Source organism: Dama dama, chromosome 11 (assembly GCF_033118175.1).
Source record: "Dama dama isolate Ldn47 chromosome 11, ASM3311817v1, whole genome shotgun sequence".
NCBI classification, from domain to species: Eukaryota; Metazoa; Chordata; class Mammalia; order Artiodactyla; family Cervidae; genus Dama; species Dama dama.
The window spans coordinates 93,543,892-93,654,830 of record NC_083691.1 but is presented as its reverse complement, the minus strand read 5'-3'; the positions used below and the strand labels follow the sequence as shown (position 1 = coordinate 93,654,830).

Here is a 110,939-nt window from a genome sequence, read left to right as displayed (position 1 = left end):
TTCCTCTCCATGTGGAGAATGAGGGGTTCACCTGAACTCTCCTGATTGAGTCTCACCTTCCATCAACCTCTCCGCCGGAGATGCCATCATCACTGTTCCCTCCCAGCTCCCCTACTATTACTTGAATTTTCCTTCTGTGATTTCAGTATGCTACCTTGAAGTGAGGGGCAGGTGGTGGAGGGGCATTTTTCACGATGGTGATTAATAAAGGAAGCAGAATATTGCAGGTTGTTTATATGAGGAACGCAGTTGCAGGTTGCAGAAGCCCCAGATTTGGACTCCACACTGAAAATGAGGGTCTTGGGAGGCTCTCGGGGTACATGACCCCTGAGGGAGGGGCTGGGCAGGCGTCCTGCAGGGCAGGAAAGGGGCTGTGTCCCCGGTCTCCGGGGCGATCAGCTGCCAATCCAGTGTCTTGCTTTCCTGCTCCTTGGGGTTCTTCCCACAGACTAGAGAGCCAGGGTCACTTGGGACCGAGGGCCATCCCCACGGAAGCCGTGGTGGAGTGGGGGCAGACCTGGCAGACAGCCCTGTGCCTGGAGGTGGGACCTGTGCGCCAGGGTCCGGCCTGGGTCCCTCGCTTCAGGGCTGTGCAGAGTGGTCTGGGGCCCCTCACCCCTGCCCCCAGGCTCAGCCCTGCCTGCAGCCCCCCAACCAGCGCCCGCGGGGTGGCCGACCCCCGACACTGCCTCCGGTGTCTGACCCTCCACCCAGCCGCACTGCCCTGCCCTGCCCGGTGTGCACAAGCGACCCGGCTGCTGGCCCCCCATCCGCCCACCCTCAGCCCAAGCTTAGCGTGTGGGGCTGGTCTGTGCGCCTGTCTCCTCCAGCAGACGTGGGCCGTGGTCTCTGCTGCCTGCCCAGCCCCTGGCTCGCAGGGGGCTCGGGAGTGAGCAGGCCAGCTCGGGGAGGGCCGTCGCTGCTGACCCGTCGCGGGGTGTTTCAGACGACTCAGGAGCTGGGCCCGTCTGCATGTCTGCCCTGGATCGTCCATCTGCCCGCAGCGTCTTCACTGGGGCCCCTTGGGGTCCCGCAGGACAGGGGTTACAGAAAACGCTGGATGGAGTTCCTGTCCTCCAAGCCGTGAGTTTGCGTCTCTAATTAGAGACACACAACAAACAGAGAAAACAATTAGATGGCAATTAGGCCCTGCTGGGAAATGTCGACTGAGATAATGACTCGGAGCCAAAGATGGGCCGCCCTCGCCTGGCAGGTGGCCCCGGAGCCTCTGCAGAGCCTGGGGTGACAGCTGCTCGGGAGACCACTGCCCTCTGTCCCCACGGCCTTTGCCCTCCAGCCTGAAAAATGGGGCAGAATCCTGGCATTCCAGGGCTCCCTGGGCCCCACGGAACCGGAGTGACACGGGGCAGTCTGCAGCATCTAGCCCTAGTGAATCACTGTGCCCGGCCATTTGACTGGAAACGTCAAACCTTCGCAGAGCAGGAGGTGGGCCCTGCCCAAAGGGCAGCGGTCAGAGACCACCCTAGTCGTTCCTGGCAGTCGCCCCCTGCACACCACCCGCCTGCCTGAGGAGAGAAGTGACAGGAAGTCGGTGCCCACTGTGTTGCTGTCTGCCGCTGTGCCCTGGGCGTTCCCATGTCCCCGAGGTGGGCTGGCCTCGCTGGGCTGGCTGGCTTCCTGGTGATGTACCTCTTCCAGGCCCTCCTGGATCTGGCTTCACTTCGCTCTGACCTGGCTGCCCACAGGCGGCGGCAAGGGCATCGGTGAACTGTGGCCTGGCACACGGTGTGGGGGGGCTCTCCCTGGAGGCCTCTCTGCACACAGATGCTGAGCAAGCTGGAGGCCCGCACGCACGTCGGTACCAGGGGCTCTCTCTCAAGATGATGCAAATTCAAACCGTGAAACTTCCAGTCCAGGTGGGAACCATGGGTCCACGTGGGAACCAGGCTATGGGATGGAAGCACAGGCCCCTCGCCCTGTAGAGACGTCAGGTAGGAGACTACCATTGAGGGGAGGAAGGAGCATTGTCAGGTGGGTGGGAGCTTGGGGCTCGTTCTGTCCAGCGGTCACCAACCAGAGACTCCCCACACGGGCACCAGGAGGTCAGGGGCCGGCCTCGGGGTCCCACTGAGGTGCCACCTCTGACACCTGTCCCCCACCCTTTCACAGGGACACCGAGGCACCCTGAGGGGATGGCTTCCCTCATTGCTGGGTGCCAGGGTTCTGAGTTTTTATTCCGACACGCCAGCTGATCAAATCCTGACCAGCTCTCATTCCTGAATCGTCTGGAGATGTTGATTCGTTGAAAGTGAAGAAGCCAACAGGTGACTAATTCTATCAAAGGATATTCATTTGATGGCTTCCCTCATTGCTGGGTGCCAGGGTTCTGAGTTTTTATTCCAACATGCCAGCTGATCAAATCCTGACCAGCTCTCATTCCTGAATCGTCTGGAGATGTTGATTCGTTGAAAATGAAGAAGCCAACAGGTGACTAATTCTCTTCTATCAAAGGATATTCATTTATTATGTGCCTGTATTTGATTTATAGAATCTACTTGTGTCTAGATATCTTTAGGCAGTGAAATTATGGGTACTTTTTCACTTTCTCCTTTTATGTGTTTGAACTTTGTAAAGCTCATTCATAACTTTTATCACATAAAATAGTGATTTTTCACCGTGAAGCGTCCAGATTTCTAGCGGGCAGTACCCTTGCTTAACCACAAGGTGGAGTAGTTTACAACAGAATAAGCAACTCCATGCGGCGAGGTAAAGGGGTGGATTGCCCCGGCTCCTCCCCAGGTTCATCTGGGTGATCCATGGATGTTCTAAGGCTCTTGGAAACAACAGGCGTATTAATTATATTTTCAGATCCATCCGTTGCAGATGAAACTAAATTCTGAATATTTTCGTATTTGAATTTATAATTTATAATCTATAATTTGAATTTATAATTATCTCACTTATAAAATTGATTCCTTTTTACTATATTAGTTTTAGGTGTTTAACATAATGATTTGATATTTGCACACTGGCATGCCTCGTTATATTATGATGCTTCCCAGATACTGCATTTTTTTTTTTATAAATGGAAGGTTTGTGGCAAACTTGTGTTGAGCAAGGCAGTCAGTGCCATTTCCCCAAAGCATTTCCTCTTTGTGTTTCTGTGTCCCGTTTTGGTAATTATCTCGATGCTTCCAACATTTTCATTATTATTAAATTTGCTAGGGTGACATGTAATCAGTGACCTTTGATGTTATTGTGCTGCCACGGGCCACCCCCGCAAAAGACAGGAACTTCTTCGATTAATGTGTGTGTGTTGTGACTGCTCCACTGACCAGCCGTTACTGATCTCTCTCCTTCTCCTTGGGCCTCCACCTTTTCAGAGACACAACAATATTGAAATTAGGCCAATTGATAGCTCTTCAGTGGCCTCTAGTGTTCAAGTGAAAGGAAGATCCACGTCTCTATCACTTGAAATAAAAATTTAGAAATGGGGCTTTCCTGGGGGTCCAGTGGTTGAGAATTCTCCTGCAATGCAGGAGACATGGGTTCAGTCCCTGACCCGGGAAGATCCCACCTGCCTCGGAGCAGCTAACCCCATGCGCCTCGACAGCTGACCCAAGCTCTGGAGCCCGTGCTTTGCGGCGAGAGAAGCCACTGCAGTGAGAGGCCCACATACCGAATCGAAGAAGATCCCCGCTTGCCGCAACTAGAGAAAGCCTGCACGCAGCAACAAAGACCCAGTGCAGCCAAAAATAAATAAATACATCTTTTAAAAAAATGCCAAAAATGATTAAGCTTAATGAAGAAAGCACATCGAAAGTCACGGCAGGCTGACAGCTAACATTCTTGTGCCAAACAGCCTGCTAGTGGATGCAAAGGAAAGGTCCTTGGAGAAAATGAAAAGTGCCCCAGTGAACACGCACAGATGATAAGACGTGTGTCGGAGCAACTCAGCCCGAGAGTCACAGCCATCAAGCCTGTGCTTCAGAGCCTGGGAGCTGAAGCCCACACACCCTGGAGCCTGTGCTCTGCAATGGGAAGCCTGAGCATCACAACTAGAGAGTAACCCCCACTCGCCGCAACTAGAGAAAACTCTCACAGCAATGAAGACCCAAAAATAAAATGAATAAATAAATTTTTTTAAAGTTTCTTTCAAAATAATACTGCTTACTGACAGTGATCCAAGAGTATCTCTGATGGAGACAGTGAGGTTAAAGTTGTTTTCATGCCAGCCAGCACAGCATCCATCCTGCAGTCCATGAAATTACTCAAAGAGTAATTTCAACTTTTAAGTCTCATTATTTATGAAAAACATTTTTTAAGGCTATAGCCACCATTGATAGTGACTCCTCCAATGGGTCTGAGAGAAAAAAAAAAAAATCAGACTCACTGAGGGCTCAGGTGATGGTTAGCGTTTTTTAGCAATAAAATGTTTTTAATTAAGGTTTGTACTTTTCTTAGACATGATGCTACACTTAATAGACTATAGTATAGCATAAATGTGACTTTTATCCACTGGGAAACCAAACATTTCACGTGACTCACTTTATTGTGATATTTGCTATACCTGTGGAGGTCTGGAAGCAAACCCACAGCACCTCCGAGGTCTGCCTGTATATTGCAAAAGGATCACCATAAGAGGTTGAGTTCCCATCTGTTGCCACACATAGTGACAAATAAGTGATTTTTCTTGTGATGAGGATAAACTGGGTCCTTTTCCGAGAGGTGGATTGTTGGAGACGACCAAGATCTGCCGTCACAGACCTTGGCCACAGCATCCTGCAGAGAAGGAAGATTCGTGCAGAGGGAAGGCTGGATGCCCCAGCTGCTTCCTTCAGCCACCACCCCCAGGACAGCATGGCTCCCCTGAGATGTTGAGTTGCTATTTTAAAACATACATTTATATCAGCATTTTGAATATTAATAAACTATCTAAATGCTAATTTACAAAAAAAAAAAAAAAAAGGGAGAAAAGCAGAGAGAATTTAATTCAAAATAGTAGAAGACAAGTGTTAAGAGTCTGAGACACACCACCAACCCATTTAGGATGGTGATTCATCCTGAGTCTCAGGTGGGAGTGGTGGGGGTGGATGAGACCCCACCCAGAGACATGCCCGAGGGGCTCGGAAGCTTCAGGGCCCTACTTGGCCGGGATGGCCATCTCTCCACTTGCCCACCCTCCGCCCACAGTCCATCCTGGCAGGACACGTGGACTGAGAGTGGCATGAGTTTAATGAGCATGTTTCCTGCCAGAAGCATCCAGGCGCCTGTGGGGTGACCTGGGCCACAGTGGGGAAGGAGACAGCCCTGGCTGGAAACACTCGGCCTCCCCCGTCCAAGGCAGATGGGAGCGGATTCTCTATCACAGAATCGCCATCTCCTTAGACCGCCGTACTGTCAGAGGACCGAGGGGAAGTATTGAGCCATGCTCTCTTTCCAACAGGCTGAGAACTAATAAGATATAAAGCTGCTTTTCTGTTGTTCTAACCAGCGCTGGCAGCACTCAGATTCAAAGTGAAATTACCGAATGGAGAAAGAGAAAAACCCATCCGGGCTTCCCAGGTGGCTCGGTGGTAAAGAACCCATCTACCAATGCAAGAGACTCAGGAGATGCAGGTTTGATCCCTGGGTCAGGAAGATCCCCTGGAGGGGAAATGGCAACCCACTCCAGTGTTCTTGCCTTGGAAATCCCAAGGACAGAGAAGCCTGATGGGCTATAATCCATAGAGTTGCAAGGAGTCGGACACCACTTAGTGATTGAACAAGAGTAATAAATCTTACCATGATCCCAACTGACAGCTCATAGCATTTTCAGGAGTTCTATTTTGTATATTTTCACATGAAAGCTTATTTTCCGTAGTTGTAATTGCAGCGTATATACGATTTTAAAACAGATTTTCATTTACTATCATAACCACTCTGAACTTCATAATTATCATTTTAATGACCTCATAATAGTCCCTGTACTGAGCATATGCTCCCTCATGGACTTAGCTAGTTTCCATACTGTTGGTCATGTGGGCTTGTTAAAAATGATACTGTAAATAATGCGTCGCCAGCATTCTTGCGTGTCTGCTTTTTCTTTCATTTACCCTTAGGGTCGGGCTTCCCTGGTGGCTCAGATGGTAAAGAATCAGCTGCAATGCAGGAGACCTGGGTTCGATCCCTGGGTTGGGAAGATGCCCTGAAGGAGCGCATGGCAACCCACTCCAGTATTCTTGCCTGGAGGATCCCCATGGACAAAGGACCCTGGTGGGCCACAGTCTATGGGGTCGCAAAGAGTCAGACATGACTGAGTGACTAAGCACACACTTAAGGTCAGTGCCTGAACTACCTTCATCAGGTCACTGGTGTGAATTGTGACTTTATCCCCAGAGCACCCTGCCATTTCTGGGGTGCATGTGCCAGCCCCATGGCCAAGGTCAACACTGACCATTTCCTTTTTGGAAGACTCTACGGGCTCTACGTGGTGGACGAGGACACCCAGCTGTTCCTCCAGCTCCATTCTGCTCTCAGGAGTTCCTCTGCTGAGAGCGAGTCTCGTCTGCTCAGCCTGGCCTCCGGTCTCTCGGACCCAGGAGGTCTGCATGGCTCCTTTCCTTGGTGGGAATGTGCCTGTTGCTTCCCAGGGTCCCCCCAGAGCCCCTGCCCACTTCCTCTCCTCTGGTGCCCGTCCACATCCTTCCACAGCCCACATACACCCTGCTCTGCCAGGCCCTGGCCCAGGATGCTTCCACCGCATGGGGGCACTGGCCTTTTCCAGTATCACCAGGGTGTTAACTGCAGAGGCCCTTTCACTTGCTCTCTTTGAGGCCTGGATCTCATCCTTCCAGACGCTTTCTCTCACCCTGGAGTCTGTCTTCCTGCCCTTCTGCCGCTTCTCTGTAAGTGTCGGCCGTCGTCTCTTTGTTGACCCGGTTCCTAACAGTCAGTGTCCCGCAGGTAGGATGGATGGCTCGTGGGGCAGTGCAGTGGGGCCTCACCCTCTCTCCAGGCTGTCTTGTCGGTTCTAAAATTTACACAAAGTGGTCACAACCCAAGTGCCCATCGACAGATGACGGAGAAACAAAATGCTGTCTGCATGCGATGGAGTCCTAAGTGTGGAGTCCCGGAGGTTTTAGCTCATCCTGGTGCTCACATGTCTCTGAGCTTGAAATTAACTAAGACGAATGTAAGATTTCAAGCAATGTTTTGATATTATGCAAATAAGGCTGCAAAGTTTGTTGAAAAACATTAGCATAAGTAACAGGTAAAGCTTATGGGTTTTTCTAATGAGAAGGGCAAGAAATAAAGCTGAGTGTTAATTCCTGCTAATTCATCCATATGATGAGAGGCATCAGGATGCTATCAAGAAGGAAGCGTGCGGCTCCTGTTGAGTCCAGCAGCGCCTCTATACTTAAATCGGAGGGATGTCCCCCTCCTCTCATGTCTCAAAAGTTTGTTCAGGGGTTAGAAAGTCCTGGAACATGAATACATTAAATGGAAAACATCCCCTTTCATCACACAAGAACTTTCCCTGATTATCCGCTGGTTTGCATCAACTACAAAGCAGGAAAGAAGTTTGTAAAAGGCATTTTTAAGCTGCTGACTTTATTCTGTTGTGTGTGGGGGAGGCTATTTTTGCAAGCACTGGTGAATATGGCTAATTTTTAATTGTTCCCCTAACTTAAAATATCTTTCCTCCAGTCTGAGATCAAATAGAACTGTTGTGAGCCTCTGGGTACGTAATTTTGTGTGAACCTAAGTCTTCATTGAAGAAGGAAATGGTAGCCCACTCCAGTATTCTTGCCTGGAAAATCCCATGGACAGAGGAGCCTGGTAGGCTACATACAGTCTATGGAGTCGCATAGAGTTGGACATGACTGAGTGACTTCACTTTCACTTTCAAATCTTCATTTCTCTGGACAGAGACCCAAGCGTGCGGGTCACATGGTCACTGCCTGTTTGGTTTTATGAGAAACTGCTGAACTGTTAGAGGCTTCCCTGGTGGCAGAGTGGTAAAGAATCCACCTGCCACTGCAGAAGATGCAGGTTCGATCCTGGGTTGGGAAGATCCCCTGGAGAAGGGAATGGCAACCCACTACAGTATTCTTGCCTGGAGAATCCCATGGACAGAGGAGCCTGGTGGGCTACAGTCCATGGGGTTAAAGAGTCAGACACGACTGAACTATTGGCTGGGGGGCTGAACCATTTTACGTTCCCTCTAGCCAGGTGTGAGAGGTCCAGTGTCTCTGCATTTGGTGTTGTCACTGGTTTTTATTTTAGCCGTTCTGTATTATTTCAGTGTGGATTTAATTTGTGTTTCCATAATGTCAAAAGGAAGTGAAGGTGCAGGGAGCAAGTGAAGATGGAGGAAGTGTAGGTGAGGAAGGAAGTGAAGAGGGGAAAGAGATGAAGATGTTAGGAAAGGAGGTGACATGGAGGAGAGAAGCCCTGGGGAAGCCAGGGAAGTGAGGACAGAGGAGGCTGTAACCGCAGACAGGAGAAAGCTCCCTTCTGTTAGACAGGAGGGAACCAGAGCGCAGATGCAGATCACAGGTGCATTTGATGGTGAAAGTTGTATGGACCAGTGGCTCTCTCCAGGATGGAAAATGGGGGGGAGGCCTTTGGGGGGGGGTGTGTGTTTCTCAGTGATTGAGGTGTGATGCTGGTGTTTATTGCACCGGGGCCAGGAGGCCAGGTGACCTGCAGTGCTAAGACAGGGACTCGCCTTTTCAGAAAATTACCCACTGAAAACAATGCTTGCCGACATAGCCACTGCTCACAGCTGTGCGCACGACTGTACTCAACCTGATTTCTAAATACTGTATTGTACTAGAAAGGAATCAGGGCTTGTTGGAGAAGTCGCTGCTGTGTCCAAGACAGGGAATGTATGTGGTGACCTTGGGTGGCCTTGTGCCAGCATCTATACAGTTCAGTTCAGTTCAGTCGCTCAGTCATGTCCAACTCTGCAACCCCACGGACTGTACTATACAGGCTTCCCTGTCCATCACCAACTCCCAAAGCTTGCTCAAACTCATGTCCATGAGTTGGTGATGCCATCCAACTATCTCATCATCTGTCATCCCCTTCTTCTCCTGCCTTCAATCTTTCCCAGCATCAGGGTCTTTTCCAATGAGTCAATTCTTTGCATCAGGTGCCAAAGTATTGGAGTTTCAGCTTCAGCATCAGTCCTTCCAATGAATATTCAGGACTGATTTCCTTTAGGATTGACTGGTTTGATCTCCTTGCAATCCAAGGGACTCTCAAGAGTCTTCTCCAACACTACAGTTCAAAAGCATCAATTCTTCAGCATTCAGCCTTCTTTTTGGTCCAACTCTCACATCCGTACATGACTATTGGAAAAACCATAGCTTTGACTAGATAGACCTTTGTTTGCAAAGTAGTGTCTCTGCTTTTTAATATGCTGTCTAGGTCACTCATAGCTTTTTCTCCAAGGAGCAAGCATCTTTTAATTTCATGGCTGTACTCACCTACTGCAATGATTTTGGAGCCCCCCAAAATAAAGTCCGTCACTGTTTCCTCATCTATTTGCCGTGAAGTGATGGAACCGGATGCCATGATCTTCATTTTCTGAATGTTGAGTTTTAAGCCAACTTTTTCACTCTCCTCTTTCATTTTCATCAAGAAACTCTTTAGTTCTTTTTTGCTTTTTGCTATAAGGGTGGTGTCATCTGTATATCTGAGGTTATTGATATTTCTCCTGGCAATCTTGATTCCAGCTTGTGCTTCATCCAGCCCAGTGTTTCTCATGATGTGCTCTGCATGTAAGTTAAATAAGCAGGGTGACAATATACAGCCTTAATGTACTCCTTTCCCAATTTGGAACCAGTCTGTTGTTCCATGTCCAGTTCTAACTGTTGCTTCTTGACCACTAACCATATGGCCGAGAGGTCCCAGCCTGGGTTATTACCCAAGAGAAATTAAAACTGCGTCCACACAGAGACTTGTATGTGGGCAGATTCGTAGTTGCTTTACTCTCAGTAGGACTTCCCTTGTGGCTCAGATGATAAAGAATCTGCCTGCAATATAGGAGACATGAGTTCAATCCCTGGGTTGGGAAGATCCCCTGGAGAAGGAAGTGGCAACCCACTCCAGTATTCTTGCTTGTGAAATCCCACAGACAGAGGAGCCTGGAGAGCTACAGTCCATGGGGTCGCAGAGAGTCAGACATGACTGAGTGACTGACACTGTACTCTCACTGGTCCCACCCTGGAAACAACCCAAACATCCATCAACAGATGAACAGACGTACAGTTGTGGTCTAGCCTGCAGGGCAGTGCTACCCAGAAATACCAAGGGATCAACCACGGACACACCCAGCAACACAGGTAAGCCTCAACACATTACACTGAGTGAAAAATTAACAGATAGGAGACTCCCCTGGTGGCCCAATAGGTGGGAATCCGCCTGCCAGTGCAGGGGACACAGGTTCAATCCCTGGTCTAGGGAGATTCCACATGCCTCAGAGCAGCTAATCCCATGGGCCACAGCTACTAAAACCTGCGTGCCCTTGAGGCCATGCTCTGCAACCAGAGAAGCCCACCCACACACCGAACAAAAAGAAGCTGCCTCTCGCCGCAACTCGAGAGAAGCCTTCGCAGCGAGGAAGACCCAGCCCAGCCAACAGTAAACAAGTCAATTATAGGAAAAGAAGGAAAGCACGTGGAGGACTGCAGGTGAAGTCTGGGGCTGTGGGTGGGGAGCCAGCCCAGCGGGGCCTTGGGTGCTGATGGAGTTCTCTCTCTTGGTCTCCACAGTGATGGCACCCAGTGTCCCCGGGAGAATGATCCGTTCAGCTGCACACATCTGCCTGTACAGATGTTGTGTCTCACAATAAGAAGCGACCTTCCATGTTCAGAGAAGCAGCAGAAATCCAGGTGGCCCACGTAGAAATGCTATTTCAACCCACTGATTCCATTTCGCTAATCAAAGTACCTGTTGTCTTTGACAAGGGGAGATGCCTGTGCAATTTAAAATAGAACTAGTTCTTACATAAATGTTATTGAGAAAGTCATTTTTGAAAATACAGATAGGGCTTCTTAGATAAGCCAAGATGAGAGATACCAAGTTGTCAGAAGAGAAACAGTTTTCTAACAATTTGTTGTTGTTTTTTAGTCCCTTCAGTAGTATCCAGCTCCTTGCGGCCCCATGGACTGTAGCCCACCAGGCTCCTCTGTCCATGGGATCCTCCAGGCAAGAATACTGGAGTGGGTGGCCATTTCTTTCTCCAGAGGATCTTCCCAACCCAGGGATCAAACCATCTCCTGCATTGGCAGGCAGATTCTTTACTGCTTAGCAACTTGGGAAGCCCTTTTAATAATTTATCTCTCCCCAATTTAGAACGCTTCCAAGATGCCTAGAGCTAGAAAAGGTCTATAATCATGCATGCATGCTCAGTTGCTCAGTCGTGTCTGAATCTTTGTGACCCCATGGATTGTAGGCACCAGACTGTCCATGGGATTTTCCAGGCAAGAATACTGGAGTGGGTTGCCCTGCCCTCCTCCAGGGGATCTTCCTGACCCAGGGATTGAACCGAGGTCTCCCACATTGCAGGTGGATTCTTTACTTCTGAGCCACTTGGGGTATCCAGAAAATGTCTACTCTTCTAAAAATGAAATAAGGACACAAACTGCAGAATCTCCTTTATTTGAATTAACATCCAGCTAACTTAGGGTTTTAGGTGGGAAGTGGCTTTCTCAGGCTTCCTCTGAACATATTAATTAAGTTATCAAGGAAAATTTGGTTTTCATAAGAACCTTGAGGGGAGCTGATTGGAGGCTACTGTTTCCCAAGGTTCAGGTCTGGGGCTGTTTTGGCCTCATCCTCCCTTCGAGATGTTCTGTGAAGCCTTATCATTACACTAATGACAAAAGGCTGGATGATCAAAATTAAAAGTAACAGGCAGATTCCATCTCTCCCAACTCCATCTTGGGTGAAAAGCTCTTCATTTTCAGAGGCTTGGTGTTTTTTTCTTTCTTTTTTTTCCCCCCCTTCATTTTAACACATTCATTCTGCTTTGCCCAGAAAATTATTTCGGTCTCAGACAACTCTTATTTATTCATTCCCACGGATGAAAGCAGAAGCCTGGATAATGCAAAATGATACAAATGCAGAAACTCTTTATATTTGACTTTCAAATGCGGGCTTGTACTTACATTTGATTATGTGTGTGTTTAATATTCTGGGGATTCGATTCAGACAAAATAACCGAGTCGCAGGATGAGCATCTAACCGGCAAAGTGCGAGCTACTTCCCTGGGTCCCAACCACGTTCCTGAGCACATCGACAGCCTGGGGGACTTGGAGGGGCAGGACTCCAGACACACAGACCGTCCCAGCCCACCCTCTTCTGGCTTCCTGGGCATCCTGGATGCTCTGAGCCCCCAAACCTGCTGTTGACTGGAGAGCAGATACCACACGTGCTCTGAGCTCCGAGGCGGGAGCTTCGCCACTGAGCTGATTGCTTTACACACGTCCAGAGAGCACACATCTGTCTCTCCTTCCTGTCCAAACTGAGGTTCGGTTGTTTGCACCAGTCCCCCACACTCAGGAGAGCAGATTCTACCCCGTGGAGGGGGGGACAGGCATCACGGGGCCTTCCTGGAGTAGTCTGTCCTCCATATTACTGGGTTTATAACCAGCCTGTCCAGCAGAGTAAAACCAACACCTGTGCAAACAGGCTGTGCAGAGTGGCTCTGGGTCAGCCTCCATCTCGCCCCCCACCCTTGCCATCCACACTGAGACCCTAGTCCTGATGGTGCCCCTGGCTGGCACCAAGGTCCTTCCCAGCTTTCCTCTCCCCCTCACACCTCCTGTTCTAGAAACTGCAAACGTTTATGTGTGGCAAAGGTTTGTGCTGAGATTTTATCACCAGGAAAGAACTGGAGGATGCTGGCAGGAAGCTGACATCATCGGCTATATATCAGAGAGGGGTCGGGTCTTACAAATGGAAATTACTAGAGAAGAAAAGAGGAAAGACAAGGAAAAAGAAGGGAGAAAGAGACACACACAGGGAGGAAGAAAGCTTGAAGGCTGGGCCCCGAAATCTCTGGGAGGCACCTGGGCTGGGAGGGAGGGCTCGAAGTCCGGGACTGCTGATCTGGGCACCTCTCGTGACTTCTCCATGTGGCTCAGACTTCTCCCAGCCGGATGGCCATGTTCTGAATGGGCTTATCCCAAGAGGGAGCGCTGGAGGATGAGTGCTCCAAATGACCCAGACGGAGGCCACATGCCTCTGACGATCTTGTCCCAGAAGACCCCACTGGACCCTTCCTCCGTTCTCTGTTGGCTGAAGCCACCCCAAGCCCATCCAGATTCAGTGGGTGGGGGCGCAGAGCACACCTCACCCCGTATGATCATCTCAACTTCCTTAGTTTCCAGCTAAGGTGTGAAGGCTCCCTTGTCAGGACAGCCGATTTCCTCTGATGCAGGTACGTGAGGGTTCAGGTTCCTGTGACGCACGGAGCACTTGGTAGTTAAAAATCTGCGGTTCATTGTGATGATCTGTGGTCTCTATAACAGTCAATGGGCTGGAACCACAATGTATTTACTGCCTTCATTTAGTTGCTAACATTAGGCTTATTTTCAAGTATTTTCTCTCCGTTTGGATGGAATGCCTTTTATCTGAGCTTATCTTCAGTGTCAATAAGTTTCCCATTTCTCGACAGGTGGATGCCCTGATAACATACAGCTCTTCTTCTATTAATCTTCTGTGAATTGATCATTAGGGTTGTGAAATCCATTCATCGCCAAGAGTTGTCCTTTCACAACTGCATGGTTGTCCATTTAGCTAAACCAAACCCTATTTCTTTACCAGGACTAAGGCTCTTTGTCATTTTAATCGTTCGTCCTTAAAGCTGGCACAGAGTGTCAGACTGTCCCCCAAAGAACAAGTCGATGCCTCAACGCTCTCTGTAACCTTGGGTGGCTGTTGCTCAGTCACTGAGTCATGTCTTGCACGCTGGACCGCAGCACGCCAGGCTTCCCTGTCCTTCACTATGTCCCGGAGTGTGCTCAAATTCATGTCCGTGGGGTTGGTATTGCTATCTAACCATCTCATCCTCTGTCGCCCTCTTCTCCTGCCCTCAATCTTTCCCAGCATCAGGGTTTCTTCCAATAAGTTAGCTCATTGGAAGGGCTACCTTGGGAGCCCATAGGCCTGAATATCCCTCAGATATTCTCCACTGAAGTCTTCCCATTGGGCTGCTCTCCCCTGAGTAGAATTGGATGTTGAGTGTCACTTGTCCATCTCACTCTACAAAAGCTTTAATCTTGGTTTTATTCACCTTCGCCACCCGTCATTGATACAAGCAAAGTACAGCAAATGGTTTTAAAAACCAGTACAATCCGGACTGGGAGACAGGAAAAGAAAACAGGAAGTCGTGAGTGGGGGAAGGGAGGGGGAGAAAGGAGAGAGGAGAGGAGGCTTCCCACTCAGGGTGGCAGATACAGAGCAACCAGAAGGAGAAGAGGCAGGATCAAGGGGTCATAAGCAGGGAGACTGGGACAGCCCAGCCCACGGCACGTTCCTTACCCCCCACCCCCTCTCCCCGGGCCCTGTCCGGCCCCCAGAAAGGGCTTGGGGAAGTGCACAGGTGTGAGTTGCCCAGGCCAAAGGCTGGGAGGCCCTGGCTTGGGCCGAAACTTCTTGGGAGGGCGGCCTGTGGTCTGTGTGCGTGCTGCAGGAGGCACCCCTTGCTCCAATCCTGGTGGATGACGGACAGGTGTCTGGGTGATGCTGATACTGTTCACTGGTCTTCCCTGCTGGCTCACCGGTAAAGAATCTGCCTGCCAATGCAGGAGACGCAGGTTTGATCCCTGGGTGGGGAAGATCCCCTGGAGAAGGAAATGGCAACCCACTCCAGTATTCTTGCCTGAGATAAGATGCCATCCAACTATCTCATCCTTCAGGTCTTTGTTATTTATCTATTTAATAAGTGTGAACCTCCTGGAATTTAAATAAAAATTCTTTGTGTGCCTTTTTTCTGGAAGGATGGTCTTCGATCAAAATTCCCAAGGGGTTCAGGCCCAGAAAGGAGTGTCTGGGCCTGGGAGGGGGTCACTGTTCTCTGATTCCTGCTCCACAAACTATTGCAGGCGGGTAACTGCCAGCTCACCACCTGTCCACCACCAGCTTTAGTGAAAGTCAGGGCCCACCAAGGCTGAGCCACACAGGTAAAGTGCTAAAACAGACCAGGCAAATGACATCAGTCAGCTGTCAATAAATCGTAGTCAGATGATATTAAGAAATTATTCTTAATTTTGTAGCAAAGGATAATGATATTATGACCATGGTTTTTTTTTAAAGTCTTTAGTTAGCCTGGGGGAATGGGGGAGTGGGGAGCAGATTAAAGAAGAAAGAAAATGTTGACAATCTTTCAGGCTGGAGCTGAGCACTCCTGGATTCATGATACAATTTTTTCTACTTTTGATTTTTTAAATGCTGTAATAAAAAAGTTTTAAAAATAAAAATAAATCCAAGCTACTGTTCATAACAAGATGCAAATCACTCAGCCAGGGAGAAGTGTAACGTCTCCCAGAGAGGGCAAGCGCAGTGGCCACCCTGCACCTTGCCCGTCTGTCTGTCCGACAGGTGCCACGCCTTGGGAAGGAAAACAGGTAAAAGAGGTGGGTCCCTCTATTAAAGAGCTGGCTGCCCTCCTTCTCCCCCGCAGCGAGCCCCGCCTGGCCTCGGTTTTGCTCTCCCTGAAATGGGCTGACGTCCCTCTTGGAAGAGGCGCGGGCTGTGAAGGGGGTGGGTTGGGAGCGCCTGCAGGGTTGCCCAGGTGAAGCCGAGGCCGGCACTTTCCAAAGCTGGCTAGGGACGCGGGGGTGGATGGAGAGGCTCGAGATTGGGAAGGAGGAACACACACACACACACACACACACACGCATCTCCCTCCATCCTCTTCCTCTCACTCCGCCCCCCGAGGGGCGGTACCCCGGTCCCTGGGGGAGGTTTAGGCCGAGGACCCGGGAGCGCGGCGGGCCGGGGAGAAGGGCTTGGGTCTCGCAGCCCCAGCCCGGAGGCCGGTGGTGCGGCGGCCCCTCCCCTGCGATCCCTTCCCTCCTCCCCGTCTCCTCCGCCCCATCCTCCTCCGTGTCCCCGGCGGCCGAGGCTCGGGGAGCAGCCGGAGGCGCAGCGGCCGCGCAGCCTTTGTCTCGGGGCAGCCGGGCGGAGGGCCCAGCGCAGGCGTAAGTGACCGGTGGCCGGGCGGGGGTGGGGGCGGGCTTGGCGGGGAGCGGGCCCGGGTCGGGGGCGCTCCCTGCGGGGGATGCGGGCCAGCCTGGCTGTCCCGGACTCGGGCCGTGCGCGCCCGGCCAGGCGGCGCCGGGGCGCGGTGGGCACGGAGGGGCCACCGCCGGGAGGGCGCCGAGAGGTTCGCGGGAGTGCGCGGAGGAGGCGCAGGGGTCGTGGGGGAGGTGCCGAGCCGCCGCGCTCGGGGACACTGCGCTTTCGCTGGGCGCTGCAGCCTTGCGCCTGCGGACGTGCGCCTTGGGTGCGAGTCCCGTCGGCCGTGTTTCTCCGGGCAGAGGCCACGCGGGGACGCAGGAGACAGAGGACAGGCGGTGATGAAGCCACGGGAGAGGACCGGGCCGGCGTCACCATCACCACCATCACCATCGCTGACCGGCGCCCATCCCGGCTTCCCCCACCTCCTCTCCCCGGTGTAAAGACAACTTTATCAGATGATTTCCTTTTCACGGGTAATGCTTTGAAAAAGCGTCACAGCTCCTCAAATCAGAGATCAGAGGGGCGTGCAGTCGTCTGTCCGGGGCCGGTTAACTAAGGTAGCAATCAGGCTTCCATGCTCTCGGCTTTTCTAATTCTGGTGCTGGAGAGGTCTGATTAAAAACTCCCCCTCGCTTGGTAATGATGGTGATGATGTTGATGATGATGATCAAGTATAAAGTGATATCCTCACTAAATTAGATAATCAAGAGTTTAATTTTTTCTCTCTCTCTTTTAACTTTTGGGTGTGAAAATACCAGTAGTAAGTGGAGACATGAGGAAAATGAAGCCTTCCTAAAATAATAACCAGGAATAGAGGCGAAAGAGGTCCTTTGTAGAAAAGTCACTCAAGTGGGCTGAAGCCAGTGAGTCCTATCATATGTGGAAAGTGCTTTTGGCGGTTGGTGGCCATTGATCTCATTACTCTGGATGTATGAGGTTTCTCATGCTGCCCCAAGAATGTTTCCCTTGCTGTTTCAAACTGGCCTTCCCTTGGTCCAAGGGACCACAGATCCGACCGGAGCACGCACGCAGCTCTGGAGCCATCAGCCCGAGGTGAGCCCCACAAAACCGGCTCCTTACGAAAAGTGACTTTCAGAAAATAGGCAGCTAAGTCCCCTCTGTTTTTGCCCACTGGTTAGAAATGAGCCTTGGACGTCTGGACATAAACTAGACAATCCTACATATCTTGATATGCTTGGAAATTTTCTTGCCCAAAAGTCAGGGTAGCAGGACTCCTTTTTTAAAGATGATTTTTATTTATTATCTATTTGTGGCTGCACTGGGTCTTCATTGCTGCACGGGCTTTTCTCTAGTTGTGGCCAGTGGCGGCTGTTCTCTGGTTACGTGCTTGAGCTTCTCATTGTGGTGGCATGTCTTGTTGCGGAGCACAGGCTCTGGCGTGTGGGCCTCAGTAGCTGTGGCGCTCGGCCTCAGTTGCTCCGCAGGAGGTGGGATCTTCCCAGACCAGGGATCAAACCCATGTCTGCCGCATTGGCAGGTGAATTCTTTACCACTGAGTCACCAGGGAAGCCCTAACTTCTTTCTTTTTACTGAGGTATGATTTATACACTTAACTCACTGCACAGCTCAATCTTTACCTATGTTGACCCCCACATAACCTCCACCCAGAGCAAAGACAGAAAATCTCCGTGGTCCATGAGTGTCCCTCTGTGTCCTTTTCCAGATGTAACTGCTTCTTTGGCTGTTCCCAACATAGAAAAATAATTTCTTTTGAAATCATTTCTTTTCAGTGTCATTCAGTCATTCAGTCGTGTCCAACTCTTTGCGACCCCATGGACTGCAGCACACCAGGCTTCCCTGTCCTTCACCATCTCCCAGAACCTGCTCAAACTCATGTCCATTGAGTCAGTGATGCCATCCAACCATCTCCTCCTCTGTCATCCCTTTCTCCTCCTGCCTTCAATCTTTCCCAGTATCAGGGTCTTTTCCGATGAGTTGGCTCTTCCCATCAGGTGGCCAGAGTATTAGAGCTTCACTTTCAGCATCAGTCCTTCCAATGAATATTCAGGTCTGATTTCCTTTCGGATTGATTTCTTTTCAGTATCTCACATTAAATCTGGTTGGCCTGTTCCTTTAGCAAGTAGGACTGGGGACTTGCTTGGTGGCTTAGTAGTAAAGAATCTGCCTGCCAATATAGGAGACATTGGTTCAGTCCCTGGTCTGGGAAGATTCTACCTGCCGAGGAGCAGCTAAGCCCAGGAGCCACAACTACTGAACCCATGCACCCTAAAACCCATGCTCTGCAGCAAGAGAAGCCACCGCAATGAGAAGCCACACACCACAACTAGGGAGTCGCTCCCAGTCGCCGCAACTAGAGACAGCGCGTGCAGCAACAAAGCCCCAGCACAGCCAAAAATCTAAATAAACAAATAATTATTTTTTTTAGAAATTTATGACTGAGTCTCAGCCCTGGGCCCAGCACTGTATGCACAGGAGCTCCCCCTGGACAGGCAGATAAACCAGATAATTAAACAAGTGGGGGTGACACTGTGTGCAGATACAGAACGTTCCAGGCCATATCCTAGTTTTTTGGATTTTTTTTTTCTGAGGGGGAAAGGGAAGGCTTCTTGGAGGATGTGAATCTTCAAGTTGAGAACTGAAACATGAGCAGAAGGTCATCAGTAAAGCGTAGTCAGAGGAAAAGGAAAGTCTGTTCCGAGTGGCAGGAGTGTCATGCATCATGGTTCAGAAAGAAGAGAACGTGGAGGATCTGAGGAACAAAAACACATGGAGGCTGATTGGAGCACAGTCTCGGGGAGGAGTGTGCAGACAGCCAGGGGGTCAGCGGGGCCACCAGGAGACTCAGGCCGGGGCGGGGATGGTGGTGTTCTTCTGGCAGGGAGGAGGCCTGGACACGCATGGAGGATGAGATCTGATTGTCAGCTGGCTGCTGTGTGGTGGGGAGATTACAGAAGGGGTGGGGACCGGGTGACTGCCGTGGCATCCCAAGGTGGCCTAGCCAGGCAGTTGCAATGGGAATCAAGGATTGAAAGAGACATAGGGAACTTCTCTGATGGTTCAGTGGTTAAGAATCCGCCTCGCAATGCAAAGACCAAGGGCTTGATCCTTGATCAGGAAACTAAGATCCCACATGCGGCAGAGCGACTAAACCCAGGAGCCACAACTACTGAACCCATGCACCACAGCTGGAGAGTCCGTTCACTGCCACTAAGACCCACATAAAAAGATAACAAAATAAATAAATATTTAACAAAGAAAGAAAGTTAGCAGGTAAAATCAACACGACTTGGTATTTGACGTGAGGATTCAAGGATGCCCCCTTGGTTTCTTAGATCTCACAAAACCGGTGGACGATGGAGCCATTGGAGATATTGGTGGGGGGAGAATCTAATTTATGTAATATCCTTTTGTGATATATGACTCTGTGAATACACCTGATCTCAGTTGCCAGTTAGCCTGTGGGATATGTAGGTAGAAATGTCTCCCAGGAAGTTGTAAGAGATGTTTATGGAGCGTGTGCTATGTGTTAGGCATTCTGGGGTCACCTCGATGCAGCTGTGAATGAACCACAATGCAAGGTTGAACCATGACCTTGTGAGTCTCACATATATCAGACCAGAGCTACAGTCTGGGGGCTTCTGGGTGTAGGTGGTGACAAAGGCTTCAGAGAGAATGGATTTGTTTGGTAAGATTCTAGTGAAAGAGTAGAAGCCAAGGGTAAAGTCTCAAGGGACACCAGGAAACTAAAAAGGGGAGATGGCAGAGAAAGCAAGAAAGGTGTGGTGTTCCGAGGTGCAGGGAGAGGCCCCCAGTGCCACCTGCAGCTGAGTTATATAAGGTGAGGTCTAGAGGGACTTCCCTGGTGATCCGGTGGCTGAAGCTCTGAGCTCCCAATGCAGGGGTCTGGGTTCCGTCCCTGGTCAGGGAACTAGATCCCACACGCCGCAACTAAGACCCGGTGCTGCCAAATAAAATAAGTAAATATTAGGAGAAAAAAGATGAGGATCAGCAGTAGCAGCTGACACCAGAAATTTAGAAACTGCAAGTTCTTTTTTAAATGTAATTTTGGAGTATAATTGCTCTACAATGCTGTGTGTTTCTGCCATACGGCAAAGTGAATCAGCGATATGTATACATACATCCACTCCCCCTTGAGCCTCCCCCCACCTCCATCCACTGCTCTGGGTCATCACAGAGCACCGAGCCTCCCCCCACCTCCATCCACCCCTGGGTCATCACAGAGCACCGAGCCTCCCCCCACCTCCATCCACCCCTCTGGGTCATCACAGAGCACCGAGCCTCCCCCCCACCTCCATCCACCCCTGGGTCATCACAGAGCACCGAGCCTCCTCCCCACCTCCATCCACCCCTCTGGGTCATCACAGAGCGCCAAGCTGAGGGCCCTGGGCAATGCAGCAGCTTCCCACGAGCTGTCTGTGTTACACGTGGGCGTGTATATATCTCAGCGCTGCTCTCTCATTCGACCCCTCTGTGTCCATAACTCTGTTCTCTACATCTGTTCCTCTGTTCCTTCCCTGCAAATAGGTTCATCAGTACCATTTTTCTAGATTTCATTTGTATATATTAATATACGATGTTTGTTTTTCTCTTACTGAGGTACACTTTGTATGACAGACTCTGGGTTCGTCCACATCACTGCAAATGACTCATTTTCATCCCTTTTAATGGCTGTATGTTTCCACTGTATGTACGTATTACATCTTCTTTATCCATTCATCTGTCTATGGACATCTAGGTTGCTTCCATGTCCTGGCTATTTTAAATAATGCTGCTATGAACATTTGGGGTGCATGTGTCTTTTTGAATTATGATTTTCTCAGGGTGTATGTCCAGGAGTGGGATTGCTGGGTCATATTGTAGTTTTATTACTAGTTTCTTAAGGAACCTCCATATGTTATTCTTAGTGGCTGTATTAATCAGTGCTCTCCCAGGACCACCTGAATCTGAAACTGAACCTCTGAATGTTACCCAGACTTCCAGGTGATTCACATGCCCCCCCCCCACCCCGCAGAGTTTGAGAAGCACTGCTGTACTGTATTAACTAACAAGAAAGTCAGTCACAGGTGCCTGGGAGACTTGGTGAGAATAATTTCACTGGTGTTACAGCCTGGTTAGGCAAATTTTTAAAAATTTTAACAAAAGTGTTCAGAGTTTTTTATTGGGAAATTTCCAACATTTTATTTTATTTTGCACGTTTGAGTTTTTTTCCCTTCTATATAGTAGTTGATCACAGATTCATGTTTTGTTCATGTTTTGTTCATGTTTTGTTCCCTGTTCCATATGACTTTGGGAGTTTTGTTTTTATCTACTTTGAAACACTTCCATATATACGTACGTCCACCTATATCACTGATAATTGATTCTCTGCCCTCGGCTCTGAAATGAAGGAATGAAAACAGCGAAGCAGAGTGAAGATGGGTGGATCTCAGCTCTGAACGGCAGCCTGAGAAAGCACCTAGACACCTAAAGTTATTTCCTCCAGAAAGTTCCAAGACACTGGGGTGTATTTCTAATTATTTGAACTTATCGTCATGTGAGGTAATTGGATATGCGTGCTTTTCATCTAAAGTGGGCCAGCAGCATAACCGTAATTGTTGTACTTCTGGTGTGCTAATGAGGAGGAGGGCTGCTGGGAACCAGGTCTTCCCCTGACTTTTGCTGTCAGATCCCCAAGTGTTTGATTTCACTTGATGGGAAGAACTATTACTCCGGTTTGCTGTGATAAGGGGAAATCTGTGGTTGATGTCCAAGTGAGAAGAGACTAAGGCAGACCCCCAGGCAAGGTCCAGGATGCTGTGGACTTGGACCCAGACCCCCACCCCCAAGTAAAGCGAATGCTGCAGTAAAGCCAGTCACACAGACCTTTTGGTCTCCCGGCACATATAAAAGTTATTGGGAGGGACTTCCCTGGTGGTCCAGTGGCTAAGATTTGGCTTTCCCAATGCAGGTGGCCGGGTTTGATCCCTGACCAGAAAACTACATCCTGCATGCTGCAACAAAGACCCAGCACAGCCAAATAAATAAAAAATTTAAAGGTTATTGATGCATTGACACTACACTGTCGTCTGTTCAGTGTGCATTGGCGTTGTGTCTAGGAAGACAATGTGTACACCTTAATTAAAAACACTTCATTGCTAAAAACTGCTCACCATCACCCGAGCCCTCATCAAGTCTTAATCTTTTTGCTGGCAGAGGGTCATGCCTTGATTTGACAGCTGCCGCCTGACCAGGGTGGTAGTTGCTCTCAGTGTAATAACAGAAATAAAATCTCACTGCAAGTAAACAATCAGCCTCCTTAACCAGAAGCTGAACAAAGTATTAGTTTGTGCACTTGCTCATTTTTCCCGTCTGCTGGGTCAGAGGAACCAAATGGACAAAACAGAACATGTTTCACATGTTTACTGCTAATGACTGTTGACATTCAGTGCCCCTGACTTTGGGCCGCAGGCAACAGCTCAAGTCATGGAAGCGCTGTGTTCTATACCTCCACAGGTTTCAGTAACAAAGACTAGTTGCCTTGCGGAAAGTTTTCTAGAATATTCTCCCTTATGCAGTTTTCCAGGGACATCGGGGTAGAAAAGAGTTTGAACAGGAGAGATGGACCTGGGTTTTCGTTCTGACTCCACCTCTGTCCATCCCTGGCGGCTCAGACAGGAAAGAATCCACCTGCAATGTAGGAGACCCGGGTTCAATCTGTGGGTCAGGGAAGATCCCCTGGAGACGGGAATGGCTATCCACTCCAGTATTCTTGCCTGGAGAATTCCATGGACAGCGGAGCCTGGTGGGCTACAGTTCAGGGAGTCAAGAAAGAGTCGGACACAACTGAGTGACTAACACCTTCACATTTTTTCCACCTCTATCTAAGTGTCTGACATTTGCAGGTCACTTACCACCACCCACCCCACCCCCACCATCTTGAGCCTCCATTTCCTCTTTTGTTAGCTGGAAGGAAGGTACACAATTCTTCCCAACCCTGAGATGCTGTGATTCTGTTTCTCTTCCTTCATGTGCCTTTTCCCATCTTTTTTGTCTTACATTCTGAACTTGACACCCGAGTACTGGATGCTGTTACCATAATTACCCAATCACAGAGCACCCCATGATGGAGAATAAAGTCGCTACTATTTATGCTCAAACTGTTTCGTTATTTTGCAGGGAGGGCGGGCAAGAGCTCCATGCATGAAGCTCTAATTACAGTAATGTAGTACATTAGATTATAGCTCTCTTTTGCCCTATTTTATTGATGATCATAGTTCAGGAAATCCAAGCCAAGATTTTTATTTCCATGCTCACATTCTCTAGATCCCAGGCATCCAAGAAGAGGCCAGCTCTTGGAATAAGAAAAGCTGGTCTGAGGTTGTGGCTCCCAGTTGAGGGAGGGCAGGGAACGGGGCAGCGGCCCTGCACGGCTCTCACCAGGGAAACGCACCTCCCGGTGCCCGCCTGGGCAGCCGCCCTCTGTATCCTTGGCTCAAGGTCCCCTGGCTGTGCCCCTTACTCAAGCCCATGTCGAGGGGCAACACGGAGGTATCTACCTAGAGTGTACTTTTTTCTTAAATACATTTGCAGAAGAAATGTTGTTCAGTCGCTAAGTCACGTCCAACTCTTTGTGACCCCATGGGCTGCAGCACGCCGGGCTCCTCTGTTCTCCCTGTCTCCCAGAGTCTGCTCAAATTAATGTCCATTGAGTCAGTGATGCCATTTAACCATCTCAACCTCTGCTGCCCCCTTCTCCTTTTGCCTTCCACCTTTCCCAGCATCAGGGTCTTATTAACTAGAGACATATTAATACATCTTTTGTTACCCGAACGTTATTGACCAGAGTGTTTCAATGTTCACTTCTATAATAAATCGCCAGCCGCAGGCGTTAGTTTCTGCAAAAATCCCTCAGTAAAAAAATGTGTTAAAAAAAACTCAACCTTATAATGGAGTAGAATGCAAAACTTGCATAAATATTTAGCATGAGATAGAATGCTTAAGGGCTTTGTAGGTGGCTCAGTGGGTAAAGTATCCACCTGCAATGCAGGAGACTTGGAAGACATGGTTTCATTTCCTGGTTTGAGAAGATCCCCTGGAGGAGGGCATGGCAACCCACTCCAGTATTCTTGCCTGGAGGATCCCATGGACAGAGTAGCCTGGCAGGCTACAGTCCATGGGGTCACAAAGAGTTGAACACAACTGAAGTGTTTGAGCATGCACGCACACAGAATGCTTAAAAGAAATGTCAAGCAGATAGAGGCTAATTTGGGGTCTCTCCCCAGATCCTTACTCATATTCTTCTGTTTAGGGCACTTTGGTGGAAATCATTGAAAATGCTAACCACTAACATTTATGCAGTGCTGTGAGTGGTTCTAAACATCTGAATGTGATTCTCTGGAGGTTTTATACTTATCCCCATTTTTCAGATGAGGAATCTGAGATACAAAGAGAAGTTCAATAACTTGTCCAGAGTTCATACAACTTGTAAGTGGCAGAGCTAAGACTTAACCCCACCGACTTCTCCCTTCCCTTACTCCTCATGCTGCCAACACCCTCCTTACAGAGAAAGCAGCTGCACCCCAAAGGATGAATTGTCCACATCACGGTCATGACAGGTGGATCTAGTGAAGGGCGGGGAACCTTGCTTCAAACGATCTGCACAACTGACCTCAAGACAAGTGTGGTGAATGCATCTCTAAAGAATCTTCCTGGACCTTCAGAGCAGCCAGGCACAGAGCAGAATCTCCTGATAAAGGTACACTTTCCAGAAGTAGCAGATGCTTCTCTGCATACCCCTTGCTTCCGGATGAAGCCAGCTCTGGTCTCCCATCCACTGATGGGCCTGCTCACCTCCCTGGGCCACTGAGCCAAGAAGGCCTGAAGAGACCCTGCAAGGAGTACACATTCTGTCATATGTCTGTGAAATGGATTGAAAATGTGCTCAGAGAGAGATGTGAGTAAAAGGCTAGGTATGAGTGTCAGTGTGGAGAAGCCATCGGTTCTGCCTTGGGTGATCGAGGAAGGTTTCCTTGAGAGTGGGCAAGGAGGGGGGGGGCATTCTGAGTGGAGGCAAGGCATGCGTGAAGGCCCAGAACCAACTGCACAGCACGTGTCTGGAATCCAGAAGTGACGCATGTTGTCAGCAGCATCAGACCACATGGGAGAGCAGATGAAGAGAAGGCTGTGGATGCGAGGTGGAGCCATTGTATTGTTGGCTTGGAAGGTGAAGGAGGTTGAGTTTTAGGATGAAGCCAGAGATGAGCTGCCAACAGTTATGGAGGAAGAGAAAGGAAGGCTAGAGATTGATGTCTCTGCCCACAATCTGCAGAACAGAGGAGCCACTAACAAACACATGAAAAGATGCTCAACATCACTCATTATTAGAGAAAAGCAAATCAAAACCACAATGAGGTACCATTACATGCCAGTCAGGATGGCTGCTATCCAAAAGTCTACAAGCAATAAATGCTGGAGAGGGTGTGGAGAAAAGGGAACCCTCTTACACTGTTGGTGGGAATGCAAACTAGTACAGCCACTATGGAAAACAGTGTGGAGATTCCTTAAAAAACTGGAAATAGAACTGCCATATGACCCAGCAATCCCACTTCTGGGCATACACACTGAGGAAACCAGATCTGAAAGAGACACGTGCACCCCAATGTTCATCGCAGCACTGTTTATAATAGCCAGGACATGGAAGCAACCTAGATGCCCATCAGCAGATGAATGGATAAGGAAGCTGTGGTACATATACACCATGGAATATTACTCAGCCATTAAAAAGAATTCATTTGAATCAGTCCTAATGAGGTGGATGAAACTGGAGCCCATTATACAGAGTGAAGTAAGCCAGAAAGATAAAGATCATTACAGCATACTAACACATATATATGGAATTTAGAAAGATGGTAATGATAACCCTATATGCAAAACAGAAAAAGAGACACAGAAATACAGAACAGACTTTTGAACTCTGTGGGAGAAGGTGAGGGTGGGATGTTTCAAAAGAAGAGCATGTATATTATCTATGGTGAAACAGATCACCAGCCCAGGTTGGATGCATGAGACAAGTGCTCGGGCCTGGTGCACTGGGAGGACCCAGAGGAATCGGGTGGAGAGGGAGGTGGGAGGGGGGATCGGGATGGGGAATACATGTAAATCCATGGCTGATTCATATCAATGTATGACAAAACCCACTGAAATGTTGTGAAGTAATTAGCCTCCAACTAATAAAAAAATTAAAAAAAAAAAAAAAGAACAGAGGAGCCAGGAAGAGAAGAAGAGGCTGTCAGCTTGGAGACTAATTTGGGAGCCATTTAAATAATGCAGGCAAGAGATAGTGAGTGGGCAAACAGGACCAAGGCACAGAATATGGTAACAGCATGCTCTTAACTCAGGGCTTATTAAGGAGGTAGCATCTTCACATGTCCTGATATTGGAAGTGGAGGGGAAAGAAGGACATGATTCCTGAAAGAGAAGAAAGATGGTTCATCAAAATATATATATATATATATATATATATATACAGATTTCTACTTCTAGGAAAATGATGTACAAGTAATTGTTCTTATTCTTCCTACTAGGTAGAGCTAAACATCTCTGGGCATTTTGTATAAAATAAGCATAAGAAGACTCTGAAACGTGACAAGAAGGAGGTAGACCCACCAGGGACCTTAGGACATGGAGGATAACACCGCCATGAGTTCCCTGGGTGTTATTTCATCTCTGGCATCCCAGAGTCCCACAGCATGATACCCAACACATCTAGGCTTCAACCTCAAATCACTCGTCATACAAAGAATCAGGAAAATTTCAACTTGAATGAAAAACCTCAAGCAACAGATGCTGACACCAACATAATACATGTGTTAGAATTACCCAACAAGGATTTTAAACAAGTCATCATAAAAGTGCTCTGAGCAGTTATGGTACACTTTGCTCAAATGAAAAACTAAAAAAATCTCAGTGAAGAAATGAAAATATGAAGAAGATTTAGAACTGAAAAGCACAATAAATAAAAGAAAAATTTCAGTGGATGAAGTTAACGGCAGAATGGAGGAGATAGAGGAAGAAAATTGGTGAACTGGAAGATAACCAAAAATTACCTAAAGCAAATAAGAAAAAAATAGACAAAAGGAAAGAGACAGAAAGAAGGAAGGAAGAAAGACTTAGAGGCCAATGGGACTATTAAAAAAGACCTAACATTCATGTCATTGGAGCTCTAGAAGGAGAAGAGAAGAAGGTCAGGACTGAAAAAGTTCTCAAGGAAATAATGGCCACTATTATTCAAACTAGAAATCAGTAACAGAAAGATAACAGGAAGGTCTAAACATCTCAAAACTAAATAACACACTTCTAAATAATTCACAAGTCAAAGAGTAAGTCTCAAGGGAAATGTAGACACACTTAATCAAAATGAAAATAAAACATATCAAAATTTGTGGGATGCAGCTAATTCAATGCTGAGAGGGAAATTTACATCATTAAATACTTAGAAAAGAGGCAAAGTCTCAAACCAATAATCTAAGCCTCCATCTCAAGAAACTTAAAAAACAGCAAAATAAACCCAAAGCAAATAGAAGGAAGAAAATGATATTCAATCAGAAATTTATGAACTTAAGGGGATTAAGAGGTGTAAAATAAAAGGTATAATCTATAAAATAAAACTATTATGTATAAAATAAAAAACTGTAATATATAAAATTTAAAAAGCCACAGGGATATATTGTAAAACCCAGGGACTATAGGCAATACTTTATAATAACTATAAATGAAGAATAACCTTTAAAAATTGTGAATCACTATGTTGTACACCTGAAACTTATATAATATTATGCATCAACTATACTTCCAGAAAGGAAGAAAGAAAAAGAAAAAAAGAAAGAAATTTTTGAATTTGAAAATAGAAAATCAATGAAACAATTGAACAAAAAGCTGGCCATTTGAAAAGATAAAGTTACTGACAAATCTCTAGCAAGACTGACAAAGAGAAAAAGAGAGAACATGCCAATTCTAATACCAGAAATGAAATAGCACTATAAATCCTCCAGGTTGGATGCATGAGACAAGTGCTTGGGGCTGGTGCACTGGGATGACCCAGAGGGATGGGAATGGGGAGGGAGGTGGGAGGGGAGTTCAGGATGGGGAACACATGTAAATCCGTGGCTGATACATGTCAATGTATGGCAAAAACCAGTACAATATTTTAAAGTAATTAGCCTCCAACTAATAAAAATAAATGAAAAAAATAATAATAAATAAAATGCCATACAAGAGGAAAAAAAAAATCCTTCAGGCATCAAAAAAAGTAGTAAGAGACTAGTACAAGCAACTCTTTACACATAAATCTGACAAGTTGGATGAAATAGACCAATTTCTTAAAGAGTGCAACCTACCACAGTTGCCTCAATATGAAATAGATAATTTTAACAGTCCTACAACTGTTTAGGGAGTTAAATTCCTAATTTAAAATCTCCAGACCAGACAGCTTCACCGGAGAATTATACCAAGCATTTAAAGAATAGTGGATCTACCTAATACCTTCCAGAAAAAGAAGCAGAGAGAACTCTTCTCAGGCCTTTTTATGAAGGCATGATTTCTCTGATATCAAAACCAGAAAACAACAGAACAAAAAAGGAAAGCTAAACACTATGAAGATAGGTGAATTTTCTTCAGAGAAATGCCCTTTCAGCTCCTTCGTCCGTGTTGGAATCAGGCTGTTTGTTTTTCCTGTTGAGTTGTAGGGGTTCTTCATCTATTCTAGATATTAATTCCTTGCTGGGTGTTTGCTTTTATAAATATTTCCCATCGATGGCCTTTTCATTCTGTCGTTAGTGTCTTTTGATGCACAAAAGTTGTAAATCTGAACGTCCCATCTAATTTTCCTTTTGTCGTTGTTGTCTGAAGTTTCCTTGTGGGGGAGAGGTCGTGTGGGAATATACCGTCTTTTCCGCTCGACATCCGCACTCCTCCGCGGCCCCCGTCAGGCCCCCTTCCCCACCCAGCAGAGCCTGTGGGGCGCAGTGTTGTATGAATTCTCTCCCCTGCCCGCGTCTCCCACCAGACGGATGGCAGGGGGCTCCTGTGCATGCTGGGGCTTCCCAAATAGCTGCTCACCACAGGGTCGGATGAGTAAATGAAGGGGTGCCTGAATAAACGGCTCCTGGAAGGAGGAAGTTGGCCTCTCAGCAGGGCGGCAGAGCCTCAGACCTGGCTGCTTTCAGAAGCTCTTTCTTTCCTTTCCTTATTGTCCTGGGAGGTTGCCTCTCGGTGGAGTCTGACTTTTATTAATTGTTTGGAGCATCACAATACAGCTCTACAGCGCTAAGGTCAGGGTCTAATCCTCCCCCTTCTCTAATGAAGAGGACGTGTCTTCTGGGTTCATTGAGTGACCAAATGGGTTCATTGAGTGACCAAAGACTGTTTGTATTCCTGATAGAAGCTAGAGCAGACATACTGCTCGCTAGAAGGAATGAGACCAGCTGCTTCTGAATAGGAAATTGCTTTCGTCGCCCCTGGTGTGTCCTTGCTAATGTGGAGCTGGGTGCATCCTGTGTTCTCCTTCAGATGCACGGCCCTCCTCAGGACATCCTGTCCAGACACCTTTTTAAATGAGCTCTGTGCGTGTAACTCTCTTGCCAGTGCCCAAGGCGCCTGGAACACACATTCAATCTGAAGTCACAATTGAGAGCCCACCTTCCGTGATAAAAGAAAATCTCCCAAATGAAGCATGAATCGTTGTTAAGGATCCTTTCCTAATTTGTCATCCCTTTTAGGACTGCTGATGTCACTATCCAATAAGGGGTAGCAGGCACCAAAGCCTTAGGGAAAAAATAAGGAGGAAAAACATGAAATTAAGAAAATTCAATCAATTTTGGTGAAACTGGGAAAAGACTGTCATTATAAATCATTATTTGATTTTAGCAGCGAAACTCCCAAAATCAGTGTTTCCTGTCTGTCTGGAGTAAGTTTGGAAAGTCATGTCATTCCAGAAGGAGCAGGACTCAGACAGACCTGGACGTGCATCTGTGGGGTCACTCCCTGCTCTCCATATGATCTTGTACATGTTATGAAACCAGCTGTAGCTTCTGTTGCTCCTTTGTAAAAGAGGGATGTGATGAAAAATGCCTTACAGAGCTGGTATAAGATGAAAAAAACGGCATTTTTAAGGCACTTCCTCAATAAATAACCCGTCCCCTCCTCTCCCCACTCCTCTCCCTTCTACTATTTGAGGCTTTTGTTGTGAGTACAGCCATTGAGGATGGAGTTACTTGTTAGGTGATTACTAATTTAAAAAGTGGTAGACTCTTAGAGAACAATCTTACGATTACCAGGGGAGAAGGGTGTGGGGAAGGGATAGTTACGGAGTTTGGGGTGGACATGTACACACTGCTGTATTTAAAATGGATCACCAAAAAAAAAATAAAATAAAATAAAATAAAATGGATCACCAACAAGGACCTGCTGCACTGCACAGGGAACTCTGCCCAATGTCACGTGGCAGCCTGGATGGGAGGGGGCTTGGGGGAGAAAGGATACACGTATATGCATGGCTGAGTCCCTTTGCTGTCCACCAGAAACTATCACAGCATTGTTAACTGGCTCTACCCCAATGCAAAATAAAAAGTTTTTTTTTTTAAGTAGTAAAAATCGTAGTCTAGTGGTAGATCAGATGACCAAGACCCTGAGGATGAGAAAATGGTATTTTTTTCTAACAAGATATCATCTCTTTTATCCACTCGTTCTTTCATCAAACATTTGTGTCTGGCTTGAGAAAGGAGCTGGTGGTAGTGAAGGTTTAAAAACTGAGCTTGTCCCTGGAAACTTGACCTGATTTGCTGTTTGCTTTTTCTGCCACGACTGATTCCAACTTGTCCCTCGATATTTGGTTGGTCTGGGCGAGCCGTTGTGGCTGCAGTGGTCAATGTGTGAGCCCCTGCTTTACTGTGCGCCCCAAGGATGGGCTCCAAGGGCGTCGTCCTAGGCTGCATCCTGGCGCCCAGCTGCCCATCAAGAGAGCCCTCGGCATCACCGCTGACCACCGACCCACATCCAGCAGAGAACACTTTTTTGCCTTGTATAATTCAGTATACTTTCCTCTGTCTCAAGTCCCTTTCATGTCACTGGGGCAGGAAGTGAGTGCCATGCCCTCCTCAAGGTCCTATTTCTACCTTGATGAAAGAGCAGAGAGACACTGCAGCATATTTGGGAAGAACTTTGTAGAGTTAAAGGGTTTCTAAGAAACTGTAAACAGACTATACTGTGGAGTCTGAAGGCAAGTGGAGATAATTGGAATCCTGTTCCCCAAAGAGACACAAGGCTCTACCCTATTTTTTTTATCACAAACATTTCCATTTTTATTCCCTGTGGAGGAATCTGTCTCCAGAGATAGTTTCAGTTCAGTCTCCGGAGGGTGGATGCCTCTGGCCTCTGGTGGATGCCTCAAAGCTGTCTTCTGCGAACAGAACAGAGTGGAGGCCCTGACCAGTCCAGGAGGGTGGGCATGCTGCAAGGCCCAGCGCCAGCCGGGGCTTCAGGCAGGAGGGGATGTTTCTAGTCTTCACTTTGGGAAAGCAGATTCCCAGCAGAGACATTTCCATGGTCTGTTCTCACTTTTAAAAAACATACAAGGGCTTCCCTGGTGGCTCAGTGGGAGAGAATCCGCCTGCCAATGCAGGAGACACAGGTTCACTCCCTGATCTGGGAAGATCCCACATGACTCAGAACCGTTTGGAGGGACGTTGGGACGTCCTGGGGGAGAGGATATTGGGGAGCGACGTGGGGACAGGTCAGGGAGAGGCACACAGAGCCCAGCGGAGACAGCGGCTCACAGAGGCAGCAGGTGGGCAGAGAGCTCTTCGGGTAGGTCTGAGCGTGTTTGCACCCAGTCAGGGCTGCAGAGGCAGGGGCCTGGGGGCAGCACTGTGTCTGCTTTGCATCCTCTCTAATAATTAGTGCTGTTGAGCATCCTTTCACGTTCCCGTTGTTCACCTTTATGCCTTCTTTGGAGAAATGTCTATTCAGATCTTCTGCCCATCTTTTGATTGGGTTATTTTTTTTTTTTTTTATATTGAGTTTTATGTGTTGCTTATATAGTTTGGATATTAACCCTTTGTCGGTCATGTCACTTGCAAATAATTTCTCCCATTCGGAGGTGAGGTGTGTTGAGCTTCAGGTGTCATGGGTGAATTTCAGGGGACATATGCACAAACCAGAAACGAGGTCTTGGGTGGATGCCAGATTTAGGAGTCATGAGTTTCGTTAGGAAGCCATCAGGTATTTGATCAAGGGAGGAACCAAAAGACCCAGGGTTTAGGGGAACAAGCATCACATGTTATCTTGGGGGTCAGCTGGAGAGAGGTGATGCTGAAATGGGATCATTTAGGAGCTGTTATACTGACCCAGAAGACTTGGCAGAGGACAGAGCCATAAGCTGTCTTACGGACTCAGAAGCTGATTGGATGGGAGGAAAGAGGCAGAGGGAAGAGTCATGGATGACTCAGGTGACCATCTAAGAGCTCGAGAGTGACGAGGCTATTTCTAGACAAGGCAGGAGGAGGGACAGACCTCTCATAGGGTGAGTGGATAAGGGGCTGGGTGGAGAGCGGGGGGGAACTTGGTTTTAGATGTTTAAGTACGAGGTGCCGAGGGTCCCCCGACTGGCAGTGGATGGAGTGGATGGTGAGGAAGGCTCAGGCTTGGTGTCAGAGCTCAGAGTTCAAATCTGGGTCCCGAAGCTTCTAAGCCGTGTGACCTTGATCAAGTGTATGCCACCTCCACACGCCACTACCCCCCAAAATAAGAATAAGAGGACTCCTAAGAAGGATCATATGGGTTTCCCTGGTGGCTCAGTGATAAAGAATCCGACTGTCAATGCAGGGGCTGCAGGAGACATGGGTTTGAGCCCTGGGTCAGGAAAATCCCCTGGAGAAGGAAATGGCAACCCACTCCAGTATTCTTGCCTGGAGAACCCCATGGACAGAGGAGCCTGGTAGGTACAGTCCATGGGGTCACAGAGTCGGACACGACTTCGTGACTAAACAACAACAAAAGAAGGATGGCATGCATATTGTCAAACACACACATAATAAATGCTGTTTTTTTTTTATTTTATTTTATTACTATAATAGCTAATACTAAGCTGTATGACTGGTGGCTAGAAATACAGCCAAAAGCTCAGACAAGGGGCTGGAGACGAGTGGGGAGTCCTTGCAGCAAGGTGGGGTGTTTCAGCTGGGCAGGGGAGAGGTGGAGGCAGGAGGCCCCCTTGGGGAGCATGCATGTGGAAGGGGGCCCCCCACCCCACCTCCAGCATAGCCATGGTCTCGGCAACGTGGACATCACTTCCTCAGCTCCATCCAGCCCTGCCATTTTCCATGAGTCGCCTGGTGGTTCCATTAAGTCTGTTTCCCACTGGACTCCATGAGGCAGGCCCCTAGCTGCATCCCAGCACCCAGCACAGGGCCCCGCATACAGTAGGTGCTGTGCTGTGATTACTTGTTGTTTGCAGGAATCTGGTTGGGAAGGAAAATTTGCTGGGGGAGGAGGTGTCTGCAAATATTTGGGTTGCCCTGAAAGGTCACCTGATGGAGAGGAAAATGTAACAGAGACTCTGAAGGTGAGGGTTGAGGGGCTGGGGATGGTAAGCCTTGACCTGACTCCCTGCAGTCCACCCTGCCACGGTCCACTTGGGCTTAATAAATGGCAAAACGGTTTTCCTGAGAATGGAGCCTTGAAAGACTGTCAGCCAAGCAGATCTAATCACATAAGCAAGTGAAAAATAAACAACTGGAGTCTGGAACAGCTGATCAGAAGCTGGGGGGAGGCGTGTGGCTCTCCCCAGGGTCTCCTGGCCCCTCCCAGGCACACGCCCGAATCTCACGTCACATCCAGCGACTCCCGCCACTGACTTACGGCAGGGTAGCGCCCAGGGCTCTGTGAGCATCATAAATGATCCTCAGGGCAGGGAACGATCGTTCGTCTCTTCCAGGAAGGAAGAAGGCACAGCTGGGTAGTCCGCGCCTGCCTTCAGTCATCCATCACTGTTGAGACAGAGGCAAATGCTCTGGGCTCAGACTCTGCAACGTGACAGCGTGAACGGCTGCAAGTGGATCATAGACGAGGCAGGCAGGGCCCTCAAGGACTATCCCCTCCAACCTCACAGCCTCATTTCATGACAGGAAACCGAAGCCTTGGAGGGAACCCGAAGATCAGAGACTGAGCTTCACTGAGCACCTAGATGGGCTGGCGCTGAGCCTGGCCACTCTGCGGCCCCATGCTGTGCTCTTCACTTAAGCCTCAGAAGTACTTTCTGTAGGTTGATGGAAGCATTAATATGTGTGTCATACTCAATGAGGGCAACTCGCTTGTCCAAACCCCCAGGGAGTGGCAGAGATGTGACCTGAACCCCGAGTCCTTGTCAGGAGGACGAGGTCATGCGGTCACTGCTTGTCCTTTGTGCTGCATGACTGCCGAGGGTGGCTGGGCTCTCCTCTTTGTCGCCTTCATGCAGGGAAGGCTCCAGCATCAAGGGCTTGGAGTGGGGAGGGAGTCAGGGGCTCACCTGCTATTCAGCATCAGTCGGAGGGCACCCCTCACGCTTACTGGCCAAGGAGGGCCATTTGCCACACTCAACCTCAGGGAGCAGAGAGGGTGACCCTGTAGTGTGGCTGGAGACATATAGGAAATGCCTGGGGGTTGCACCAGTAACCCCCCACCTTGACACCACCCCCATTCTTCCAGCCCCTGACAAGCGCTTAGACACTCCCCAGGTGGCAGATCCCCCACTCCTCTCCTGCACCCCATTTTCTGCCCTCTCAGACCACCTCCCCCTGCTTGGCTGAAAAAAAAAAAAAAGAGTAAAATCTTTGTTCTTTATCATGGCAACTGAATAAATATAAATATATTGGCAAATATTTACAGCCCCCAGAGGTGAAAGATGATATGCAAAGAGAATTAAATTACAGGCTGCAAGGTATAATAAAACAGTACTTGGGTTTCCCAGACTCTTGATAGTAATGTTTATTTTCTACAATATATGATGGTGGGAAGACATCCTTTCCTCGTCAGCTTCTTTTTATCTGCCTTTTTTTCTGCCTCCAAAGTGCATGCAAAACTTTTACATTAATTGGAAATTCATTTCAGGCAGTAGACGGACTTCCCAAATAGCGTTTCTGCTTTTGCACTTGCATCTTTCAGAAAGTTATTTCTTTTATTCTGGGCTTTACACTTGCTAAAATTATTGGTGGTAACTCAGGAGAGCTTTCCTGGTGGCTCAGCGGTAAAGAATTTGCCTGTAATGCAGGAGCCGCAGGTTCAATCCCTAGGTTGGGAAGATCCTCTGGAGGAGGGTATTCTTGCCTGAGAATCCCATGGACACAGGAGCCTGGCGGGCAAATGTTCCTAGGTTCTCAAAGAATCGGACATGACTGAAGAGACTTAGCACTCACACATGGTAACTCAGGAAGTCCCCACCACTCTAGCAAGAACTAGTTTATTGGAGTCCCGCCCTGTAGGACGGGATTGAGGGCACCCAGGGAGCCAGAAGGAGGGGTCCGTTCAGACAGTGCGTCCCTGGAGGCCTCTAGGGTGTGGTGGAGGTGGCTGAAGCACAGAGCTTTGGGGATGGGTTGTGAGATTGGAAGTGAGTGGTCCTGGCACCCCAAACCTTCACAGTGGCTCTTCTGCAACCAATCAGGGGGTCCTGGCAGGACATTTCACCCCGACCACAGATCCCCACACATCCCTAACTGGGCCCTGCCCACCTGCACAGATGCCCAGTTACCTGGACCAGACCCAAGTTCTGTTGGCAGGAGAAGAGGAGAGATGCCCAGTGCTGGGGGAGAGGGGCAGGCGTTCAGCTCCCTGGCCATGTTGGTGACATGGTCACACCCACGGCTTCTTGAGACAGCTCTGGCTGGGATCGCCACAGTAACAACAGCTTTATTTCTACGGAAAAGAAAACCAGCTGTAGGATAATCTGCTTTACAAACCGCTTCTGGGAAATTCCCTGGACAAAATGTGGGGCCGGGGCTTCCCTGGTGGTCCAGTGGTTAAGAATTCACCTTACAATACAGAGGACACGGGTAGTATCTAGAGCCTGTGCTCTGCGGTAAGAGAAATCACTGCAGTGAGAAGTCCGAGCACAGCTGGAGAGTAGCCCCCGCAGCAGTGAAGACCCAGCACAGCCAGAAATAAAGATCTTTAAAAAAATGTGGGGCTGGCAGCAATCCCACTCCTGGGCATACACACCGAGGAAACCAGAACTGAAAGAGACACGTGCACCCCAGTGTTCATCGCAGCACTGTTTATAATAGCCAGGACATGGAAGCAACCTAGATGCCCATCAGCAGACGAATGGATAAGGAAGCTGTGGTACATATACACCATGGAATATTACTCAGCCGTTAAAAAGAATCCATTTGAATCAGTTCTAATGAGATGGATGAAACTGGAGCCCATTATACAGAGTGAAGTAAGCCAGAAAGATAAACACCAATACAGTATACTAACGCATATATATGGAATTTAGAAAGATGGTAACGATAACCCTATATGCAAGACAGAAAAAGAGACACAGATGTACAGAACAGACTTTTGGACTCTATGGGAGAAGGCGAGGATGGGATGATCTGAGAGAACAGCATCGAAACATGTATATTATCAAGTGTGAAACAGATTGCCGGTCCAGGTTGGATGCATGAGACAAGTGCTCAGGGCTGGTGCACTGGGAAGACCCAGAGGGATGGGATGGGGAGGGAGGTGGGAGGGGGGGTTCAGGATGGAGAATACATGTAAATCCATGGCTGATTCATGTCAATGTATGGCAAAAACCACTACAATATTTTAAAGTAATTAGCCTCCAACTAATAAAAATAAATGAAAAAAAAAATGTGGGGCTGGCCCTCATTTTACCCCCACCCCATGCAAGGGGCATCTCACTGGGGGCCTGTTGTGGGTGAGCCTGTGGTCCTCATAACAGTGGTCCCCATCAATGCAGAGGGTCTGGTGAGTGAGATGGGGAGAAGGAGGGTCTCCATGGAAACCTGTGGGGACCAGCTGCCCCCAGGTGAAGCATCCACTGAGGTCCATCCAGCCAGGGTCCGGCTGCTGACAGAAGGCCACTGCCCATCTCTACTGCCTAATCCCAGAGGCTTCAGCTGCTGTTACAGGTTTTCCAGCGAAGATGTCTCTCCATCACAGCCTAGTGTAGACGCCAGAACCTGTGCGAGTGGGCAGAGCAGTGCAGGTGAGACAGGAAAAGTAAAGGTGTGCTCTGCATGAGATTCTGTTGGAGAGAAGAGATACAAATGGACAACAGAAGCTGGAGGAATGAAAATATTTTTAAAACATTATAGGCTGCAGGCAGCGGCACTGCCCAGGGCAGCCTGCTGTGGGGAGCAAACACAGGGTGTGGAGCTTGGCAACCCTGCTTCTGACATTTATGATGTGTGTGCTTTGGGATGAGGAGCCTAATTTCTCTGAGCCTCAGTTTCCTCATCTGTAAATGGAGATAGTATCTTCCGCGTAGGGCTATATGAAGATTAAAGACTTGGACATGTGATACAGTAAAATAATGGGAACATTTTCTATCTTATGCGTGCATGCTAAGTCGTTAAGTGGTGTCCAACTCTTTTGCAGCCCTATGAACTGTAGCCTGCCAGGCTCTTCTGTCCATGGGATTCTCCAGGCAAGAATACTGGAGTGGGTTGCCATGCCCTCCTCCAGGGGATCTTCCCAACGCAGGGATTGAACCGGCATCTCCCACATTACAAGCAGATTTTTTACTATCTCAGCCACCAGGGAAGCCCAATAAACATAATATTTCTATGTGATTTTTTAAAAATAAAAATGAATGCAAAGAAACCCATGATGAGCAAAATAGCAAAATGTTTAAATAAAGACAGGATCATCAGTGTTGTGGAGCCATATCAGAGTGTGAAACAAAAGGGAAAATGGTTAGCTATCATCTTCTATTTATTTAGAAAGTGAGGCCCCTCTCTCCCGCCACCCTGGCCCCATCCTCCACCCCTTGCACCTCTTCTGGGGCCCAGCGGCTCTCAACCCCCTGCACGGTGCAAACAGTTGTACTTTTTAAAAACGCAGGTGCCTTGGGCTTCGCTGGTGGCTCAGTGGTAAATAATCTGCCTGCCAATGCAGGAACCGTGTGTTCGATCCCTGATTCGGGAAGATCCCACATGCCACAGAGCATCTAAGCCAGTGTGCACAGCTACTGAGCCTGTGCTCTGGAGCCTGGGAGCCACAGTTACTGCCCACACTTCCTAGAACCCATGCGCCACACCTAGAGAGTAGCCCCCTACTCTCTGCAATTAGAGACAGACCCAGCACAGCCAAACAGAAAATCAATCAGTCAATCAATAATTAAAAAAAAAAAAAAATGCAGATACCAGGACACAGCCCCTGACCAGTGCAAACAGAATGCGAGGGGGTGGGGCCTGAGCATCTGACCACTCAAACTCCCTAGGTGGTTCTCCCGGGCCCGGGGCTGGCTGTCACCGTGTCTGCGGGCATCTGGAGGGTCCCTGGAAAGCCAGCTGTCCCCCCCTCTGTGGCTTCTCTTAGCAGAGAGAGGAAGAAGCAAGTAATTGGACTCTTTTCTGCACAGAAACTGGAGAGAAGCCAACGTGCTCAGAATGGTCCTGTCCATCCCAGATCGGCTGGTTCCCCGGGAGCCTCCTGTGTGTGTGGGCTGCCAGCCAGCTCCCTTGGCTCCCCTGCCAGCTTGGGCAGTCCTGAGTCTGCTCCTCAGTGGCTGCTCCCTAAGCATCCCTTCTCCCCAGAGACCTGAACGTCCCCACAAAGGTGCTCATGAGAAACAAACTCAATGCCAGGACCACTCAGCACCAGGAATGGGCTGAGGGCAGCTGTAGTTACCAGTACCGCTCAACAACATCTATAACAGCGACGTCGAGGGTGAAGAAGTGCTTTCCTTTAGCTGAGTCAACAAACTCCCCAGATGTGTCTATTCACGCCTTTGGCGTGATTAATCCATGAGTTGGGAAGATCCCCTGGAGAAGGAAATGGCAACCCACACCAGTATTCTTGCCTAGAGAATCCCATGGACAGAGGAGCCTGGCGGGCTGCAGTCAGTGAGGTCTCAAAGAGTCGGACACGACTGTTCGGAGCACAAACACATGGTACAATGCTGAGTCAGGTTATGCTTTGTCTGAAGAAAAATAAAGCCCAGTAGAAGCCCAGAGAGCGCCTGGGGATTCTGTGTCAGCCAGGGTGTCTGAGCAGAACTGAGAACGAGTGAGAAGGGAGCCCTGGCATCATTTGGAGACATCTTCAGGCAGGGAACCACAGTGCAAAGGCCCGGGGGTGGAAATGCTCTAGGCTGTTCCAGGAACCACAGGTTTTTGCATCATGAATACTCACCTGTGAACTGAATTTTGTAAACTTCTGGTTTTTGTTCTCACCAACTGTAAGCGAACTCAGCCTTCGGGGTGCTTCTGGAAGAGCAATCATTTGCTCTTGGAAATTACATCAGCTTCACTCTTCTGTGTTGTTCAGTCACTTGAGTCATGTCCAACTCTTTACAATCCATGGACTGCTTCACGCCAGGCTTCCCTGTCCATCAGCAACTCCCAGAGTTCACTCAAACTCGTGTCCATTGATTCGGTAATGCTACCCAACCATCTCATCTCACTTTTCTGTATCTGTAGAGAATTTCTCCCCTTCTTCCAGCCTTTGCTGTTTGGTCCTATATCATCTTCTTCTTGGGGAAATCAGTTGGAGGTTGCTTTTTATAACTTTTCTCATTCTGGTTGATTTAGTATTATTGGACCATTTTTATTTCCTCCTAAAAGATTCAGATTTAATTACATGTTTTTCTTCTGCCTTCAGTTCAAGTGTGCTAATTATGTGGTGTTTAGTCTGTCTCAAGTTTATTATTAGACTTTTCATTGTCCCTGAATTTGCTCAATTGTAGAGAATTTATATTTTTAGGGTTCTTTCCATTCATGGTGTCATTCCTTGAGGAAAGTTTTTTAAAAAATATGTATATAAAAAGTAGGCCGAACTCAGTATTTCCAACTCCGAGTGTAGAATCCTGCTTAGTGAATGAGGCTGGTGATTCTGTGGTCAGCCAGCTGGTAAGTGTTACTTTAGGGAAGTTACTCAGTCCTAGAGCTTTTTCTTAAACGAATGGTTGGAAAACCAGGAGAACTGAGAGACTGAAGTGATGTCTCCTCACTGGCCTTTGGTACCTATGCTCTGGTTCCTGCTTTAGCATCTGACTGTGAGGACCCTCTCCTGATGGGGAGAGGTGCCCCCAGGTCATCACTGGGACTGATGGAGGTGCCTGGGGTTTTAGAGAAGGAAGCTGGTATCAGCTAAACCCAGGAAGCAGCTTGCAATGAGGACAGAGTGGACATGCTGGGGACCCCCCAGGGAGGTCAGAGGTGTTTCCCAAAGAGTATCCCATGAGGCATAGTCTTGGGAGATGTGGTGGAGGGTCTGAGTATTCCAGGACCACATAGGATTTGGAAACGCTGAGTTAACTGTGCCAAAGGTTTCTTTCGTGCAGGACTTCTCAGGGCCTTTATGTGTTAATTCAGGTCAAAACTCATGCTGGGGTTGTGGTATAGAGCAGGGTCCCCAACCTCCAAGCCATGGACCAGTACCTCCTGTCACATCAGCAGTGGCATTAGATTAGAAATAAAGTACACAATTCCAGTAGTCTCCTCTGGGAAATCCCATGGACAGAGACGCCTGGTGGGCTACAGTCCATGGGGGTCACAAAGAGTCGGACACGACTGAGTGATTGAATAACAACAGCAAAGAGCACAATAAATGCAATGCGCTTGAATCATCCCCGAGCCATCCCCCCGCTGCCATCCACACTGCCCTCACCCTGCCCTGGTCCATGGAAAAGTTGTTTTCCATGAAACCAGTCCCTGGTGTCAGAAAGGTTGGGGACGGCTGGTCTAAAGAGAGAAGGATGGTGCAAGAGACAAGAATAAAAGCAGCAGGCACTGGTGATGAACTGTCAGGAAGGACAGTGTCCAGCCTGACCCCAAGGGTCTTTGGCTCATGCAGTCAGTGGGCGGTGGGGGCATTTGCTGAGGGCTCTTGTTTCGTGGGGAAGAGAATGAACAAGGTTTGAGAAGGCTAATGGTATTCCCTTACTTGCTCTGCCTTTGAGAGATGCAAGAGATGACAGAACAGAGGAGACTTTGAACTCAAGGGAGACTATTGTTCTGCAGACTCAGGAGTAAGGAGGGACCCCAAACTGATCTGAGGGCCTCTGGGGAACCCTGGTGCCATGAGCCAGTCCTGGAGGGACGGTTTGGGACTCCAGAGCCAACATCTCCTGTTACCCCAACCTGTCTGAGACTTCGACCCTTCCCATAAAGTACAACTAGAACTCAGGAATCCAGCATAAGAACTCAATGCAGATGTTGGGCTATTTTTGAACACCATGTCAGGCCTGTAAGGTCCTCAAGGCACCCTGTTGTTGTCCCAGAATATTAAAATTCTGAGCAAACCGAGGACTTCATATCTATTTCATATGAAATTTTATATGACATGTAAGCATAATTTTCATATAACAATGTCTTATGAAATACAAGATTTCCATGCTGGAAATCAATGCTCGAGTCCCGCGTTTGGGCTGGAGGAGGTTTGTTTGATTTATTTTGGGTCCGAAAGAGTTTTCCTTAAGCACCTAGCATCACCCAGAGGAAGCTGTGCTCCTGAACTTGCTCTTCCCTGGGGAGCAGTGGTCCTGATGCAGAGGTCTAGAAGATGTTACCTCTGAATTCCGGGCAGTGATGCTGCCTTGTGTGTTTCTGTGTGTCCACAGGGCCAGCGCAGCAGAGGGGCTCAGGCAACACAGAAGGCTTGAATTAATGAACAGGCTCAAGTGTCTGTTCATTCAGCACGTGGTCACTGAGTACCCGCTCCATGTACTACGTGCCAGGAACAGAGAAGAAGTGAAAGTGAAAGTCACTCAGTCACGTCTGACTCTGTGACCCCATGGACTGTAGCCCACCAGGTTCCTCTGTCCGTGGGATTCTCCAGGCAAGAATACTGGAGTAGGTTGCCATTTCCTTCTCCTGGGGAATCTTCCCAACCCAGGAATCGAACCCAGGCCTCCATCATTGCAGGCAGACTCTTTACCCTCTGAGCCACCAGGGCATCACAGAGGGGAAAGACACACATAATTCCTGTCCTAGTGGAGTCAACAGTGGGAAAGCAGACACAAACCACTGCTCTGCACTGTGATGTGGGCAACAGTGGGGAAGGGAAGGTGACAGGGGTGGGGGACCCACCCCACCTGGGGGCCAAGGAAGGCTTCCACGAGGGAAGGACATTTCAGCTGAGATTTGAGGAGTGAGAATTAGACGTGCAAGTCCAGGGTGGGGCAAGCAAAGAGAAGAGCCTGTGCAAAGGGCTGGGGGCAGTGGGCAACTGGGTCTGGAGGCGACTAGGGAACCTCGCAGCGGGCGACGAGGAGGGGCCTGGAGAGTCGGGCCGGGGCCAACTCACCAAAGCTCTCATCCACTAGTGTTTCTCAAACTCGTATTCACTACAGCCCACAGTGAGGAATGCCCTTACGTCGTAGCTCAGGACACCCAGGGAGGTAGGCCTTAGCCATCACCAGCCGTCCTCACCCGCACAGAGACCTCCACGTCCATCTTATTCTACTTTCGTCAGCACTGGCTGTGACCCCAGACTTGATCTCATTACCTTCACGGGGTGTCTGCGCACACCCCTGGATGTTCAGGCAGGGAGGCTGCCCTTCATCCCAAGGTTGGTAGGGAGCTGTCCATGGGCTTTCAGCCGGAAGCGGCTGGGTCTTATCTCCTTCTCAGGGCTGGTCGGTGGCCGTGACCTTGTTGAGAGGTGGCAGTCCCCCAGACTGGAGCAGCAGCAGAGTGGGTGGAGAGAAGTGGGTTCAGTTCTGTGGTTCTTTTTTTTTTTTTCTCTTAATTTTATTTATTTATTTTGGGCTGCTCTAGGTCTTCGTTGCTGTGCAGGCTTTTCTGTCGTTGTGGCCCATGGGGTCACTGTCCGTTGCGGTGCATGCGTTTCTTGTGGTGGTGGCTTCTCTTGTTGCGGAGCATGGGCTCTAGGGGCATCTGGGTTCAGTAACTGCAGCTCATGCAGCTCAGTGGCATGTGGGATCTTCCCAGATCAGGGATCAAACCCATGTGTCCTGCGTTAGCAGGTGGATTCCTAACCATTGCGCCTCCAGGAAAGACCCTGCAATTCTTAAGACAGAGACTAGATGATTAATTGGTGGCATGGAGTAGGGGGGAAGCAGGGGTCAAAGATGACTCTGGGGGGCTGGTGGGGCTGGTTATTGAGATGTGGAGTGATGAGGGGACAGCCCTGTTTGGGGTGAAGATGCTAAGTTCTGATTCGGGCAGACTGGGCAGAAAACAGACGAAGAGTTGATGTTTCGAGGACCTTGGGAGTCAAGAAAGGGGGCTGGATGTGGCTTCTAGAATCGGGCCTGAGCAGTTTCCTGGGACGTTTGGAGTCTTGGAAGGGAAGGGATCTCTTCAGGTGAGTGTGTGAGGAACGCCAGGGCAGACCCCGGGACCCTCAGGGCTCCTGCTCGAGCACCAGCTTTGTCTCCAAGTGAGAAGCCAGCCCTCACCTTCACACATTGGAGACCTCTGGATAACATTACCTGAGGAGGTTAACGCAGAACAGGCCTGTGTGTCTGAGCGGACTGTTAAACATCGTCTCAAGAAACCTGAACCCGAGCCTCCCTTACGGCAAATGGACCTTTTCTCCAGGCTGATTATGGGGGAAGCCCGGGTGGAACTCGATGACCTGTGGGCCCAATCACCCTCCGGCTTTGTGTGTTTCAAATATTTTCCATCTTGGCTGGTTTTGAAATAAATGTGTTCCTCATGCAGGGGAGGACGTGTTTGATGTTATTACCATCCTAAACAATAAAAAGATGTTGGGAATTATTAGAAGTTGGAGCAGCTGGTATTCAAATCTTTTGGCCCTGGGTTCAAATTAGTGAGTTGCCTTTCTTGATAAGAAGTCATATTAAATTCCAGGCCTTTGATTTAGTAAAGGATTTGCTCGCTGTCTAGGAAATGGCCAGAAATCGCAGACTGTGCCTGTCCCCTCTCCCTGCCCCCTCTCATTGTCTGTTCCCCCCAATACTGTACCCATCATATCCATGATTCTTGAGTTCAAAACATACATCATGTAAAATTGAAACATACAGATAAAATGCTGTGAAATGAAGTGCTAGTCACTCAATCATGTCCGACTCTTTGTAACCCCATAGACTGTAGCCCACCAGGCTCCGCTGTCCATGGAATTCTCCAGGAAAGAATACTGGAGTAGGTAGCCATTCCCTTCTCCAGGGGATCTTCCTGACCCACGGGCTGAACCTGCATCTCCTGCATTGCAGATTCTTTACAGTCTGAGCTACCAGGGAAGCCCATAAATGCTATACATTTTAAAAAATTAAACTTTTATGGAAAAAAAATGTGGCCTGTTACCTGAAGAAAGTTTAGAATATATAGATTTGCAGTGGAAGAGAAGTAAAATCATTCACTCAATGAATGTTTGTTTTTTAAAATTATTTTATTTTTGGTCGCACTGGATCTTTGTTCTGCATGCTGGCTTTCTGTACTTGCAGCGAGCGGGGGCTACCGTCTAGTTGGTGAGTGGGCTTCCCGCTGCAGTTGCTTCTCTGGTCTCAGAGCACAGGCTCTAGGGAGAGAGGACTCAGAGCTCAAAGGCTCGCAGGCTCTAGGGCGGGGACTCAGTAGTTGCGGCTCACGGGCTTAGTTGCCCCACAGCAGGTGGGATCTTCCCGGACCTGGGATGAAACGGGCATCCCCTGCACTGCGACATGGATTCTTAACCGCTGGACCACCAGGGAAGCCCCACTGGATGAATGTTGAAGGACAGCTTCTAAGCTGCCTGAGTTGCTGGAGATGTGGGGGCAGGGTCCCCGCCGAGCGGAGGTGCAGACTGCACTCCCGGTGGGATGCTGTCAACATCAGGGGGCTGCAAAGGACACACCGAGACGGGCTTTTGAAGAAACACTTGCAGGAAGTAAGGCAGAAGGGGAGTGAAAAAGCTGGCTTAAAACTCAACATTCAAAAAACTAAGGTCATGGCATCCAGACCCATCACTTCATGGCAAATAGATGGGGAAAACATGGAAACAGTGACAGACTTTATTTTCTTGGGCTCCAGAATTACTGTGGACAGTGATTGCAGTCATGAAATTAAAAGATACTTGCTCCTTGGAAGAAAAGCTATGACAAGCCTAGACCAATCCCCTGGAGAGGGGAATGGCTACCCACTCCGGTTTTCTTGCCTGGAGGATTCCATGGACAGAGGATTTGGTGGGCTACAGTCCATGGGGTCTCAAAGAGTCGGACACAACTGAGCGACCAACACTTCACTTCATAAGGGATATCATACGACACTTCTCTTCAAGAAGGAATGCTATCATTTAAGGAGTTGTCTTAGTACTAGGAAAATGTTGCTCTTTATGGTTGAGCAAGGAGAAGACTCTTGAGAGTCCCTTGGACAGCAAGGAGATCAAACCAGTCCATCCTAAAGGAGATCAACCTGGAATATTCATTGGAAGGACTGATGCTGAAGCTGAAGCTCCAATACTTTGGCCACCTGATATGAAGAGCCAACTCACTGGAAAAGACCCTGATGCTGAGAAAGATTGAAGGCAGGAGGAGAAGGGGACGACAGAAGATGAGATGGTTAGATAGCATCACCGACTCAATGGACATGAGTCTGAGCAAACTCTGGGAGATAGTAAAGGACAGAGAAGCCTGGCGTCCTGCAGTCCATGGGGTTGCAAAGAGTCAGACATGATTGAGCAACTGAACAACAGCATGGTTGAGCAGGTATTCCTGCTGGTGGAGGAAGTTTGGGCAATATGTAATGCAGAGACCAATGCACTCTCTCTGTCTGACTGCCTTCATTCAGTGTGGTGATCTCTGGGTCCAGTTTCCCAGGCTGAGAAGCAGAGGCAGGGCGATGCTTTAGGTCTGGAGTTCCCTGACTGGACCAGCGCCAAAGCCTCCTGTATGTCACTGGTCCATCTCAACTCTGTGATGGTTGGGTGGTGGTTTGGTGGAGGCAGGGGCGAAGGAGTTAAGCTCCCTGCCCAACTAATACTTGTTCACTCAAGGGTCATGAATATCCACATGGGCCGAGGCTGCAGGACTGACATGGTTCCAGTGCTGTTTCATCTTTATCACAAAGATGGTCCCTTCGATACCACTTCCCTCACGGGTGGACCCAGCTGGGATTGTCAGGGCGGGGCTACCAGATTAACAGCCCTCCAGACAACTGTCAAGTTCCTGGGCAGTGTTAGGGACCCTGTTTTGGAAAATAAATTTAAAGCCCTAGGGCTTCCCTGGTGGTTCTGACATAAAGACTCCACCTGCCAATGATGAAGACAAGCGTTCGATCCCTGGGCCAGGAAGATCCCACATGCTGTGGAGCAACTAAGCCCATGAGCCACAGCTATGGAGCCTGTGCTCCAGAGCCTGGGAGCCGCAACTGCTGAGACATGTGCCGCAAGTCTGACGCCCAAGCGCCCTAGAGCCCACACTCTGCAACGAGACGCCACCGCAGTGAGAAGCCCACACGCCACAGCTAGAGAGTAGTTCCTGCTTGCCACAACCAGAGAAAAGCCCATGCAGCAGCAGAGACCCAGCATGGCCAAAAATAAAATTAAATGAAAGGCAATCAGTCGCCTGCAGACAGACACAAGGGGTCTTTTTTGGGGCGACGGAAGTGTTCTAGAAATGGACTGTAGTGACAGTTGCCTAACATTATAAATTGACTAAAAATCATTGAATTGTAAACTTACAATGGGCAGGTTTTATGATATGTAAATCGTGCTTCAGTAAAGCTGTTAAAACAATAAAATGTTATCAAAAATCATTTTAATCGAATTTATCAGCTGTGTTTTCTTTATTACTAATGAAAAACCATATTTTTTTAAAAAATCAGAGTCAGGGTTTTCTTTTTCAGAATAGGTGCATAAAATGTTAGAAAAATTGCAAAGGTACCCAAAAGAGTTTAAAAATAGTTTCTGAAGAAGTCAGGTTCACGGGAAGGACGGGCACCTGCAGATGTGATTTTGGAGACGGAAAAAGGTTTTGCCAAGCAGCCAGGCTGCAAGGCTGAGAAGTCTGAGGAGCCCGCATGCATCCAGGGTTTCTAGAATTTAAAGGAGCCGCAGCTGCGCTGGGAGCCTGGTGGGGGGGCGGGGGGTGGGTAGGTGGCAAGTGGCTTGGGACATCACCTGTTCTACATGGAGGAACTCGACATTGGCAGATCTTATTTTTTAGCATCTTGAAAAAGTGTTAAGCATCTCAGATTTCGTTAAAACATCAAACTATATCTATTTTTAAACAAGCGCCATACGCTTTGTGCCTCTAGCGAAATCTTTATACCTGGTTCAGAGACTTTAAACACCACCCCTGAGACGCAACACTTCTAAACTAGTTCAGAGAAGGGGAAAGTTGGCTTTTCACAGTGAAATGCATAAATACAATTTTCAAGGATTACTTGGAACCTAAGGTCCCTAAGTGAGCCATATGCTTTAAGGGTGATATAAAGATACAAAAGGCTTCTCAGGTGGCACTAGCGGTAAAGAATCTGCCTGCCAATGCAAGAGAAACACAAAAGATGCGGGTTCAATCTCTGGGTCTGGAAGATCCCCTGGAGAAGGGAATGGCAACCCACTCCAGTATTTTTGCCTGGAGAACCCCATGGACAGAGGAGCCTGGCGGGCTACAGTCCCTGGGATCGAAAGCAGTCAGACACAACTGAGCAACTGAACATAAAGATGAAAAAAATGGGCATTTGGTAAAGGTTGGGTGGGCTATTTGGACTTCTCAGAAGGACGTATAATACCAACTGTTCTATGTCATAACTAGAGCAAGTGTGGGCAGTCAGTGGATCCAAGTCGGCATCTGAGTCTGTAGAAAGGGATCCGTCTGCACAATGAAACCCACCTGCACCCTGAGTGAGCACCGCTAAGGAGGCTTCAGAACAGAGCAGGGATCCGGGCCCGAGAGGAGGCGGGAGTGACCGGAGGCCCTCTGTCCACTTGACTGTTTTCTCATCTGTAAATGGCAATATTAACGTAACTGAGTGGCTGCGAACATTTTGTATATTTTTTAAATTTTGTTTTTACAAATTTATTTATTTTGGAGATAGGAGGGAGGTTTGAGAGGAAGGGGATATATGTATACCTATGGCTGATTCATGTTGAGGTTTAACAGAAAACAACAAAATTCTGTAAAGCAATTATCCTTCGATTAAAAAATAAATAAAAATTTTAAAAATAAAGTTATTCTCTATGAAAAAAAATTTGTTTATTTTGGCTGTTGCTGCACTGGGGTTTTTCCCTAGTGTGGTGGGCAGGGCCTCTCTCGTTGAGGTGCGAGGGCTTGTCACTGCTGTGCCTTCTCTTGTTTCAGAGCATGGGCTCTAGGCTCGTGGGCTTCAGCACAGGTTCAGTAGCTGTGGAGCACGGGCTTAGCTGCTCCACAGCACAGGGGATCTTCCGGGACCAGGGATCGAACCTGTGTCTCCTGCATTGACAGTCAGATTCGTATCCACTGAGCCACCAGGGAAGTCCCATTTTGTGCATTTTAAATCTTATCCACACAGTAGATATTATTACTGTTTCTTTGGTCTGAGCCAAAATTCAGTCTGTCTTAGACCCCCGTGTTCACACAGAGTCTAGCAGCCTGGTTCCACAGACTAGAATTTCCCAACTCGGTGCCTGGCCCCAAAGCAACGCCCAGGCTGCCGCTGTGTCCCGGCTTTAGCCCTCTCAGGCCCAAGCCTGGTCACTCCACGGGGCCATACAAATGCTGTCTGTACATATCCTTGGGGTGGCATTGGGGACTGAACAGACCAGATAGCATCCGAATCCTGGTGCTTCCCTGTATCTCCCGTGGACGTGGCGATCATCCTACATTCTCTGCAGCCAGCAGAGTTAACTCCAGGGGGACAAGGAGTTCTCACCCACTTCTCTCCCGAAGCACCCAGGAGAGCGCACCTATGCGTGGCCTACGTGCCCGAGGGCAGCCAGGGTCCTGGGGTCCGTCCACGGCTGCCGTGGCCCCACGCACCCCTGCCCCTCTGTTCCGACAGAGCTTCCAAGCTACTTTGTTCCTGCTTCCTCCTATTCCCGCTGAAAGACTTCACTGCTCTTGTCCCCAAATACTAACTCACAGCTAATATAAAAGACCTGTGTGGCTTCTCTAGTGGTCCAGTGGTTAGGAATCCTTGCAATGCAGGGGACCCTGCTTCAATCCCTGGTCTGGGAAGATCCCACATGCCAAGGGGCAACAAGCCCGTGAGCCACAAATACTGAGCCTGTGCTCTAGGGCCCAGGAGCTGCCACTACTGCGCCCACGTGCTACAACAAGAGAAGCCGCTGCAATGGGAAGCTCAGGCATGGAAGCTAGAGAAAGCCTGCAAGCAGCAATCAAGACCCAGCGCAGCCAAAAATAAATAAAGAATTAAGAAAAAAAAAAAAAACCCATGTATGTGAACTCCCACTTAAATCTCATGGAAGTGGCCCAGCTCAGGCTTAAGCCAGCCCTCCTGGGTCCTAATGTGGGCGTCTCTTGCCACCACTTTCTAGGTGAAGGACTGCAGTCTATAAAACTGCATCAGTGGCCGGGTTCTACAAGGTAGGCTATCAGCAGCTCCCACGATTGAGGATTGAGAACTTTAAATTCCCTAGAGCGATAGTTAACAGACGGCTTGCTGGGCCCCCACCCCTGGAGTTGTGATTCAGCAGGTCTGGTGGCCCTGATAACCTGCATCTTTAACAAATTTCTATACCATGGCCAATGCAGGTTCAGAGAACCCCTGAGCTATCACAGGGCTAAGCCTGGAAGTAATACGCACACAATACGTATGTTTCAGATGTTCCTAAGAATCTTCAGTAAGGCTGTGCTTCATTAAAAGCCTCCCTGATTCTGTTCTCTCCCTCTCCCCCCTTTTTTTCTGGCCACACTATGGGGCATGCAGGATCTTAAGTTCCCCACCCAGGGATGGAACCGGCACCCCTTGAAGTGGAAGCACAAAGTCTTAACCACTGGGACGCCAGGGAAGTCCCTCCGATTTTGTTCTGTTTGAAAAATTTCCTCCCAAGAGTCTTGCCTGAGCTGAGAAATAAAAAATCTGGTCTCTCTCAGCTCACTTTTCTTAGAAGCTGAGACATGTAGCCTAACACCTGTTTCTAAGCAAAGCTATTGATGAATTACTTCTGGCAGCTCTTGCATAGTTTTTCACTGCCAATAAAGTTATTGAAATTGGGATATACCATCTGTTTGAGAGTTTGTATCAAAAAGACAGGTGACGCGGCTGCAGGTAAAGACAGAGTCAAGCTGTTTCCACGGTAGACTTCCCCATCTGCCCAAGCTGACATCACTCCTTATATCTGGCGTTTGTGAACCAGCGTTTTCCTGGAGGAAAGGATGAAAAGTCCTATATCACAAATGTGATTGGTTACTGGAAGCAATAACCACAGCTTCAGAGAACGAACTCACCAATTCCCCACCAGCAGAGACGGCAAGTTCTACTGGAGATTACCATGCCCGACTCTCTTCAGCCTGCCAGGCTCCTCTGTCCAGGAGGTTCTCCAGGCAAGAATACTGGAGTGGACTGCCATTCCCTTCTCCAGGTAGATATTCCTGACCCAGGGATCGAACCCACGTCTCCTGGATTGCAGGCAGATTCTTTACCACCGAGCCACCAAGGAAGCCCCAGAGATTATATACATATGTCTAAGTCTGTGAATTAAAATGTAGATGTGCCAGTGTGAAGTGACTATTAGGCTTATTTTTAGTATTTCTGGAAAATAGTTCCCTAAGAAGTGCTTGCTCCCCAACCCAGTGCTTTGAGAGTTTATTCTTCAAAGTGGATGGTGGCCCCACCCCAGGGACACTCTCCAGACAGCCAGGGCACAGCTTCAAGAAGGCCAGCGCCCACCTTTGCTTGAAGCACGTAGAGGAGCAGCGTCTATGGGGGCAGCCACAGACAGCAGCGGGTTCTGAAGATTCCGGGACTAGTGGGCAGCTGCTGTTGCCATCATGTGGGGAGGGTCAGTCGTTTTTCTGAACACCCAGTGGTGATTCGGGCTTTCTGGGCTGGACCAACTTCAGACTTGTCTGAACTGCCAGTGCCACCAGCCATATCAGTAAACAAAGGATGCTGCAGCCATCAAGCCATCACATTACAGCCCCCTTGGCAATGCACCCTGAGGGGGCTCAGGATGTTCAAACACAGGATGGAGATGGAGATGGCCTTGGAGAGCGGAGGTACACAGCAAAGGAGTGATTTCAATGAGCCCAGACTCTTGCACCTTCTCACACATAGAAAAGCGGCAAATTCCTCAACTTGAGATGTCTGGTTTTCTTTAATTAACAGTAATCTCTGGGTGTTCTGACTACCTGGTCTCTGTTGCAAAAACTCCTACATATCCTGGCTACCCGCCGTCTGTCCCCCCCCACCCCCCCATCCCCAGCACCTCTTCAGAGCAGTCCCTCTGAGCTATCAATCAGAGAGGTAGTCTCCTGAGCGTAAGACCTTGGTCTTGTCCTCCGAATAAAACGTAACTCTCAACTTTTAGGTTGCGCATTTCTTTTTTTTTCCAGTTAACTCATGTAATCAGACGATCTGCTGCCTCCATGCAGACCCACCTTTGGACAATTCTGCTTTAGTCATGATAAGAAAGGAGGCAAGAGCCTCTGTTGAAAACCCTTTGTGCGTGCTAAGTTGCTTAAGTCATGTCGGACTTTTTGCGACCCTGTGAGCCATAAATGAAGGAGCTTCAGACAGCGAACGCCGTGCTCAGTTCAGTGTCTCCTCTCTGCTCACTGCCAGTGGCTCCTTCCATCCTGGGCGTAGACGCAGCTTCCTGAGCATGCCAGTGGACCCCTGCTCACAGCAGAGCGCAGGCTGTCACCTCCCCTTCGTAAATGAAACCCCAGTTCACAGTGCTGATTACTTTTTCTCATCTTTTTCTTTATTCTTTAAAATATGTCAACAAATTTTTAATTAGAGTACAGTTGTACAATGTTGTGTTCGTTTCTACTATACAACGATATGAATCAGCTATATATATATACATAGGGGCTTCCCAGGTGGTACCAGTGGTAAGGAACCCACCTGCCAATGCAGGAAACATAAGAGACACAGGTTTGATCCCTGGGTCAGGAAGATCTCATGGAGGAGGAAATGGCAACCCACTCCAGTATTCTTGCCTGGAGAATCCCATGGACAGAGGAGCCTGGCAAGCTAACGTCCATGGGGTTGCAAAGAGTCGGACATGACTGAGCAACTTGGCATAGCACATGTGTGTACATATATCCCCTCCACCTTGAAGCTCCCTCTCACCTCTCACATCCCACCCCTCCCCTCTGGGTCGGTAGAAAATGGACATGTGGACCCAGTAGGGGAAGGGAGGGTGGGATGAATTCAGAGAGTAGGAGTGACATAAATACATGACCGTATGTAAAACACACAGCTAGTGGCAAGTTGCTGTATATAGCACAGGGAGCTCAGCTTGGGTCTCTGAGACCGAGATGCTTATTTATCTGCAACACCTGCACGCCTACTTGGCCCCAGGGTGGGATCGATTGCATGGGAACTACAGTCAGTGCCTTGAAATGGTTCCGTTCCCAGCTCGATGCTTCCTGGGCTTACAATTCCCATCACGACCCTTCTCTTCCACATACAAGCTGCCGGAGAGATGCTGAGAGCTGCTTCAGGCTGAAGTAGGCCCCAGAACGTCTCCCGTTCGCCTGTTACCTCTTACTTTGATCTTTAATGTGCCTGAGCACTTGGTAAGAAAAACGCTGTCGATCTGGGGATGAACAACAGGACTGTGACCAAAACGCTGAATTAAAATATCTGAGACAAGTTGTTGCCCAGAAGCCCACACAATTTTAATCTGATTCAACCTCAAGACACATACTAAAAAAAAAAATTCCTTGCACCATCTGTTCCTTTGGTTAAGCATGAAATCGCTCCCTATAATTATGTTGTAGGGAAGATCCATTCTTACAGCGTGGAGACGGGGGCAGGTGAAAGGCTCAGCCAGGATTGATAGACACATGGGTTTGTCTTTTTCTCAGTGGCCCTTATTCTGTGCTCCAGGAGGGACTTGATCCACCAGGGCTTCAAGCATGCCTGTCATGGTTCCTGTTCTTTAATTCAAGAGACAGAAATCCATGAACTCAAAACAAAGAGGGATATGGAACTAACTTACTAATTACTAGTAGGTGAGTTATTAACTAATGCCCTTCTTTGTACCAAGCCTTGCACGTGTTCTTAGAACTCTGGGGGTAGACATATGGTTGGCTCCATTTCATAGATTGGAAGACAGAGGCACAGAAGTATTGTTTCGTGCTAACACAAGCATCTGTGATCCGCAGAGAGCTATTTCTGACTTACAGAATAACACAGCAGATCTCTGCTTACATAGCTCAGCCTCCACAGGTTTGGATAACTGCTCCCACCACTGAGATAAGCCTGTTCTGGCCATGCTCAGAACTGGAGCTCAGACCGTGGGTCTACCCTGGAGCATCGCAGACCAGGTGAACCTGAGCTGAAGTAGCATCACCAAGACATTGTCACTGGCAGAGCCTTTAGATTACATGGTGTGAGACCTCCTGAATTCCTTCACCACCCCCAGCCCTTCAACTTGAGATCTCTATGATATTGACTCTAAGGAACCTGGAAAAAAAGATGCTTCTCACCAGCACAGAGGAAGAAGTGGGCGCAAATAAGTGGAAAGCCGGAGAAGGACTTCCAAAGGAGAGAAGCTGACATATCCCTAAGGTGTCTGGAAGCGTCTACAGGTCTGATTCGCACCTGGCTCATGCATTTTGTTTCTGGCAGAAGATAGTGGAAAAAAGAAACAATTCAATTCTCCTTCGAATGTTTTCATTCCCGGAATGCTGCCAAAGGCAGGGGCTTCTAGTCGGTCAAATGTGTTCTTCTGGCTCCTTGTGGGCCCTTTCTGCACCAGCCCAAGTGAGGGACTGCTCATGTGAGCCCTCCCCACGGCCAGTGGGGCTTCCCCTGGGGGAGCCTGGGGGACCCAGAGCTGATGCTGCCTCCCCTCCGGGTTCCATGGCCACCTCAGTCACCTACATGCTCCCTGCAACAGTCTTTTTACTGAAATTATGAAACATTTATTTCTCAGGGGAAACAAAGATTGGGCCTATAAAAAGAAAATTGAGTCAAATTGTTGGCTCCTTAAGTCTTATATATTTTAAATCGCATTATCCTTTTAGGTAATTTTTAAACAAAGTATATAATAAATGATATCTTGTTAATAATTCAAAAGTGCTTCCATTTTATACACACAACACACACACACACACACACACACACACACACATATACGAAAATATCTTTATTCATCCATCAATGGACATTTAACTTGTTCCCACACCTTGGATATTGTGAATAACGTTCAGCATTGTGAGTACAATTCACAAGATTGTATTATACACTTGAAATTTGTTGTGAAGAGTGTAAATCATAATTTCATGACCACACACACACACACCCCAAAGTTGATAATTACATGAAGAGATGGAGCTGTTAACTAACTTTACTGTGGGCATCATTTCACAGTATATACATGTATCACATCATCACCTTAAACTGACACGTGTGATATGTCAACAGTCTCTCAATAAAAGCTCAGGTACAAGAAGAAAACAAATGAGCAGCTAGGGCAGTGATCTGCTTGCCTTGCTCCCAGCACTGAGGGCCAGTCCCCTCCTGTGCTCCCAGTAACAGCCCTCCCTGGGGGGCACTTCACAGGCAAAGAAACAAAGACTTAGAGAAATTAAGAAACAAAATCAACCCAGTTGGTAGGATCTATCTGAATCCCAGGCTGGGTTCTTACCCCAACTACTATATACTTCTGTGTGTGTGTGTGTGTGTGTGTGTGTGTATGTGTGTGTGTGTGTGGTGTGATCAGTCACTCAGTTGTGTCTGACTTTTCTGTGACCTCATGCACTGTAGCCCTCCAGGCTCCTCTGTCCATGGGATTTCCCAGACTTTAAGAATACTGGAGTGGGTTGCCATGCCCTCCTCCAGGGGATTTTTCCCAACCCAGGGATTGAACCTGCATCTCCTACAATCAGGCAGATTCTTTACCATCTGAGCCAGCAGGGAAGCCCAACACTCTGGCAGCACCACAGTTATCTGGAGTGTTACCACAGCATAAACGGGGAAGAAGACATGTGATCCTGCTGGATTATTTCTTACAACTGCTTAAGGTCAAACAAGCTTCCCAGGTGGCTCCACAGTAAAGAACCCGCCTGCCAATGCAGGAGATGCAGGTTCAATCCCTAGGTCAGGAAGATTCCCCAGAGGAGGAAATGGCAACCCATTCCAGTATTCTTGCCTGGAAAATCCCATGGACAGAGGAGTCTGACAGGCTATAGGCTATAGCGTCTCAAGAGAGACAGACATGACTGAGTGACTAAGCAACAAAAACGCTAAACATAGAGAGGTGGCATCAACTAACATTTATTTACTCAACAAAGCTTCTGTTGAGCATCTTCTCTGCTGGGGACACAGCAAACAACACAAAGTCCCGCCCTCACGGAGCTGGCTTTCCTCCAGCAGTTGCCTCATGCAAAGCTTCACTGGATCAGGGTACTTATAATTCAAGTTAATAAATGCTATTCAGTTGCTCAGTCATGTCCGACTCTTTGCAACCCTATAGATGGCTCACCAGGCTTCCCTGTCCTCCACCATCTCCTGGAGTTTGCTCAAACTCATGTCCATTGAGTGATGCCATCCAACCATCTCATCCTCTGCCACCCTCTTCTCCTCCTACTCTCAATCCTTCCCAGCATCAGGGTCTTTTCCAATATGCTGGCTCTTCACATCAGGTGGCCAAAGTATTAGAGCTTCAGCTTCAGCATCAGTCCTTCCAATGAGTATTCAGGGTGGATTTCCTTTAGGATGTATTTAGGATGTAGTATTAAATAAATGCTGATTATGGAAATGTTGATGACAAACTTTGGTCCCACTCAAGGTGGGTCTGATTAGGTTTCCCAGGTGATGTGACAAGGCTTGTCATGCTTGTGAAGACCCAGCCTTGTTCCAAGTGGTAAATAAGTGAGTCATCTCCACTCTGATGCTTAAAATACCTGTAAAAGGTAAAAAAACTGTTCTGCTCCACACGTGCTTGGAAGGTCTAACCCCCTTTTCTTCCCTGCTTCTTTGCTCCAGGCCGTTTAGGGCCCAGGAGGTTGCACCGCCAGTTGTCACGGAGACGATGAGGCTGTGATTGATGACTCGCACGTCCCAGCCAGTTGCTCCCAAAGACAGGCTCCTCCCAGCCCTTCCAGCGCCCCAGAGACCCAAGCCAGCAGGAGGAACATGCAGCCCCCGAATCGTTGAGGCCCCGCCTACCCCCTTTCTGCCTCACCGCCAGGACCTCCTCCACGATGGCCTGTAACCAGTCGTCCATCGAGACCTACACGTACCTGCTGCCCAACGGGAGCCACGAGGGGGACTCCAGGGCGCCCCCACCTCCCGCCCCGCTCAGGATGTCCCTGGCGGTCCTCATGATGCTGACGGTCGTGGTGGGGTTCCTAGGCAACGCGGTGGTCTGCATCATCGTGTACCAGAGGCCGACCATGCGCTCCGCCATCAACCTGCTGCTGGCCACGCTGGCCTTCTCGGACATCATGCTTTGTTTGTGCTGCATGCCCTTCACGGCCGTCACCCTCATCACTGTCCACTGGCACTTCGGGGACTCCTTCTGCCGGCTCTCAGCAGCGCTCTACTGGTTCTTCGTCCTGGAGGGTGTGTCCATCCTGCTCATCGTCAGCGTGGACCGCTTCCTCATCATCGCGCAGCGCCAGGACCGGTTGAATCCCCGCCGGGCCAAAGTGATCATCGCCGCGTCCTGGGCGCTGTCCTTCTGCGTCTCGGCGCCGGCGCTGGCCGGCTGGACGCTGGTGGAGGTGCCGGCGCGGGCCCCGCAGTGCGTGCTGGGCTTCACCGAGCTGCCGGCCGGCCGCGCCTACGTGCTGACTCTGGTGGGCGCCGCCTTCTTCGTTCCCTTCGCGGTGATGCTCGGCGCCCACCTGGGCGTCCTGCACGCGGTGCGCAAGAACGCGGTGCGCGTGCACAACCAGTCCGACCGCCTGGACCTGCGCCGGCTGCCCCGCGCCTGCCTGCGCCGGCTCCGGCGGCAGCAGCAGCAGGCCAGCCTAGACCTGAGTTTCAAGACCAAGGCCTTCACCACCATCTTGATCCTCTTCGTGGGCTTCTCGCTGTGCTGGCTGCCGCACTCGGTGTACAGCCTGCTGTCCGTGTTCAGCCGGCGCTTCTACTGCGGCCCCTCTTTCTACGCCACCAGCTCCTGCGTGCTGGGACTCAGCTACCTCAAGTCCGTCTTCAACCCCATCGTCTACTGCTGGCGGATCAAGAAGTTCCGCGAGGCCTGTCTGGAGCTGCTGCCCCCCACCTTCCAGATCCTCCCCAAAGTGCCTGAGCGGATCCGGAGGCGAATCCAGCCGAGCACCGTGTACGCGTGCACGGAGAACCAGTCCGCGGTGTAGGGGAGGGGCGAGCCATAGCCCCCATCTGCCCCCCACTTGACTTCCTGGGCCTCCCGAGCAGTCAGCGCTTAGCACAAGGGGACTCGCTGGTCACCAGGGAAACTGGGGCGCCCACGTTTGCACGATGAATTATTTCTGTTTCTTGCTGCAGAACAGCAGTGCGGGTCTGCTGGAAACCTGAAGGCAATCAAGACCAAAGGGGAGATGTGTGCAGGGATGCAGGTGGTGGCGGTTTGGTCGCTAAGTCGTGTCGGACTATTTCGACCCCATGGACTGTAGCCCGCCAGGCTCCTCTGTCCATGGGATTTTCCAGGCAAGAATGTTGGAGTGGGTTGCCATTTCCTTCTCCAAGGAATCTTCCTGACCCAGGGATCGGACCCGGGCCTCCTGCATTGAGGGCAGATTCCTTACCTACTGAGCTATGAGTGATGCAGAAGTTGGGCTGAAAGTTAGGGAGGAGGGGGAGCGGGAGGGAGGTTGGCTGAGTGGCAGGAGGAAGGCTGTGTCTAAAGAGCCCTCTCCAGGCCTGCCTTGGAGACACCCGGGTGCCCTGTTCTGATGTGAGAAACCCCAGTGCGTCCATCTCTGGGTGGTCAGGCATTGTCTGGGGCACCAGCATCCTTCTCAGACGTTTGTGTCTGTGTGCGTGTGGTGGAAGCATGCAGAGTTCTCTGTGTTGGTCAGATGTGCATTTGGGGTGATGCCAAACCATTCTTTCTGGAAACCAAAGTCACATGGGAAGCAGAGGGGCCCTGGGCTTTTCAGCTCCCGCGTGACACAGGGGAGACCTTGGTGGCTCGAAGCCCAGGGAATGTTCGAGGGCAGCTCAGCTGAGAGCAGAAGCCCACCGCAGTGCGCATCCCGCCGTGGCCCTTCACCTGAAGCCGCCTCTGGGCCAGCGGCGACAGCCCTGCCCCTCTCTTCTTCCTGCTTCCTGTCCCGCCCCACCTGGCCCTCCTTCCAGCTGACCGATGAGCGGGTACCACATGCCTTGTCCTGTTGGTTCATCTTTTCAGTAAGTACTTGTGTTGACTTGCTTTCAGTCTCAGAAGTGGCTGGGGGCTTTGTTTACATGTTTCTCGTGATGCTCTGAGGCCCGCCACATCAGCCCGTCACAGCGGCGGGAGTCCCAGCCCCACCACTGGGCTGCCCCCACGACCTCTGTGTTCCTCTACCTCACTCAGGGCTGCAGGAGTCTGACCGCTGTAGCCCGGGCCACCTCCCCGGGACCCTGGGACCCCAGTCCCCCAGCCCAGGCAGGACCGCGATCCAGAGGACAGATGCTTGGAGGGGACCCTTCTGCCTGTCCTGGGTACTGGGTGGGCCTCTCCTCCCTGGGCCACTGTTACCACCAGGAGCTTCCGGGGCTGGGAGTGACTTTCCTGAGTTTGGGCCACACGGTTGGTTCTGCAGATTGTCCTTACACTTTCAGATCTGAAGAGAGTGGGAGATTAAAAAAGCAATGTAGAAAACATGATTCTAAGCCCAACTCAGTTAGAAACTAGTCATGTGACCTTGCTGGTTTCTCCCCAGTTTCTCTGGGCTTTGGTTTCCCCATCCCTGAGGAAACAGGTCTAGAAGGTCTCCAAGGTCCCCGCCACCTCTCAAAGACTCTGATTCTAAAATGAATATGTTTTCCACTCGTAGACACCACATCCCCCTCCTGCATTTATCTATCATTAATTAAATGCCTAAGAGGTGCAAGGCACTGTGTGGGTTGGGGGGGGTGGGAGGGGCTGGTGAATGAGGCAGGGCCTGGGCCCAGAGGCAGATGTCAGAGTTGTCTCAGGATAATCAGAACTCACATTTGGCGCAAGAACACAGACACTCCCCTGTGTGTTTTTCTTCTCATTTCCTTTCCAAGGTTGTATCACCAGACTTGCTCCTCATTCTCCTCCTGTGACAGAAGCAAAAAAGAAAGATAACACAGTTTACCCTCCTCTAAGCCCAGAGGAGTTCTTTTCCAGAAAATAATTGGCACTTTTCTCACCAACCCCACCCTTCTTTTATACACAGACCCAGAGCCCCTAGACCCTTTTATACTCAGAGAGGGAGAGAGAGGTGACAGAGAGATGAGAGAGAGAGGTTGATTGAAGATGGGCAGTTGGTGTGTGATTGATCGAGGTGTGTCCCTCACGTCTGTGTCCTCTGAGCCCCCGGTAAGGTCAGGGTTTGCCCTGAGTCCCCATGAGGCAGAGTTGCATGGCCTTGGTGGTGTCCGAGAGCACAGCCTGCCCGCCACAGGGACCGAGCCTCTAGGCACCTCCCCTCCGGTGGTCATTTAAGAGAATGTTCTTCAGGAGCCTTGAGTAAAAGAGAAATCCCCAAACTTAATGAATGAAGGTACCAAAATTTACATCAATCAGTGTTATATGATGTGTGTTGGACAGTAATATATATGTCTCAAAGTAATAATTTTGTATATATTTTAAATAAAGTATTATTGCTCTTTCGGTGTGGAAGGCTGTGTTCTTGCCAAAATTAGCGCCAGGGCCATGATAGCAAGCTGGGAATCTGGGGTCAAACATCTCCTAAGACACAGTCACTTCCTAGAACCTGTAAGCCATTAACGGAGCTGCAGCGACTGAAGGACATTACTGATTAGATGACCCATGAGAGATTCTGCAGTAGGGGTCACAAGGCAGCACTCACGGTTTTAATAAAACTCTCCACCCTGCTCAATAATTCCAGCCAGTTAGTTTCACCTCTGACTTTTTTCTGGGCTGTGGTGGGTCTTCCCTGTGGCAGCGGGCTTCTCTTGTTGTGGAGCACAGGCTCTGCAGCACACGGGCTCAGTAGTTGTGGCTCGCAGGATCTTAGTTCCCCGACCAGGGATCGAACCTGCATCCTCTCCCTTGGAAGGCAGATTCTGAACCCCTGGACCTCCAGGGAAGTCCCTCACCTCTGACTTTCACTTTGCCGCCTTCATAATTCCCTCCAGCCTTGCTGAGCTTTCGGTGAACTTTGTCCTAAAATCCTACGTACATAGCAAGTTCTGGTTTCCTTCCCTGCCGCCCGCAGGGTGACCTCTGTTTCTTCACCCTTACACGATCTGGATGTAGCCTCCCCCAGGGCCCCTACGCCTCCCTTTTCTTGAGCAGTTTGAGTGCGCTGACCTGGTGAAAGATGTGGGAACACAAGAGCGTGGTGTGTGTGTGTGTGTGTCTGTGTGTCTGTGAGCGTGCACTTGCATGCACACGTATGCATTATTTGGAGTGGGCATCCAAGGTCACTCACTGCACCAGGCAGTCCTAGTTCACCTTCCGCTGTCTGCCCTTCAGTCCCGGAGGAGCGGGGATAAGGTGTTCTAGGATTAGGAGAGGTGCTGGAGCGTGCCTAGCTCCGAGGGAATCAGGGAGAGACTGCAGCTCACACGGCATTTTCCTCCTTAGTCCGATGGGAACAGAAAGAACTCGTCCAAATGAGAAACACTCAGGTGTGACTGGAACGTTACCTTCTGCATCAGGAATCCGACAGTGCCAATACGCCAGCTCAGGCTGGACGTGTCCAGGTAAACCCCTAACGACCCTCAAGGCTGGGGTGGTAAGGAGGATTCCTTTCCCGGGATCCGCGTGGGCCAGCTTCCCTGGCTCCCTCCTGCTGCCTCTGGTCTGGCAGCCGCTGTCCCTTCACCAACCATCCCAGCTGGAAAAGAAATAGCCAACCTCGTTTCCAGAAGCATGTTTGAAAAGACAGGTTTGCTGCTCCTTATGAAGTGTCCTCTGGGGACTCATTTCTCATTTCCTCCCTCATTGAAATGCTGCCATCGTCTCCCCTGCTGACGGTGTTTTGCTGTGGTGTCATGACGACTTCGAATGTTTTATTAAACCATGAAGAGAGGGTCAGGCACCTCTCCATAAAAGACAAACAGGACTGAATAATTTTAGAAAGGCACATGGAAAAGTGCAAAGCCGTAATTTGCTTTCAAGGCGTGCAGAGAGGTAAGGGAGAAACAGTGTGGGAGGCAGGAGGCTCTGACTCCCCAAGGCTGCCACCGGCTCGGGTTTGCGGGGCCTCCCGGGGAGTGGGCAGCTGAGGTGCATCCGCCCAGGCCGCACCCCGTGTCACTCGTGGGGTCTCCCTTGCTCTCCTATGATGATGTTCCGCCCTACTTTTGTCCACCAGCGTCTAAGTCTCCATTATACCTTTGTGTGAACCTACAGGCCCTCTCCTGCCCTCAGATCCTTGTCACTCCCTGGCCCCCTTCTCTGTTTTCCTTGAGTTTTCCCTTCTCAAACAATGCAATAAGCAGGTATGGGCAGGTTCTTAACTAGACACAAGGTGATGCTATACTTTAGATTTAGATTCTGTAAGAGAATGGTGTACTTGCCATCCTTATGAATGAATGTTCCCTAGGTTTAAGACAAGTTTTAAAAATAATACCTACTGATTTTTTTTTTATTATAGAGGTGATTTCCTCCTTGTAGAATGAAACCTCTTCCCAAAGTTAAAGATTCTCTAGTTTTAAAAAAATTACATTAAAAGTAGATATATTTTTGGCAAAATTTAGATCATACTATTCCACAAATTGGGCTTCCCAGGTGGTTTAGTGGTAAAGAATCTGCCTGCCAAGGCAGGCAACGCAGGTTCTATCCCTGGGTCTGGAAGTTCCCCTGGAGAAAGAAATGGCAACCCACTCCAGTATTCTTCCCTGGGTAATCCCATGGACAGAGGAGCCTGGCAGGCTACAGTCCATGGAGTTGCACAGTCAGACACTACTTAGCAACCAAACAACAACTTCAACAGCACTGTATTGAAAAAGAATCTAGAAACTGATCTTGGGGCTTCCTTATGATGAATATTCATTGGAAGGACTGGGGCTGAAGCTGAAACTCCAGTACTTTGGGCACCTGATGTGAACAGCCAACTTGCTGGAAAAGACCCCGATGTTGGGGAAGATTGAGGGCAGGAGGAGAAGGGGGTGACAGAGGATGAGACGGTTAGGTAGCATCACTGACGCGATGGACATGATTTGAGCAAACGGTGGAAGATAGTTAAAGACAGGGAAGCCTGGCGTGTTGTAGTCCTTGGGGTGGCAAAGAGCTGGACAGGACTTAGCGATAACACACACACAAATATCCTCTGAATAAGTTCAGGGCTAGAAACTGAAGGGCAGAAAGTTTCCTTAGGAGTATTTGGCTAAAGGTGACCTGTCAGAGAAGTAACCAGAAATCTCCTCTGTTGGACTTTGCAGGCAGGATGAATCCAAAGGCCTTAAAGTGTCCAGGAGCACCTAAAGACTTTGCAGGAGACACAAGTGCATTGTTTACAATTTAGTGAAGTAACACCTAAAGATTTGTGAGGCGGCCAATACAAGTCCTTGATGGAGCTGGGAGGGGCCGCCAGGGCTGAGGATTAAGTTCTAGGACCCCCTTAGGCTGGATGCCCTGGGAGTGGAAACCATCCTCTCACCAAGATAACTTTTATTTAAAAAACAACTACAGGAGGAACAAAGAATTAAAAGGATTTTTAATAAAATCAACAAGTTTACATTTGTACATCTTGTGTACTTCGGACCCACCCAGGGGTTAAAGGGTAAAGGGCCAGGTCTCCATGGGAGGGCGAGCAGGAAGCCCAGGCCACCCCGGCTGTGTGATGGGCAGGGACTTGAGGGTGGGACCCAAGGCCCCGGGATCCCCTGCACACACACCCCGGGGTCCTTCCAGCTCAGAGCACAGGCCCAAGGCTCCACAGCCCACGCGACCCTCCCACGGGGATGCCTGATAAGCGACAGCAGATTAACAGCTCATGAAATTAAAGTCTTGCCCAGAGAATATTAATGTCAGCTGTGTCCACTTCGTGCTGTTTTAACTAGGTAGGTGACACCGAATCGACCCAGGGAGGTAAGGGGCGAGTGACGGTTCTAATTCCTCTAATCAACGGCACGATCACAAAAGAGCAGGGCTCTGGAAAGAACCATCAACTTTTAAAAATATAATTTGAGAAAGGGGCCTGGTCGGTGGGGGAGTTGATTAGAGAGGCAAGGTTTTTACAATTCTGCACAGGGTCACAGAATCCTGCTGCATTTGAGGGCTCAGTAGAGAGAGAAAACTGTTCAACTTTAGTTCCATTATTCTAAAGGATAACAAACATCAAAATATCGATCAAAGTGTGGAGCAAAGAAAGACCTGTGCCCCCGAGTTAGGAACCAGGAGGCTTTTGCAGGATTGTACCCATCTCGTGGAGAGAAACAGTGCTTTCAGAAGTGTAGAGTTCCATGTCCTAGTTGCTTGTTCTCTGAGGAATAAACCCAAACTCACAAGCAAGCTGTAAGGATAACGTCCCCAAGAACATAACCATGCCTTCACGGCCACCTACAGGGCAAGATTCATGACCCGGCTTTGATTCCCAGTATTGCACACAGCACACGGCTGAGCTGCAAGAATTTCTTCATCACTGACTCTGTATAGAGACTGAGATGCAGCTGAGAAGGTGCGTGGGTGCCTGTGCTTCCCGGCCCCTTCGAATCACAAGAGGGACGAGAACACGGACGGTTGTCAGTACAGAGCATTTCTGCAGGTGGGTGAGCTCTACACCTGGTCCGTAAGGCCTGGGCTGAGGACACAGGCCAGGTCTGGGGGTCCTCCCGTCACACACATAGGTATCTTATGCGTATCTGCCAAGCTTCACAGCAGGGGTCATGGCATCTTTCTTCTTAGTCCCTGATGGTCGGTCAGTCATCAGCAGGAAGAAATTCAGAGGAGGGCAGTGAAGTAACCATAGCGTCAGCTTCCCCGAGATGCTGGACAGAGAGGCAAGAGTGGATGCGGGCCTGTGATGCCGAGGTTGCGGGAGACTTCTGTCCTGTGCGTCTGGGAAGCCGCAGGGCAGGCATGTAAAGTGCTGGGAGGTAAGGCAGCCTGCCTGGGCTTCCTTGTGGGGGGCGGCGCTCCCCCGGGAAGGGTGATGACCCCCAGTGCAGAAGGAGCTGTCACCCACAGCCCACCCCACCCAGCGTGGAGGTGACCACCAGCCGCCCCAGCAAACACACTCGGCTTGTGCTCACAACCTTTCCCTTTTAATTTCCCAAGTGATCAAGGGTGGATATGTTTTCATAAGGAAAACCGTCCCTAGCGAACATGATGGGTGAATTTTCAAACTAGAGAAAAGCCACGAAGAGGACAGAACTTCAAATAAAAGGTTCTGCTTGACCATGTGAATCGTGGAGTTTCAAACCAGCAGGCCACACGCCATGGGTTGCCATCCCCACCGACGACTCCAGACCCAAGAGCAGCTCTTCCAGGCACGTCCACGGCTTCTCAGAGCCTCACTCTCGAGACAGCCAGAAGGGAATCCCAAAAGGAAGGGTGGGGCACCCAGGCAGATCTTTTAGGGGCTGGGAACCAGATGGGAAGTGGGAAGGAACAAAAATTCCTCCCCAAGGTCAGCCGTCCTGCAGGGCTCGGGTGTGGCCGGTGGGCGGGCAATCAGGATGGAGAGCTGGGTGCCCCGGCCACTCACCCACCAGGATGAGGTCCCCGCTGTTACCCTGGAGCAGACGATCCCATGTGTCTACAGATCAGGGCGAGGGGTGGGGGTCTGATTCGTTTGGGCTGTACAGGAAGGCTCACTTCTTCAGGGAGCAGACGTCTGTTGTGGGCGGCGATGTCCCTGGACGGGGAAACCTGGATATCTCTATTGGAGAGACTGTCCGTTTCCATCAGAGGCAGGGGCTGGCCGCAGCCTGTTTCCCATGGACCGAATTCCCCAGAACCCGGTGACGACTGGCAGAGCAGTCACAGCCTCCTGTCTGTGCAGCCGGCAGGCTAGGTGAGGACCCAAGGTCCTGCCTCTTCAAGTCCGAGCCCCGGCGCTGGGGGAGCTGGGCTCCGTGTGTCTGCCAGCCGCGCAGTGGGTGTGGACGAGACCGCCATTGGGGTACCTAACGAACACGGGCTCGAGGAAGGGGTTGTGGCACATCTGGCAAAGCTTTTTGTCTGAGAGTCGAACAGAGCTTCCTTTGAGCTTCATCTGCAGAAGGAAAGAAAAGACAGAGACGTCTGTGACCAGTTTTCAGAGCTGACGAGCATCGCCCCCTGGGTAGTTATTAATGTCATCCCTGGTGGGGCAGATTGAACATCAATTTCTGGAAACAGAATCTCACAGTGAAAATAAACAAAACTATCCTCAGGAACTAGAAGAGTCACAAAAGCTACAAAACCGCCTTCTTATTTTACAAAAGTAATTGCTTCTTCTCTGGTTGAGGCATTTCTCACCAAGATCCTCTCTCAAATGTTCTCTGAGCCCTGATGCATTCAAAAAAGTCATTATGCAGTCATGGTGCGTTAGTGCTGACGAGGCCAAGAAAGTCATCTAATTCCTGCTACCCCTGTCTGCAAACCAGAAAAGTGAAGCCAGATAAGAGACATGGTCAAAGCCATGTGGTCTATCTGTAGCACATTCATGACCTGTCCCAGGACATATAATTTCCTTTCTTTAAAGGCAACTAATGAAACTAATACAACTTTATTATTTCCTGTCTGAAACACAGGACTTGAGTTCTGTAAGTTAAAAGCCTTTCTGCACAATTCACGTGAGTAAACCCAGCAAGTCAGCCTGTTGGTGGCTTGGGGAATCATCATACTTGTTAGTTTCTTTAGTCATTCAACAAACATTTGACGCCTTCAAGACAACACCAGCCTTGGCTCAGGAATACGGAGATCAGTCAAGGAAGCTCCTGCCCTGAGTACCCGAAGCCTCACAGGGAAGGGACACCACAGGCGCAGCACTGGGTGAGCACTGGGGTGCTAGTCTGCGTGGAGGGATGGGAAGGCTTCAGGGGGACAGAGGTGAGCCTGGGTTTCAAGGAGCCATTCACCAGGCACACAAAGAAGAGATGAGATATAGGCAGAGGAACCGGTGGATAGCAAGGCTGTGTGTGTGGAATGGCAGGCCCACCGCTCCTTCCACGTGTCCTGGAAACAGTGAGGCTGGCAAGGACGGGTCAGAGGAGGGAGGCCAGATCCTCCAGACCTCGGCTTCTCCACTGGGGGAGGTCAAGGATGTCTTCCCAGGGGGAGAAACCTGCAGATTCCTGTTCTGGAGGGACATCCTGCTGGGCGCAGGGCACATGGGCCTCACCAGAGAGAAGCCTCTGATGAGCTGGGGCTGCTATGGACTGAATGCCTGTGTCTCTCCCCACGTGGATGCCCTGACCCTCAGTGGGATGGTGTCTGGCGGCGGGGCCCCCACGATGGCCGCAGGGCCCTTAGAGGAGACGGGGGCCCATGCCCGGCCCTGTGCACACAGCAAGGATGGGGCCTCACAGGGCACTGAATCAGTCGGCATCTCCAGGCTTCCAGCCTCCAGACAGGGAGAACTGTTTGTGAGTCATCTGAGCCGCTGGCCTGTGGGGTTCACTCTTATCTGTTACAGCAGCCCTGGAAGGTGAAGACAGGATGCAGAACGCGGGGCTCTGAGCCGACCTGCAGTCCACACCTGGCTCCCGCGTGCTCTGTGTGACACCCCATGTCCCTGCTCCCCCTTCTGTGAAAGCCAATTCTGCACGGACATGCCGGATGGACAGAGTGACACCGTGCCCTGCGGTGTGGACTGCGGCCTGGCCACCACCTCCCTCCGCTCTCCTCATCGCTGGCGTCTGCAGGGCGGGAGACCGCCCCAGCCTCACCCCTGCCAGCCTGGCTCCCACCCCCGTGTCTGCGTGAGTGACTCACACACGCCGCGTGTCGAAGTCATAGAGAAGAAACTGGACCAGGACTGTTTTTCCAGGGCTAACGTCAACGCTAAACGTCTCCCCCAGGAGGGCCGCGCGCTCACCTTGTCATATTTGTAGATGAGGTTTTCAGACCTGGCCAGGCCCACGGCCACCTGCGTGGTCCTCCGGGCATGGATGCTGTCCCGCACGGCACCCATCAGGAAGGGGCGCAGCAGCTGCACTGACCACGTGCCCGGCAGCAGCTGCAGCACCTGGGCCACGTCGAACTCCACGGTGTGGCGGTTCAGCAAGTCCACGGCAGCCACGGCCCGCTCGGGCGCGGCAGGGCCGGGGCCCAGGTAGACAGCCAGCAGCAGGTGGAACAGCCGCTGGCGGTAGGGCGGGTCCCGGCCCTCCGAGCGCCACAGGCAGTAGTCCTCTGCCGCCGGGAAGTCCGCCAGCTCGTGGACCAGGATGCGCAGAGCCTCCTCGTGCTGCTCCAGCTTCCCGTGCAGGATGGCACTCTCCAGGGGCAGCCCGGCGCCCCGGGTCCTGTCTGCGGGGTGGGACCTGCCGGTGAGGGACTGGCGCAGCCATGCCAGGCGGGGGACATCCAGCCTTGCACCTGCCCGCCGGCGCCGTGAGCTTTAGAGTGCCCAAGGCAACTCCGGCTACGTGGAAACCCCGAGACTCCCCCCCAGGCTGCCTGTGCTCAGCTGCTCAGGTGTGTCTGACTCCCAGCGACCCCACAGACTGTAGCCCACCAGGGTCCTCTGTCCATGGGATTTGCTGGGCAAGAATTCTAGAGTGGGTTGCCATTTCCTCCACCAGGGGATCTTCCCGACCCAGGGATCAAACCTCTGTCTCCTGCATTGGCAGGCAGATTCTTTACTGCTGAGCCACCTGGGAAATACCCCAGGCTGCCCAGACACCCCTAAACACTGCCACTCTGGCTACCTGGACACCCGGCTTGGGTTGCAATTTGGGGATGTGTAGATACAGGAGGACTACCAGGTGCCTTAGGACAGAGTTCTTCACGGGAACATCATGCGGGCCTGAGTCACGTGCTTCTTTCTGGCCATGAGGTCAGTGTCAGTGAATCAACAATATACATTAAATAAAGTCTCTTTCAACAGAACAAACATAAACAAGGTTCTGTATGGGCCAGCTGATGGAAACACTGTGACCAGTGGTTTGCCAGACATGATGGTGTAGTGTCTGTGAGTTCCATTGTGGGGGCTATACAGGACACACCTCCCATGAACCATGAGAGAGGATTGTAGCTAACAGCAAAAACTGGAGTTAAACGCTACTAAAGAGAAATATTTTAAACCAGTAAGGGCAACGTGGAAATCCCACGGTGCCCATAGAGCAGGAGACAGATCACTCTGCCAGACAACATGGCCTCTGCGGTCCCTGCCCTGGAGGAAGTGAAAACTGGACCCTGTCCAGGAAGGATGCCTTCCTCCCGGTCTGGAGCGGCCAAGTGGGCTGCTGGGGGCAGCGCCAGCCAACAGAGTCACATCACAGCCGGAGCCTCAGAAGGAACTGCTCTGAGGGCTTCAAAGCCAAGTGAGCAAGTTCAAAGCAGCTCTGCTCAGTGAACGCACAGACCTCCCAGCACCCTGGGCAGCCTCTGGGTCACTGGCTAAAGGGCCCTGTCCATGTCCAGAGGGCAGAGGACAGATAGGAGGCTTCCCTGGCCTCCAGGAGGCTGACTTGGTGCCACAGAGGCCCACAGACCGCCCCTTTGCCCCCCACCACCCTCTGACGTTTATCCACAGAGGCTAAATGGATCCACTCACCCATCAGAAAGTGGACTCGGTAGAGATCAGATTCCTGGAGCAGGCGTCGCAGCTTCGCCTGTGTCTCGGTCACTTCTGCACCCTTGTCAGGGGTGCCGGGCCTCTGCTGCAGCACCTCGTCCAGGTAGAGGACGGCCAGGTGCGTGTGGTACTCCTCCTTCTGCAGGACAGGGGGCGAGCAGACGGAGAGCATGTGCACAGGGAGCACGGAGACCCCCCAACCCCCACCCCGGACAGCATGTGCAGGAGACCGGATGTGTGAGTGAGCAGGGCCTCCAGGTCAACAGAAGGCAAGTACTGGAGAGAAAGCTTTCAGAAAGCATGACAGAGGAGCTGAATATAAACTGGGAGACTGCCCTGGGATCCGGTGGTTAAGGCTTCACCTTCCAATGCGGGGGACACAGGCTTGATCCCTAGCTGGGGAGCTAGGATCCCACATGCTGGGGGGGCAACTAAGCCCACAGGATGCAAAAAAGATCCCGCATGCCACAAGGAAGATCCCACGTGCCACAAATGAGACCCAATGCAGCCAAATAAGTAATACATAGAATGAAATAGAATCGAGGGGAAAATATCTCACTCTGAGAAGTAAGGGCCACAGGATTTAGGTAAGACCCACAAGATTTAGCTGCCCCCAAAGAAGGGAAGCTTTGCTCATTTCCTTTAAGAATAATAACAAGGAAGAAAAAAAAAAAAGAAGAAAAATGTAAGTGGAAGGGACAGGAGGTGGAGGGTAAAATCCCACTTGCTGGTGAAATCCCAGCAAATCCCACTTGGGCCTCCGGTCTCTTTCACAAATGTCTGGTTCCCTCTCTGACCTCCCACAAGTATAGATTGAGTGCCAGGAACATGAGACTTTCAGTTAGACCCATTGGCCAAGTTCAGGTACCCATGGGGCCCCCGAAAACCCACAATGTTGGCCTGAGAGCCGGGCCTCACCTGCAGTCTCCTGTCTGTGACGAGATGCTCCAGGTACTTAACCAGGGCTTGAGGGTATTTCTTAAGGCAACTGATGATATCATCTGGGTTAAAACCACTCTGCTGTTCGTCCAGTGGTCTCTTGGTGAAAACCTGAACTCCGACCTGAAAGAAGAGTAGCCATTTGGTCATCGTGCTTTTCAAAGACCCCATCTTATCTTTATTGTGAGTGCTGCATGCTTTGGGTAAAAGCATTGTCAAAATCGTGATGGTTCAGAAAACCAGAGCAGTGTGGAGTGCTGACACAGACAGGAAATGACCCAGAGCTCCAGCTGGGCCTTCTAAAAAAGTCGGGAGTGGACTTCCCTGGCGGTCTAGTGGTTCAGGCTTCGCCTTTCAAGGCAGGGTGTGCAGGTTCAACCCCCGGCCAGGGGGTGAAGATCCCACACACCTCAGGGGCAAAAAACCCCAAACATAACGCAGAAGCAATATTGTAGCAAATTCAATAAAGATTGTGAAAATGGTTCACATTAAAAAAAAAAATCTTAAAACTAAATAAATAAAAGGGTTGGAAACTAAGGAACCAAACATTTATAGGTAGCAGGTTTCCATAATCTGTGAAGCAACAGCTTTGTTACACTCAGATCAAGCAAAACAAGGACGGTTACTTGCTGGATGGTAAGTGAAAGAAGATATAAGCGGCTGAAGATTCAGTCAACTTGGTTCTCCAGACGCACAGACAAACTGTGTGCATGACCTGCGAGGGATCCCAGCATCTCCAGGCTGCCTCCCGACGGTCAACCGGAGCTTGTAGTAGAACACTATCTTCCAAGAAATGCTACAGAGGTCGGGGGTGGGGGGTAGGGGGGAGGAGCGTGTCCCTGGACTTACACATGCACGCTCTGTCACACACACACGCACCCCACACCCCCAAAACACAGCACAGCTCTGATGAGGATGGACTCCGAGTTCTATAAGCCAGGACCCACGTCTCAGTTCCACCATGTGACCAGCCTGGGATCCTTCCCCAGCTCATCTGAACACACCGCCCGCCTGCAAAGAAGGCACTGTTGAAGCACAAACCTCCTGACTTCTCTGCAGGACCCAGTCGGCATGCCGCCACACGAGGTCGGGGTCAACACTGTAGGTGAGGAAGTCCACGATGTACTCATACAGGTCTGAGCGCGTGGAGTCCTGAACGTCCCCGTTCACGATGCTCACCCAGAGCTGGAGAGGGGGAGCGGGAGGGGTGGGGTGGAAGGACACAGACCGCTTAGAACTAGCTTAGGGATGGTGTGCGTGTGCTTACCTGGCCTTGTAGTATTTCAGAGTGGTAACACAAACTTTAAAGGCTTAAGTCCATGCTAATTTTTTCTAACAAATAAAAAAAAAATATAGAGGACACAGCCCAAGAAATCAAGAACATAAAGCATCAAGTTCTCTTTCTTTCCTTTCTAATGAGATCTCAGTAATACAAATGGTAAATATAAAATATGGGGCGATGTGGATGCATTATAAAATGTCTTTTCCTGAAATAAAATCATCATTGACAACGTTTGGCCAGAGAAGAAATTCACCTGTATCCATCAGCTAGGCGTTTCCATCTTCTTCATAACAGGAATCCCTGACTTTAAAGACCCTTCTGGGCTGCCATCCTTGGAGGTGCTTTCCAACACTTGAGTGACTCTGTGCCCTGGCATTCTCACTCCCATTGGCACGGGGCCCAGGGCAGATCCTAATAAAGGCCTTTGCTATTTCACTCAGACACTTCCCTGCCGTGTAAATGGAATCTTACTTTGAGACTCAGAATGAATTGGCAACATGAGGGGTGGAAGAGATGCGTGCAGCCTAGGAGCCTGTCTTGCATCATCCCTGTGCCGCAGACCTCACCCACCTGTCCACACTGACCTTTGAACCACATCCCCAGCAAGAAGTCCAAGAAACAGGTGGGCAGTGTAAATGCTGCAATTCTGATACCAGTGTATGAATGTTTTCTATATTACTAATTTCTTCAGTGCTGAATTCCCCAAACCCAACTATTCACACAATCATTAAAATGTGTCATTAAAAAAATTCTGCCATAGATGGAGATTTATTCCTAATTATTTCAATTTTGTAAACTCCTCTCTATGTAGCTCTGCTAATGTTATTAATACATTTAAAGCAAACTATAATTCTTACAACTTGGTGTTTAAAAAAATGAAAATGCTATCTTAGACCCCCAAATCTGGTCTTAGCCATGGGGGTACATGTCGATGAGAAATTTTTTTTTTTTAACCTATTCCACAATCACGTTATCATGGGAGTTTGTCAAAGCAACCAGGTATGTTTGGTGAGTTTGTGAGCACTGCTGGTGTTCCCAGCCACTCACAAAAGACACAAGAGACAGGCTGAGACATTCGAGCACAGAGCCCCTGCCAGGGCCCAGAGCACTGGCTCAGACCCTAGCTCCCCTCCGACCAGTGGGGTCCCACGGGCAAGCGACTGGCCTTAATCAGCTTTAGTTTTGTCACAGATGACAGATAACTCAGCTGCCTGTGAAAACTTGCTGTCATTAATGGTAGAAATGACAAACTACTACTCACAGTCTTAATTTCTCATAAGGCAATGATGTCGCAGGCCTTGTGGCTCAGTAGGAAATCCTATTTTTCTCACATTTTAAAAAAACTCAATCTTAACAATGTTCTTTAGAGAGATGGAAAGGCAAAGAAAAGAAAATCCCTGGCTGGTGTTTCTCAGGGAATTCACTTTCTAAAACGGTGTCACTTTTGTTCTGTAAAAAGGGCTGTGATCAGGCAAGAGTGGTCTCTATCAGTCTGTGATTTCTTTTTTCAAGTAACTCAGAGTTAAGCGTGGTTTTACAACAATGCCTAGAAGTCTCTGAACTCACCTGAACCGCAGCGGCATCTTGGTGGTTGTAATGATAGAGCAGGCCCAGAGCAAAGTACCTGAAAGACAGCACCGGGTCAGCGCAGCCTCTCCTGGCCACAGGCTGGAGGCGGCACCCCTACCGCGATGCCGCAGCCTCTCCTGGCCACAGGCTGGAGGCGGCACCCCTACCGCGATGCCCCCAGCCCTCTCCCCAGCCCCACATGTTCTGCTCAACTCAGATCAACAACACATTTCAAGCAGCAAAGAGACCCCCATCTCTGTTTATTTACTTATTATATGAAAATGTATTCCCTATCAACTTCCCAAAAAGACCATATTCAAATCTAAGATAAGCTGAAAAGTAAAAAAACTACAGTTATACGATGGAAACTGGCATTTGGAATTGCTTTACAATTTACTTCCAACACTAGTATGATTTCCCATCTCTTCAGGTCACCATTAAAATCATCATGGGGAATGAAAACTATTTGGAAGGGAGGCTGTGTGAGCTCTTCTGGAAGGGAGGATTCTGAACAGCAAGAAAGGCCAACAGCATGCAGGCATGGCAGAGAACAGGAGGTCAGGGAGAGTCGGGGTGGCGGGGTTTGGGGGGGGCACCCAGAGTCCTGGGCCCTGAGTTTCAAGCCAGGCTTCATCACTCATGGACTCTATGACCTTGAACAAGGTCACCCTCTGTGGCCCTTGTGTTCTCATTTCTAAGTGGACAGGATCAGGGATAGCACAGAACTGCCTGGATCGTGAGCTGTTCCCACCTCCTCAGCTCTTAGGGGTGTCCCCTCCTGGTCCCCCTCCTCTCCCGGCAAGCTACCCCAGGGACTGTCAGACTTCTCCCCTCAAAGAGCAAAGACACTGAACTATCCCCTGGAACCTTTCTCTTCTCTAGGAAGCTTTTAGAGAGCTACACTGACTCGCCGGACCCTCCCGCCCCAAGTCGCAGCACGCTGCCACCGGAGGTCAGGGCATTGTCTGGTTCCTTCATAAATCACTCTGCTCCACAGTGCATTCTGGAAACTCAGCGAAACGGCTGAAGAAGACACTGCCTGCGTGGAGGCCAGTCACCGACCCGTGACGTCCCGCACCTGAACAGGGTTTGGGTTGTGAGCCCCTGTCCCCGCAGGATTTGACCAGCACCTCTGGCACGTCACATGCTTAACAAAGGTCACAGACAGAGAATCTTACAGGGAGCACCCAACACCCCTCATTTTTAAAGAAACCCCCAGCCCAGGCCCGGAAGGCTTAGGCCACTGGCCCCAGGATGAAGCTGGTCTAGTCGGGTCATCACTGTAAACAGGCCCCCATGGTACCCGGCAGTCGGTTGGCAAGGGGATGGGCACCAACCAGCTCATGCCTGTAATGAAGGCAAAGTTTGATCCCTTTCGTCCATAGGATCAGGAAGCCCACCTTGCTATCTACTTATCCAGGTATCCGCCTCTCCATTCAATCTGGTCATCAGTGGCTGAAGTGAGCTATCATTTGACCAACACACGTGTGGCAGCTAGCACAGGCCCATCCCATCGAGAAGGAGCATGGCGGAGACTGGACAGTGCATGGACTCACGAGGCCCATGACTGCATGTTCTGTCATTAAGGGTTAGTATGGAGGACTTCCTGGTCGCTCAAACGGGGAAGAATCTGCCTGCAGTGCAGGAGATGCGGGTTCAGTCCCTGGGTCAGGAAGATCCCCTGGAGAAGGAAACGGCAACCCACTCCAGTACTCTTGCCTGGGAAATCCCATGGACAGAGGAGCCTGCCGGGCTACAGTCCATGGCGTCGCCAAGAACTAGACCCATCTGAGTGACTGACATGACATGTCTCTGAGACCCCTTTGGTTGGTCTGCAGACCGTGATGGGGCTGATGAACCCAAGGGTGACAGGTGGTCCCTGGAGGAAGGTGTGGGACTCAGAAGTCCCTCTGGTTCCTCAGCAGCACAACAGCATGCGAGGGTGGGGGGTGGGGAAGGGCCAGGCGGGGAGCCCCTGGGGAGCGTCTGGGGTGGGGATGGAAAGATACTCACTTTTTGTGCTTCTCCAGCCAGGCGGCGCTGTCGGGCAGCAGACAAAAGTTCTCAGTGACCAGCAGGTCCAGCAGGCTGTCGTGGTCGGCCTCGGCGTACAGCTTGAGCAGGGCCGTGTCGATGTCCTCCTTGTAGCCGTTGGCCACCTCCGTGCTGCGGACCTCGTTCAGGTAACTCATGAGGAAGCGCTTGCATTTGGCCACCTTGTCCTGGTCACCCTGGGTCAGCTGGTTGAGGTCTGCGAACTCATGCAGGGGCGGGTGGGAGCGGGTGAACGAGGAGGACGTGGGCAGCAGGAGCGGGTACAGGGAGATGAGCTCCCGCACGTCGAGCTGGCCGCTCCTGCAATCACAGGGGCGGACTGTGTGAAGCGGAGAGACGGGAGGGTGCAAGAGCCCAGCACCGTGCTCCGCCAGCCTCAGGCCCCACGATGGAAGAGCGGGCTCGGCCGCCGAGGACATCACACGCCCAGGGCTGAGGGGGCCATGGCCCCTGCACACCCGGGCAGGAGGGAACGGCAGCGGCAGCGCACCTCTGACCAAAGGCGGATTCAGAGGCTCTGTGCACACCTCCTCCTTCACGGCTTCGAAGTGCACAGTCTGTTCTGCTTGGACGTTTAGAAAACTTACTCTGCAGACCACACCTTCGTGGGACGTTTAAGGGCTATCAAAGCAGGTGCAATTTGATCTTCGGCATGAGTGCGGAACGAACATAAACAGGTGCTGACCCCAGAGCACACACCTGACCACCCCCTTTGGCCCCACCACCAGAAGAAGGGCTGCTGGGCCATGTAGGGAGTGGGGGTGGTGGGAGGGGGCCCCCGTGTGCAGGATTCATGACATACAGAAGGGCCCATGGCTTCCTAAGACACTGAGTCAGGAGCACATGGTTCACAGTGTCTCTGGAACAAGAATAGTCCTCATAAACCCACCTGCTCTCTCTCTAGACTCACAGCCTTCAGTTAGTTAAAATCCCTGGAGCAAAGGGAAGCCAAGCCCTCAGGGAACCCACAGGTCATCACAGGTGCTTTAGAACTGCCTTCTCCTCTCTCCCAGGACCACTCTGTACTCCTCTCATCAGCCCCACCCTCAAGACCCACGGCAGTGACCCCTGGGCTACGGGGGCCCCCCAGAGCGCTGCGCCCGCATGACTCCCCGTCACAGCACCCCAGTGACGACCGAGGCCCAACCGCAGGGACACAGGAGGGCTTGCTGCCGACACCTCGAGTTACCTGAAGAGTTCTTTAGCCTCTAGGAACTGGAGCTGTGCAAACTGTATGAAGCCCGCCTGCAGCAGGATCCGCCGGTACATGACCTGCAGGGGACACAGGCGTTGTCGCTCAGACCAGCTGGAGTCACTCACCAAGGGAGGGAAACTCAGGTGCTGGTCACAACCCAGACTATACGTTAATTATTACAGGGAATCCTGAAGTTCCATGGTAAGGAAGAGACAAGGCTTACACGAAACTATTCTCAACACGTTAGTATACACACATATATATCAATCCACCCCTTGTTCCTGAGATCAAGTTGTTCTCTGAATAATCATTGCTCCTTCTTCTTCATGATTTCCCATCCATCGTGGTCTGTATCACAAAGAGTCACTAACATACTTTGGGCTTCCCTGATGGCTCTGTCGTAAAGCATCCACCTGCAGACTCAGGGTTCGATCCCTGAGTCAGGAGGATCGCCTGGAGAAGGAAATGGCAACCCACTCCAGTATTCTTGCTGGAGAATCCCATGGTCAGAGTAGCCTGGCAGGCTACAGTCCATGGGGTCACAAAGAGTCAGACACGACTGAGCGACGAACATTTTCAGTTTTTCCCACTGGTCCGTATTCCCCCTCCCACCCTCCCTGGCTTTCTTGATCGCTGCTACCTCGAGTGCTCAGACAGATGTCAACAAGGCCAGTGTTCCCAGTAGCCTAGAAGCTGCCCACCCCTCTTCACTCTCGCGGAACTCTCTTCACAGCGGCATTTTGGAGCATCCCTTAGAGCACGGGGTCCATCTCATTTAACGACAGATCAATAAGCAGGCTTTTCTGCTGAAGCTGGGGAGATGCTATGCCTTCCGTCCCCTCCCCCACTGGGGACGCATAGCCATGCCCACAAGTCACAGTCTGAGGATTCCCGTAGTACAAGCACCATCTATCTTTGTCTCATCTGGTCCTGCCCAGATTTCCTGGACCGCGGAGCTCTTCATTCTGGAAACTTCCAGAAATAGTAGCACACTCAGGGAAGATGTGAACCGATACATGTATATGTGTGGCTGAGTCCCTTCCTCATTCACCTGAAACTATCACAATGTTATTCATTGGCTATTCTCCAATACAAAATCAAAAATTCAAAAGAAAAAAAATAAGATGCCCTGTGGTGTCTTCAATTCCACTCCGACCCCATCACTGCCCGGCTGATCAGCTGTGAGCTCTGTCCACCTTTGTCTGAAAGGCTTTGTGGAGCCATCTCTGCTATGTCCTCACTGGCTCCAGCACCTCAGCTCACACCTGCACCGCCTCACAACTGAAGACTCTAGTCACGTTTAGAACCCTCCCCTTTCCAGAACACTCTGCTGCTCAAGAAGCTATCAATTCCTTGAAGCCACTCCATTATTCATCTTAGCATCCTCACACCCTGGCATAGTACCTGCTGTTTCGTAATCACCTGCTGACCTGATCACTTTTTATGAAACTCCACTTTGAGGACTCCCCTGGTGGTCCAGTGGTTAAGAAGCCACCTTGCCATGAAGGGGACGTGGGTTGGATCCCTGGTCAGGGAGCTAAGACCCCACATGCTGCGAAGCAACGAAGTCTGTGTGCCACAGCTACTGAGCTTGAGCTCAGAAGCCAGGGAACCACAACTACTGAAGCCCGCAAGCCTGGAGCCAGTGCTCCACAACGAGAGAAACCACTGCAATGAGAAGCCTGCACACCCCAGCTAGAGAGTATCCCCTGCTTGGAGGAACTAGAGAAAGCCCATGCACAGCAACAAAGGCCCAGGACGGCCAAAAATAAATAAATAAAGCAATCTTTATAAAGCAAAAGTCAAACGAAATGAAGGAACCTAAGTATATACAGGAAAGAGTAGGTGGCAGACCAGCTCGGAGAACTGGGCCCCATGACTCTGAAACAGAGAAATCTTTCAGTGCAGCCCTAGCAGGATTTCGCTCCAGGATAAAAAGGATGCAAGATGCAAACATTCACAGGACAACTGGGGACTCTCGGGCAGATGGGACACCCCAACCCAGGAAGGAATCAGTGTTTATTTCAGAGATGTATGTGATGCTTACATTTCAAAGGGGGGCTTTCTTGTCTTTTGAAGATACATAGTGAAATAGTTTTAGATGAAATAGGAAAAAAAAAAACAGGTATCAAAGCTCAAGCCTAAATATGACACTATCCATACTACATGATACATATCAAGCAAGCTTTCTGTAAGACACACACCTATGTCTGTAAATATCCCCTTATTGCCTCTTTCTTTACAGCGTCCCAAACCTTAATATAATTTAAGCTGGGCTTCTTAAAGATCTAAGCCTTCTCACCTTTTGGATCTCGAAGGAATATTCCTTTAATCCGAGTCCCACAGTTAAACTTCTCCATAAATCCCTCCCTAGTTCAGAACTCAGTGAAGCAAAACCAACACTCGCTTTAATGGAGAGACAGGTGAACTGTGAAAAGCCAGTCCCCTCAACTTCTGGTTTCTTTCCCGCCCCACTTTCTGGTTTTCCTGAGCCCAGGGTCTGGCATTTGTTTGCAAGCCTCCTAAAGTTAAAATAAGTAACATATCTAATCCTGTAAGAGTCACAGTCAACCCTTAAAAACACATTAATATGAATGCGACGTTATCTCTGAACTCTTTTGTCAATACTGTCTTCTTTTCCTCTCATGGTTCTATTTTAAACAAAAACTCTTCTGCTCCTGGATCCACAGAGCCTAGCTGTTTGAAGACCAGTTCAAAGCTCTGAATCACTCATCACTCATTCCTCGTTGTTCAGCCCCAGGCGCAAGCAGGGGCCGAGGGAAACGGAGGCGAGTGTCTGCCCAGGACTCGGGAAGGAGTGAGCTGGAGTTGGGGAGTAAACGGCTGTGTGTTATAGGTTAACAGGGATTACTGTGGGAGCTCAGAGGAGTCAGTGCTGCCTGGAAGGATGGGGCAGATTCAGAGAAGAGACATGTAAGCACAGAATAGAAACCATATTTTAGGGGACTTCCCTGGTGGTCCAGTGGTTAAGACTTTGCCTTCCAAGGCAAGGGGTGTGGGTTCGATCCCTGGTTGGGGAACTAAGATCCCACAAGCTTTGCAGCCGAAAAACAGAAACAATACTGTAACAAATTCAATAAAGATTTTTTAAATGGCCCACGTTAAAAAAAAAAAATCTAAAAAGCAAAAAACCCTGTATTTGCTGGATGATGGATGTTTTCTCCACTGACAAAAACCAGCACAAATAACAAGGGAAGAAAGCAATGGGGCAGGGGCGGGAGGCCAGCCCAGACTCCCGAGGGGCGCCCAGCGGCAGCTGTCTGCCCCAGGACCCCCTTGTCTTTGGTCAGTGACGCTGGTTATTTCTGACCTGTTCTCAGGATGCTTCTGGAGTGCCTGCCCAGCACACAGGTGGTAGGTGGCTGAGGCCACGTCACAGGGGGACAGAGGCGGTGGGAGAGGCTGGGGATGTGGGCAGGGTGCAGCCACCAAGGCCATCTGAGGTGGACCTGACTGGCCAGGAGGTGCCCACTGTAGGATCTACAGCAAAGGGCTGTGGACACGCCAGAAAGCTCCTTCGGCGGCAGCGTGGAGGATGGGCTGCAGACAGGCAGGAAGGGGCTGTGAACACAATTCCAGCAAAACGGAGGAGGGTTCCCAGTGGTCATGTAGGCATGAGAACCAGGGCCAAGTTCAAGGTCACTGAGGCTGCATCTCCTGGGCCCAAATAGGAGTCTGAAACAACAGGGTGGGGGAAGACAGGGGTGTGCCAGATGGACACACCCCAGTAGGGACATCACACAGGAAGGCAGGATAAGGGCCCAACACTAGCCAGTGCCCACTGTTCGGCTGCTAGTGGGAAAATAAGAGGGGAGCAAAAATTCAAGAACATGGGAAGCCTCTTTAAGAAAATGCGACACATTTGAGGTGTGTCCCTGGGTGTGTCCAAGAGGGGATCCCTGATATGTGCCCGTCCAGACACCCCAGAGCCCCTGAGGCCACTGCCAGGGGGAGAGGAGCTGAGAGCAGAGGCCACTAGAGCCCCACTGGCCTTCCCACCAGGATGCAATGAACAAGGAAACAATGTGATGCAGGAGGCAGAAACAGGTGCTCTCAGCTCAGAAACACGCCCTGAACTGACAGCTTTCTTCTTTGTGCTTTGCTGCCCCCTGCTGAAAGTTCGCAGATCATCTCACTTGAAAAACGTAAGGAACAGGGCTGGGGTGAGGGGAGGATAGGGAGTTTGGGATTAGCAGATGCCAGCATACAGGACAGATAAACAAGGTCCTACTGCATAGCACAGGGTGCATGTATGCTAAATCACTCAGTTGTGTCCAAGTCTTTGCGACTGCATGGACGGTAGCCCACCAGGCTTCTCTCTCTGTCCATGGGATTCTCTAGGCAAGAATACTGGAGTGGGTTGCCATTTCCTTCTCCAGGGGATCTTCCAGACCCAGGAATCGAACCCACACCTCCTACGTCTTCTGCATTGACGGGCAGGTTCTTTACCACTAGCACAACCTAGGAACTATAGTCAATATCCTGCAATAACAATAACAGAAAAGAATATGAATAAGAATGTATATATATTTATAACTGAGTCACTCTGCTGTACAACAGTAATTAACACAACACTGTAAATCAATTATTTTGATTCAATAAAATTTTCAAAAAAATTAAATAAAAATTTTTAAAATAAGGAATAAAGATGAAAAGTTTATCAGTATTTATCCTGTGACCATAAATGACAGGTTCTGACTTTTTCCACCTTTAATCTACCTTCTGTAGCAAAAAGCCATGGAGGCCAGAAAGCATAGCTTCATCCCACAAACCATATAGTCCTGTAAATCTGGCCAACAAGAGGGGGATCACTCTGATTTCATGAGAATCTTTCATGAGTGACTCAGATGTTCGTAAGAAGCATGCATGCACCAATATTACACTTTATCATTCTCAAATACATAGAATGACCTGAACTCACCTTGCAACCAATCAAGAAGCAAATTTTAGGAAACCTGATTTCTTCAGATGTGAGAATAATTCATGATTGTTTCATCAACTATATTGATCATACCAACGATATTAAAGCTAGCATTTCTTAAATGCATTACAGGCTTTCTCCTAAGGGAATTAATTAGATGGATTCCGGCAGTATTAGACGATTTACGAGTATGGTTCACAAAGCTTTTCCTACAGATAATAGAAACTTAAAAAATTCAACCCCATCCCGACAAATATAAATTCTACACTGGGAAACAAATTACACTGAGGATCTTTTCGTTTGTAATCACAGTACCCTTAGTCTACTCTGGAAGAACATGACTGGAAATACAATGTGGTGTATTAAGCATGGGAATCATGTCAGAGGCTCAAATCCTGACTTGGCCTCTGCCGGCATCGTGACCCCCTCCTGCAGCCTGCATCCTTATCTGTACAATGTGGATGCACAGAGAAACTTGAATGACAGACACAAAGTGGCCTGCAGGGCCCGGCGCCCTTAGATCCTAACATTTTCTAATCAGCAGCTTGGAGGCACGCTTCCTTACGGCTTGCTGACTACAAACCTGAAATTTTTCCTTTGGGATGTTCCTCCGGGCGCCTTTTGCAAGAACCAGAGCCTCCTCCACTCGGCGGCTGGCTAACAGGTCCTGTATTTGTTTTTCCAGAGGTAGCGGAACCAAGATGTAAACACCTTTACTCGTGGCAACGATCACTCTTCCTGGGAAGAAATGGAACACTGTTGGAGGGCAAATGGACATTGTGCTAGCAAGAAAACACCCTGCGTTCACCGCACAGGAGCACGAGCTGACGTCTGAACAGTGTCATCACAGCTCTCCCAACACAGAATTGCCACAGCAATCAGGAATTAATGCTGCCCCTGTCTCCTTTCCATCATAAGAAGAAGGCAAACTCTTAACACTACATTTCTGAAGTATAAGACATAAAGATGCTTTGCCTTTTTTTATTCTACAATGCTGATAAATTTAAAGCCAGTTGAATAGATCCATATGAGGCTATACAGCTCCATCACGGAAAATGAGCAATAAGAATTATGCTACTCCTCATATAAAGCTGGGGCTTCCCTGGTGGCTCAGATGGAAAAGACGTGCAAAGCGGGAGACCTGGGTTTGACCCCTCAGTCTAAAAGATCCCCTGGGAGGAGGTCATGGCAACCCATGCCAGTGTTCTTGTCTGGCAAATCCCATGGATAGAGGAGCCTGGTGGGCTACAGCCCATGGGTCACAAAAGTGTTGGACGTGACTGAGCAACGAACACTTTCACTTTTTCAAATAAAGCTGTTTAAAACTCTTTTCTCTCCAGGTGAGTCAGTTTATAAGGAACTAAGATTACAAGGCGCCATTCTGAACCATAAGCTAACATCTCGCACTTGCCCACTATCCCAGATCACCGAGTCCCGGGTTACCGCCTCCCTCCCACGAGAGACCATGACCCTCGGCACCATGAGGTCCTGCACAACCCAAAGGAGAGTCAGGCCTGCGCACAAGAGAACTCCTCCTGCCAAGCACTGAGAGCGAGTTCTGCTCTCTCTGGAGATGCGTTTCAAACTAAACTAATGCCTGTTCCCAGGAAGCAGTGGAATGACCTTGTCTTTCTGTCTGAAGGTTGTTCAGGGTCAGCCACATCTTCCTGCTCCTTCTGCTTCCCGCTCCTTAAGACCCATCACCTTCAGCCCAGGCCCAGCACCTGGTCTCTCCTACTGGACGCCCCTGCACCCCCCTTCCTGGGCTCCCTGCCTGGCGGTCTTCTCTGTGTCCTCTGTCTCCATGCCAACCAGCACCATCCCCCCACACTTGCGAGATTTGGCCCCTACTCCGCGTTGGGTCCTCCTTCCAGGAGGCTTCCCATGTTCCCACCTGGGGAAGTTAAGTCACCAGTCTCCCTGTGCCAGTGACCCCCATGCCTGCTTCCACCCTCAGCCCACAGAGCACGTAACATTGTCGTGAATAAGCTCTCCGGTGCGTGTGCGTGTTGAGCCCAAGCTGAGTGCTGATACACTCATGTGGGATGACAAGTCTCAGCAGGCTGTGTCCCTAGCACCTAACACAGGAAGGGCAGTGTGTGGGGAGCCCTGGGGGCAAAGGCAATGAATGCACAGATACACATGAGCTCTTGGCTTCAAGACAACATCACGAGCGGTGTTCTTAGGGAACCGGGAAATGTGGCCAGGGGCAGGGCTGAGAGTGCATTTCCAAGGTGTGGAAAGGGCTCTGGGGTTATGTGGGAAAATGCCTGCTGGAGGGCTCTGGATTCAGTGTCATGATCTCCTCTACATACTTCCAGACGGCTCAGCTGAATGTGAACCAGTGCCAAATCCAGGTGAACAGGGGACGGGAAGTCACTTTGTTTCTCCTTCAACTTTTCAGTACATGTGAAGATGCTCATGATAAAACTGTTCTTCTTGTTATTTAGTCACTAAGTCATGTATGACTCTTCTGAGACCCCATGGACTACAGACCACTGGGTTCCTCTGTCTACGGGCTTTCCCAGGCAAGAATATTGCAGTGGGTTGCCATTTCCTTCTCCAGGGGATCTTCCAGACCCAGGGATGGAAGCCGCATCTCCTGCTTGGCAGGCAGTTTCTTTACCACTGAGCCACAATAGGTCCCTCATGTGGTTGGCTCCCTGGCTGCCCTGATCTGCTGAGGCGTCATCCCCTGCTGGCCCTCCTCACATACTGGGCACCACAGTCACGCTGAATGACCTACACAATCTGGAACCTGGGGTTCCCTCCTGTGCAGACTCACATGTGCCTTTCTGTCTGCCTAAAGGTTCTTTCATACCATACGTGCTTGGCTGAATCCAGCTCATCCTCAAAAGTTTGGCTCAAATGCCACCTCCTGCAAGAAGCCTTCCCTGGTATGGTTAAGAACTCCTTCCTAATCTGTTCTCCTAGCTGGCCTTATTCGTTGCTGTCAAGCTCTCACATGCTGTAGCTATTTGTTTAAATGCCTATTTCCCTTTAATCTCCATGCCCCTGAAGCTCAAAGACTGTATCACACATTGCCTATGGATTTTCTGTGCTCGGCAAGAGGCCACGTTCCCAGGGGTTCCTTATAGCATTTAGTGAAGACATACCATCACAAAACACCTGAAAATTCGGTGGAAACTCGTACCTTCAAAATCCTGGAGGATGTGGCCTTCCTTAAAGGGCAGGGTCTGCTTCTGCTGCTGATCCAGCATGCTATGCACGGTGATGAACTCGTCATCCAAGGCGACGACATATGGGAAGCAGACGGCTGCTCCGATCACATTCTCCGACCAGCGAACAGGTGCACGCTGAGAGATCCCAGCCACCGTGGCAAACATGCCTGGGAAAACAGGAAGCGTCGGGGGGCTTCAGAGAGTTGTGGTTTGCTTGCCTGTTTTCTGCAGAGGTGAATACCTGTCCCCTTCATCACATTTCAGGGTGGGAGAGATGATATACCAGGCTGTATGGACAGAAGACCCTCATATCTGTTCTCATGAAGGGAACCTCTCTCCCCAGAATGTCCACCTTATACCTCCTTCTAATTAAATATAAAATTAAAAGATGCTTATTCCTTGGAAGAAAAGCTATGACCAACCTAGACAGCATATTAAAAAGCAGAGACATTACTTTGCCAACAAAGGTCTGTCTAGTCAAGGCTATGGTTTTTCCAGTGGTCATGTATGGATGTGAGAGTTGGACTATAAGGAAAGCTGAGTGCCAAAGAATTGATGCTTTTGAACTGTGATGCTGGAGAAGACTCTTGAGAGTCCCTTGGACTACAAGGAAATCCAATGAGTCCATCCTAAAGGAGATCAGTCCTGAATATTCACTGGAAGGACTGATGCTGAAGCTGAAGCTCCAACACTCTGGCCACCTGACATGAAGAACTGACTCAATGGAAAAGACCATGATGCTGGGAAAGATTGAAGGCAGGAGGAAAAGAGAACGACAGAGGATGAGATGGTTGGATGGCATCACCAACTCGATGGACATGAGTTTGAGCAAGCTCCGGGAGTTGGTGATGGACAGGGAAGCCTGGTGTGCTGCAGTCCGTGGGGTCACAAAGAGTTGGACACGACTGAGTGACTGAGCTGAACTGAATTAAACATAAGGTTAAAAAACGTGCACATGGGTCTTCCCTGGTGACTCAGGTGGTAAAAATTCCACCTGCCACAGCAAGAGACAGGGTTTCATCCTCAATCTGGGAAGATCCCACATGCCTTGGAGCAACTAAGCTCACAAGCTCTCACTACCGAAACCTACACGCTCTAGAGCACGTGCTCTGCAACAAGAGAAGCCACTGCAGTGAGAAGCCTGCAAACCACAATTAAAGAGCCGCCCCTGCTCACTGCAACAAGAAAAGCCTTTGCAGCAATGAAAACCCAGCATAGCCATATAAAAAAAAAAATTGTACACGCACCCACATGAAGGTGTACACTGCTCATGTCCTCAAACATGGGGAAGAGAGAATTCCACACAATTTAAGAAGCTTCACAAGCTTTCTGCCACATCCAGTCCTCCCATAGGTTTGCGTCCCTAAGTACCAGCTTTTCCCTAGACATTCACTCCACACTGAACGCATTCGTTCAGATACTTATTGAGCACCAACTGTACACAGGCCACTCGACAAGATGTCCCGTGTGTAAGTGTCGTCCCGCACCGCCTGCCCCACCCCGCCCCCCTGCCACCACTGAGAGGTCAGGTGTAATTCTGGTTCTCTCTGATACAGGGGTACAGCTAACGTTGCAATTCAAGACAGTCTGCTGTTGAGTGTTTGTCAATGATAACATCCACATTCACTGATGGTTTATCTACTTTGTACTTAAAGCACTAACTGCCTTAAGTGGTGTCTGAGTTTTTTGACTCCTGAATCAGGTGTGGGGATATCTACAAAGCAAACAAAAAACAGTTGATTTGGAAAACCTATCATCCTAATTCCCCGTTTGCAGGAAACAAAGCCCACTAAGTGTCATCCATGCCTACGACCACCAGTGATGCTGCCAGCTACGATTCTCAGGGGGTGATGGTGAGAACTAGAAAGGCCACAGGAAACAAAGAAAGCCCTTCCAAGAAGCTAGCGGCTAAACTAGATGCTTTTGGTGGGATGAAACTGCAGTCAATAAGAGAAAATCAGGGACATGACCTTGGAATCTCCACACTTCAAAATATCTAGAAGTGAGCTCCCTCAACTCCTTTTTAGAATGGAGAATAAACATAGACCAGGTGGAAACCCATACACAGTAGAAAATCCTATAAGGAAGTCTTATAGATTCTCATTTTTGCACTTATCCCCTTACAGGAATTCTCTCTGGAGCCATCTTCAGGCTCTGCTTTGTACTGTGTTCAGTCGTGTCCGACTCTTCGCAACCCCAAGGCCTGCAGCCCACCAGGCTCCTCTGTCCATGGGACTTCCCAAGCAAGAACACTGGAGCGGGTTGCCACTTCCCTCTCCAGGATCTTCCCGACCCAGGGATCGAACCTGCATCTCCTGGGGCTCCTGTTTGGCAGGCAGGTTCTTCACCACTGAGCCACTTGAGCAGTCCCTCAGGCTCTACTTTAGCACAAAATAGGTGATGCTATGACTGGCCTATTCTTGTGCCATGAAACCCACACTCACAAAACGATCTAATGAAAACTGAGTAAACACTGGGCATGCAGTTGTTTGCCTCTTGCCTCAACGTTGGCAAACACAGTCCACGAGTATCTGCTTTTCACAACCACAACCTCGCTCTCCAACCTCAGCGTGAATGCAGGGACAGAGGTGGAGAGACTGGGCAGCAAGTGGCAAGGTTAGTGGAGGCACCTGGGCGCCCTGCTCACCCAGTCCCCCAGGGCCCGCCAGGAGGAACTCCTGTCTCCCGATCCTCTTGACGATGGGCCGCCGCTCCTCGCTGCAGAACGGGAACAGGTCCTGGGAGGTGCCCGTGCTGTAGTTAAGGATGATGTACTGGGTGGTGAGGGCCAGGCACAGGAATTGGCCATCCACGGCCACGGCCAGGGGCTGCTCCGGCGTGGACACCTCCTTGACAATCTGGACGCGGTCCTCGTACACCAGGAAGACCTGGATGGTCCTGCGCTTGACTGAGATGATGCACACCTCCACGCAGAAGGGGTCCCCGCTCACTGGGTTCTCGTTCAAGGCGAAGGCCATGGCCCCCTTGATGCGGGCGCCCGAGGGCACGGGCTCCAGGCTCAGCATGTGGACCAGGCTGATGCAGCCGTCGCACAGCACCAGCAGCCGGCTGAGTGCCGACGCGGCCCGCAGCTCACTCACCGCCTTCTTGAAACCCAGGTGTCTGTGCAGCTGCCTGGTGGCCGTGAACGTGGCCGACCCGCCGGGCAAGGGCTTCTCCTCCAGCAGGAAGTGGTACACGAAGCAGTCGCTGGTGCCCACGTAGAGGTTCCGGCCGCAGCACTCCACACACTCCAGCGACCCCCGGTCCCGGTCGCCCAGCAGCTGCTCCCGCTCGATGGCGGGGACCAGGGTGAAGGCCTTGGTGCTCATCATGCTGGCGGCGGCTCTGAGGGACGGGAAAGGAAAGGGAGGTTAGAGGAACGAGCGATGGATAGAACCGTTCCGGGCGTGACAAATAAACATCAATTCCCAGTTGTAACTTCAGAGAAAGGAAATCATTTGACACTTGTGAAAAATACTGCAAGAAAGACTTCTGACTTGGCCTCCTCCCGCAGGCAAACAGAGACCCTGCCAGGAGAGCACACACGTGCCTGTAAGTAACTGCCAACTCTCTTCAACAGTCATTCAGCCACTAAGTCAAGTCTGACTCTTTTTGAACCCAAGGACTGCAGCACACCAGGCTCCCCTGTCCTCCACTATCTGAGTTGGCTCTCTCTCATGTTCATCGGGTCAGTGATGCTTTCTAACTATCTCATCCTCAGCTGCCCACTTCTGTTGCCTTTAATCTTTCCCAGTATCAGGGTCTTTCCCAATGCGTCGGCTCCTCACATCAGGTGGCCAAAGTATTGGAGCTTCAGCAGCAGTCCTTCTAATGGATATTCAACTCTCAACAGAGCTGAGATTCATTATACATGGAGCCTCCCTACATTGTTCTTCAGAAACAAACCTCTGGGTAGAAGACGGGCATGTCTACTCATCCACAGACAACACAAGACAAACATTTTGGAAAAAGACAAAAATGATCATCACTGATGTTCCCCCAAACCCCACCAGCCACCTGACTCATGTCTAAGTGAACAGTGGGGCACTGCTCCATGGTGGGGTTCACTCCTGCCCCTTGGATCTCACAGGAGTCACAGAAGCAGGGACCACACCCCCAGTTCCCTCGCATTCTTCTCACTGAGGCGTGCACATTGTCCCAGCACGTTCTTTGGCTCCCAGAATAAATCTGTTGGCATGGAGCAGGAAAGATGTGCCTCAAATCTCCAAGGCTTGCAGGTGGCGAGTTGAGGTACTTAGCAAATTTGTGAGAAGGTCAGTTAATGGATTACTCCCACTGGAAGACACACTGTCCCAAACTTGAAGCCTGGGCTTCTTACTTCTTCCTCTGGAAAGGACTCTGGATTCACAAATTAGAAGCAGCAGAAACAAAGGCACCAGTGTAATTCAGTGGGGAAAGAGAAAGTCATTTCAATCAAAGGTTGCTGGAACATGTGGTTAACCTTGAAAGTGAAAAGTCAAAGTATTAGCAGCTCAGTCGGGTTTGACTCTGCGATCCAATAGACTGTAGCCCGATAGGCTCCCCTGTTCATGGAATTCTCCAGGTAGGAATACTGGGGTGGGGAGCCATTCCCCTCTCCAGGGGATCTTCCAATTAACTTCAGTTATCCCTACCTCATACCATCTTTTAATATAAAAATTAATTTGAGATGCATCAAGTTATTTTTTAAAAAAAAGCTATAACTACAAATCTTCTAGAAGAAAAGATAGGAGAACATCTTTGAGATCTTGGGGTACATAAAGATTTCTTAGGTTACAAAAAGCACTAACCATAAAAGAGAAAAAGCTGGTAAACAGGATTTTATAGAAATTTAAAAAGTATGTCCACTGAAAGACACCACTAGGGCAATGAATAGGCAAGGTCCAGACTGGGATAAAAATCTGTGATACCTATCTCAGACAAAGGGCTCACATTCAGAAGAGAAAACACTACGGTCAACAGCCATGGGGGAGAGATCAACCTGCAGAACCACGTGTAATTGCAAACTATAGCTACAAGCAGACTTCATTTCATACCCATCAAATAGACAATACCTCCCAAGTCTGATGACGCTGGGGGTTTGCAAGAATCTGGATCCATGGGCATGTCCCTGCTGCTGGTGGAGGCTTCTGGGCTGGCCAGACCATGTGGGTGACGGAGGAAGCCCTTGGCAACTGGGGAGCCAGGGATTCTCCTTTTGGCCTCACTGATGTTCAGCAGGACATGAGCAAGGAAGCTAGAAGCAGTTCTGTTTGCAGCTGGGAGGAAATGGAAACTCCACAAGGTTGGATGGATGGAGCACCACACAGCAGTGAGGGGATGCACTGAGGCCCACCCATGACTCGGTAAACTTCCCTGGAAAGGGGAGCTGCAGATGCTATATTTGGCCTGATACCTCAGGCCTTGTGAGATGCAGAAACATGAAGTCCCAACTAATGTAATATTCAGAGTTTCAGCCCTACATAGTGAGATCATAAAGAAAAGTAAGGGAATAAAGAACAGAAACCCAAGGGGGATAGGATGTGAGTGGGCAGAAGCTGATCTCAAAGGTATTAGTCATGTCTGCTTCCCTACGCTGAGTTGCTTTTATTACTACTCCCTACATCTCATGTGAATTGTAAATGTTCTTTTCAATATATAAAATATTAATTTAAAAATATTTATAAAAAACCCTACTCATTTCCCCAAACCAGCTTACCCTGGAAACATAATAGATACGCAGCCTCTGTTAAATAAGCTTGATGTGCATGCACGCTCAGTCGTGTCCAACTCTTTCCAACCCCATGAACTGTAGCCTACCAGGCTCCTCTGTTCATGGGGTTTCCCAGGCAAGAGTAGTGCAGTGAGTTGCTATTCCCTTCTCCAGGGGATCTTCCCGACCCAGGGATCAAACCTTTGTCAACTGCATTGCAGGTGGGTTCTTTACTGCTGAGCCACTGGGGAAGCCCTTAATAAGCCTGGTAGGAGTCATAAAATGCATGTTCCTTGTTTACAATCTCACTTCACGGAAACATTTACAACCCATGTGAATGATTTACTTGTCATTTCTTAGTTCATCTAAATCCAGAGCTTAGTTTATCTGAATCCGTATTTACAAAGTCTGAATATTTCCACATATCCCAGGTTACTGGAAGATGGGAGATGGTCCAGCAGGGTCAGAAGCCCTGCAAGGGGCAGTGTGGGCACCTTTCAGGGTCCCAGCCTCTTACTTCCCGACCTCTGCTCAGCCTCTGCTACCCTGGCCACACAAATGCCTCCACTTCTATCCACAGCCAGCTGGAGTTGCATGTTGTGTTATTCCGGGCCTGGCTTCCCTCTGCATTCTCTCTGAACTAAATCTCACCAAGGCCAGGCTGCATTAAAGGTCACCACGCAAAGAATAAATACGGAATAAAGGCAATGTTTGAAGTAGACAGATTATTTAGCTGCTGCTGCTGCTAAGTCACTTCAGTTGTGTCCGACTCTGTGCGACCCCATAGACGGCAGCCCACCAGGCTCCCCCGTCCCTGGGATTCTCCAGGCAAGAACACTGGAGTGGGTTGCCATGTCCTTCTCCAATGCATGAAAGTGAAAAGTGAAAGTGAAGTTGCTCAGTCGTGTCCAACTCTTAGCGACCCCAAGGACTGCAGCCTACCAGGCTCCTCCATCCATGGGATTTTCCAGGCAAGAGTACTGGAGTGGGATGCCATTGCCTTCTCCGTATCTAGATGCAGAAACTGGCTAATAGACTCAGGGTCACAAGATTAAAGAAAGGGAAAGGACTTCCCTGGTGGTTCAGTGGCAAAGAATCTGCCTGCCAATGCTGGAGATTCGAGTTCAATTCCTGGTCTGGGAGGACCCCACATGCCGCAGAGCAACTAAGCCGGTGCACCACAGCTGCTGAGCCTGGGATCTAGAGACCTGGAGCCTCAACTACTGAAGCCTGCGTGCCCAAGAGCCTGTGCTCCACAACAAGAGAAGTCCCCACCATGAGAAGCCCACTTGCCACAACTAGAGAAAAGCCCATGAAGCTACAAAGACCCAGCATAGCCAAAAATAAAAGTAAAATTATAAAGAAAGGAAAAAATATATATATATAGAGAGAGACTCCTAATCTGAGACAGAAATAAATATATCCTAAAATAATGCTATGACAAAGTGCCATTGATTGAAATGGGAGCCTCACCAATGTTTATTTTTTGGAGGACTTCCCTGGTGGTCCAGCGACTAAGATGCTGAGCTGTCAACGCAGGGGACATGGGTTTGATCCCTGGCCAGAGAACTAAGATCCCACATACATTTGCTGAGAGGTACAGCCAAAAATAATAGCAATTATTATTTTTCCCTGAACTAAAGGACAGTTACCTCCTGTCATACAATGTGCACATGATATGAGGACAGCCTCAAGCTGGGTGTGGCGTCCTGTGTGTCTGCAAAGAATCGCACACGTGAGAATTACACCAACACTTTAAAATGAAACAAACCCTTCAGAGCCCCACACAGCTGTATGTGCACCAGAGAGGCACCACTTTAGAGGTAAAGACGCATCGATGGGTATCACAGCCCTGTAACAGGAGGCTCTTCCTATGAATCCACTAAAGATGATTTCTTACCTGCATTTTATTTTATTTTTCTTACCTGCATTTTAAAAAGGACCCTCTACCTAAAGTTGGGCTTCCCAGGTGGCTCTGTGGTAAAGAACCTGTCTGCCAATACAGGAGATGCAAGTTGGCTCCCTGGGTCGGGAAGATCCCCTGGAGGAGGAAATGGCAACCCGCTCCAATATTCTTCCCTGGGAAAGTCCATGGACAGAGAAGCCTGGCAGGCTACAATCCATGGGATCACAAAGTCGGACAGGACTGAGCAATTGAGCACACACGCAGGTGTATGTATACATACATATATACATCATTTATACACACCACCTGTATGCACATATATGCACGTAGTGTGTGTCTACGTACCTATCCTATGAATCCTATAAGAGCAACAGTTACAAGTGAAGTAGGGATCTGGGGAGGGCAGGGTAGGCGGGCCAGGAGTGGGGGTGGGGGGGTAGGTGGGTGGTCTGGGTCCCCAGGGCATCTTCCTCAATCCTGGACTTTCAAACAGCTGTTAGGCTGTTCGAGGGTCTTCTGGATGCTAGGCAATTGTCCCCTTTAACAATGTTCTTTTTCCCGAATGTTTAATTTCCCCAATAGCAGCTACCTGACCATCAAGACAAGATCCTGACCTCAAATCACCTGCAAGATTTCACAGCATGCTCAGTGACTCCTCCTGCCCTTCTGCATGAGGCATTCCAGCTCACTCAGGGTAGCCCCAAATTAGCTTGCTACTTCTGCCTTCATTTAGTAGTACAGTGTTTTTTAATAAAGAAGAACGGGTCAGGTTTGCCACAGAAGAGATGAGTTGTAAAGTACCAGCCAAATTTTTGGGCAGTCTCCAAACACCTGGCCACCACAAATGATTACTTTAATGTATTTCTAATGAGAACTGGGCTCGGGCCAAGATGAAGATGCTTAACCCATTAAGGAAAATTTCCTCGAGTTGTCTTAAAGGATCACAAAATTTTAATATTAGCATGAAGGAATAAGCCATAATGTTTTGTGTAAGAACAGAAAGGTTAGCTGCAAATCAGCCCTGGAAAGTTTAGCGTTTTTTAAACACTTATCTCTATGCTTTTAAAACTTGTCCACTGGATCTGCCTGAAGGAGAAAGGGACCCTAGGCAAACCTCTGCCGCTGGAGGGTTAGGCAGAGGCTGAAGTGTCCTGGGAGCCTGCAGTGGAGGGCAAGCTGCCTCCAGGACCAGAGGGCTGAGGTTCACTGTCGAGTGGAAGAGAAAAGGCAGAGTACGGACCTGCAGGTGAGGGCTACCACCACACCTGTCCCCCGATGTCTTTGTAAAATGTGCACAGAAAATGTGCACTCTGGAGTTCAGAGTCCAAGAGGGGTCTAACTGCAGAGGCAAGCCCTCACCGGGTTAACAGTTACTCAGAGCCGAGCCCACCCACTTCAGAGCCCAGACAGCTCTGGCCCCATGACTTCGTTTTTTGTTTACTGACCATAATTTATCGAGCACCTACTAAGTGCCAGGCTCTGTGCCACATGCACATTCTCTTAATGTGTTGCACGTATCTTTTCTCTTATTTCCCTGGTTTTGATTGAGGAAATTGAGGCTCAGAACGTCCAGTGATGCCCAGGGCTCCCAGTTAGAAGGGGCAGGGGCAGGATTTGAACCCAGATCTCCATCCCCCCTCTCCCACCACAGAGCAGCTCTGCCCCTGTTAAGCGAAGAACCTGGCCTGGGAAGGCCATATACCAGAGAGGCCGCTTCAGTGATCACGGAGGCAGCAGGGCTGGCAGAAATGGAAGGAAAAAGAAAAGGAAGCAGCTCTCCAGCTCTTCCTTCCTATCCGATCATAAGGCTGGAGTTTCCTGCTGACCAACAGAGAAGGGAGGCCAGAGGAGGGGCAGTGGGCTCCGGGCTCCCTGCAGCCAGCTGTGAGCCCCGGGCCGGGCTACCGGCTTACACCACAGTGGACCCTCCACACACGTTCTCCCCGGGTCTCCACCTGCCACCACTGTCTCCAAGGCTGCCTGCCCTCCCCGGGCACTTGCTCAAGGATGGAACCCTGATCTGACAGGTTGGGACCCCTGAACTCAATATGACCTATGTGCATGAAGAAGAGCTGTATGAAACCCCATTTCCTGCAGCCAGCTAGGGCCTGGGGCGGGGGTGATGGTCACCCGAAGCCTTTGGCGGGAGTGATGGCAGGTGCGAGCACCGAGAGGTGGCAGCTTCTGTCTTGAAAGCCACCTCTTAAAACACAGAAGGCGGGCAGAGGAGAAGCCAACTTCCATAGCACCTGCGTCCCAGGGCAGAACGGCGGCGGCGAGGAATCCCCGCCTCCCATCACACACCCCTGCCCGGTCTCCCAGTTCAGGCCAGACAGTAGGGCTCGAATGTGGCCCGGAATTCGCGTTCTCAAATCGCAGGAGCTCCAGATGTCAACCACAGCGACAAAATGATCGCAAGCTCGGCTGGAGTGGCAAGGGGCGCGGGGCGTCGTCCTGCTGGGCTCCTCCCCCCACAACAGCTCACTCAAACCCGGACGGGGTCTCGGGTCTTCTCAGACCCTAACACGCGCACGCTGCACACCCGCCGGGTCCCCGCGCCGCGCGCCCACCCCCCCGCTCGGCCGCAGTCCCCTCCTCGCCACCTGCCCGCGCGCACCTGCTCGTACCCGTCGCCCCCTAACCCCCTTCACGCCCCCGCCCCGACCCTGGGCCCGCCCGCCCCGCGCTTACCGGCCGCGCTCCGGCCGCTCCGGGCCCCGCGCCCCGGGCCGCGCGCTCCTGGGCCCCGGCCCCGGCCCCGGCCCCGGCTTCGGCTCCGGCCCGGCCCGGCCCCGCCGCTTCCCGTCACGTGGGTGGCCGGGGGGCGGGAGCGCCGGTCCCCGTCCGGCCTGCGCCCCGCGTCGGTTGCAGACCCCGCCCTGGGCCGGGCCGCGGTGGGGGCGCCCCTCCGGCCTCGGATGCCCCGGGTTTGGGGGGCTCGGAGCGCCTGCCTCGGGGCTCGCGGGGTCGGTGGGCGGGGAGATGCGCCGATCTTCGAGGCGCACGAGCGGAGCCTGCCGGGCCCTGGGCGGGGTCGGTAACGCGGCAAGGCTGCAGCTGCCGGGGCCGCGCTTTCTCCTCCCCCCGGCCTGCTGGACACGCTCGCCGCCCTATTTCTCGCACCGCGACGGCGCTGGGCAGTGTACTTGCTGAACGAACAAGTGAATCCACCCATCCCTCCATCCTGGGAAAGGCTGGACCGCACGGCCACCTGACGTAGTTGGACTGGAGGAGTGAGTGGATGGCGGCTGGTGGCCCCCGTAGGGCTGAAATGGACTGCCGGGCACGAGCCGCCTGCCGCCCGCCCCAGGCCCACAGCTAGCCCCGAGCCCCAGGGGCGGTGAATTCGCAGGGTGTCCTTACTGACGCAGGGAGTCCAGGACAATTTACCCACTCCTTCAGGAGCGCCCATCGATAGCTATCCCTTTGGGTCAAGCTACAGCGCAGAGTCCTAGGTTAGGATGAATCCATGAGCCTGTCTTCCAACATATAGTCAAACTCCAGTTCCACAGAGAAAAAGAAAATTCCCTCTAGGGCCGTCAGTGCGCAATTACCAGCATATAAAAAGCCCAATTTTCTCAATGATTTTCCTGACTTTAAGAGGCCCCCAAGACCTCAGCTTTCCTCCAGCCCCTGGAGAATATAAAACAAAGATGTCGTCCCCAATCTAGAGGCAGATACCAGCTACTACTCTGCAGCCTTCTGTTTCTAAGGGAGGAAAACAAATGACCCCCCAAAGAGTCAAATGAAGCAAATAACAAATCATCAGGAATTAATTTTCTGTGACCTCTTACGTCCTTCCCTTCTTGCCACACACGTCCCACCTGCCCCAGACAGAGTTTCAGTCCTGACCCTGTGGATCCAGCATCACTGGCCCAACCTCCAGGTGGGTAAAGGATTTCCAGAGTGTACAGCTACCTGTGCTTCAAGGACAAGTGCAGGTCTGGTGGAGCCAGGGAGCTGGCTCCACCCGAGTTTTCATCCATCTCATTTTGCCCAGGCCCATGGAGAATGTGTGACTGGTCATCAGCTCATCACTGGCCCAGGTCACCTGGCCTAGAATCCACTCTGCCGTGTCGTTTCAGCGTTCTGCCATGAACTGGCATGAGATTACGTAGAGGTGACACCTACTGACTGCCAGCCAGGCAACAGGGCTAAGGGGCTTACCGTGGTGACCTCATTTAAGCAATATCCTTATGAAGTAGGCACTACTGATTTCTACATTGTACACAGTAATTTACAGACACAAAGTGAAAGACTTCCCCTAAAGTCCACAGAGTGAGCAAGGGTAAGAACTCAACAACACGGTGAGATTTTTTATACATAAAATTAAGCTCTGTTGGTTGAATAGTTTATGGAATATTTGTGTTCTGCTTTAAACAATCTAGGAGTGAAAATGTGTTAACAAAGAGGAGCAAAAGAAGATAATTCAGAAATAGTTATTTCCTTTTTGAAAAAATTTGTCATAAGATTCTTAAAATGGCAAACTCCACACGTGCACGTTATTCCACTTACAAACCTTCTTCCTGAAGTTTTTGAGAAGTCTATTTCACATGTCTGGCAGCTGTATGTAACTAATCCATAAACAGGCAAAGATCTGCACCTGGCTAATTCTATACTCCTCATGTTGTTTTGATTTGTCATATTTAAGAATATCAAAAGAAAATTTTCAAAGGAATTATCAATTAACTTCATTTATGATACTTATTTATTTTTGACTGTGCTGAGTCTTCCTTGCTGCACAAAGGCTTTCTCTGGTTGTGGTGTGCGAGCTTCTCATTGCGGTGGCTTCTCTTGTGGAGCACCAGCTCTAAGCTCATGGGCTTCAGTAATTGCAGCACATGGGCTCAGTAGTTGCATCCCACAGGCTCTGGAGTGTGGGCTTAGTAGCTGTGGAACAAAGGCTTTAGTTGCTTGCAGCATGTGGCATCTTTCCAGACCAAGGATCAAACCCATGTACCCTGCATTGGCAGGCAGATTCCCATCCACTGTACTACCAGGGAAGTCATTTATTATCCTTATTAAATATCCCTTTGGTCCATACTAAGCAAGTTATACTATAGAGTGTGAAAAAGATGGCCTCAAAGATTAATGACGATTAAACATTGAATAGATACAACTGAATTCTTAGTATTATACTGCTAATGAGAGAAATCAACACCCCAGGTTCTCATTATATATCTTGTTCATGATTCATTCATTCAGTAGACACTGAATACTTACTAAGCGTAAGCACTGTGTTACTAGGGCCGAGGCAGGGGTCAGGGTGGGGTGTCGGACTCTGTTCCAGAGGAGCTCATAACCAGTGAGGTGACGACGCCAAGTAGGACAGTGTTTGTTGGTTTTCCTCAGCTTTGTTCTTGTCAACTACAGGCCCCAAATAAAAATGTTAATGAAAACCTCATGATCTCTGAGGAAGGGGAAATTCTCATAATAAAACCTGAGCATTTTCGGTTACTATATAATACAGATGACTTCCCTGGTGGCTCAGACGGTAAAGCGTCTGCCTACTATACGGGAGACCTGGTTTCAATCCCTGGGTTGGGAAGATCCTCTGGAGAAGGAAATGGCAACCCACTCCAGTCCTCTTGGCTGGAAAATCCCATGGACAGAGGAGCGTGGTAAGCTACAGTCCATGGGGTTGCAAAGAGTCGGACACGACTGAGCGACTTCAGTTTCAGGTCATAATACAGGTGATACTGTTGTAGCAGGAATGAACTTCAGTCTACAAACTCAAATGTGGAAAAATTGGAATTTTTTTTTCTGTAACTGAACTTTATTTTTACTTTAAGGCCCACTCAGCTGCCAGGGACAATAATCTTATCATGGAAGACCAGCGCCCTTCCCCAGGGCTGTGTCTGGTTAGCGAATGTGTAAGGTGCCAGGACGAGGAGAAGCAGGAGATGTCTGGTCCTCACATCTCTGGTCCAGCACGAATTCAGAGGTGCTCTTTGTCCACTCTGGTGTTTGGTTTTCAGTCTTGTTGTTTAGGTGCTGACAAGCCTGGCTTGAAGCCTCCAATCACGGTGTCTGCCTGGCTTACAGGTCAGATGCCTGTCGCTTCCTTGCTTCGATGTGGCAGAAATCTCTTTCAGGTGGCCCTTCTGCCTGTACACATTCGAAACATCACCTCAAAATCGTTAGAAAGGCAAATTATCCCCCACCCTACTTCTGCATCAGAAACCGATTTAAACACAGCAGACCACCTGTTTTCAGAGGCTCCTCTCCCTAAGGCTCTTCCTAGGATGGAGTGAGGGCAGGCATTACCAAAGACCCTGTCTCTCCTTCCCCTGGAGTGAGGAGGGTGCTGAAACCTTATCAACACTTCCTCCTCTCTGACTCTTGATTTTATTCTTTTGCTCTGGGGACACTCCTTCTATCCTGAAACGTTTGTTTCAGAGACACCAAGAGTTATCTGAAAGGATTTAGTTTTAACCTGGGAAGTACTTCTAGTTTTAAACTGGAAAATACGAGAAGGAAAAAAAAAAACTGCACAGGTCTTACCTGCCATAAAACGTTTTTGCTGATGAAGAGCTTGAGACATCAGGTTAAATCCTGAAAACCACGGGGTGGGGGGGTGGGGAACAACCCAAGAACCGGTAGCCACATTTCCAGGTAGCTAGAGGTAACAGGGGAGGGATTTGCCCTACTTTGGCTCCATCTTCACAACACTGTGAGGGGCGTTATTCCCATCTCAGAGCTGGGGAAACTAAACAAATGTGCGGCTGTGTCATCGGCACTTCTCGGCTGCCCTTAGTTTCATGTGTGAGTAGGTTCATTCCGAGTATTACTTCGGGAACAAATACTTGAGTGCCTACTATGTGGCAGGCGCTGGGTTCCAGGGAATTAAAGCCTCTGGCCTTACATCATATTGAAGGAACATTAGGAAACAAACAATAAAAAGGCTCAAAAAACAAAACCAAGACGCTCTCAAACACTACTCACCATATTTAGACCAACTTTCATCGGCCTCCCCTGCCGTCTTCCCGCGAGGCTGTCCTTGGACTCCCATTGGTCTCTGTCTCTGACGTCATATGAGGCGCGACCAGGCGCGGCCAATCGTGGCTCGTGAACTTCGCCTTTCCCTCTCTTACTGCCAGACTGGAAACGCCAGTGTCCCCGGCAGGGAGCGCTTTCACTTCTTTATGCCCCCGGGGATATCCTCCGGTTAGAGCCCGCCCAGCACCCTAGCCTGCCCGGAGAGGCGGAGCGCGACGCGCGACACACACAGAGTGACTACACACCCGGGGCCGCCGCGCCTGCCGTGACGTCACTTCCGTGACGCTTGCTCGCGGGAGACTTGTGGGTAGCCGGCCGGGGTCTCCTGGCGACGACGATGGCGGGGGATGTGGGCGGTCGCAGCTGCACGGATTCGGAGCTGCTGCTGCACCCGGAGTTGCTGTCCCAGGAGTTCCTTCTCCTCACCCTGGAGCAGGTGCGGCGCGCTGCTGCGGGCGGGCCTGCTTCGGGGAGGCGCTGGGACTTGAGCTCGCCCCGAGTAGTCCTCGGCGGCACCCGACACACCCGCCGCCGCCGTGCCAGCCGCCGGGTCGAGCCGCTCTCCGTCCCGCGCGGACCGGCCGGGTCTCCGCACTCACCTGCCGAGAGAGAGAAGGCCTCAGAGTTCCAGGGACTCCTGGGAGTTAGGAATACTCATTTGGGGTTCCGATGGTTGGGAAAGGGAAGTCCAGACGACCCCCACGGCCTGGGTGTGATCAGGGGCCTGCCAAGAGGGGCTGGGGAAGGTCGTGGAAGAACGGGAACAAGGGGTGGCGGTCCCCGGCTGCCGGCCTGGAGGGCATCGGAGAAGTCGTCCGTTCTCCACACTCACCGAGTTCAAAGACGGGGAAACTGAGTCTCAGACAGGTGGAGTGACTTCTGTGTTCACACCGCCGTTAGATGGTGCAGCCGGAGAACTCAGGGCTCCTGGCTTCTCAAAGCTGCGTTTGCTCTTTCTCAGCTGTTGTGGCTTATGATAGCAGACGAAAAATAAGACCAAAAAAAAAAGTGATGAGTTTTGTCGTACTCTAGAGCACCGGGAACTGTGTTCAATGTTTTGCGGCAGCTTGGATGGGAGGGGAGTTTGGGGGAGAATGGATCTGTGTATATGTGCGGCTGCTTCCGTTTGCTGTCCACCTGAAACTATCACAACATTGTTAATCGTCCAGGATTAAATAAAAAAAATTTTTTTTAAGTGATGAGTTTTGTTTAAAGTGGTAGAGAATTGCTGAAAACTTTGGGGGGTTTTAAGTGGCATGTTTTGTTGTTTTCTTTTTGTTTTTCCCCTCAGTACTCTTCTTTCTCTGATTTCCTCAAACCTGGCCCCCTCACCCTCCACCCCCTACCTGGCTAGAATTTTTTAGAGATATCAATTAGCTATTTTCCCTGTGGTTGTGAAACTTTTTAGGTCCCTCACAATCACCCTAGGGTGTGTGAAAACACAGATTGCAGGGTTCAATGCACAGAGTTTCTGGTTCAGTAATTTTGAAGTGCCTGAAAAGTGCCATTTTTAACAAGTTCTTGCAGCTGGTCCAGCAATCACAGTTTGAGAATCGCCTTGAGGTCTGAGTGATGAGCTCCAGTTTAATATAGTTTCCGAAGTAGGGAAAGTTGGGGAAAAACATCCCGGGTGAGACCTCCAGCCCGCCCATCTGCTCATGACAGTAACTCTCTAGATACGTTTCTGACAGGATAGAGTAACTGTTATCATTGTTTGCTTTCTTTTTTCTGTCTCCCCATACAGTCCCCCGTTTTCAGTTGCATTCATAGATTAAGATGCTGCTACTGAAAATGGCCTTTATGCCTCCTGTGTGGGTCACACTGAGGACACATGACCATTGTCTTTAAGATGAAGCTGGAAAGAAAACGTGAAGAGCTTAGCCTTTCTATAGTACTGCTTCTTGCAGCAGCATATAGGATGTTAGGCATGTGTCCAAACATGAAAGTGGTTTTATACTTGTTATTTAAGCACTCATGTCTTACCCTGTTGGATAGGCAGTTAAAATGAAGGCTGTTGTTTTGAAATTACTTTTGCTTCCTTTTCCACAGAAGAACATAACTGTTGAAAATGACATGAGAGTAAACAAAGACAGTCTGACAGACCTTTATGTTCAGCATGCAATACCACTGCCTCAGAGAGATTTGCCAAGGAATAGATGGGGGAAAATGATGGAAAAGAAGAGAGAACAACACGAGATAAAAAATGAGACAAAAAGGTACTTTTCTGCAGTTCCGGTTATTGTTTTATATGACTGAACAATCTTGCTTTTCTTTTTTTCCCCATGTGAATTTAGGTAAAAAAAATACTCAGCTACTGTTTATTGAGCATCAGGCATTGTGCTGTAGCATAAATAAAACTGACCGAACTCCTTGATCATATTTGAATTGGGAGAAACACAATAAAAAAGTTAAGTCAAATACAGGGCATGCTACACTGTGGTAAATGCAAAGGAGAAATGGGAAGAGGAAGAGGGATGACAGCTTTGGGTGAAGTAGCCAGGGACAGCCTCACTGAGAAGTGACATTTCAGTGGAGAAACCTGTGGAAAGTAGAGGGTGAGCCAGGTTCTGGGCCAAACATGAGAGCCAAGTCAGGGCTGTGTCCACACGATGGCCACGAGCAGCCTGGAGGCAGGCAGGGCTGAGCAGGGAAGGCGGTGCAGAGGGGTGAGTGTGGGAGGACCTTGGCTCTGCTCTGAGATGAGCAGCCGTCGCAGGATTTCGAGCAGAGAGATAATACCGTCGGATGCACATTTTAAGAGGTTTACTCTGGCTGCTATACTGAGACGTGGTTTAAGGTTGGGGGAGGGTGGTGTTCTGTAATCCTGGCAGTAGACAGTGGTGGTTCTGGGGGAGGTACTGGACTTGGTAAGAAGCATTTTGGGTCTGGTTGTGTTTTGGAGGCAGAGCCAACAAGGTTTATTAAAGTAGAAGGAAACAGTGGAGTCAGATAAGGCCATGAGGTCTGTGAATAAAATAGAAATAAAGAGATGGTTGTATTGCTTCCATAAACCCCAGAAAAGTCCAGAAAATTTTAAATTCCAGAAAAATTTTCGTAAAACCACAAGCAGATGAATTTCCTTTTATACATTTAATTAGCATAGTTAGTTAGGACGAAGTATCTTAACATCTCTAAGTGGCCTAATTATTTTCCTGTGTCTATTTCATCACATGTGGGTACTATTGATTAATTGCTGAATATTTTTTTGAGAGCCTCACTGTCCTAGGCAGTGCACTACAGACAGTGGGAGAAGATGGAATGAGAGGGCTCCATAAGGAGCACCTTAGCTCTGAGTTAGTGGTTTTAATCTCTAGTGATGAAGAAAGAGTCCTGACTGATGGGTGATTATTTCCCACTTCTGAGAATAGCGGAAGAACATAACACCCGTGTCATCTGCGTATAATCTTTTGGCGAACAGGTGTGTGTACAGTCTCAATGTTGACTGGAACACAGCTTAGGATGAGCATATTTCTTAGAAGCTCCTGAGATGGTGCTAATGCTGCTGGTCACTAGTAGCACTCTCAGTAGCAAAGCTGAAGTGTTTTTCCTAATAACTGGTTGTTCAAGTTCTTTCAACATGTTTAATTGAAAGTTGTCCCGTCCACCGCCCCCCACCCCAGCCCCAGACGTTTGTTTCACTTAAGGTCTAATTAATACTGAACAAATGAATGCTTTTATTATTTATACTTACAAATAAGAGTGGAAATTCGGTTTTCAGAAACTAAAAGTGAAGACTTGCTAGTTATAAACTTAAAATTATATAAATGTTACAGTTAGTTTAGGAAATGCCTGAACTTTAAGGACTTTTAATGAGTGGAGTCGGATGTCCTGTCAATTCCTTGTTTGTAAGCTGCCAGTATGGTGGTTTAGTGTACTTTTATAGTTTGTTAGCTTTTCTAAATAATCAGTGATACGTGGGCAGAATAACTCTGTCAACAGGATGGTAATTTTTAAAAGTTAAAATTTTTTGTTGTTCAGTCAGTGAGTTGTGTCCAACTCTCTGTCCGTGGACTGCAGCATACCAGGCTTCCCTGTCCTTCACCATCTCCCCGAGTTTGCTCAAACTCGTCCATTGAGTCAGTGATATCATCCAACCATCTCATCCTCTGTTGTCCCCTTCTCGTGCCCTCAATCTTTCCCAACATCAGGGTCTTTTCCAGTGAGTTAGTTCTTTACATGAGGTGGCTGAAGTATTGAAGTTTCAGTCCTTCCAATGAATATCCTGGGTTGATTTCTTTTAGGATTGACTGGTTTGATCTCCTTGCTGTCCAAGGGACTCTCAAGAGTTATCCAGCATCACAGTTTGAAAGCATTGGTTCTTCAGCATTCAGCCTTATTTATGGTCCAGTTCTCACACTGGTACATGACTACTGGAAAAACCATAGCTTCAACTATAGGGACCTTTGTTGGCAAAGTGATGTTTCTGCTTTTTAATATGCTGCCTAGCTTTGTCATAGCTTTTCTTCCAAGGAGAAAGAGTCTTTCAATTTGATGGCTGCAGTTACCATCCATAGTGATTTTGAAGCCCAAGAAAATAGTGTATCACTGTTTCCATGTTTCCCTATCTCTTTGCCATGAAGTGATGGGACTGGATGCCATGATCTTAGTTTTTTGAATGTTGAGTTTTAAGCCAGCTTTTTCATTTTCCTCTTTCACTTTCATCAAGAGGCTCTGTAGCTTCTCTTCAGTTTCTGCCATTAGAGTGGTATCATCTGCATATCTGAGGTTGTTGATGTTTCTCCCGGCAATCTTGATTCCAGCTTGTGAGTCATCCAGCCTGGCATTTCGCATGTTGTACTCTGCATATAAGTTAAATAAGCAGGGTGACAGTATACAGCCTTGATGTACTCCTTTCCCAATTTTGAACCAGCTCATTATTTCATGTCTGGTTCTAACTTTTGCTTCTTGTCTTTTATACAGGTTTCTTAGGAAACAGGTAAGGTGGTGTGGTATTCCGATCTTTTTGAGTTTTCCACAGTTTGTTGTGATCCACACAGTCAAAGACTTTAGCTTAATCAATGAAGCAGATGTTTTTTGGAATTCCCTTGCTTTTACTATGATCCAGCAAATGTTGGAAATTTGATCTCTGGTTCCTCTGCTTTTTCTAAATCCAGCTTGTACATCTGGAAGTTCTTAGTCCATGTACTGTTGAAATCTATCTTGAAGAATTTTAAGTGCTACCTTGCTAGCATGTGAAATGAGTGCAACTGTGCAGTCGTTTGAACATTCTTTGCCTTTCTTTGGGATTGGAGTGAAAAACTGACCTTTTCCAGTCTTGTGGCCACTGCTGAGTTTTCCAAATTTGCCGGCATATTGAGTGCAGCACTTTCAAAGTATTATCTTTTAGGATTTGACAATAGCTCAACTGGAATTCCATCACCTCCACTAGCTTTGTTTGTATAATGCTAAGTTCAAAGCAGCAGAAAGTTATTTCATTTAGGGTAAACATAGAAAACTTCATTTCCAGTAGTCCTGCTTAGATTAGTCAAATCTTTTTTGATCATTTTAGCTTTGAGTTCCAGGGAACTAGTTTGCCATTTAGAGTATTTTTCATGAATACATCTCTCTGATTTCAGGAGTAGCCCTGCAGATGGGTTGCGGAAAAGACCTCTCATTGTGTTTGATGGAAGTTCAACAAGTACAAGCATAAAAGTGAAGAAGACGGAGAACGGGGATAATGACCGGCTCAGGCCCCCGCCCCAGGCGAGCGCTACCAGTAATGCCTTTAGAAAATTGTCAGATTCCTCTTCAAGTGTCTCACCCCTAGTTTTGTCTTCCAACTTGCCTGTGAACAATAAAGTGGCGCACAGTAATAGTGACACTAGACAGGACCACGACTTCAGGCACAGGAGGAGTCCTCCGGGCCCTGCGAAGTCGCCGCCGCCGTCGCCAGTGGGAGCCACTCCCGTGAAGTTAAAGCGAGCTGCCCCCAAGGAGGAGGCCGAGGCCACGGTGGGTGCTGCCTGGTGGGCCCTGCGCCAGCTGCGTGCCTGGGGTCCGCCCTGCCCCACGCCGCTCTCCCGCCCGTCAGCAGGAGACGTCGCGTTTCTGCATCTCACTCCCTGTGCGTGGCCCTGAGAGCCGTGATAAGCTGACGTCTTAAAGTGCTCTCCGTTTATTTCTGCTTAAAACATGTAAAGGCAGTGCCTCTTGGGCACTTTTCCTCAGGTGTCCTCTCGGAACTCAAGGAGAGAAGTAGTCCTGTGTTAGCACGACTCAGAATGTTAACTCCGTTGTGCAGGGTTACACATTTATTAAGTGGCAGTGTAGATATTGACCTTGAGCTTGAGTCTGTCCGTTTTGCACTTATCTTAAAATCACACCAGAGTCTTTAGGTTTGCTTCCCCACCCCGTCGCACGTACCTGTCTTTAGGAGGATGGAGGTGGTTTGGGAGACTGCTCTGTTAGGCTCCACTAGACTTACTGTCTGAATGCTTGCTTTTCAAATGGCAGATGTGTATAGTTGCCAGAATATATTTTGAGTTTAATTATGAGATTTTATATATATATATGTGCAGTTTTATAGTTTTTACTCCTTGTCTTATTTCATTCAGACCGATATTAACAACAGACACCACTGACTGGGTGGCTTCAACAGTAAATATTCATTTCCGACAGCCCTGGAGACTGGAGTCCACACTCAAGGCAGATTCAGTGTCTGGTCAGGGCCCACTTCCTGGTTCAGTCGGCTGCTCTCTCTGTCCTCTCCTGGCAGAAGGGGCAGGATGCTCTCTAGGATCTGTTTTATGTCATACCCTTCATGACATAACCACCTCCCAGAGGCCCCCCTCCAGCACCGCCACCTTGGGGGTCAAGATTCAGCACAGGGAGTTTGAGGGACATCGGTATTCAGTCCACAGCATTCCTGTATATTCTTCGGCTTTGTTGTCAATTTCATGTTCTGTGTCAAAGCGATCAAGACTCTGAGTAGTTGAGACCTAAATAGCAGACCCCGGAGAGAGAGCTGCAGTGACCTGACCAGCCCACAGTTCTCGTTTCAGTTTATCAGTCAGACTCCTTTCAGCCACCCCCTGCAGTGGGTGCAGTAGCTGTTCCCATTTCACAGGTGAGGAGGAAGAAGCCTCGATAATTTAAACAAACTAGCCTAGGGCTCCAGTCAGTAGGCACCAGTCTGTAGTTGAATTCAGGTCTGCTTGACCCCAGCACATGCATTTCTAGTGATGCCACACCGCTTCTGTCCTCAGTCACTGCTGAGGGGCGGGGGAGGGGAGATGCGGGCATGTGAGGAAGGACCTTGAACATTACGGTCAGTGAGCCAGTGAGCACTGAGGATTTTTTTTTCCCCCAATCTCTTGGAAAGCATTTTTCTACTCAGAAAACTTTTATTTGTTCAGAGGTGTGACTTTTCTTTTAAATCTTGTACTCAGATCTTAGACTGTGAGGTTGGGGTGCTATGGGCCCTGCAGGGAGAAGCAGGCCTGGAGTGGCTCTGGTTCTTGGCTCTGAGTGTACCTGGGGGGGCTTCCAGGAAACCCCACTGGGGTCAGCGTCGCATCCCAGCACCTCCTGAGGGTGCTGGCTGAGTTGGCTCTGGGGTGAGGTCCAAGCCCGGGCGTGTTGTCTGTGCCCTGGGCCAGTCTGTCCGACAGACGTCAGAGAGCCACAGCTGTAAGCGCAGGACCAGGGCTGGCCTTTCCTGCCGCCAGGTGGCAGCAGCACGCCACCGTCCCTGTGGCAGGGGTCAGTCTCTGTAAAACGTGCCTTTGGGGTGTCCGCCGACATTTCTGCAGTGTGCACTGACTTCTGCTCCTGTGTTTGCAGATTAACCTGAAGCCCCCAGAAGCCAAGAGGAAGATACAGCATGTGACATGGCCGTGAAGGAAAGTTTCCAAAAATGTAAATATAACTGTAACTGTAGTTTTTCAAGCAAGTTCGCATATATTGACAGTATTTACAGAGATCTTGATTATTGTGGAATTTTCTTAAGAGGTTTAAATTAGGTTCAAAAAAATAAAGTCCTTTTCTTTCCCTTTCTCCCTCCTTTCCTTCCTGTGGTGGGAGGGGGGTAGAATCTTGCCTTTCATGCTCTGATTAGGAAGGAATTTCTTTTTAAACAAGTGGTTTATTTAGTAAAGTCATTTATATTGCCCCTAGTCACATAATTAGCTGCAAGTCTGGTATAAAACATTTGGTGATTTATAAGAATTATGCTCAATTGTCTGTTTTGGTCTTTGGGGAAATTTGAGGTTTTTTTTAAACTCAAATACTTTAGAAATTCACGATTTTTATTTCTTTGCCCAAGCTAAAGAATATAGCAGTTCATCGCGGTATTTTAGTGAATACTGCCAGACTCCCCTTCAGGGTTCCCCATGGAGAGCATGTTTGTAGTGCTGCCAGTTACCTGCTCAGAATATTCAGATAACACTGCTGTCCTTGACGCTCATGTTGCCTCTCTTCCTAGAAACCAAAAGGGAACCCAGTGCTTGTTACTGCTCCTTCTTCCCGTTAATTGTGAGTTGATTTATGGAGAGTAGACTGCCTAGCCCTTGGACACTCCTAACATGTAGTCATGGCAGCTCTGACCTCCCTCTTGGCCAGGAATCACTCCTTCCTGGGAGCATTATCTTTTCCAAGTGAAGCTGACTTTAAGCTCTTCAGGGGAGTGATCCTGTTGGAGGTGGTACCTGACGGCAGGAGACTCGGGATAGGAAGAGGGGGTAGAAGGCCAGAGCCTGAGGATCCAGGAAGCCTGGGAGACAGCAGGGGGTGCTCAGTGCCATGCGCAGTTGGCAGGAGAGGGGCCACCGAGTCGGGGGGTCACTCAGAGCAGCGCGGGGCAGTGGGCAGTGCCCACGGAGGCACCAGAGGTTTCCTGGTGTGTGAAGTGGCATTACTCTGGTCCTCTAACAGAAGTCGGCGGGGAGACACGCTAGCCTCCTGCTCACGAGTTCCCAGGTCTGCTTTCTGCCGTGTGCTTCTGACCAAGGTCAAGGGTACTTCACGTTCTTCCCTTGTATGAGTGACCCTCAGGTTGGAGTTTTCCTTCCTAGAGCAGTTCATCCCTTTGTTGATTTGTTAAAACAAGCATTTTAGCTCTTGAATTGCCTTACAAAACATTCATTCAGCCTTGAAGATAGGAACTATACCCAAATTTTAACCCTACAGTTTTCAGCCTTTCTGCCTTTATCCCGACTAGAAATCCGCACACGTAAGAGACTGATCAGCACCAAGTGCTGTGTCCGTTGTTAATGTTACAGTAAATTGTTAGAAACGCTTTGTGATCTGCAGGGCTGACATCTGGGTATGTTAAAGGACAACCATAATCCTGTACACTGTGTTACGGGAGATTGTGAAAGTGCAGAGTTAGGGTAGAATGACAGATTGTATTTTATGTTCTGCTGTGTCTGCTCCCATTTGCCTCTCTCTCCTTAACTAAGAGAGAGTTAGCCATTTGACAGTTTTACGTCAGTGGAAACTTATTTTTAGTTACTCAGTAAAGTTAATTTTTAATTTGTATATTTAACTTACAGAGTAGGTTGGTAATAACAGCTGAACTGTGTAACATTGTTGCTTCAAATTGAAGTTTATATTGTGAACATTCAGCATCAGTGCTCATATAGCAGCGTATTTTTGAGCTGTTCTGAGTCTGAAGAGTGGAGAAGCCTCGGCCAAGTACTGCGGGTCACGTTTGCCACATCTGAGCACAGAGTGGACATGGCTCCATGGCGATGACAGTGGTCCCAGGGGTCACTTTACGGGCTTGTGTCCATGCCTTGACCTGAGCAGCGCTCACGTGGACGGCGCCTCGCTCTGTGACGTGGGCCCATCTGGCGGCTTGATGGAGTGAGTGGAGGGTGGGTGGTCAATCAGGTGGCTCCCGGTGTAGGCACATCTACTTCCTGGGCACGTGGGCGCCTGTGCTTCTCCCTCTTGGCTCCCTGTTTTCCTTTTTCTTACTCTCCTCTCCCACAGTTCTACCTTCTCTGCTCCTTCTCCTTCACCTTATAGATCCTGAGCTCCAGGCTTACATTTATTTGCAAGTCGGACTGCTTGGCCCGATGATCACTGGGGCCAGAGCTAGGTGAGCCCCGTCCTCCTTGAGGACCACAGACGCTGGTGCAGGGGTCCGAGAGGGTCTGTCACCCAGTGGCTGAGGACGGGCAGTTCACCAGAATCGCTTTGGGCACAACCAGGCACTTTGCAAATACCACTATGAGGCCATCATATATATCTCTGCTAGTATTAAAATTCTTCAGAATTGTAATTATTATTTGAAATAGCATTTTGGTTAACTTAAGTTTTGAGAGATGATTCTAAAACTGAGCTAGACTCATTTGATAGCACCGACCTTCTAAAACTTATATTAAGTGAAACTGCCTGTAGGTGAAGTCAGGTCTGTCAGAACACCCTTCCTCTGCTGATGCTGTGGAACTTGTCATCCTTAGAGGCTCCAGAGTGGCCATGATGTTTTAAGTGTGCTCTTTTATTAAATGCTTGTTTTGTAATTCAGTACAGAGTTTAACCTTGTAATGTACATTTTTGTATGTCAACGGTCTTTTAAGTAGCCTTATCTTTATTTAAATAAAAAGAGTAAAATTACTGAATAGGTCTATCATTCATAACAAAAATAAAATGTAAAAACACTGTAGTGATTTGATCTTTTTTTTTTTTAACTATATAGAAACTTGTTTTTTCCTTATAGTACAGCCTTCTGTACCTGGATTGACTTCTCAGGTCTGGTGCCAATAGTCTGGCCACATCTTGGGCCTGTGGGAGGGGCTGAGTGGGGGTCCTTGGGGCTGCTGCTGGTGGCCCCTGTGCTTCCAGGGATGGAGCCACCAGCCCCCATATGTGTCCTCCGTCAGCTCTCCTGGCAAACACGGACTGACCAGAGGTTCAGCTGAGGGGTGATTTGTTTTGGGAGTAATCTTGAAAAAGTTATTTTTTAAATTTTTTTACTGATGTTTTAGTGTGGAAACTGAAGGTCTAAATTAACTAATTAATTTGGAGAAGCCTCAGGTAACTTTCTACCTTGAACTTAAACATAGATCTTTCTTTTTTTTTTTTTTTTTGGTCTGGACAGAAGAGACCAAACAAATGTCATTTCCATTTAGATCAGTTTTACCAAAGTGCCTTTTGCTGACTGATGTTCTCTGTGCTGTCTGTACTGAACTCGGTTGTCTTCCTTGTGGCAGAAAAGATAAAGATGTGAGTTAGTTAAATTCCTGCTCAGTGGATAGTAGATAATTGTAATAATAGGAAGAAACTCAGACTCTGCAGTGAAACAGTGAGGGATGCGGGTGGTGAGGAGCGTTAGGGAAGATCCCCCAGGAAGAGATGGTACTTTAAGGTGAGGAGGCTTGGAAAGCTTTCAGGAGAAGAGTTCTGTTTGTTGTGGGGTTCAAAGGACTGTGTGGTCGTTGCTGCTCTGCCCATAAAAGGCAAGAGTCTGCGTCCTACTGCTGGGTGTGGAACCAATCGAGTGCTCGAGCTTGGACCCATGCTGCAGCTGCGGGAAAAGCCCACTGGGGAGCTGTGTCCCAGCAGTCAGCGTCCCCCGGACCCGACTGTGGGTCACCCTTCTCCACGGCCAATGAGACCAGCGCCGGCAGCCGACTCAGAATCCCGAGGAGCAGAAAGCCCTGGGGTTCTTTGCTCCCAGCCATGGATGACTCAGACGCCAGCCAGGGGTTCTGCAGAGTAGACAGGGTCTCATGGCAGAAAGGCTGCTTGTGGCTTAGATCAGTGAGAGCAGGGAGCCTATTATGAACTTACCCAGAAATCAGGGGTGGAGTGGGAGGGGGCAGGGGCCAGATAACCTAGGATTTACACAGCTGTGTAGCAATTAGGATTTGATTCTAAGAGTAACTGGAAGCTGTTAACTGTGTCTAGCTTTAACTAAGCATTCAGTTTAATCAAAGGACAGAAATAAGA

At 49.5% G+C, this 110,939-nt stretch overlaps 3 protein-coding genes and 1 long non-coding RNA gene across 5 annotated transcripts; 2 read left to right on the top strand and 2 right to left on the bottom strand.

Moving 5' to 3' along the window:
• The first annotated feature begins 16,014 nt into the window (after positions 1-16,014).
• On the top strand, positions 16,015-59,502 carry GPR45 (G protein-coupled receptor 45). Its single transcript, XM_061156325.1, has 2 exons — positions 16,015-16,160; positions 56,460-59,502. Exon 2 carries the CDS (start codon positions 56,678-56,680, stop codon positions 57,797-57,799), a length of 1,122 nt encoding a protein of 373 aa, XP_061012308.1. The 5' UTR covers positions 16,015-16,160; positions 56,460-56,677; the 3' UTR covers positions 57,800-59,502.
• A 3,744-nt stretch (positions 59,503-63,246) lies between these two features.
• Positions 63,247-94,795, bottom strand: TGFBRAP1 (transforming growth factor beta receptor associated protein 1). Of its 2 annotated transcripts, XM_061155830.1 has the most exons (12): positions 94,737-94,795; positions 87,092-87,792; positions 84,417-84,611; positions 81,846-82,000; positions 76,315-76,397; positions 75,084-75,425; positions 73,068-73,125; positions 71,261-71,404; positions 70,199-70,342; positions 69,260-69,419; positions 67,577-68,010; positions 63,247-65,770 (listed from the first exon to the last, which is right to left on the bottom strand). In XM_061155830.1, the coding sequence occupies exons 2-12, from the start codon at positions 87,777-87,779 to the stop codon at positions 65,594-65,596; spliced, it is 2,580 nt and encodes an 859-aa protein (XP_061011813.1). In that variant the 5' UTR covers positions 87,780-87,792; positions 94,737-94,795; the 3' UTR covers positions 63,247-65,593. The 2 variants fall into 2 exon arrangements, with proteins under 2 accessions (XP_061011813.1, XP_061011814.1); XM_061155831.1 differs by lacking the exon at positions 94,737-94,795 and having other exon boundaries at positions 65,634-65,770; positions 67,577-68,038.
• Positions 94,796-96,472: 1,677 nt separating this feature from the next.
• On the bottom strand, positions 96,473-99,152 carry LOC133065121 (uncharacterized). Its single transcript, XR_009694851.1, has 3 exons — positions 98,991-99,152; positions 97,269-98,153; positions 96,473-96,935 (listed from the first exon to the last, which is right to left on the bottom strand). It is a non-coding gene; the product is annotated as an uncharacterized LOC133065121 (long non-coding RNA).
• Positions 99,153-99,348: 196 nt separating this feature from the next.
• Positions 99,349-109,605, top strand: C11H2orf49 (chromosome 11 C2orf49 homolog). Its single transcript, XM_061155838.1, has 4 exons — positions 99,349-99,480; positions 101,094-101,260; positions 104,621-104,996; positions 106,827-109,605. Exons 1-4 carry the CDS (start codon positions 99,382-99,384, stop codon positions 106,881-106,883), a joined length of 699 nt encoding a protein of 232 aa, XP_061011821.1. The 5' UTR covers positions 99,349-99,381; the 3' UTR covers positions 106,884-109,605.
• Positions 109,606-110,939: the final 1,334 nt, after the last annotated feature.

Excerpts from the sequence above, each read along its gene's own strand:
- GPR45 (XM_061156325.1), top strand. The coding sequence starts at position 56,678 with ATGGCCTGTAACCAGTCGTCCATCGAGACCTACACGTACCTGCTGCCC.
- TGFBRAP1 (XM_061155830.1), bottom strand. The coding sequence starts at position 87,779 with ATGATGAGCACCAAGGCCTTCACCCTGGTCCCCGCCATCGAGCGGGAG. Across the intron at positions 71,405-73,067 it reads AAGATGCCGCTGCGGTTCAG|CTCTGGGTGAGCATCGTGAA; the intron begins GTGAGTTCAGAG and ends CCCCCTCTCCAG. Across the intron at positions 70,343-71,260 it reads TCCTGCAGAGAAGTCAGGAG|GTCGGAGTTCAGGTTTTCAC; the intron begins GTTTGTGCTTCA and ends CTCTTCTTTCAG.
- C11H2orf49 (XM_061155838.1), top strand. The coding sequence starts at position 99,382 with ATGGCGGGGGATGTGGGCGGTCGCAGCTGCACGGATTCGGAGCTGCTG. Across the intron at positions 101,261-104,620 it reads ATAAAAAATGAGACAAAAAG|GAGTAGCCCTGCAGATGGGT; the intron begins GTACTTTTCTGC and ends CTCTGATTTCAG. Across the intron at positions 104,997-106,826 it reads AGGAGGAGGCCGAGGCCACG|ATTAACCTGAAGCCCCCAGA; the intron begins GTGGGTGCTGCC and ends CTGTGTTTGCAG.